This window comes from Gigantopelta aegis, chromosome 12 (assembly GCF_016097555.1).
Source record: "Gigantopelta aegis isolate Gae_Host chromosome 12, Gae_host_genome, whole genome shotgun sequence".
NCBI lineage: Eukaryota > Metazoa > Mollusca > Gastropoda > Neomphalida > Peltospiridae > Gigantopelta > Gigantopelta aegis.
Genome location: NC_054710.1, coordinates 7,411,684 through 7,527,899, shown reverse-complemented (window position 1 = coordinate 7,527,899; position 116,216 = coordinate 7,411,684). Strand labels below are relative to the sequence as shown.

General features: G+C 39.9%; 3 protein-coding genes across 3 annotated transcripts in view; all 3 read right to left on the bottom strand.

Annotated features, from left to right (window-relative positions):
* Positions 1 to 12,976: 12,976 nt before the first annotated feature.
* Positions 12,977 to 27,767, bottom strand: LOC121386715. The gene is made up of 5 exons (XM_041517708.1): positions 27,749 to 27,767; positions 25,769 to 25,835; positions 23,039 to 23,359; positions 17,496 to 17,616; positions 12,977 to 13,725 (listed from the first exon to the last, which is right to left on the bottom strand). The coding sequence occupies exons 2-5, from the start codon at positions 25,824 to 25,826 to the stop codon at positions 13,560 to 13,562; spliced, it is 666 nt and encodes a 221-aa protein (XP_041373642.1). The 5' UTR covers positions 25,827 to 25,835; positions 27,749 to 27,767; the 3' UTR covers positions 12,977 to 13,559.
* Positions 27,768 to 32,413: 4,646 nt separating this feature from the next.
* Positions 32,414 to 100,011, bottom strand: LOC121386532 (unhealthy ribosome biogenesis protein 2 homolog). Its single transcript, XM_041517469.1, has 29 exons — positions 99,981 to 100,011; positions 96,435 to 96,585; positions 95,751 to 95,871; positions 94,390 to 94,527; positions 93,188 to 93,325; positions 92,277 to 92,416; positions 91,036 to 91,159; positions 85,933 to 86,030; positions 84,453 to 84,692; positions 82,213 to 82,327; positions 80,081 to 80,241; positions 78,183 to 78,289; positions 75,965 to 76,146; positions 74,846 to 75,073; positions 69,974 to 70,126; positions 64,474 to 64,625; positions 61,846 to 61,995; positions 60,519 to 60,620; positions 58,309 to 58,420; positions 57,343 to 57,609; positions 51,382 to 51,480; positions 43,646 to 43,765; positions 42,815 to 43,081; positions 39,987 to 40,415; positions 38,426 to 38,668; positions 35,977 to 36,163; positions 35,150 to 35,249; positions 33,891 to 34,002; positions 32,414 to 33,062 (listed from the first exon to the last, which is right to left on the bottom strand). Exons 1-29 carry the CDS (start codon positions 99,997 to 99,999, stop codon positions 32,907 to 32,909), a joined length of 4,611 nt encoding a protein of 1,536 aa, XP_041373403.1. The 5' UTR covers positions 100,000 to 100,011; the 3' UTR covers positions 32,414 to 32,906.
* Positions 100,012 to 113,484: 13,473 nt separating this feature from the next.
* Positions 113,485 to 116,216, bottom strand: part of LOC121386491 (zinc finger protein 729-like) — a 2,977-nt gene continuing 245 nt past the window's right edge. The window contains exon 1 of the mRNA XM_041517404.1: positions 113,485 to 116,216. This exon is cut by the window's right edge and continues 245 nt beyond it. Coding sequence (XP_041373338.1) covers positions 113,819 to 116,143 — 2,325 coding nt within the window. The 5' untranslated portion in view covers positions 116,144 to 116,216 and the 3' untranslated portion in view covers positions 113,485 to 113,818.

Sequence of the window (116,216 nt, the reverse complement as noted above, 5' to 3'; positions counted from 1 at the left end):
AAGAAGTAACACCGAGTGGGAGCCGTGTTCTGATTGGCTGAATTTCGATTCCTCGGTGAAGCCTGTTTTTTTACCTAAGTCTACAAAGAGTACTGCATACCGATACATGTCTGGACTCTACAATTTTAGCCAAAAATGGTTAAGACTGCTCGGCCGAAAAGTTTTAAGGTGATTTTGAGCAATTGAACGGGCGCCAAAGTAAAATGCGTTAGACTACTTATAAAAAAATAAACATAAGAATTTAGAACTGCTTCCAAAACGTTTAAAGTCTAACTAGCCCAATAAAAAAGGTTGGTACTCACGGAGGTAAAGGTTAGTAGGAGGTTGGTATAACAGGACTCATGGTGAGGTGATGGACTGTCCAGGCCTGAAGTTGGGGAGTCCTTCAATCAAGACCTTGATATTCCTGTAGATGGCTGCCGGATATATATCTCTCAGCACTATCTTGAGGATACGATGGATCGTTGTGTTGGTCATATCCGGTATCAAGAGTCCTTGCCTGTACAGTCCGTCCTGTTTTGCAGTCACGTGGATCTGGTTGCCAGTTCCTGTTGAGTGCAGTTGGTATTTCCCAATTCCGTTGGGTAGGTTTCGCCAGTTGTTCTCATTCCAGAGTCCCTTTAGTTGGTTGGTGTCGGTGAAGTCGCCGTGGATACAACCCTGCCATTTGGATGGGATGTTTCACATACGATAGTCCATTTGGATTGGTCGAGTGTCCCCGGTTTCGGAAACCGTTGACATCTTCCTCCTCTTGGACTCCCCTCCGGCTGCAGGGTCGGCAACAACATCATCAGTGGAAGGCGCTTGTGGGCTCGCTGGGGGGTCCGTCACGATGACGTGTCCAGTTTCCATCTCAGCAGGTGGGTCGTCAGGAGGGATCGCCACTGTCAGTGGAGCTGACAGCTTTGGTCCCCCCTGTTCCGCTCCTGGCGAGTGCTTCCGGTCAGAAACTGGGAGCGGCTGCGCAGAGTGAACCGCCCCCGGTGGTTTAGCCACCGGGTTTGGATCACCCTGTCTCGCTCCCGTTGGTCTGATCTTCCTCTTCGGGGCAGGTGGGACCGCTCCTGGCGGTTGAGCCGCTAGGTTTGGTCCCCCCTGCGAAGTCTTAGGTCGCCGCCTCCGGTTCCTCCTCTTCGATCCTGATGAGTTGGTAGCTCCGTAACTCAAGGTTACAACAGCACTGTCTCCATTGTGTTCAATGCGGTACTTGACTAGTGGGCCAAGTACACGCAACACAGCCCCCAGGGTGGGGGGGGGGAGAGAAATCACCACGTTCTCGCTAGACAACTTCATTGTCTGAAGGTCGAGGTAAGAATCAAGAATCGAATGAATAATAATTTAAATATTGACCAATCACACTTCGCCTTTTATAACGTTATTTGGGAGCATACAAATTCTAAAAATGTCGGGCGAGTCTATTTTAGTGGCCGCAGTACAGCGAACCATGCCAATACGTACGGGGTGGGTTATCAGTCTTCAGTTTTACATTACAAATTATTTATTTTATAAAATAAAACATGTTTTAAGGCATTCGTAATTCACACGAAACATGTCGTATACCCTCAGGATAATTCGGAATGTTTTCAAATTATTTTTAAATCACTGGCAGGATTCTGCAAGTAAGGTTTTGATTGGTGGACATGAGCTCCAACTGGCTGTCTTTGGATCCACATGTAATAGTGGAGCTAATTTTAATTAGATTGATGTTCACTATGCTGTCAGCGAGACCATTACCATTACCAGTATTTATTTACATGCTCATATACCACTAGAGTTTCGAGCATGTCTGTACCGGGCCCGATCTCTGGATAGCCAGTAAGACGTCAATGTATGTATGTCTGATAAGACTATTGTCATGTTATCGATGGAACACGCACATGCGATACAGAACATTGAAAAACGCAAATACAAGAAATAACTTTTCATTATTGGTGATACTCACAAACTTCCATTTAAGGTTACAAAGAAAACAAACAAAACTGAGATTACCTAACAACAGACTTGCGCCCAAATGTGGGTCATTTGGATCAAATCCATGTGACCAGGCAGGTTAACAGAATCACGTGACCTTGCGGACCAATGACTGCTTGATTCTGATATCGGTTGGGCGTGTAGAGATAAGACTATATATTATACGGTAAATAATAATATACCAAATCGGAAATAAGTTCGCGTGTAATTAAATTCGCGGTGCTAACAATGTGTTCGCGATTTTCGTGGTATATTTTATTCGCGAACATATTTGCGTATACGGTATGTTAAAGACAAGTGATTTGGTTTGACAGTTTAGAGAGGAAACCCACTACATTTTTCTATTAGTAGCAAGGATCTTTTATATGCACCATCCCAGACACGATAGCACATACCACGGCCCTTGATATGCTAGTCGTGGTGCACTGGCTGAAACGATTTATTAATAGCCCATTGGGCCTATCAACAGGGATCGACCCTAGAACGACCACGCATCAACCAAGCGCTTTACCCCGGGCTACGTTCTGCCAGTCTGCCCACTAGCACTAATAAAATGTAATGGGTAAACATTGCTTTTCTGTGCTTTTACTTTCAGTTTCACAATTAGCATACTGTGCCACTATTGGACGCAGATGTGTTTTGCCTTACACATGTAAATATGAATATTTATATACTTACAATAAGTGTTTGTGTCATTTGTGTCATTGCAGCAGAAAGCATTTGTGATGTATTCTTTAATCACTTTTTTTTTTGTTGTTGCTTCAAATGAAAAAGGACAGAATAAAAAGGTATCGTGAAATTAAACCAGGTTTTGTTTCCCTTCTGTTATCCAACTTACGAGGCCATCTGATGTAATAATAAAAATATTGGCGACTACAACTATTACTAGAATAATTCAGTAAATACATAGGCTCGTTTGCTTTTCTGAACAACAAAAACATTATGGACAATGTAGTCCGCATTTCTGCACAATGCCGAGTCGAAAGGGCATTTGGCAAAATAGTGGCCGATTCCGTGTATAGGACAGCCATTTGCGTGATCCTTTACTACAAGACTAGTTTACTAAATAAAATTAGCTCGTTAAATACATATAGTGGTGATGACATGCACTCATTAATCACTATCAAAACAGTGCTCATATCTGGTGTTCGCGGAAGATGAACATATCCTGCCCTACCTGTAGCATCCGTCATGACTACTGCCGACAGCTGTCAAGTCTGTCACCAGTGTTGGAGATTAAATTTTTTGGCCAGTATCCCAGTTGGATACTAACATTTCAAAATCTGGTATCCCACCTGAGAATTTAGTAGTATATGGCACTACTGGGTTCTTGAATTCTGGTATCCTCGGGATACTGGGATACCGTTAATCTCGAACACTGGTCACTTCATCTAAAATGATGAAAAAAATATGCAAATTTCACAAAGGAAATGTTTCATTTAACGATGCACTCAACACATTTTATTTACAGTTATATGGTGTCGGACCAGGACCACACAGATATTGAAGGAGAAAACCAGCTGTCGCAACTTCTTGGGCTACTCTTTTCGATTAGCTGCAAGGGATCTTTTATATGCACCATCCCATAGAGAGAATAGCACATACCTTTGATGTACCAGTCGTAGTGCACTGGCTGGAACGAGAAATAGTCCAATGGGCCTGTCAACAGGAACCGATCCTAGAACGACTGCGCATCAAGCAAGCGCTTTACCACTGGGCAACGAATCGCAACGCTCCTTATAGATTCCCATTGTTATTGTAAACAAAGATGGCAGCGTCAGCGTCCGGCGGTTAATTTTTGAGTGCGATTACGAATAATTTTAACATGCTCATATACCACTAGAGTTTCGAGCATGTCCGTCCCGGGGCCTGTCTCTGGATAGCCAGTGACTTTCTCCGGGACAGAACAAAATTAAGGGGACAATTTTGAAATTTACATCCAAAAATTAAATAGTGGGCCTTTAAAATTTTGATGCGCATCTCTAATTAATATAATTAATAAAGAAAATTCTACTCATTAAATTTGATCGCTAGATTAGATTGGGCTGTCAAAATGAAATTAGATAGATATCACGCCTGATTTGGGATGGGGGGGGGGGGGGGGTGAAAATGGACAGAATTTTGAAAATAGCAATTAGTAAAAGAAATTAGTAGGATTAAAATTAGAAAGAAAAACGTTACAAGCCAAAAATAAAAAGAATTGACTGCTCGGTCGAATATTTATATAATTTGGAGCATTTTGGAAGGACAGTCCTAAAATAAATAAGAGAAAGAAGAAAGGATCGGACTATTTAATAATATTTTTTTTTTAAAAGAAGTAATTTCGACATGAATTTTTGAACGAAGGTCTAAAAGTTTTTAAAGTCCGATCTATACGTCCACGTGAGTGGCCTCGTTAAGGCCGTTCGGTTGTTACGTCGGCGAGGCTGGAGTGTCCCGGAGGTTCGGCAGCAGATGTTGGCGTCGTAACAGAGTACTGACTACCGTACCGTAGTCGGGGCCGCAGACCGCTCGGATCATCTTATGTAGATTCCGGTTGTTCAAAGTATGGCCTGTCTATAGGTCTGCTCCTATCCGATGCGTCACGACTACGGTGTGGTGAGTACCGAACATCTTGCTGTGAAGTTCGTACTCGCTGCCGTCCTCCAGGGGTCTCCAGTCCGCGTTGAGGTAACTGCCACGGAGCTTGGTCGGGTCTGTCGTGTCCCCCTGCATGTACTAATGAAGGCGTTTCTTCAGTCCGCTCACTGCGACGGTCCACTCGGACTCTTGGGGGTGGGGGGGGGGGGGGCGACTAACGGCGCTGGTCTCTCGGTCTTGGCTGGCTGGTTGGTCGGTGATGTTGCCTTCCTCTTGCCAACGGCGGCTGATCGGGCCTGTGGCGTGGCGACTGGCTGTACCGGCGGTACCGGCCAGTTCTGCCTGGGCCACGTGACGGTCGGCGATGGAGGGTCGTCGTGGGGCGTCTCACACACCACGGTGTTGAGTCGGTCCCTCTCGGTGGTCGACGGTTCCCGCAGGGCTGGTCTCGTCAACTCAGGCTGGGCTGGGGGCGGCGTCGCAGAAGGGACCGCCGCTGGCGGTTGAGCCGCCAGCTTTGGTCCCCCTTCTCCCCCCCCCCCCCCCCCCCGTGCCGTTCCTGGCGCGCTTTTCCTCTTCCTCCATCTCCTCTTCTTCGTCGGTACGATCGCGTCACCGTACACCAAAGTCATGGAAGCCCGTGACCCAGTGTACGAGACGCGATACTAAGTTTTCCATAACTGCATAAGAGTCCCCCCAGGTGGGGGGCAACTCGAGAGTACAAGGCGACATGTCTGTTCTCATCGTGAATCAGTTCGGAAGTCCTTAATTTTTGATATTGCTTTCAAGATTGTCACATGTTACCGATGCTGTGATTGGTCAGCGATGTCATCGTGTAAGGGACATAATCGGTGTTACACATTTTTTTCCAATAGAGGACGCTAGTAGTGAATATCAGTAATCTTGACTACATGTATCAAGGCTGAATACGAGGAACGAATATTAGCCTTGATTTATGAAGATGCAAGAGTCCCTGAACATAACTATTTATTGAACAACTTCAGTGTCAGATCGATATGGCGCTGTTTGAAATCTGCATACAATGAGCATGCCCTACAGAATCTTAGAAGTTGTGAAATGTAGACACCAAACACAGAGACATACGGTATTAGTCTTACTCAACTTACTGTGCTAGCACAACAACAATGCTAGACGACCACGAGTCATAACCTCCACTGCAGATTTGTCTCCCCTTGCCGGACGTATGTAGAATACCTGCGCATGGGCAGACCGTATATCATCGTTTCTATAGTCCGTCCCACGGAGAATGCCTTTTTTTCATGCTGTGAAATTAACTACAACTTAATTATTTATGAGCCAGTTGATTTGTAAATTGCACACAAAAATGGCATTTTTTATGTTATTTCCAAAACACTTTTACTTTTCGTCTTACGTCAAACCAAACTGAAATTATTAAGGCTTAAAAATCTAAACTCATCTAGTCCATGCTCAACGCATCGTACTCAAATACCAGTGTGTCAGGAATTGATGGCGAATGTGCTCTGTATTGTGATTGGTTAATTACATTCTTTTCCGGGATCAAATGAAATTAGACGGCAACTGAACGTTGTCCATCCATTTCAGCCAATCGCACTTTTATTTTGTCTGTCTTAATCAAGAACAACTACCGAAAATCCATCTTAATTCGTAGTGCTCCATGCTCCGCCCATTTGAAAGAATGAATCAATGAAATGCCGTCTAAATAGGTCAGAAGGCATTAAAACGTTCCTTCAGAACAGAACTGGGCCCCGTTCCACGAAGTGATTTTAGCACTAAGATTACCTTAGTGCATAAGGTAGCTATGCACTTAAGGTGATATTAGGGCTAAGATTGCTTTATGGAACGGGGCCCTGAACAAAAACGTCTTAATGCCTTCTAACCTATACATAACATCCGGGAAGATGACGTCATTAGAAAAGGACGTCATTAATAATTGGAACATGCCAAGTTGACGGTTCAAACTTAGGTCTCGCTACACAGATCACTTCCGGGTGATAGTTTATTGATCACGGTCCACTATAGTTCCTAATTGTGACATATGTTGTGGTTCACATATTTACTTCTAGGAAATTGTGAAGAATTAAAACAATATATATGTTTAATGGTAAGCCTTTTGGCTGTATTTTGTTCATGTTATTTTGTAATATTGTGCATTGACCTTTTGGGACATGGGTGTGCAGTGCAAGAGACAGCCGGAGTGAATTGGTTAATGAACCACATGTTCGGACCGGTACTACAGCCAGATGCAGTCATATAGCAAAAAACTGAGACGGAAATGTTCTCAATTTTGGAGTGAAAATAAATGCTTATATAATGTATGTTCGCAGTGGTGTATGTTGTTAGTGCCAACGAGAACCCGTTCTATTGGCAGTCTTCATTTGAAGTTGGGCAATTTATCATGGGTTTCAATGGCAGATGACATCTGTGTAGTGAGACCTTAGTCTATAGGCGGTTGTAAGAATAGTTTCCATGATGGAAGTAATGTATAGAGGATAATAAACGAGTTACCATTATTATCAAATGGGACATAAATTTGATAATAACTGGTACCGAGAGTGTTATTCTATTTATTACCCCAGCTATTTGGGTTTTTATTAAAGCCTTTATTTTGATATAGCCTACATCGGCTACACGTCTATGTATATAGAAACGACATAAACTATGGTACTTTACTGTTATGGGTATTGCTTTAACTTTATATTTTATTCACGGTTCACAGATAATTTTCAAAAACAAAGTTCTTTGTATTCTGTAAAAATAAATCTATAATGAATTGTATTACATTATTACCGCAGCGGTCACTCATAACAGGGAAAATATATTTCCATATTTTCTTCCGTATTGGTCTAACGAACAATACTATTGGATAATTTAACGCTGTCTGTTTTTGGTTAAATTTATAACAAAATGTCATTTTAATGCAATTCATTATAGATTCTGTAGCAGAATAAAAAGAACTTTTGTTTTTGAAAATTATCTATGAACGTGATTAAAACTACATTCCCTGGAATATTTTTATTATTTAAGCATATAGAACAGAAAATCCAATTACGTTTGGTGCATATATGATGCCGCACTCCATATTGGTTTCACTACTCTGGCTTATCCAGGTCAAAAACAAAGCCATGATTTTGAAAGTGGAACACTTTTGACGGCTCCTACCGATCTCGGTTTTCATTGGCTTAATACAAGTATAGAATTCCCCAACAAGAGATCACGTGAGATTTAGCAATTTTTGAAAAAATTTAAGTGTCTTGAGGGGTCGTCTCATATCTCCAAAACATATTTATATCCATAGAGATATGGTACAACGCCTTTCCAGGGGTCGGTGAGTGGAGGATTTGCCTTGAAATTTTGACAGTGGCCAGCTGTTGGCATACGCGTTACATGTAAGGGGGTGTTACTAATTACGTAACGCTCTAGGGGCAGAGGAAGAGGGTACTGTGTTCGATTTACGTAACATTTTTCAAGACTATGTTATTTTTATTCATTACTTAGACCTAAAAAGGTGTTTTTTGGAAATGCGCGGTCAGTCTAGGATCGATCCCCATCGGCGGGTATACAAAAAAACCATGGTATGTGATATCCTGTCTGTGGGATGGTACATATAAACAATCCCTTGCTAAAAAAAAATGTTGCGGGTTTCCAAGGCGCGTGTGCAGGGATTTCAGCGGGGTTTGGGTTTATAGACTGCAGGCCGTCAAGTGAGGCGGTGGGTCAAACAAAAATAGGAAAATAGGAATTTTTGTTGCCTGAAAATAGGGTTAAAATGGGAATTTTGCCCACAAAATAGGACGAAAATAGGAATTTTGTATAAAAGTTAATGTCCCAATATAGAGAATATTGCAGGGGTCAAGTGAGTGAGCCATCTCAAAAAACTAAATATGGAAATAGAAAACCATTAAAAAGATAATAATACAGGAAAATAAGACAATGTGTATATCATAGGAATAAAATAGGCACTTATTTTGTTTTAAGATGGCCTCCCAACACCCCTTACAGCCATCCCGATCCACCACTTTTTATTCAGACAATGCAGTGGTTGAATTTGGTTCTTTGGAGTAAAACTTTTAAAAAGCAACACAATGCAGTATTCCTTTTATGCTATTGAATAATACAAGTTACAAGGTCAAATTTTAACTTTGAAATGACAGGGGTGTTGACTGAAAACCCCCCACAAGGCATTGCTGACCCAGTGACACCATCAAAAACAGCAGCAATGGCAGTGTGTGTGTGTAGGTGATCAACTGGATAATATAGCTGGATTTAGTAGCTGTGTGCTAACTGAATTGGTAGAAATATGTCAAATAATTATGATACTGCAGGTGTCCACATTTAAAGGGACACACCCTAGTTACGGCTAGTTGTTAACCATTACGGCGTTGTTTTTCGCTATTAAACCCATTTTTTCACAAATAAAATTGCACTTTACTTACCGTTTATTATTTAGAATATACATGTCCATTCACCTGAAGTGTTTTTTGGTAATCCTGGTAATCCTGGTGTTTGTAATACCACAAAATACATTTTTCCTATTTCTGAAAAACGGACGCACGTTTGAGAAAAAACCGTTGAGCAGACAAGGTCTAATCTATTTTTAGACGGGATATTTCCATTTCAATGTCACAGACGTTGGTATACCACGTGACCGTTATCATTTTGGTTCGGTTTGTTTTCTCGTGCATGGTTCGCGCAATCAACATCCGATTTGTTGTTGTTCATTTGTGAGATTTTTCTTCACAGTTCGTGAACATTTTCAGTAACAATAAAGTTCAGACAAGTAAGTATCTCAATACAAAACGTTACAAACCCTTAAAACCAATAATTTTGCTAAGTCCTACGATATCTGGAGAGGGGATATAACCAGGACAGAACAGTTGGAACATGTCCAGGAGAGGTGAAAAGAACGCACCCCAAGTCTGTGAAATTTGTCGTGACGTAGGCATTGTTGTGCTTCGAGCGACATCTACCGGTGACATCAGAATACAAACTTTCAAAATTATTTCAAGCAATTGGGACATGGGGATTCCCTGCTTTTTCACTCCATTTGATTAAAACGTGATCTAAGTGTGTTACATTTTTGTAGATTAACCAAATTATAATTGATTTTCGCTGGATGGAACTAGGGTGTGCGGCTTTAATAGAATACTTGTTACGGTAAGCAAAGCACAACCTGCAAATGAGCACTGAAATCCTACTTCCTTAGACACCATGCACCAGTATATCAGAGGTAACCCTAACAGCTTCAGCCTGACTTCGTACAATTTAGACGTGATGAGAAATGTGGAAAATGTAAGATATTTGCACAAACACCCACCTACCCAATTTAGCAGTTGTTTTGACTGTTCCATGATCATTCTTCAATATTTTATATAATATAGGAACCAATATACAATGAGCAGATAACTGAAATGATAACTAATTGTTTTTCATTTTATTTAATCTGGTTTAAAGAAGCCCTTAACCTATCACAGCCATCCTCTCCAATGTTATGATTGATTGACTGGTTATGAGAAGTATTATACTGCATTGGTGATATATATTAGTATCATCCGAGATCGAAGCTGGAGGTTTCTAATGGCCTTCTCACTCCCCTAACAGCCACCCTGCCCACCCATAATGAAACATTGAATGATTTAGTATGCCTAATTTGAAAAAGGATCATGGTCAATCACAGATCAGTCCAATTACTGCAATGTGTTTACTAAAAACTTTAAATAATAGCATACATGTATATACACAATGCAATTACATCAATAGATTTTATACTATCTAGGAAGCAGCATCACATGCAGACCACCACCAGAACCTATACATGTTTAAAACAAGAAATCATTAGTATGTAGCTCAATGCATAGTTAACCATCACACACGGTAACACAACTATTCACCAGCTAGTAAGCTAAACTGAGCATTTATCAGGCTTCACTGGAGCAACAGCATGCAAGCTAACTTGAAAGCACCACTACCTGCAGATAATGAACTAAAGAAATAATTAGTATGTAGCTCAAAGTCACTAGGCCTAGACTGAAAGGGTTGCCATATCCTTTCAACCTTCTAGTTTTGAGCATCAACAAGATCAGATATTACCAAAAAACTGAAATATCCATAAATTCAGAAATTATAAATAAGAGGACTTTATATTGCATTGTGAAAATTAATAACTGGAAGCCTATAACCATGCATCCAATCTGCAATATTCAGATTTCAATTACTACGCCACAGATATCACAATATGCCTCATAGCAATTCATCTGGAGCAAATGGTGTGAAGAGAACAAATATGGTGTCGGTACAAAAAAAAAAAAAAAAAAAAATTAAACTGGTTAAAAGTGCAAAAAAAAGGGGGAATAGGAATTTTCATCAAAAAGAGGGCTAAATAGGGACTCATCAAAAAAATAGGAATAAATAGGAAAAAGTAGGATACTTGACGGCCTGAGACTGTGTTGAGCAAAATTTATATGGGGCCATGCTCCCCCCAAAAATACATACATTTTTTTTCAAGCTTGGGCAAGTAAGGGTTTCGACCTCCATTTTCACCCCCCCCCCCCCCCCCCATCCCAAATCAGGCGTGATATCTATCTAATTTCATTTTGACAGCCCAATCTAATCTAGCGATCAAATTTAATGAGTAGAATTTTCTTTATTAATTATATTAATTAGAGATGCGCATCAAAATTTTAAAGGCCCACTATTTAATTTTTGGATGTAAATTTCAAAATTGTCCCCTTAATTTTGTTCTGTCCCGGAGCAAGTCACTGGCTATCCAGAGACAGGCCCCGGGACGGACATGCTCGAAACTCTAGTGGTATATGAGCATGTTAAAATTATTCGCACTCGCACTCGACCTCCAATACCCACTCCCTGCACATGCACCCGATTCCTCTCTAAGATTATATGTCAAAATTACCAAATGTTAGACATCCAAAAGCAGATGGAAGAAAGGATAGGATATGTTTTATTTAACGACGCACTCAACACATTTTATTTACGGTTGTATGGGGTCGGATGATTATTAAATCAATATGCTTTATATTTGATGTCGTTAAACACCCCCCCCCCCCCCTCCCCAATTTTTTTTTTGAATTTGTCGATTTTAACACATAAAATTAAGAAGTGAAAACGTTCATGGTCTACTTTAGTATATTTTATTTTAAAAATATATACATGATTAATGTGTTACTAGTATACAAACTAAACTTTGAAAGTCCTACTAACACTATAAAATAACAATTCTGAAATAGGAAGGTACGACTGTCAATAATACGTTGTCAAGATCAAACCGGTTTTAACTACAGCGCAAGATTTCTCTTTTAATTTTTTGAGACAAACCCTACAATTTGAAATCGGCAAACGCACGTGTTAACTGAAACTGACAACAGGCTGTCGTTTGTGCTTTGCCGAGCTATGGCGGGACAGGCGACGAATCAAGCGTATACGTTTGACGATATCCGTTCATAGCGAACACACACGACTTTTTTAAAAGTGCATTTGAGCTTGTATTTCACATTTGTACATGATGTTATAATATGGTAACCAGATAATGTAACTTTAAATTACAAAGCTATAGCAATTCTCAGAACATTGCGTAAAGTGGTTTACATCGTTTCTATACGGGTTGGCCTTCGTGCATGTGCGTCAAAAATAAAGCCGTAAAGAGAAACAAACTTTGTACCAGTTATCAAATTTATGTCCAATCTAATTAAAATTAGCTCCACTATTACATGTGGATCTAAAGACAGCCAGTTGGAGCTCATGTCCACCAATCAAAACCTTACTTGCAGAATCCTGCCAGTGATTTAAAACTAACAACACTGCGTAGTCCCCAATGTCCAGGTAACATTTCGTCTGTAAATAATAATTTAAATATTGACCAATCACACATAGCCTTTTATAACGTTATTTGGGAGCATACAAATTCTAAAAATATCGGGCGAGTCTATTTTAGTGGCCGCAGTACAGCGAACCATACCAATACGTACGGGGTGGGTTATCAGTCTTCAATTTTACATTAAAAATTATTTATTTATTTATAAAATTTAAAAAAACCTAAATCAGTCTTCAGTTTTACATTACAAATTATTTATTTTATAAAATAAAACATGTTTTAAGGCATTCGTAATTCACACGAAACATGTCAGGATAATTCGGAATGTTTTCAAATTATTTTTAAATCACTGGCAGGATTCTGCAAGTAAGGTTTTGATTGGTGGACATGAACTCCAACTGGCTGTCTTTAGATCCACATGTAATAGTGGAGCTAATTTTAATTAGATTGATTTATGGCCCTCGTGAAATAATAATCGCTAAAGCTCGTGACAACTGAACATTATTTCACTCGAGGAAATAAATTTGATAATAACTGGTAACTCGTTTATTATCCTCTGTTTACAAGATCCTTTATATATGTCAACAACGAAGTAAATTTTATTATTATTATTTTTATGAATTTATATTGCAAATGCATTACAATTGACAGAAGGCACAATTGCTGTACATTAAAAGTGATCCTTTATGGAGGTGGATACTATGGCATGTTACATATGATTGTGTTTTATTGTACAAACTTGAAAATTAATGCAATGCCACCTGCACCAGGGTCAGCTGTTCAAAGAATGGCTAATTTCACTCTGGGTTTGAAAAATATAAAACAAAAAGCATAATAATTTTAAATCATTCACTTGTTCAACGAATGGCTAAGCTCGCCATGAGTTTTTATAAATATAAGAACACCCACCCTCCCACATCCCCGAAAAAACAACAAAATAAAACCCACCCCCCCCCCCCCCCCCCAACCCCCATAATTTATATGATTATGTATAATTGTTCAGTTGTTCAAAGTATGGCTAAGCTCTCACTGCGTTATAGTACAGATTCTCCGATTGGTCCAGGAATTTATTATTTGCTGCATTATAGTACAGCGTTCTCCGATTGGTCCAGGAATTAATTATTTGCTTCGTTATAGTACAGCATGCTCAGATTGGTTTAGAAATTTATTCTTTGCTGCGTTATACTACAGCGTTCTCCGATTGGTCTAGGCCATCATTATTTACTGCTAGGTCTAGGCCAGCATTATTTACTAACTGATCTATTCCATCATTATTTACTACTTCATCTTCAAGTTCAATATCTCCTGCATTCTGGTCAGCTTCTCTGTTGTTATTTTTTTTTTTCCTGTAAAGGAACAGAATTTACGTTTTATTCCCAACATTGCATGGCATAAAAAGTCTTATTATATACATAGCAATGAAATATATAGATCTACAGAAACCATAAAAGTGATATCTAGTGAAAAGTCATATTTTCTCTGTCTTTTAATTAGTTGCAGTGAAAATGTAGAAATCGTATTTACTTTTTTGTTAAAGTTCATGATTAAATTATCTCTCATTGCTTCGCAATTCATAAAACTATGGTTTTCGCACATCACTCAGTGACATAAAAATCGTATTCGGAAAACCCCATGAAATAGCCTCTATTTATTTCAGTATTAGTGATTAATATATCAAATATTTGTTATCAGCGAATTCGAAAATGATCAATGAAAAGGTATTTAACGTCAAAGATAGGGTTATGGTTGTATTAAAGCGGGAATCTTTTCCTACCCGGTGGTAGGAAGTAATTCCGTGTTTTCGCTATTATCTCTGGTTGATAGATCACTGATAATGGTCGACCTGACAACAGGGTTCAGCAAGAGAGAAGTGGGGAGGCTGATATTACTTTTATAACTCACTGTCGCAGCGATAACGGTCGACCTGACAACAGGGTTCAGCAAGAGAGAAGTTGAGAAGCTGATATTACTTTTATAACTCACTGTCGCGGTGATCACGGTCGACCTGACAACAGGGTTCAGCAAGAGAGAAGTTGGGAGGCTGATATTACTTTTATAACTCACTGTCGCGGTGATAACGGTCGACCTGACAACAGGGTTCAGCAAGAGAGAAGTTGAGAAGCTGATATTACTTTTATAACTCACTGTCGCGGTGATCACGGTCGACCTGACAACAGGGTTCAGCAAGAGAGAAGTTGAGAGGCTGATATTACTTTTATAACTCACTGTCGCGGTGATAAAGGTCGACCTGACAACAGGGTTCAGCAAGAGAAAAGTGGAGAAGCTGATATTACTTTTATAACTCACTGTCGCGGTGATAACGGTCGACCTGACAACAGGGTTCAGCAAGAGAGAAGTGGAGAGGCTGATATTACTTTTATACCTCACTGTCGCGGTGATAACGGTCGACCTGACAACAGGGTTCAGCAAGAGAGAAGTGGAGAGGCTGATATTACTTTTATACCTCACTGTCGCGGTGATCACGATCGACCTGACAACAGGGTTCAGCAAGAGAGAAGTTGAGAAGCTGATATTACTTTTATAACTCACTGTCGCGGTGATCACGGTCGACCTGACAACAGGGTTCAGCAAGAGAGAAGTTGGGAGGCTGATATTACTTTTATAACTCACTGTCGCGGTGATCACGGTCGACCTGACAACAGGGTTCAGCAAGAGAGAAGTGGGGAGGCTGATATTACTTTTATAACTTACTGTCACAGCGATAACGGTCGACCTGACAACAGGGTTCAGCAAGAGAGAAGTGTGGAGGCTGATATTACTTTTATAACTTACTGTCGCAGCGATAACGGTCGACCTGACAACAGGGTTCAGCAAGAGAGAAGTGGAGACGCTGATATTATTTTTATAACTCACTGTCGCGGTGATAACGGTCGACCTGACAACAGGGTTCAGCAAGAGAGAAGTGGAGAGGCTCATATTACTTTTATAACTCACTGTCGCGGTGATAACAGTCGACCTGACAACAGGGTTCAGCAAGAGAGAAGTTGAGACGCTGATATTACTTTTATAACTCACTGTCGCAGCGATAACGGTCGACCTGACAACAGGGTTCAGCAAGAGAGAAGTGGGGAGGCTGATATTACTTTTATAACTCACTGTCGCAGCGATAACGGTCGACCTGACAACAGGGTTCAGCAAGAGAGAAGTGGGGAGGCTCATATTACTTTTATAACTCACTGTCGCGGTGATCACGGTCGACCTGACAACAGGGTTCAGCAAGAGAGAAGTGGGGAGGCTGATATTACTTTTATAACTCACTGTCGCGGTGATCACGGTCGACCTGACAACAGGGTTCAGCAAGAGAGAAGTGGGGAGGCTGATATTACTTTTATAACTCACTGTCACAGCGATAATGGTCGACCTGACAACAGGGTTCAGCCTGAGAGAAGTGGGGAGGCTGATATTACTTTTATAACTTACTGTCGCAGCGATAACGGTCGACCTGACAACAGGGTTCAGGAAGAGAGAAGTTGAGAAGCTGATATTACTTTTATAACTCACTGTCGCTGTGATAACGGTTGACCTGACAACAGGGTTCAGCAAGAGAGAAGTGGGGAGGCTGATATTACTTTTATAACTCACTGTCACAGCGATAATGGTCGACCTGACAACAGGGTTCAGCAAGAGAGAAGTGGGGAGGCTGATATTACTTTTATAACTTACTGTCGCAGCGATAACGGTCGACCTGACAACAGGGTTCAGGAAGAGAGAAGTTGAGAAGCTGATATTACTTTTATAACTCACTGTCGCTGTGATAACGGTTGACCTGACAACAGGGTTCAGCAAGAGAGAAGTTGAGAGGCTGATATTACTTTTATAACTCACTGTCGCTGTGATAACGGTTGACCTGACAAAAGGGTTCAGCAAGAGAGAAGTGGGGAGGCTCATATTACTTTTATAACTTACTGTCGCAGCGATAACGGTCGACCTGACAACAGGGTTCAGGAAGAGAGAAGTTGAGAAGCTGATATTACTTTTATAACTCACTGTCGCTGTGATAACGGTCGACCTGACAACAGGGTTCAGCAAGAGAGAAGTTGAGAAGCTGATATTACTTTTATAACTCACTGTCGCTGTGATAACGGTCGACCTGACAACAGGGTTCAGGAAGAGAGAAGTTGAGAAGCTGATATTACTTTTATAACTCACTATCACAGTGATATGTCGCCCTGGCAGCACGTGGGCACACGTTTTGCTCTATGTGACCACACAAAAAAAGGTTCGGCGCAGGTTCGTTTCGCACAGAGGCGTCGGGTTTCTTCGTGTAGCGTTGGTACTGGTTAACAACATGTAAGTTTAACATCATGACTGGACTTGAGAATAATGAAACTGTCTGTGGCATCAAACTTAGGGGAAGTGTGTATTTTAGACACAGTAGCTGGCAACCATTTGGTCGCCGACGATCGCCGAAGTATTACACAGTCCTCTCTAGCCCTCCCCTACAACATATCAACAAGGGGAGGTCTAGAGGTGTCTCAAGCTAGGATTGAATTAGCTCTTGTAAACGACCATTTCATTTCATTTCAACTTATTTCCGTCCTTATATCCAATTAAGGTTCAAGCACGCTGTCCTTGGCACACACAACTCAGCTATCTGGACTGCGTCCAGGATAGTGAGTTAGTTGTCAGTGAGAAAGAAGAGGGTGTAGTGGTCTTACACCTACCCATTGAGTCGGTAAAACTTTCTATGGGTGGCAGCCCGTACCGGGCTGCGAACCCAGTACCTACCAGCCTTACGTCCGATGGCTTAACCACGACACCACCGAGGAAGGAAATGAAGGAAATGTTTTATTTAACAACGCACTCAACACATTTTATTTATGGTTACATGGCGTCGGACATATGGTTAAGGACCACACAGATATTGAGGGAGGAAACCCGCTGTCGCCACTTCATGGGCTACTCTTTTCAATAAGCAGCATCCCACAGACAGGGTAGCACATACCACGGCCTTTGATATACCAGCCGTGGTGCACTGGCTGGAACGAGAAATAGCCCAAATGGGCCCACTAACGGGGATTGATCCCAAAACGACCGCGCATCAAGCGAGCGTTTTACCACCCAACTACGTCCCGCCCTAGGATTAATTAACTACCTCTTGTAAACGACCACCGCCAACGGAAGGGCCAGTGCCAGTAACAGACCAATGCAGATTCCGGCTACAGCCACTCCACTCAAGCCAGCAGACATGCGCTCTGCACTAGGGTCATTATATCCTAGAGAAAAAGAAGAAAAAGGAAGAGAGAAGATAGACTTGTGGGGCCACACAAGAGAGTTAAATTTGTTTTGTTTAACGACACCACTAGAGCACATTGATTAATTAATCATCGGCTATTGGATGTAAAAACATTTGGTAATTATAACACGTAGTCATTAGAGGAAACTCGTTACATTTTTCCATTAGTAGCAAGGGATCGTTTATATGCACCATCCCACAGACAGGAAAGCATATACCACGGCCTTTGATATATCGCGGTGCACTGGCTGGAACGAGAAATAGCCCAATGGGCCCACCGGCGGGGATCGATACCGCACCGACCGCGCACCAAGCGAGCGCTTTACCACCGGGCTATCTCTCGCCCCTAGAGAAGATACAGTTTCATGGGGACCACAAGAGAGTAGACAAAACTAACCACTTAACACTAGAAGTCGCTGATTGTAGGTATTTACGGCATCCGAGTGAAGAAGAAGCAGTTTAAAAATTGTCATGTCATGTCATGTCATAGGGTTTTACGTGCACATTCAGAACAAGCTGTTGTAGCGCACGCCCGTCCATGTAGGAAAGGTAGGGGGAGGGGAGAGGAGGGACCGCCTGCACTGGCAGGTGCAAGGGAGCACCAGCAGCCCGATCGAATCGGTAGCAGGCGGGTTAAAAAAAAATTGTCCAATATTTTTGTATATATAGAGGATTCGCAGGCACGGCAGAGCTGGTGTGGGCTGGGTTGGGGGTGGGGCGGATAAAAAACAGTAGTAGTAAATCGTAAGGCAGAGATGAAAGTTACTTGTAGAATGCAGGAAGTTGCATTTCAGGAAATCTAGTTTTCAAAATTTTACCCGTGGAGCATACCCCCGAACCCCGTAGAGACTTTGCTTTGCGCCCTCGATCTCAGTCAGCCCCCGCAAAATGTTTTATGTCTACTTGCTTCCACAGTGCCTGATTCGTCAGGAGTGTTTTTTATTATGTTCAACATCAACCTCGTCTATGTTAATCGGTATTTGTCGAGACTGCCGAGACAAATACCGATTAATTAGACGAGGTTGATATTTTACATATTAATAAACACAAGTAGGCTAGCGAATTCTATTTATCCTATAACATTTATAAAATTACATTTAAATCAAAGTTCTGGGGCCCTATTTTCGAAGCCATCTTAGCGCTACGAAATCGTAAAACCGTCGTAGGTTGTGACGTCACTACAGCGCACGCCATAGTGACGTTATAGCTTACGATGATTTCACGATTTCGTAGGCTAAGATAGCTTCGAAAATATGGGCCCTGAAGTCGCCTCACAGGTAATATGGCGCCACGCGCTTCAACAAAATCTCACCAAGACGTTATGTTCAGGTATACAAGTCTTGCTGGTTTTAAACAAATGACCCACAGTGATGGGTGAGTGGGTGGGTGGCAACAACTTTTTAAAGGTAATTTTTCTCACCAGGCGTTTATTCCCATGCCATTGTATATTACTTATTGTGTATCATGTATTCTGTATTAAGTACTATGTATTATCCATTATCCATTGTGCATTATCTATTAGCTATTATGTATGTATGATAATCAGTATTGTTCAAATTCCCTACAAAAGGAATAAGAAACAATTTGCGAGGCCAGAAAGGATTTAATTATCCCGTGTCAGTGCGGATGTAACAGTCAACCTCAACATACATACAACAAAACAAAAATATAGATAGATCCCTTGTTGCTAATCGAAAAGAGTAGCCCATGAAGTGGCGACAGCGGGTTTCCTCTCTATATATCTGTGTGGTCATTAACCATATGTCTGATGCCATATAACCGTAAATAAAATGTGTTGAGTCACTTTGCATATCCTTTACAATATAAATAAACTGAATACATGATATGACGTTTTCGTTTTAAGAACGCTGGACAATTTCCGATGCAAAATTGCTATTGAATTTTTTGTTTGCACATTACTAATACACCTGAATGTATTTGAAGAAAATCTTGTGATTAAATTTTTTTTTTTACTTTTTACGAAATATGGATTTCAAGTGAAATTTTGGTAAGATATGTTATATTTATTGTGTACGAAGCCAAAACAAGCAAAGCCAGTTTAAGGATCCGCGTGGCCTGTAGCACAAATAACAGCGGCACCCTCTTCTCAGGATATATATTTTGCAAACCCCTCGGGGAGAGGGGAAAAATGAGCCTGGGAAAAATAAGTTTACACATCACCGCAGGGCCCCCTGAAGCGCGGGGACGATAGTACGTGCTACAGCAATCTAATTAAAATTAGCTCCACTATTACATGTGGATCTAATATCAGCCAGTTGGAGCTCATGTCCATTTGACCTTTCATTCAACCAATCAAAACCTTACTTGCAAAATCATGGCAATGATTTGAAAATAATTTGAAAACATTCGGGATTATGCCGAGGGTATACGAAATGATTCGGGTGAATTATGAAGTATGCCGGAAACTAATTTCAATATAAAATTTTATATAAAATTCGTTTCAAGACAACAACAACAAAAAATGTGATGGTATAGCCATAAAATCTGTTTATACTAGTATACAATCCAGAGTTTATTACTGCACTTTCCCCCCTGGGTTTTTTTTCAATGTTGAAATAGACCAACAAGTTCGCCTATTGCATAAATAGTCTCGCCCGATATATTTAGAATTTGTATGCTCCCTAATAACGCTATAAAAGGCGAAGTGTAATTGGTCGATATTTAAATTGTTATTTATAGATGTCATGTCACCTGGACATGGGAGTCCATGCAATGCTGTTAGATCTACTGGTAGACCAGTAGAGCTAATTGTAATCAGATTGGTGCTACATGTGCTACTAGGATACATCGGCTCTGAAAACAAGCGTGACTGTCGTCGATCTTAATTGGGCACATGATGAAAATATGTAATGCCAGAGGCGGATTCGGGGGTGGGGGGTGGCCCTTGCACCCCACACCAATTTTGCGATAGTTATAATTTTATTATATATTAATTTTCATTTTTTTTACGATCCTCTCCAAACCTCCCCCAAAGTTCCCTTGGTATTCCACCTCATGTCACTGCCCCACCCCTCCCCTAAATGGATTTTCTGGATCCGCCACTGAAAGTGTAAGCAACGAACCCTTTCATGGTTCTCTTCGTACAGCTCATCTTAATAAATCAAGGCTAATATTCGTTCCTCGTATTCAGCCTTGATACATGTCGTCAAGAAATCGTGCCACAAAATGCTTAAATTTCATTGGATGCGATGAGATCTGATTGCAACGAATCGCAACGCTCCTTATAGATTCCCTTGTTATTGTAAACAAAGATGGCAGCGTCAGCGTCCATGGAAACGTGTCGTGTTTGTCACGATATGTTAAAAAAAAAGGTTTCGGCGGTTAATTTTTGATATTGCTTTCAAAATTGTCACATGTTACCGATGCTGTGATTGGTCAGCGATGTCATCGTGTAAGGGACATAATCGGTGTTACAAATTTTCTTCCAATAGAGGGCGCTAGTAGTGGATATCAGTAATCTTGAATACATGTATCAAGGCTGAATACGAGGAACGAATATTAGCCTTGATTTATGAAGATGCGTACAGCTAGGCATTTTAAATGCAATAAATGTTTTTATCATATCACTACTAAGGAATAGCATTGGGCACGCCCATTACATAAATCACATATTTTGAGACATAAGTATGCAAATATTTAGAACATAAGTATGCAAATTACATTATGCAAATTATATACCGAAAACGTAGAACTATTTACACCTGTCAAAATTGTTGACAAACAAACATGGCGTCTTTTGAAGTAGGAGATAGCGTTACTATCGATAAAAAAGGAAGTGCGACAATCAAAGCAACTCTACCTTTCGGTAATTATATAGTTATGATTGACGGGTCCAGTTATCAAGCTGAATTGTCACCAGAACGTTTACAGTTAGTGCAAACAGGGGATAGGGTAGATCCACGGACATCGAAGCAGACGCCACAATCCGGCAGGCCCAAAAACAAAACTCGTAGATTTGTAGTAGATGATGCGATGATTGGTAATGTCATTACAGAAAATGAAAATAAGAATACTGCCAAAAAAACTCTATACGACATGCGCATTTTTGAAAACTATCTACAATCAATCGATGAGTCCAGACCAATACATGAAATGCCCCCCAAAGAACTCGATGTAATTCTGTGCAAGTTTTACATCAGTGTACGAAAAGAAACCGGGGGGACATTACGAACCGAACAGTGTTACCTCTTTCCAAAGCAACATCGTAATAAATGTGGCTCAGCCTAAAAGTCCTGTTGTCCCCCTAAAACGACGAAGAATCATTTTCGACAGTGATTCAGACTCAGACTGAACTTGATGAATCCCTTAAATAGGTCAGTGACGTAGATAGGCCTATGTCTGACAATGACGTAGTACTCAGCAAAATGCCGCGAAAAGTTATTTTGAAACATTTGGCTATTGTCAGTTATTTTATTATAATTACATTGTTTATATATAAAACTGTTAAATTAATATTAAATTGTTTAAATAGCTACAATCTTTGTTTCCGCTTTTAACCTAGTTTCAGAAAGCATAGATAACCTTCAAGGTGTATTGACAAAACGATTATCAGCTGAGTGATTGACATGTACATGTATTCATACGTCATAACAGATTGTTACGTCCGAGCGTTGGGGTTTTGTTTATTAATCATTTAAGTGAAAAATAAACAAAATTGACAGTGATATGATAAATAGAATTCGTCACTCGTATTTTTTAATATGGGAAATACATGGGCGGATCCAGGAAATATTTTTAGGGGGGGGACCAAAAAAGAAGGGCGCATTGACTCGTCAAAAGGGCACCTTACTACAAGTTTTGATATTTACAATTAATATGAATTCCTACAGTTCTACGTCATAATATACTAGCAATAATGAAGTAAATTGGCGTCACTCGCGTTAGAACCTCAATGGGGCCCCATTGAGACTCAATAACACAGACACATATCTGCAAGCTTGCGCATGTACACGAAAATCTTGATTTCATTTATCTACAATATAATTATTGTTTACTTAAAAAAAAAAAAATGCCCAAACAAAAAGGGCACTTGGACATTTTGAGGGCACTTGAACAATTTTTTGGGGGGACGCGTCCCCCTGGTTCCCCCCCCCCCCCCCCCCTTGGATCCGCCCATGAAATATCAACCTCGGCCTGTTAATCTGTATTTGTCTCGGCAGAGCCTCGACAAATACAGATTAACGAAGCCTCGGTTGATATTTCCCATATTAAAAAATACTCGTGACGAATCCTCTATATCTTATCTGATCTTATCAACGCGGGGGCCCCTGAAGTGCTAACTGAATAAACCGGCTCTGAAAACAAGGGTGCGAAGAGTGACTGTCGTCAACCTTAATTGGGCACATGGTGAAACTATGTAATTTGTAAGCAACGTAGGCTACCTCCCACTGTTTTCTTCATGCAGCTAGATGCTTTACCAGTGAATCCATCCCTGCACTGCCAAACTCCTTCGTAATATTTCTCGTAGTACAATATTAACAGAACGTAATCGCTGTTCGACCTCATCCAACTTACGTACCGTTTCCTCGGCTTACGGTCTATGCCCTTACACGCTTTGTCACGCTCACAAATAATCACATCACCGTGTGGCGACACCCATTGAAGTTCATCTCTGATCTTTCCAGATACTCCACACATTAATTTTGATGGAACCCCAATGCGTGTATTTTCTATGCAGTCGATTTTAGTGTTCGCATAATTCTCTGTAAATAAACGAAGAAATGAAGAAGAGAATACATTATATATTATGTATGTATGTATGTATGTATGTCTATATCTATATCTATCTGTATATCTATCTATCTATATATATATATATATATATATATATATATATATATATATATATATATATATACTGAACAAAAAAAGAAACTTCCGATTTGTACATATAGTATTTGTTGTGTTAAAGAATGCATTGTGTAATGAAATTATATAGGTAGTATTAGCCTTGAGCTGTATTATCAGGATTCATGAATTTTATCGATTATTTTTGCACTGTTAATCGTCGACAACGTGAAATTCAATGTGCACGTGCATGCATGGTTCGACATGTCCCGTGTAGTATTCGGTCAATTTGTTTTACTTGTCTTACTGACATTATTGTCAAGTGAACGAAAGCGCTTCAAAATTTGTCAAAAAAATAACGTTTTTTACATTGTAGCATTTTTAGTATGCCAAGAATACCCAATAATTTACGCGAACGGGCGATTGGCATGCTTGATGCTGGCATGTCGACAGAAGACGTTGCAAGGCATGTTGGGAGTTCTAGTCGAGCGATACGAAATCTTCGCGTAAGATTTCGAACGACAGGAAGCACCAACGACTTGCCACGTCGTGGACGTCCGCGTGTTACAACGCGTGGTCAAGACCGCTATATCATGAACACGCATTTGCGCAATCGATTCCAAACTGCCACTGCTACTGCTGCTAACACACCTGGGCTTCATAATAACCGAATCAGTGGGCAAACTGTTCGTAATCGTCTGCGGGAGAACGGTTTACATGCACGACGTCCTTACGTCGGATGCGTTTTAACGCAACGTCATCGTCTTAATTGGGCACGTGTACACACTCGTTGGATACGGCGACGCTGGAATACCGTTCTTTTTTCGGATGAATCCAGATTTTCTTTACAACGTCGTGATGGCAGGTTGCGCGTCTACCGTAGGAGAAATGAACGCTATGCTGACTGTTGTGTTCTTGAACGAGATCGTTTCGGGGGTGGGGGTTCTGTCATGGCCTGGGCAGCCATTGCCCATAGTTATCGTTCACCACTAGTCGTCATTGATGGCAATTTAAATGCTCAACGTTACCGCGATGACATTCTCGCTCATCACGTCATTCCTCTGTTCCATAACAACGCCAACATCTCAATTTTTCAGCGTGATAATGCCATCTCTCATACAGCTAGAGACACTGTAAATTTTCTTAGGACAAATAAGATTGATTTCATTGATGACTGGCCCGCTAAAAGTCCTAATCTCAACCCCATCGAGCATGTCTGGGATAGTCTGGACAGACGATTGAGGCGTCGTCCCAACCCACCCGCTAACGTCAACGAACTTGTCAAGCGCTCATTCAGGAATGGAACAATATTCCACAGGCAGAAATCAACACTTTAGTCAATTCTATGCGCCTGCGATGCACTGCAGTGGTCAATTCAAGAGGTGGTTATACCCGTTATTAAGTGGGTGGTTTAGTTTTTTTAACCCCTACCACACTTGGTCAAAATTTCTCCCAGTTTCTGTTAACCTATGGCCATGATTTTTGCACCAAACGATGCATCATGGAACACTCTTTAAACGCATATATAACAATTATTCCCCCGGTTTGTTTTCATCAAGTTATGTTCAAGCAAAGTTAGCGGAAGTTTCTTATTTTGTTCAGTATATATATACATACAGTGTATCGCAGGAAATCGCATCCATATGAGCTTTTATTTTCAAAAATTTCCGGGTGAGATTAGCCCACTGGCCGCACACATTTAGGCCTATGATCATCTAGGCCCTACTACTTCAGCGTGACCGGTGCCGGTGCGGCAGATCATGAGATAGATTATGGTTAACTTTATTTAAATCAACTATTACATGCCAGAAATAGCACCTTTTGTGACTTAAGATTTAAAAAAAATTCCGGTGCGAGAGGGGGCGAACCCCTCACGAGCTCCCCCCCCCCCCCCCCCCCTCGTGGACTTCTGCCACTCGTTTGTGAGGCCCAAGGCCTCACATGTCCGCCAACCTGGTCGCATAAAAGTTGGAGAACACTGATACACATACACATGTATATAATATATATGTACATACATGTATTAGCACATGCAACACACACACACACACACACACACACACACACACACGAACACAGACACACACACATAGAAACAGAGACATACACACACACATACACACACACAAACACACACAGGCATAGAGAGACAGACAGATGAGAGAGAGAGGGGGAGAGTGAGACAGAGAGACAGAGGGAGACAGAGAGAGAGAGAGAGAGAGAGAGAGAGAGAGAGAGAGAGACATGCAGAAAGAGACAGAGAGAGAGAGAGAGGGGGAGAGTCTAGCATGATAACAATGTCATATTCATTATATTGTCATTACCACAAAGACCGATAGACACGGTTGAAAACAGGACCAGTGCTGCTAGCGCCAAACCCATCTTCAACGGCTGTAAATAACAGAAATACATTTAATAATTTGATTAAAAAACCCGAATGAATAATGTGTATAGTCAACGTCCCAAACTGCGTAAGTCAACTACATTCAATTTGCTATCGTTTTCCTTGATTTCTAAGGTTTTCCTTTATAATTCGGAACCATTTACATTGTCATTTACAATAAAGTTCAAGCAAGTAAGCATCTTAATACAAAAGCTTACAAACCTCTAAAACCATTAATTTTATTAGGCCCTTTTATCCTTAAATTACCGATAACGTGTCCAATATGTTTATTTCAACACTTGGGAGAGAGAGAGAGAGAGAGAGAGAGAGAGAGAGAGAGAGAGAGAGAGAGAGAGAGAGAGAGAGAGAGAGAGAGAGAGAGAGAGAGTGTGTGGGAGGAGGAAGAGAGATAGGGGGGAGAGAGAGGAGACAGAGAGAGATAAAGAGAGAGAGAGACAGACAGAGAGAAAGAGACAGAAAGAGAGAGAGAAAGAGACAGAGACAGACATACAGAGTTAAAGTGTTTGTTTTGTATAACAACACCACTAGAGCATGTTGATTTATTAATGACAAGATATAAAGATATACACTGGGCTAGAGGACACTCAAGCTAAGAAACTGCCATATAGTATTTCTTTTTACAATTGTTCTTTGTGGTTTGTGCATCTTTAGAAGGTGCTGATGGAGAACTCGAGGGGTGCAAACTTGGTACCTTTGAGCATAATTAAACACACAACTATGACACCTATGACAAAACAGTCGATGTCTACCACGGTGTTTCAGGGGTGAAGGAAGGAATTCATTTTGAAGTCGCCCCAACTGATTAAGGCATCACAACGCCATTTAAATCCATGATGCCTCAAACCAACCAGCCAGAAGGAAATTGCAATGATCACATTTTACATCCACTGAAAATATTCTGATGTTAACAATTGAATTGTGTGGCCCACGGAATTCATTGATAACAATATCTTGCTAACGGGGTAATTGCCTCATCGTTTAAAGACAAGATGACCACGATGACGGCCACTAAGAGAAGCGGTAGTCATATCTTACATTCTATTTTACCCCAAACAAACAAAAAGTTATACTTCAAATACAGGGTTTTGGTGCGCAAGGAAGGAAGGAAATGTTTTATTTGACGACGCAGTCAACACATTTTTAATTACGGTTACATGGCGTCGGACATATGGACCACACAGATATAGAGAGAGGAAACCCGCTGTCGCCACTTCGTGGGTTACTCTTTTCGATTAGCAGCAAGGGAACTTTTATATGCACCACCCCACAGACAGGATAACACACACCACGGCCTTTGATATACCAGTCGTGCACTGGCTGGAGCGAGAAATAGCCCAATGGGCCCACTGACGGGGATCGATCCCAAACGGACCGCGCATCAAGCGAACGCTTTACCACTGGGCTAGGTCCCGTCCCCTGGTGTGCAAGGAATTCATTTCTCGCATTCAGTTTCTACCACAGAGCGTTTTATCATTGTTTAAATCCAAGATGGCAACAGCAAATAAACATAAATCGGTTGCATGCTATTTGCTGCCACGTGTGCCCATTCAGACTGTGGTACTGCTGCTATGATATCAACACAGTGTATGGGTTTTTTTCTTTGAATGTTAAATGAAGCAACAGAAGTCACAAGTTGGTGATGTAGGTTCTTGTATTTTACTTCCCAACATAAAACATGATTAACAAGTTACCAACATGGTGATACAGATAATAAATAAATATGTATACGAGAAACCAAGTTAAAGGAGCTTATGCTTAATTAAGTCATCATTGTTTATTAGCCATATGGGCGGAGAGAAGTGAAGAAAGAAAAGTGATCTTTCTCTAAAGTCCGAACCAAAATGTTAACAACTACGATAAACTGCTCTCCTACCTTTATTTTTTGTTTGATTTTACCTACATTTTGTCCAGACAGAAATCTTGAAAAACAAAAAAACAGCATTACAATGACACAGATTCCACATACTAGATGATAACTAGGTCACCTATATTGTACTGGCTGCCATTTTGCCTTTTTATGGAATACTCTCCAAGAGGGTTGGGAGGATAGGACTTAATCTAACGTCATAACGTGCTATGATATAAAATCATCATGGTGGGCCCATTGGGCTATTTTTTCACTCCATCCAGTGCACCACGACTGGTATATCAAAGACCGTGGTATATACTATCCTGTCTTTGGGATGGTGCATATAAAAGATCCCTTGCTGCTAATCGAAAAAAGAGTAGCCCATGAAGTGGCGACAGCGGGTTTCCTCTCAATATGTGTGTGGTCCTAACCATATGTCCGACGCCATATAACCGTAAATAAAATGTGCACTAATAAACTAATAAATAAACTAATGGAGAATGTACGAGGGTGTGTGGATTCATGAAAAATGTTTTTTTTTATGGCTGTACACTTCCGACAATCTGAATATGTTAGTAGTAGTATCAGGTTTATAAGGCTTAAATTGCATATGTATTTGTTGATGCAGATGTTTGTTCATGTAATTAATGTATATTTATGTTGTTGTTACTGCAGATAAAGTTATATAATATTGTTTTTGCTCTGCCCATAGGCCTATGCGGGTGTTATGCTAATAAATTATTCTTATTCTTGGGTAAGTTCATTTTTATTTGGGTAACTCGTCAAACCGTTCCAAGTGTGAAACGAATACATTGCAAACGAATACAAATCGCATAAGTTCTAAAGGTAATTTTTATAATTTATATATTATTTTAATCCGAATTATAGTGTAAAACGCCAGAAATACAGCTTAAATTCAAAGTTGTTCGAATCAAGATAAGCAGTCAAAATAATTCCGTTTTGAAGGTTAAATCTTGGTATAAGTTTTAAAATGACTTATGTTGCCCTCTCTCTTCATTAAATTCCCACTGAATTCCAACTAGCCCTATTATAAATGATTAATTAAACTTACCCCACATAAAAAGATGTAAAGCTTCACATTTCAAACCGCGCCGAATGACGTCATAAACAAAATAGTACGGTCTCACTACACAGATCACTTCCGGGTGAGAGTTCATTGATGACGGTCCATTTGTGACAGTTATGGTTCACATATTCACTTCTATTCTGGCTGTATTTTGCCCATGCTATTTTGTAATATTGTACATTTACCTTTTGGGACATTAGTGTATAGCGTACGAGACAGCCGGAGTGAATCAGTTAATGAACCACCTGTTCGAACCGATATTACAGCCAGATCCGGTCATATAGCAAAACACCGAGATGGAAATGTCCTGAATTTTGGAGTGAAAGTAAATGCTTACATAATGTATGTTCGCAATGGTATATGTTGTTAGTGTGGACGAGTACCCGTTCTATTGCCAATCTTCATTTGAAGTTGAGCAATTTAACATGGGTTTCAATGCAGTGCCGTAGCTAGCGGGGGGTGGGTGGTGGGTGGTGGGTGGTGGGGGTACACCTCAAATCCTAAAAGCATTATAGAAACTTAAAGAAAATTATTTTCTTAACCGTTTAACGAGTTTTAGACTATAAACTACTCATTTGCGCCCCCCCCCCCCCACCCCAATTTTTTTTTTTTTAAATAAAAATAAATTAATAATCCTAGGTACGGCCCTGTAATGGCAGATGACATCTGTGTAGTGAGACCTACGCGACACCAAGGGCGTTCGGGTCCAGGGCCTCGTTCCACGAAGCGACCTTAGCCCTAAGATTACCGTAAGCGCATAGCTACCCTATGCACTTAAGTTGATCTTAGGGCTAAGATCGCTTTGTGGAACGAGGCCCTGGTCTGAGGTTATCGGTGTATGATTAGTACCAGTCGATGGAACACCGATGCGCGCTACGCTATACGGCCCGTGTTCATATATACTCTTCAAAAAACGTAGAGTAACTCTTAATAAGCATTTACAATTGCCAAAATTGTGATGTATATTAGCTGTGGGGAATGGTTATATGATAATAGTGAATTAATTGGGCAAACATTACAACCGGTAGTTCAGTATTACAGTAGGTTTTATGACCACCAAAGATCTTGAAGGACGATTGGGGTCAGAAGAGAAATTTGAACTTTTTCGGGGTTTTTTTTTTAATCAGTAAATCGCAAATTCAAACAGTAAAAATTACTAAAACAAAACAATAACAACTGTATGATCAACAGAATGAAAAAGATTGACAGAAATAATGTTCCAGTGATTAATGGAAATTGTCAAAATCGAGAATGACACCCCACGCACGTATACGGGGCAACTGCGTGATGTACGTGCAAACTATGGAATGTGTTTCAGTGTGTTGATAAACAGACTTGAACGTTCTTTACTAGGATGTCTGTGATCAAAACGTATGTTCGGTCTAATAGTTGATATTTCCACTGAATTGTTCAGACATTGTACATGTAATTATTTATATTGTTATGAATCTTATGATATGTGAATGCTAGTATGTGGATGATGCATGTTAAAAATAAATACAATGTTTAATTGTTCAGTGTTGTTGCTTACACGTATGTTAAAATATATTTGAATTATTCAAAATGTGAAAAAAGTGTGAACATTTGCATACTGGTACATTCTTTAATTCTCTTTCATATAAAAGCAGGACACGTGATCTGTTCACAATTCCTGCCACCATCGTGATTTTCAAAATGGTCGCCATCGAAAAACAAATTTACCAATATTCTGGCTCCCAGTACACGAAAATACTTGATTTAAGTTGCTAATCTCATGTTTTCAGCCTTTTTCCAGCTCAAGAGAAAATGGACCTTAAAGCACTAACCAAACTAACAAACCTAGCAGACAAGCTTTTGGGGCACCAAAGACGACTTGATCCCTTTAAAAGTATACACAAAGAAAAAAGTTAAGCACCCCCAGAGATAGGATTACTTATATAATATTGGCATGCATTGCAACTGAAATTGCAATGACGATTCTGACAGGCATGGCGTTCCATAGAAAGGATGAGATCGTGCAAGCATGACAATGGTGTCACATCTCATCGTCGCGTGCATGTGCAACATGCCACCCATGACTTTTCCAAAGTGCAGTATGGGTGCGTGTCCAAATTTGGTATTTAACGTGGCCGTCTTGCACTGTTCGATCATTATCAGTGAAGATGAATCGAAGGAGAATATCAGTGGATCAAAGATCACAAATAATCGGCATGCGTAACGCAGGAATGACGTTCAAAGCCATCGGCCGTCAGCTGGGGTACCACTACACAGTAATTAGCAGACTCGTCAGGAAACATGCCGTAACCAACTCTGTGAAGGATTTGCCACGGTCTGGTAGACCTCGTGTGGCATCAAACCGTGAAGACGTAGCACTGGGGCGGCTGGTACGGCGTCTACCGTTTGCAACAAGCACGGCGCTGAAACGCGAGTGGCTGCCCAATCGCCAACTCTCTACAAGAACGGTGAGCAACCGCCTCATACTGTTGGGATTGGCTTCCAGACGAGTCATCAAGCATCCCTTACTGTCAGAACGACACAAACGCTTACATTTGGCATGGTGTCTAGCACGGCGAGCGTGGAATCGGAGAACATGGAGAAGGATTCATTGGTCCGACGAAAGCCGGTTCCTGCTCCACGTCACGGATGGGCGAATGAGGGTTTGGAGGCGGAAAAATATGGCTTATGCACCCAAGAACATCCAACCAACGGTCCCATACGGAGGAGGCTAAGTAATGATTTGGGGGTGCATCTCCCATGACTGCAAGCTGGACCTGGTCACCGTTCAGGGCAATTTGACAGGTGACCAGTACATCCGTCAGGTCCTGAGAACTAGATGTCGTGCCACACAAGGCCTCAGTACATGGATGACAACGCCAGGCCTCATCGTTCCCGGCATGATCCCCGATCTGAATCCACTGGAGCACATTTGGGATATTCTTGGCCATCGAATACAGAAACTGGACCCCCCCTGTACAGAATCTGAGAGAATTGGAAGCTGCTTTGTATCGGGAGTGGCCGTTGCTGCCTCGTCAGAAGATCAGACACTTGACTGGGAGGGTGAGGAGCAGGCTTGAGGTGGTCATCCGAGCACGTGGCGGGTACACAAAGTACTGAACGTTTGGACTGCCGGTGTCGTCTAAGTAACCGAACGTAACTTTTTACCCAGAATTGACAATCTGCAAATGTCGTATGAAAAAAAAGAAGTTTGTTTTATTTAACGACGCCGCTAGAGCAATATTGATTTTTTATCTTATCATCGGCTATTGGACGTCAAACATATGGTCATTCTGACACTGTTTTTAGAGGAAACCCGCTGTCGCCACATAGACTACTCTTTTTACGACAGGCAGCAAGGGATCTTTTGCAAATGTCGTATGGACTCTGTAGATCCATACTTATAACAGCTATATTTTGGGGTGAAAACACGACTGGGGAGGTTGCGACCATATTATTAAAAATTCACCACAGCTGACAATTGTTTGTGTTTTCCTATTGTCAGAATGTTGTTCTTGCCTTTCACATACATTGCCATAACTTCATTATGTCAGTAATTGCATGCCAAAAATATTTTCATTCGTCAACCAGAAATTTCGTGGGGGTGCTTAACTTTTTCCTTTGTGTATAAAAAACAACTAAATCAAATGTAGCCATGAATGAAAATGTATTTATTTCATATATACAATGATCATCTTCCTCCAGAAATCGCTTATTTTGTTCGCATTCTTGCAGAAATCACTTTATTTTCTTTGCACATTGATCATATTCCACCCAAGAACCTGAAGTATTTTCTGTTGTCTGTATACAACAGTCCGGGTGGCAGTGATCACATTCTTTCTCGGAACCTGCAGTATTTTCTGTTGTCTGTATACAAGTCCGGGTGGCAGTGATCACATTCTTTCTCAGAACCTGAAGTATTTTCTGTTGTCTGTATACAAAGAGTCCGGGTGGCAGTGATCACATTCTTTCTCAGAACCTGCAGAATTTTCTGTTGTCTGTATACAACAGTCTGGGTGGCAGTGATCACATTCTTTCTCAGAACCTGCAGTATTTTCTGTTGTCTGTATACAACAGTCTGGGTGGCAGTGATCACATTCTTCCTCAGAACCTGAAGTATATTCTGTATACAACTGTAGGTGGCAGTGATCATATTCTTCCAGAGAACCTAAAGTACTTTTTGTAGTCTGTATACAAGACGTGGAAGACGTCTCGTACCCCGAGAGGCAGGGACGTGCGTAGGTGAGCGATTCCATGATCGTCACATATGTTGAGGATGGAATAAATACCGGGTAAAAATGCTCGCTGAAAGAACAGAAACAACACCTCAGAACATTTTAAATGATCATGCTTTGGCTAAATATATATATATATATATATATATATAGATATAGATATAGATAGAGAGAAAGAAACAGAGAAGAAACAGAGAAGATCGAGAGAGAAACAGAGAAGATCGAGAGAGAGAGAGAGGTAAGAGACAGACACACAGAGGGGAGGGAGGAAGAGTTTATTTTGTTTAACGACACCACTAGAGCACATTGATTTATAAATCATTGGCTATTGGGTGTCAAACATTTGGTAATTCTGAAACACAGTCTTAGAGGAAACATGTTTCCATTAGTAGCAGATCTTTTATATGCACCATGCCACAGACAGGAGAACACATACCAGTCTTTCATATACCAGTGGTGGTGCACTGGCTGGAACAAGAAATAGCCCAATGGGTCCACTGACGGGGATTGACCTTAAACCGACCACGCATCGAGCAAGCACTTTACCACTGTGCTTTGATGAAGGAAGAAAGGAAATGTCTTATTTAACAACGCACTCAACACATTTTATTTACAGCTATATGGCGTTGGACATATGGTTAAGGACCACACAGATTTTGTGGGAGGTTACCCACTGTCGCCACTTCATGGGCTACTCTTTTCGATTAGCAGCAAGGGATCTTTTATATGCACCATCCCACAGACAGGGTAGTACATACCACGGCCTTCGATATACCAGTCGTGATGCACTGGCTGGAATGAGAAATAGTTCAATGGGCCCACCAACGGGGATTGATCCCAGACCAATCGTGCATCAGGTGAGCACTTTACCACTGTGCTACGATGAAAGAATGAATACCTTGACAACGGGCAGTAGAGTGGTTTTCTGTATTTCACTTGTGTAGTCCGCGAGCAGGTAGACGGACACTTTGCCGAACTCAACACTGTGACCACTGATCAGCTCTAGTAATCTGCAACACAAAAAGAAAGAAAAGAGTTAAACTCTCTGTTTTGTTTAATGACACCACTAGAAAGAAAGAAAGAAATATTTTATTTAACGATGCACTCAACACATTTTATTTACGGTTATATCTTTTCCCAGAGTTTCACGTGCATCCGCCAAAATCTGACCATTTCACGCCGATTTCCTGCAATTGTACCTACCAGCCTGTAGACCGATGGCCTACCACGACACCACCGAGAAAGAAAGAAATGTTTTATTTAACGATGCATTATCACTGTTTAGAACTACTAAATACACCAAGTTAATAGTATAGTATTCTGCGGACTTTGTTATAGCTCATCATTTCAGTGCATGCAGCAGTTAATTAAATGTAAGAATAGTTTCCATAGTGACAGTCATGTCAACAACTGACCTACGTCATTAACAATACATACAGTCACAGCTATGACTTGCAAACATGTTTTCAATAGCAGTATTGTTTGAAAATCTTTTATAAAATGATTGATAATGGGTGATGAATAGAATACCCAACTCGCTACCCTATAGAGAATAACTAGTTAATGGCGTCGGATATCGGCTTTATCCTCTGAAGGTAAGAATGGGCAATTCGGCCTGAACAGGATAAAGCAGATATCCGACGTCATTAATTAGTTATTATCTTTATCCTGCAGACTATAAAAAATTAAGGGTAAAAGCTATTATTTCTGTTACTTCAGCCACATTGTACGATGACCCAGTGGCATAGCGTGGTCGAGGCCACCGGAGTGGTAGCTGTGGGTGCAAAATTCTAGACTGGTGGGGACTCGGGTAGTGCTAACTGTCCACTGGTTATGGGGCGCAATACTTGCCTTGCCTCGGGTGCAAGCAACCCACGCTATGCCACTGCGATCACCTAGAGGTCAAATAAGCGATGTTGTATTGTAGGCTATGCGTGCCACATCAAATGCCAATAGCAGGATATCACTTTGTATTATCTGTCATCATATTCTGTCAATAGACACCGTGGTTACAGAATACTGTTTAGCTTGCACTTTTGAACTGATGTTGTCCTTCCCTCACCAAAGGCTCGTGAAAGACAAAACATCAATTTACTGGTGCAAGATTAAACAGTATTGCGCGTAGCTTGTCGAGCATTCTCTACTGTGCGTACTCACTTTGTCAGCATGTTGGTGCACTGTACAATCGCGTCTGTGTGCTCCATATTGGTGTTCAGTCTACTCTGGGCCCCGAACGCCACCAGCCCTTTCATCAGACGTAACACAACAGTCAAGGAAAAGAAAGAAAGAAATGTTTTATTTAACGACGCACTCTACACATTTTATTTACAGTTATATGGCGCCAGATATATGGTTACGGACCACACAGATTTTGAGAGGAAACCCGCTGTCGCCACTATATGAGCTACTCTTCCGATTAGCAGCAAGGGATCCACTGACGGGGATCGATAAGGGCAACCGCGTATTTTACAAGTTTTATGGGCTATGTCCCGTCAGACCATCATGGTTACGGAACACACAGATTTTGAGAGGAAACCCGCTGTCGCCTTTACTATATGAGCTACTCTTCCGATTAGCAGCAAGGGATCCACTGACGGGGATCGATCCGTAGGGCAACCTGCGGGGATCGATCCTAGGCGAAGCAATCTCTTTACCACTGACCTATGTCGCGCTCCACCCACCCCCACCCCCCCCCCCCCCCCAATTTTGGTATACCAGTCATGGTGCACTGGCTGGAACAAGAAATAGCACAATGGATTCACTGACGAGGATCGATCCTAGGGCGACCGCGTATCAAGACAAGCTCTTTACCACTGGCCTATGCCGCGCTCCACCCACCCCCCACCCGCGTATCAGTTGGTATACCAGTCATGGTGCACTAGCTGGAACGAGAAATAGTCCAATGAGTTCACTGACGAGGATCGATCCTAGGGCTGTGTCCCGTTCCACCTCCCCCCCACTAAATTTTGTTTTAAAAAGGATATGAGTGACGGCCACCACAAGTGATGGAATGGACTGCAACATGTGCTCTGTGTGGTTCAACATCAGCGAGTTCAACACCCCGTACACCGCTCGGAATGCTGGGACGAACGTCTCGTAGCTAACGCCCTCTAGTGGCATGATCAGACAACTGTGCAGACAGTTCACAGCCAAGTGGCTGGACATCAGGATCTGTGAGGAGAAAAATCATAATTCAAAATCAGCATTAAAGGTAGTACTAAACCAAATAACTTCCGGCTGGGTCAAAGTTTGAGGTGCAGCCAACTTTTGACAGAGAAGTGAACACCACAAGTCCTGTGATTGGTGATAAATGTGAGTGTGTTGGTTGTAAAAAAAAATTGTTTCATCTGGGAAAAAAATGTATGCAATTTTATTTCATCTAGTACCACTGTGTCAAGTAGCACTGTGCTTGAAACATGTATAGGATACCTGTATAAAAAAAAGTACTCAAATTTTGTGTGGAACTAGTGTTGTCATAGACGCTACTTGTTATCTCAGAAATGAGCTGATTGACCCTCAATTTTTTCTTATTTACTTTAAAGGTGAGGGATGGTAGTATTTATATTTGTGGTGTTTATGTCAATTGATACGCTGCAGATAGAAGTTTTAGCCACATATGTTACTATTGTCATCTATGGGATTTGATTTGGTAGTATACACTCCATAGGCACTTAATCCTGCTTTTTTCCTGAGAATACTGAACAGTTTTGCAAATTGAAGGTGGTTTTAAAAATTATAATTTAAAATCAGTATTAAAGGCACTTCTCCCTGGGGGTTTTGGTTTTTAGAAAACTCAAGTGTCTTGAAAAAGTAGAGGTGGTTTAAAAATATAGGCCCACCGATGGGGATCGATCCTAGACCGACCCTGCATCATGCGAGTATTTCCCCACTGTCCTACATCCCACCCTCTTGTGCCATAGTGTCCAACATACAAGTATTTACAATGAAAAAATTTAAATTAAAATTTAACATCAGTCATGCTGGAAGGAAGAAGGAAATGATTTCTTTAACGACGCACTCAACACATTTTATTTTCGATTATATGGCGTCGGACACATGGTCAAGGACCACACAGACATTGAGAGACGAAACCTGCTGTTGCCACTTCATGGGCTACTCTTTTCGATTAGCAGCAAGGGATCTTTTACATGCACCATACCATAAACAGGATAGCACATACCATGGCCTTTGATGTACCAGCCATGCTGGAACTTCATTAAATGTTTGACAGAATAACAGTGATTTCCCTAGAAATTTGACAAGGCATGGTAGACCAAACACTTCTGGGGCATTTTCACCATTTTCGGGACACTTGTATTTCATTAAAAATACACAAAAATTTATTGAAATAAACATTAATGTAATTTATGTGCTTGCTTTAATAAATGAATGGCAAAAGATATAAAAGGCATATTTTATTAAAGGGACACGCCCTAGTTGTTAACCATTACGCCATTGTTTTTCGCTATTAAACCCATATTTTCACAAATAAAATTTCACTTTACTTACCATTTATTATTTAGAATATACATTTCCATTCACCTGAAGTGTTTTTTGGTAATCCTGGTAATCCTGGTGTTTGTAATACCACAAAATGCATTATTCGTATTTCATAAAATGCCACGGGCCTCTGAGAAAAAAACGTTGAGCAGACAAGGTCTAATCTATTCTTAGAGGGGATATTCCCATTTCAATGTCACAGACGTTGGTATACCACGTGACCATTATCATTTTGGTTCGGTTTGTTTTCTCGTGCACGGTTCGCGCAATCAACATCCGATTTGTTGTCGTTTGCTTGTTGTTTATGAATTTGTGAGATATTTCTTCACAGTTCGTGAACATTTTCAGTAACAAAGTTCAGACAAGTACGTATCTCAATACAAAACGTTACAAACCCTTAAGACCAATAATTTTGCTAAGACTTACGATATCTGGAGTGGGGATACAACCAGGACAGAACAGTTGGAACATGTCCAGGAGAGGTGAAAGGAACGCATCCCAAGTCTGTGCGCACTCTGTGAAATTTGTCGTGACGTAGGCATTGTTGTGCTTCGAGCGACATCTACCGGTGACATCAGAATACTAACTTTCAAAATTACTTCAAGCAATTGGGACATGGGGATTCCCATGGTATTTATCGATATAAAACCTGCTTTTTCACTCCATTTGATAAAAACGTGATCTAAGTGTGTTACAGGTTTGTAGATTAACCAAATTATAATTTATTTTCGCTGGATGGAACTAGGGCGTGCGGCTTTAATTAATAATACCTTTTTGGGTGTTTTATAAAGGCAATTTTAGAATTTATTTCTGAAAAAGGCTCGTTTAATCTCAGGGCAGCATGGTGCTGATTAAGGCAAGATGGAGCCAGACTATTGAGGCATGGTGCTGCACCATGCTAAAACAAGCTGGGGAAAACACTATAACAAATACCAATCCATAGTTGATCATCTGTAACTGCGACGTAACGACCGGGACGGCTACCCTGAGCACGACATCTTCGTGCACGTTGCCGTCGACGACACGCAGTATCTCCTGGTAGTTCATGATCACGTGCTGCGAGACGCGGGCGACCTCGTGACCTTGACCTTCAGACAGGTTCCCCGACAGCAGGTTACTCCAGACGTTGACGGCCGTCACAATGGTTTCAGGATTTCCACTCACATTTCCTGGACTCTGTCAAACGGAAATAATTTTTAAACCCACAGCTAAAACCTGATGGGAGAATGGCAGGTGTGTGGCACAGATAGCCACAAGAGACAAGCACCTGTCGCCGTTGGAGAGACAAGGACTGGGATGTGGATGTGGACAGCGAAAGAAGTTGAAAGATAGGAGGAGTTGCCAGATCGGGAAGAAATGAGATGGAAATTCAAAGCAGACAAAGGAAAGGGTGCAGTGTCATAAAACTAAAAGTTTTAGTTTTTTTTAAACCGGATATTACGCATTTAATATAATTTGGGTGGGGGATGGGGGGAGGGATGAGCTGGACATAAGTCATATTAATTCAAAATAGAACAAGCATTCTGAGAGTAATGCTAAAGCAATACATGTCCCCTACCGAATCCCCAACAAGGCTAGCTCTGGCACTCGCCAAATTCGCCAACTGCGAATTTTGAAAAGCAGTTGGCAAATTTTATTTTATTTGGCGAAATTATTTTATGTAATAATTGACATTTTTCAGAAAATAACTGTTGATTTCTGCAATTTAAAAAATTTAATAGACAATTTGGCGCAATATTTTGCTCACCCAGAGCTAGTCCAGCCCCCAAAATTCCATAACTCCCCTACCGAATCCCCAACAAGGCTAGCTCTGGCACTCGCCAAATTCGCCAACTGCGAATTTTGAAAAGCAGTTGGCAAATTTTATTTTATTTGGCGAAATTATTTTATGTAATAATTGACATTTTTCAGAAAATAACTGTTGATTTCTGCAATTTAAAAAATTTAACAGACAATTTGGCGCAATATTTTGCTCACCCAGAGCTAGTCCAGCCCCCAAAATTCCATAACTCCACATTTCATAACGGAGTAAATCGCCCTGAAAGTCATGATACATGATAAAGTCATAACGGAGTAAATCGCCCTGAAAGTCATGATACATGATAAAGTCATAACGGAGTAAATCGCCCTGAAAGTCCAATTTGATCTGTAACAGTACATGATAAAGTTATAATGGAGTAAATCGCCCTGAAAGCCCAATTTGATCTGTAACCGTACATGATAAAGTTATAACGGAGTAAATCGCCCTGAAAGTCCAATTTGATCTGTAACAGTACATGATAAAGTTATAACGGAGTAAATCGCCCTGAAAGTCCAATTTGATCTGTAACAGTACATGATAAAGTTATACATAAAATTTCAGCTTAGTATCTTTTAGGTATAGTGGGAAAAAACACATCCTGAAAACTGTATGTGGGACAGACAGACAGACAGAAGGATGGAGATGAAACTTATAGTCCCTTTCGGTTGGACACGCAGAGGAGTAATAACCCACCATATCATTCACAAGTCCCATCAAGAGAGATTTGAACTCATCCAGGTCACATGACAACATCGCTATGGTGACCGTGTTGTGCAGCACATTCAATCTAGTCTTCCATTGGTGGGTTTTAAAATCTGCTACATCAGCATCATTCCCATCACACTTAGTCTCATCAACAGTTGTCTCCCCTTTTAAACTCATCATGGCTGCTATGGTCATATTCCCACTGTGGCACTTGTCCAAATTAGTCACATCTTTTGATTTTGATGACATGGTAATTTTTTGTGTATTTGTTCTTGACAACATTGTTATCATCTTTATCAGAGCAGCCCAGACTCTGGAAAATGTTTTTTCTCCACAAACGTCTGGATTGCTGGTACGGCAAAGGCAGATGGTTTTGATGAACTTCAGACAGACGACATCCATTTCATAATCTTCAAACTGCAAAAAGAAAAGAATGTTTGTTTATTGATAACTTAGAACATTCTATACTATGAAGAGACGGAGATAGGGACAGAGACATGGGAGTGAGAGAGAAACAGTGAGACAGATGGACAGACATAGAGACAGAGTGGGAGAGACAGAAAGAGACAGGATAGGGTGAAAGAAGAGAGACAGAGAGGAGAGAGGAAGGAAATGTTTTATTTAACGATGCACTCAACACATTTTATTTACGGTTATATGGCATCGAACATAATATGGTTAAGGACCACACAGATATCGAGAGGAAACCCGCTGTCACCACTTCATGAGCTACTCTTTTTGGTTAACAGCAAGGGATCTTTTATATGCACCATCCCATAGACAGGATAGCACATACCACAGCTTTTGATGTACCACTCGTGGTGCACCACTGGCTGGAGCAAGAAATAGCGAGAGAAGAGACAGACAGACAAAGAGATACAGAGGAGAGAGATAAGAGACAGACACACACAGAGAGACAGACACAGACAGACACAGACAGAGGAGAGAGAGATAAGAAAGAAATGTTTTATTTAACGACGCACTCAACACATTTTATTTACGGTTATATGGCGTCAGACATATGGTTAAGGACCACACAGATTTTGAGAGGAAACCCGCTGTCACCATTACATGGGCTACTCTTTTATTTGGGCTTCCCACAGGCAGGATAGCACAAACCATGGCCTTTGATGAACCAGTTATGGATCACTTGTCGGTGCAAGTGGATTACACCTACCCATTGAGCCTTGCGGAGCACTCACTCAGGGTTTAGAGTCGGTATCTGGATTAAAAATTCCATGCCTCGACTGGGATCCGAACCCAGTACCTACCAGCCTGTAGACCGATGGCCTAACCACGAATCCACCGAGGCCGGTAGAGAGATAAGAGACAGACAGACAGACAGACAGACAGACAGACACCGACAGAGACATAGAAAGATCGGTCTTTGATCACCAGTTATTAGGTGTAACAGTTGAATTTCAGATGAATTAATTTTCAGTTTTAATCCATTATTAGGAAAAATACAAACAAATAAACCCTGAACCGGCCTCAGTGGTGTAGTGGTTACATCATCAGACTTCAGACTGGTAGGTACTGGGTTCGTATCCCACCTGAGGCAATGGGGGGTTTGTTATGCCGGTACCGGCTCCAACCCGGAGTGAGTGCACTGCTAGGCTCAATGGGTAGGTGTAAGGCCACATACACCGAGTTTCACCCACTTCATGGGTGCAATAATGGGTGCCTCTCCCAAGTGTATGACCCCACATGGGGAATGATTACCCGGCATGCACTGCAGGTTCTGTGTACCCCGGGCTCGGGTGATACTGAGATAGCTCAACTGACAGCAGGCGTGGAAATGGAAATATAGCGGCTTCCTTATGCATCTTATCAGCTTTGTTTGTAAAGTTTAAAAAAAGGTCTTTGTCTCTATGTTAAATGTTTATGGAGTTTTCTTTTTTAAAACATTTCATTTTAATTTATTCCTACTTATTTTTGTGCTTATATCCAATTAAGGTTCAAGCACGCTGTCCTGGGCACACACCTCAGCTATCTGGGCTGTTTTTCCAGGACAGTGGGTTAATTGTTAGTTGGTTAGTGAGAGAAAAAGAGGATGTAGTGGTCGTTAAAACTCACTCTGGGTGGGAGCCGGTACCGGGCTGCGAACCATGTACCTACCAGCCCAGGTTTTATACACTTAAAGGAAGTCAAAATTCCAGGGTTTTTCCAGGTCAAACTTAACCAAAATTCCAGGACCTTACAGAGTTAATGGCGGACAACTTATGACTAAACTTTTGAATTTGCGCTCCCCACAACCAAATTTTGAGGCAATGTCGCTGTCAGGAAACATCATATCCACAGGTTGTTAAACACGCAAGTGCCAACCATCTTTGTGGGTTTACAATAGATTCATTAACTTGACACGCTCCCTGAACTTGCTAAATACCCAGCGGCAAAAAGTGACAAACTTTCTTTTCCAATATGGCGACGCTGTCGCTTGGATCTCGTGGCCGCGTGATTCTCGCATCGTGAGATAAAAACAACATCAAACATTCACACATCAACTGAGCCGGTAAACATCGATTGGCCGTGCGATTGGCATTTGATTGTGCCGCGGAAATGAAACAAATAATTTAATTACATGTTAAATGAAGTAAATAAAGCCTCCGTTTTAGGCGTTTATATTTTATTTGACATCAAATTATCATTTTCAAGGGTTTTCCAGACCGCAAGATGATTTTCAAGGGTATTCAAGCACTGGAATACATTAGTTTATTTTCAAGGGTTTTCCAGGGTTTTCCAGGCACGTACCAACCCTGCCAGCCTTATGTCCGATGTCTATAAAACAAAAGAAAAAAACCTAAACAAAGACCAACCTTAGCCGACTCGACAAGATTCACTGCAAAGTCCAAAACAAATTGCACAGCTCCAATCATTTCCTCGTCCACAGTATTTACATCCCTACTGTGTGACAAAACACTGGAGAAGCCATAAATGATGGGATGCGAGGGTGTCAGCAGAGTTGTCTTCTCCTGCCGAACTCTCATCTTTGAGAGCACAGTTGTGAAGACTAATGAAAGCTGAGTGAAATATTTCTGACAAGCAGATCTAACACTTGATGTCTGGTTAGATTTCTTCAGTTGCTAAAAATGGAAGGAAGGAAGGAAATGTTTATTTAATAATGCACTCAACACATTTTATTTACGGTTATATGGCGTCAGACATATGGTTATGGACCACACAGATATTGAAAAAGGAAACCCGCTGTTGCCACTTCATGGGCTACTCTTTTCGATTGGCAACAAGGTAACTTTTATATGCACCATACCACAGACAGGGTAGTACATACCACAGCCTTTGATATACCAGTTGTGGAGCACTGACTGGAACGAGAAATAGCCCAATGGTTCCACCGACAGGGATCGATCCTAGACCTATCACGCATCAAGCGAACGCTTTACCACTGGGCTATGTCCCACCCTCTAAAAATTGACAATTAAATGTAAGACAGGAAATTAGTGTTATGAAAAATAATAACATTGTTTTGTTTAACGACACCACTAGAGCACATTGATTTATTAATCATCGACTATAGGATGTCAAAAACATTTGGTAATTTTTTACATATAGTCTTAGAGAGGAAACCAGCTACATTTTTCCATTAGTAGTAAGGGATCTTTTATATGTACAGACAGTAATGAGTTCACCTTAACGATGCTGTGCAGTAAACAGGCGGCCACGGTGAAGCGAGATCGGTCCATCGACGTGGCAGGGGTGATGGTCGCTGCATCCAGGTGTCGAGAGGCAGCCATCAGCTCTTCAGATAACTAAACAAAGAAAGACATGTTTTATTTAATGACGCACTCAACACATTTTATTTACGGTTATATGGCGTCAGACATATGGTTAAGGACCACACAGATATTGAGAGAGGAAACACGCTGTCACCACTTCATGGGCTACTGTTTCCGATTAGCAGCAAGGGATCTTTTATATGCACCATCCCACGGCCTTTGATATACCAGTTGTGGTGCACTGGCTGGAACGAGAAATAGCCCAATGGGTCCACCGACGGGTATCGATCCAACACCGACTGCGCATCGAGCGAACGCTGTACCACTAGGCTACGTCCCGCCCCCCCGATAACTAAACAATGAAACACAAGCACTGTTCCACACTCAGTTGTAAACAGTGATGCTACCGACTAATTTATTTTATTCTTAACGACGCACTCAATACTGCAACATTTGACAAAAACATTTTACTAGCCGTTGGGCATGGCAATAACAGTAATTAAAAAACGAATACTGTATCTTTAAAATAACTATCGTTAGATGACAGCAACTCTTCTGTTTTGTGTTGGTTAAGCAGAATATTACAGTATTTTTTATTATTTGAAGTGGTAAATCAAAAAACGATAGAGAAAATTCTAAATATGATTTATATCTGCCTTCGTTATTGGGACGCAGTAATAACTCAAAAAGATGATATTGTATTTTTAAAATAATGGATAAGAAGAAGATTCTGCCACCCTGGTTGTTGTTGTTTTTTCCCCATCAGACTCATTAGATCAAGCCTCCAGTAATGTAAGTGTCAGGCAGCAAGTGTTCATCATTTGGGAACTTGGTGGCCACGCAACTGTACACAGGGCTTCTAGAATTTTTATAAAATCTACTGGCCATGGGATCATCATCGTGACTTTAAAAAAATTTTTACTAGCCACGATTAAAAATTCACTAGCCCTACATTAAGTTAATACAATTTTACTAAATAATAGTAATAATCAGAATTGTTACCTAACAAGAAATAGTACTTAAAAACACTAACATTGGGGATTTGGGATGGGGGCAGGATATTCATATATACTACTCAAAAGAATTTAAGGGTCAAAAATTTATAACCAAATAAGTTTCAGAGTGTATTAGATTTATGATGTAAACTACACCAATTTTTTTATTTATTGTTCCATATTTACAAAAAACCACAAATAAACGTCACTGTATACAAGAAAGTCACATGACATGCTGTCAAACTTGAGGTTGTCAAACATGGATTTTACACATTAGAACATTCGTTTAATAGTGTGTGAATCCACCCCTGGCGCGAATACACTCGACACATCGTTGCCTCATGCTGTTGATCAGACGTCTCAAGAACTCTTGGGGAATGGCCTGCCACTCTGCCATAAGAAGTTGACCCAGATCATGAAGGTTGGCCGGAGGGGCATGGTTATCCCAAACTCTCCTGCCTAATTCGTCCCAGGCATTCTCTATTGGGGCCAAGTCAGGCGAATATGCTGGCCAATCCATCCTGGCGATACCTTGTTGTCTGAGAAAGTCCGTTACCACCCTGGCGCAGTGGGGTCTGGCATTGTCATCCTGCAGAACTGCCCCGCCGCCAATCTGCTGAAGGCCTGGGAGAACCAACGGCCGGATAATCTCATTCAGATAGCGGATTCCATTCAGATTGCCATCCACCACATAGAGGGGGGCCCTGTGGTGGATAGAGATGCCGCCCCACACCATGACGCTGCCACCACCAAACCGGTGACGTTGTCTAACGTTAACGTCAGCGAAGCGCTCCCCAGGACGTCTGTAGACACGAACCCGACCGTCGTTGAACTGGAGACTAAACCTGGACTCACCAGTGAACATCACTCGACCCCACTGAACATGTTGCCACCGCAGATGAAGCGTGCACCAGTGACATCTGGCCGTTCTGTGACGTGGTAGGAGTGGTGGTCGAACAGCCTGGCGACGGCAGCGTAGATTATTGGCTCTCAGACGATTGCATATGGTTTGATCAGACACTCGAGTTCCAGTCGCAGTCCGCAGATTGTCACGTAATCGGTGTGCAGTGGTTGTGCATTGACGTAGAGCCATATTGGTGATGTAGCGGTCCTCTCTATTTGTAGTGCTTCGGGGTCTTCCCGAACGTGGACGATTTCGAACAGAATTTGTTGCTTGGTACTGTTGCCACAGTCGGCCAACGACACTCTGACTGACACCAAGTCTCAGAGCAACATTTCTTTGCGTATTGCCATCCTGAAGCCAAGCAATAGCCCTTCCTCGATCTTCGATAGTCAGTTGACGTCGTACCATTGTCGAATTTGGAGTGTGCACCGTACACGAACGCAAGCTCCAATTATAAGGAAATTCAGCATTGGGAACATGGAATACACATGCAAATCGTGCAAATGAAGCGCTTTGTGAAAAAGCAAGTTATGGGCACTTAGCAGACCTTTCGCTTTCGCCCTAATTTATGTGCAAATGTAAGCATGTTTTCGCCATTAGAACTAGTCGACAGTGTCAATGACAGTGGGTTTTAATTCATTTATGGGTTGCTTAGACCCACTTTCGTCAAAATGGAACAATACCATGCGTGACATTATGGTCTAGCTAATATAATTGACATTCAGAAAATAATGTCGAAAATATCGTCTGACCCTTAAATTCTTTTGAGTAGTATATTTACAAAATAGACTTAACTACAACATTTGAAAAAATATTTTCACTAGCCGTTGGACATGGCAATAGTAGTTATTTACTAGCCCAAAATTGAATTATCACTAGCCATTTTTCCATTAGTAGCAACAGATCTTTTACATGCACCATCCCACATACAGGATAGCACATACCACAGCCTTTGATATACTAGTCGTGGTGAAATGACTGGAACGAGAAATAGCCCAATGGGACCACAGGCTGGGATCGATCCCAGACCAACCGTTACGAATCAGTGGACCCAATGGGTATCTAAACAATTAAAACAATTATTCTGAAGCATTGTCCCAGACTGAACGCAGGTTTTACTTGTAAATAGCGATAGTGATGAAACAATTTATTACCCATATGGGCAGAGAGAAGTGCAAAGATAAATGGTATTACCTACTAGCTCGTTGAGTATTCTTTTATTCTTGTACATGTATAACAAACTAACGAGCATTCTGCCAATATAGTTGTAATTGGTAATACTATTGCCATGCCAGACAGGGCCTCTAGATTATGGTAGCCCCACTCCCGTGGCTAGTGATATTCAATGTTGGGCTAGTAAATAACTACTATTGCCATACCAGACAGGGCTTCTAGATTATGGTAGCCCCACTCCCATGGCTAGTGATATTCAATGTTGGGCTAGTAAATAACTACTATTGCCATACCAGACAGGGCTTCTAGATTATGGTAGCCCCACTCCCATGGCTAGTGATATTCAGTGTTGAGCTAGTAAATAACTACTATTGCCATACCAGAAAGGGCTTCTAGATTATGGTAGCCCCTCTCCCATGGCTAGTGATATTCAATGTTGGGCTAGTAAATAACTACTATTGCCATACCAGACAGGGCTTCTAGATTATGGTAGCCCCTCTCCCGTGGCTAGTGATATTCAATGTTGGGCTAGTAAATAATTACTATTGCCATGCCAGACAGGGTTTCTAGATTATAATAGCCCCACTCCCATGGCTAGTGATATTCGATGTTAGGCTAGTAAGTAACTACTATTGCCATGCCCGACAGCTAGTGAATTTGTGTGTGTCAAAAGCTGCATGTAAGTCTACATGTCTTTTGTAAATATGAATATCCTGCCCCCCATCCTCATCCAATCTAGGGTTTTTAAGCTGTATCGCCATTAGGTGACATATTCGACTATTCCTATTAGTAAAATTGTATTTACTTAAAGTAGGGCTAGTGAATTTTTAATCATGGCTAGTACATTTTTAAAATCACTGATCCCATGGCTAGTGGATTTTTTTAACAATTCTAGCAGCCCTGTGATAATATAACTGGTTTTTCCCTAAAACCCATGATATCCATATTGTAAACCCATGTGATAATTTAGTGTATTAACCCGGATAATAATGGTATGCAAATTTCAATGCATATGCAAATTTTCAAGGTCTCTAGGTAATAATGTGTTGCTGTGAATAAGTAATTTGTATACAAGCCATCAAAACCTGTATACCTGAGTGTAACGTTTCCATAGGATTTAGTAAAGCGTGTGACATCAAAGTAATTTGTGCTAATCGTGATGGCACCATATTACCGATGGAGGCGAATTTAGTCCTGTAATTTACTAAATATTGAATTAAAATGTTATTTTAGAAGTGTCACAGGAAAAATATAATTTGCTACTCGTGTTTTTTTAACTTTGTCGGTATTTGTCTCAGCAGAGCCTCAACAAATATGGATTAACATAGACTTGTTATTTTCCATATTAAAAAACACTCGTGATGAATTATCTTGAATAATGAAATCACAAACATTGTTGTTTCCCCATCAGACTCATCAGATAATCCTCCAGTAATGTGTCAGGCAGCAAATGTTCATCATGTGGGAACTTGTGTCCACTCCACTGTGAACCAGAATTTGTGTTCATAGATAACAAGCATTCTAAGAGTACTGGTAAAGCAATACATGTCCACTACTGGGCCCAACAAATGTTCTTATCTCCTAAGTTCAAGGGACATAACTCTGTGAAAAATGGGTAAATCTCCATGAAAATTAAACTTGATCTGTCACAGTTCATGATAAAGCTATACACACCAAATTTCAGCTCAGTAGGCATTGTGAAAAAAAAAAGGTCCAGAAAACAAAGGGCCATAACTCTGTGAAAAAGGGTAAATCTCCATGAAAATTAAACTTGATCTGTCAGTTCATGATAAAGCTATACACACCAAATTTCAGCTCAGTAGGCATTGAGAAAACATGTTTAAATCTCCCAACTTCAAAGGCCATAACTCTGTCAAAAATGCTGCTAATCGAAAAGAGTAGCCCATGAAGTGGCAACAGCGGGTTTCCTCTCAATATCTGTGTGGTCCTTAACCATAAGTCTGACACAATATAACTGTAATAAACTGTGTTAAGTGTGTCATTAAATAAAACATTTTCCTTTCCTGTCAAAAATGGGTAAATCACCATGAAAGTCAAACTTGATCTGTATCAAGCATTGTGAAACAAATGTCCAGAAACCTACATGTGGGACAGATGGACAGTCAGATAGACAGACATCAGGATGGACAGTCAGATAGACAGACATCAGGATGGACACGAAACCTACATGTGGGACAGATGGACAGATGGACAGTCAGATAGACAGACATCAGGATGGACACGAAACCTACATGTGGGACAGATGGACAGATGGACAGTCAGATAGACAGACACAGTCAGGATCACGATGGACACGAAACGGACATCACATGTGGGACAGATGGACAGTCATAGACGGACATCAGGACAGACATCAGGATGGACAGTCGAAACCTACACGTACATGGGGACAGATGGACAGTCAGATAGACAGACAGATAGACAGGATGGACACGAAACCTACATGTGGGACAGATGGACAGTCAGTCAGATAGACAGACATCAGGATGGACAGTCAGATAGACAGACATCAGGGACAGTCAGATAGACAGTCAGATGGACAGTCAGATAGACAGTCAGATACATCAGATGGACAGAAACCTACATGTGGGACAGACAGGACAGTCAGATCAGACATCAGGATAGACAGACATCAGGACAGATGGACAGATGGACAGTCAGATAGACAGACATCAGGACAGTCAGATAGACAGATGGACAGTCAGATAGACAGTCAGATAGACAGACACATCAGGATGGACAGTCAGATAGACAGACAGTCAGATAGACAGACATCAAGACAGTGGACAGATAGACAGACATCAGATGGACAGACAGAAATAGACATCAGATGGACAGTCAGATGACAGACAGGATGGACAGATAGACAGACATCAGGATGGACAGATGGACAGACATCAGGATGGACAGATGGACAGATGGACAGTCAGATAGACAGATAGACAGACAGATGGACAGTCAGATAGACAGACATCAGGATGGACAGTCAGATAGACAGACATCAGGATGGACAGTCAGATAGACAGACATCAGGATGGACAGTCAGATAGACAGACATCAGGATGGACCGTCAGATAGACAGACATCAGGTTGGACACGAAACCTAAAGTCCACTCCGGTTGGACCCGTAAAAATGAAAACATTTAATATGTAAAAAAAAATTACACGTGCATTGGTTCGCGTGAAATATTGTACTCTGATATGGACCCAATTTCACAAAACATTGTAAGCCTAGTTTTGCACGTAAGTGTAAATCTACGACTCAACCACAAATTTTATTACTACTATAGTACAACAGATATAGTTTGAAGTACACATATTTCACTTACTTTTGTCCTTAAAATGCTCCATCTTCCATAATGATGTAAATTCTCTGCGTGAAATGAATGATCAGTACAGGGCTTCTAGAATTTTTATAAAATCCACTAACTACGGGATCAGTGATTTAAAATATTTACTAGCCACGATTACTTTACTTTAAGTTAATAAAATTTTACTAAATAATAGCAATAATCAGATATGTCACCTAAACAGGGAGATGGAGCTGAAAAACACTAACATAGTAACATTGGGGGGTTGGGGTGGAGGGGGGGTGGGGGCAGGATATTCATATTTACAAAATAGACTTAACTGCAACATTTAACAAAATATTCACTTGCCAATGGGCATAGTAATAGTAGCTATTTACTAGCCCAACATTGAATATCACTAGCCATGGGACTGGGGCTACCATAATCTACAAGCCCTGTCTGGCATGGCAATAGTAGTTATTTACTAGCCCAACACTGAATATCACTAGCCATGGGAGTGGGGCTACCATAATCTAGAAGCCCTGTCTGGCATGGCAATAGTAGCTATTTACTAGCCCAACACTGAATATCACTAGCCATGGGAGTGGGGCTACCATAATCTAGAAGCTCTGTCTGGCATGGCAATAGTAGCTATTTACTAGCTCAACATTGAATATCACTAGCCATGGGAGTGGGGCTACCATAATCTAGAAGCCCTGTCTGGCATGGCAATAGTAGTTATTTACTAGCCCAACATTGAATATCACTAGCCATGGGAGTGGGACTACCATAATCTAGAAGCCCTGTCTGGCATGGCAATAGTAGTTATTTACTAGCCCAACACTGAATATCACTAGCCATGGGAGTGGGACTACCATAATCTAGAAGCCCTGTCTGGCATGGCAGTAGTAGTTATTTACTAGCCCAACACTGAATATCACTAGCCATGGGAGTGGGGTTACCATAATCTAGAAGTCCTGTCTGGCATGACAATAGTAGTTATTTACTAGCCCAACATTGAATATCACTAGCCATGGGAGTGGGACTACCATAATCTAGAAGCCCTGTCTGGCATGGTAATAGTAGTTATTTACTAGCCCAACACTGAATATCACTAGCCATAGGAGTGGGGCTACCATAATCTAGATGCCCTGCGGTATAACTGCTAGTTGCAGATTGAAACTTATGTTTTGTGAAACAGACCCCTGTTGTCTACTAACGAGCTCTGTGGATATTAACAATACTATAATTAATGAGCTTAATTACGGTAGAAATAAATCCTCCGATTCCCAGCAACACATCAACATCCCCGGTGACCGACCGAGCGGTGACCCCCATCAGTCTTCTCATTGTAGCAGCCAATCTCTGAAAGAAGGAAGAAGGAAATGCTTTATTTAACAACGCACTCAACACATTTTAATTACGGTTATATGGCATCGGACATATGGTTAAGGACCACACAGATATTGAGAGAGGAAGCAAACCAGCTGTCGCCACTTCACGGGCTACTCTTTTCGATTAACAGCAAGAGATCTTTTATAGGCACCATCCCATAGACAGGATAGTGCATACCACGGCCTTTGATATACCAGTCGTGGTGCACTGGATGGAACGAGAAATAGCCCAATGTGCCCACCGGCTATTGGATGTCAAACATTTGTTAATTCTGACATAGTCAGAGAGAGGAAACCCGCTACATTTTTTCATTAGTAGAAAGGGATCTTTTATATACACAATCCCACAGCCTTTGATATACCGTTTCATTTCAAGATGCAATATTAGAGTATTATGTTTATTTTTTCCATCACACTCATTAGGTTAAACCTTCAGTAATGGAATTGTCAGAAATCAAGTGTTTCATGATGTGGGAAAAAAAAAATATTCGGATCATTATGTTATTTGTATAAAATTTGTTCAACAGAAAAAAAAGGCAGTTTGTTTAACAACACCACTAGAGCACATTGATTAATTAATCATTTGCTATTGGATGTCAAACATTTGGTCATTTTTACATATAGTGTTAGAGAAGAAACCCACCACATTTTGTCATTAGTAGCAAGGAATCTTTCATATGCACCATCCCAGACAGGATAGCACATACCACAGCCTTTGATATACCAGTTGTGGTGCACAGGCTAGAGCGAGAAATAACCCAATGGGTCCACTGATAGAAACTGATCCTAGACCGACCGCTCAACAATCGAGCGCTTTACCAGTGGACTACGTCCTGTTCATTTCATTGCAGCATGCAGTATATAAAGAATATTTTGTTGATTTTTTCCCATCAGACTCATTAGATCAAACCTCCAGTAGTGAAATTGTCAGAAATCGAGTGTTTCATCATGTGGGGCGAAAAATATGTTTTTTTCACAATGGCATTTGTAAGACATTCACTATTTCTCGTTCCAGCCAGTGCACCACGACTGGTATATCAAAGGCAGTGGCATGTACTACCCTGTCTGTGCATATAAAAGATCCCTTGCTGCTAACTGAAATGATTAGCCCATGAAGTGGCGAAAGAGGGTTTCCTCTCTCAATATCTGTATGGTCTAACGCCATATAACCGTAAATAAAATGTGTTGAGTGCATTGTTAAATAAAACATTTATTTTTTTGTAAGACATTTTCTCAACAGAAAGAAAAAAAACTTTCATGCTGATATAGGGGTGGGACATAGCCCAGTGGTAACGTGCTCGCTTGTTGTGCGGTTGTTCTGGGATCATCCACGTCGGTGGGCTCATTGGGCTATTTCTTGTTCCAGCTAGTGCACCACGACTGGTATATCAAAGGCCATAGTATGTAAGTGATGTCACTATTCAAGACAGATATAGCAGATTAAGGAAATCATGTAAGTGATGTCACTATTCAAGACAGATATAGCAGATTAAGGAAATCATGTAAGTGATGTCACTATTCAAGACAGGTATAGCAGATTAAGGAAATCATGTAAGTGATGTCACTATTCAAGACCGGTATAGCAGATTAAGGAAATCATGTAAGTGATGTCACTATTCAAGACGGGTATAGCAGATTAAGGAAATCATGTAAGTGATGTCACTATTCAAGACGGGTATAGCAGATTAAGGAAATCATGTAAGTGATGTCACTATTCAAGACAGATATAGCAGATTAAGGAAATCATGTAAGTGACGTCACTATTCAAGACAGGTATAGCAGATTAAGGAAATCATGTAAGTGACGTCACTATTCAAGACAGATATAGCAGATTAAGGAAATCATGTAAGTGACGTCACTATTCAAGACAGGTATAGCAGATTACGGAAATCATGCAAGTGATGTCACTATTCAAGACAGGTATAGCAGGTTAAGGAAATCATGTAAGTGATGTCACTATTCAAGACAGATATAGCAGATTAAGGGGGGTCGATGTAAGTGATGGGTATTCAAGACATATTCAGATTAAGGAAATCATGTAAGTGACGTCACTATTAAGACAGATATAGCAGTTAAGGAAATCATGTAAGTATGTCACTATTCAAATATGGTATTTGACAGATTAAGGAAATCATGTAAGTGATGTCACTATTCAAGACAGGTATAGCAGATTAAGGAAATCATGGCGTAAGTGATGTCACTATTCAAGACAGATATAGCAGTCCAAGGAAATCATGTAACATGTCACTATTCAAGACAGATATAGCAGATTAAGGAAATCATGTACCTGATGTCTGACTATTCAAGACAGATGTCACTATTCACTGACATTAATAGCAGATTACGGAAATCATTTGTAAGTGATGTTACTATTCATGAAGATGTCACTATTCAAGACAGATAAAGCTGATTAAGGAAATCATGTAAGTGACGTCACTATTCAAGGACAGATATAGCAGATTAAGGAAATCATGTAAGTGACGTCACTATTCAAGACATGTATAGCCGATTAAGGAAAACGTAAGTACTTTCACTTTTTCAAGACATCTGTTGTCAGATTAAGGAAATCATGTAAGTGATGTCACTATTCAAGACAGGTATAGCCGATTAAGTAAATCATGTAAACAGATGTCACTATTCAAGACAGGTATAGCCGATTAAGGAAATCATGTAAGTGATGTCACTATTCAAGACAGGTATAGCAGATTAAGGAAATCATGTAAGTGATGTCACTATTCAAGACAGGTATAGCCGATTAAGGAAATCATGTAAGTGATGTCACTATTCAAGACAGGTATAGCCGATTAAGGAAATCATGTAAGTGATGTCACTATTCAAGACAGGTATAGCTTTTAAGGAAATCATGTAAGTGATGTCACTATTCAAGACAGGTATAGCAGATTAAGGAAATCATGTAAGTGATGTCACTATTTCAGACAGGTATAGCCGATTAAGGAAATCATGTAAGTGATGTCACTATTCAAGACAGGTATAGCCGATTAAGGAAATCATGTAAGTGATGTCACTATTCAAGACAGGTATAGCCGATTAAGGAAATCATGTAAGTGATGTCACTATTCAAGACAGATATAGCAGATTAAGGAAATCATGTAAGTGATGTCACTATTCAAGACGGGTATAGCCGATTAAGGAAATCATGTAAGTGATGTCACTATTCAAGACAAATATAGCCGATTAAGGAAATCATGTAAGTGATGTCACTATTCAAGACAGATATAGCAGATTAAGGAAATCATGTAAGTGATGTCACTATTCAAGACAGGTATAGCAGATTAAGGAAATCATGTAAGTGACGTCACTATTCAAGACAGATATAGCAGATTAAGGAAATCATGTAAGTGACGTCACTATTCAAGACAGATATAGCAGATTAAGGAAATCATGTAAGTGATGTCACTATTCAAGACAGGTATAGCAGATTAAGGAAATCATGTAAGTGATGTCACTATTCAAGACAGATGTCACTATTCAAGACATATAGCAGATTAAGGAAATCATGTAAGTGATGTCACTATTCAAGACAGATATAGCAGATTAAGGAAATCATGTAAGTGATGTCACTATTCAAGACAGGTATAGCAGATTAAGGAAATCATGTAAGTGATGTCACTATTCAAGACAGGTATAGCAGATTAAGGAAATCATGTAAGTGATGTCACTATTCAAGACAGGTATAGCAGATTAAGGAAATCATGTAAGTGACGTCACTATTCAAGACAGATATAGCAGATTAAGGAAATCATGTAAGTGACGTCACTATTCAAGACAGATATAGCAGATTAAGGAAATCATGTAAGTGATGTCACTATTCAAGACGGGTATAGCAGATTAAGGAAATCATGTAAGTGACGTCACTATTCAAGACAGATGTCACTATTCAAGACATATAGCAGATTAAGGAAATCATGTAAGTGATGTCACTATTCAAGACAGATATAGCAGATTAAGGAAATCATGTAAGTGATGTCACTATTCAAGACAGGTATAGCAGATTAAGGAAATCATGTAAGTGATGTCACTATTCAAGACAGACGTAGCAGATTAAGGAAATCATGCAAGTGATGTCACTATTCAAGACAGACGTAGCAGATTAAGGAAATCATGCAAGTGATGTCACTATTCAAGACAGACGTAGCAGATTAAGGAAATCATGCAAGTGATGTCACTATTCAAGACAGACGTAGCAGATTAAGGAAATATTAAGGAAATCATGTAAGTGACGTCACTATTCAAGACGGGTATAGCAGATTAAGGAAATCATGTAAGTGATGTCACTATTCAAGACAGATATAGCAGATTAAGGAAATCATGTAAGTGATGTCACTATTCAAGACAGATATAGCAGATTAAGGAAATCATGTAAGTGATGTCACTATTCAAGACAGATATAGCAGATTAAGGAAATCATGTAAGTGATGTCACTATTCAAGACAGATATAGCAGATTAAGGAAATCATGTAAGTGATGTCACTATTCAAGACAGATATAGCAGATTAAGGAAATCATGTAAGTGATGTCACTATTCAAGACAGATATAGCAGATTAAGGAAATCATGTAAGTGACGTCACTATTCAAGACAGATATAGCAGATTAAGGAAATCATGTAAGTGACGTCACTATTCAAGACAGACGTAGCAGATTAAGGAAATCATGTAAGTGATGTCACTATTCAAGACAGACGTAGCAGATTAAGGAAATCATGTAAGTGATGTCACTATTCAGACAGGTATAGCAGATTAAGGAAATCATGTAAGTGATGTCACTATTCAAGACAGATATAGCAGATTAAGGAAATCATGTAAGTGATGTCACTATTCAAGACAGACGTAGCAGATTAAGGAAATCATGTAAGTGATGTCACTATTCAAGACAGACGTAGCAGATTAAGGAAATCATGTAAGTGATGTCACTATTCAAGACAGACGTAGCAGATTAAGGAAATCATGTAAGTGATGTCACTATTCAAGACAGATATAGCAGATTAAGGAAATCATGTAAGTGATGTCACTATTCAAGACAGATATAGCAGATTAAGGAAATCATGTAAGTGATGTCACTATTCAAGACAGGTATAGCAGATTAAGGAAATCATGTAAGTGATGTCACTATTCAAGACAGATGTCACTATTCAAGACGGATAACTCTTGCTCAATTTTCCTTTTAGCCTAAAAGCTATTTTAAGGCAGGATTTTCAATAATTTGAGGCGATATTGAAGTTTATTGAAAGAGTAGTTTTGTTTCCAATTTGATGTGGCGAGATTGCAAGTTTAATGGCAAAAGTCAGAGTTTATGCCCATGAAATGTGTGCTTGAACTTGAGTGTATATATAAATTGCAAGTAACATATATTTCACAATTTTCATATTTATAAACAAGCATTTTGAGAGAACTGCTAAAGCAATACATGTCCCCTACCAGGCCCAATAATTTTTTGTATTTCCTAAATTCAAGGGCCATAACTCTGAAAAGTGGGTAATTCACCACTAAACTTCAACTTGATCTGTAAAGATATATACAAATGATAAAGCTATATACAAAATTTCATCTTGATATCTCCAGGCTTTGCAAAAATCTGGAAAAAAAATTCTTCACATTTCCTAAGTTCAAGGACCATAAGTCCGTTAAAAATGGGTAAATCGCAATGAAAGTCAAGCTTGACCTGTAACAGTGCATGATAAAATCTCAGCTCAATATCTAAACGTCTTCTGCAAAAAACATCCGGAAAACATGTGAGGCAGACAGACGGACGGACGGAGATGAGATGGACCGGTAGGGGACTAACAAGAACAAATATGCACATTTTTTAACAAACCTCTGAATCGGAAAAAGATAACAACTTCTGCAGCCACTGAAAGAATTTCCCAGGATGCAACAGCTGGAACACTGGACAGGAACCAACAGAAGACTCCAGCAGAACAGACAGTAACTCAACCGACGTTAGTTGTATCAAATGTTGTGATTGGTCGTTATTTATCAATTCTGATTGGCTGAAAAGCAGGGTGGTTAAGAAAACTAGGCCAAACACACATTGTAACTGGTTACCTGGCGTTAAGTAATACAGAGGTAGTTGATGTAAAATCTGAAACAAAAACAAAATGAAAAAGGTTAACACAACCACTAGAGAACATCAATTTATTAATCATTGGCTATTGGATGTCAAACTTTTGGTAATTCTGACATATTAAAGTTTATTTTTTTTAACTACATCAGTAGAGCACATTGATTTATTAATCATTGGCTATTGGATGTCAACTATTTGGCCTTCATTTAAAATTATTTTGTTTAACACCACCACTAGAGCACATTTATTTATTAATCATTGGCTATTGGATGTCAAACATTTGGTCTTCAGTTAAAATTTATTTTGTTTAACGACACCACTAAAGCACATTTATTTATTAATCATTGGCTACTGGATGTCAAACATTTGGTAATTTTGACATATAGTCTTAGAGAGAAAACCCGCTACATTTTTCCCTTATTAATCATTGGCTACTGGATGTCAAACATTTGGTAATTTTCACATATAGTCTTAGAGAGAAAACCCGCTACATTTTTCCCTTAGTAGCAAGGGATCTGTTATATGCACTATTCCACAGACCTGATGGCACATACCATGTACAGCCTTCGATATACCAGTCTTGGTGCATTGACTGGAGAGAGAAATAGCCCAATGGGCTCACTGATGGGGATCGATCCCACACCGACCGCGCATCAAGCGGACGTTTTACCACTGGGCTTTACTACGTCCCGTCCCAAAGAGTGATTTGAAACACACCTGAATGATATCAGTGTTGAGGCCAGTCTTAGACGTCTCCTGTCCCATGTCATCCACCTGCAGCACTTGATTCACCCTCTCTGCTACTAACTGCAAGTGGTCAACTAAAACACTGGAAAAAAACAAACAAAAAACTCAACATCTGGGCTGCAGAAATGGAAAATATTTAACTAGCCTGCAGCACTTGATTCACCCTCTCTGCTACTAACTGCAATTGGTCAACTAAAACACTGAAAAAAAAAAAAAAAAAAAACTCAACATCTGGGGCTGCAGAAATGGAAAATATTTAACTAGCCTGCAGCACTTGATTCACCCTCTCTGCTACTAACTGCAATTGGTCAACTAAAACACTGGAAAAAACCAAACAAAAAACTCAACATCTGGGGCTGCAGAAATGGAAAATATTTAACTAGCCTGCAGCACTTGATTCACCCTCTCTGCTACTAACTGCAATTGGTCAACTAAAACACTGAAAAAACCCAAACAAAAAACTCAACATCTGGGGCTGCAGAAATGGAAAATATTTAACTAGCCTGCAGCACTTGATTCACCCTCTCTGCTACTAACTGCAATTGGTCAACTAAAACACTGGAAAAAACCAAACAAAACAGAAATGGAAAATATTTAACTAGCCTGCCGGACCAGAACCAACTAAAATTTACTAGCCCGCCAGAATTTCTACTAATCTGCCAGTCTATAGAACTAGACATTATTAACTATAATATAATATACAGTGTCTTCACTTCAAATGAAATATAGATAGATATATTGGCAAAACATTATTAATAACACTTGTAAGTGATCAATATCACGTGGTAAACGGAATCGAAGAGACAGAAAGACCGTCAGACTGGTGGTTGCATTTTTTAACTCGTCTCATTTTTACTCACATTTGGCGAGTGGGCTACTAATTTCTGCAGCCCTGCAACATTTACTAGAGTTGTTAAGGAGAAGAAACCCACTTCCGCCACTTCACGGGCTACCTTTTTGTATTAGCAGCAAAGGATATTTTTTCGCACTGTATCACAGACAGGATAGTACATACCACAACCTCTGTTACACCAGCTGTGGTGCACTGGCTGTAACGAGTAGTAGTCTAAAAGGACCCACTGATGGGAACCAGTCAGACTGACTAAAGTGCATGTGAGTGCTTTTGTTTGGGGGTTTTTAACGACACCACTGGAGCACATTGATTAATTAATCTTCGGCTATTGGGTGTCAAATATGTGAGTGCTTTGCGCGAGTGCTTTGCGTGAGTGCTTTGCGTGAGTGCTTTGCCACTTAAAATAACAGACCCTACTTTTTAAACACTACGACATATTTTTCACTATTACTTTATTTTATTATTTAGTATATTAATTTTCACACACCTGATGTGGTCCCGACATCCGGGTTTTTGCAATACCCCAAAATAAATTTTTCATAATTCTAAAAACGCACCACAATAGGTCAAAGGTCGTGGTATACTGCATTAGCGGGTTTCCTCCAATGACTATGTGTCAGAATTACCAAACGTTTGACATCCAATGGTGATCTAGTGGTGTTGTTAAACAAAATACTCACAAGGGGATAATAAAGACTAAAATCCCATACTCCCCCCTCCCCAAATATAAGCATAGAACAAATGTGGGTGGGTGGGGCTGACAAACAATCTGATTAAAATTAGCTCTACTGGGTCCACCAGTAGATATAACAGCATTGCGTGGACTCCCATGTCCAGATGACATTTCATCTATAAATAACAATTTAAACATCGACCAATTACACTTCGCCTTTTATAGCATTATTCGAGAGCATACAAATTCTAAAAATACCGGGCTATCTTGTTGGTCCATTTCAACATTGAAAAAGCAGGGAGAAAAGTGCAGTAATAAACTGTGAATTGTATACTAGTATAAACAAATTTTATGGCTATACCATCACGGTTTTTTTTCATCTTGAAACAAATTTTATATAAAATTTTATATTGCAATTAGTTTTCGGCATACTTTGTAATTCACCTGAATTATTTCGTATACCCTCGGCATAATTCCAAATGTTTTCAAATTCTTTTCAAATTACTGGCATGATTTTGCAAGTAACGTTTTGATTGGTCGAATGAAAGGTCAACTGGACATGAGCTCCAACGGGCTGCTGTTAGATCCACATGTAACAGTGGAGCTAATTTTAATTAGATTGGGCTGACAAAGGTAGACATTTTTTTAAAGTACCTGTCAACTGGTAAATGCCAAAGAACTTCTGAATTTTCCAGTTTTTCCAATCCATCCAAAATGGCTGTCCATGTAGCAGTGTGTTTTCGCTTCTTTCTGGGACTGGAAACATGTACAAAACATGCCTTAACAATTAATTTTAAAAAATTCAATCAAAGCAATGTCAGTCTTGAGACAAACATGGATGAAAAAATTATATTTATAAATATTAGGAATGAATACCACCAAATCAAATTCCTTAGACAACAAATAATAAAGTTTGTGGCTAAAATTGCTAAATGCAATATTTCAATCAACATCTACATTATGGGTATAAGGAAGGAAATATTTATTTAACGACGCACTCGACACGTTTTATTTTACGGTTATATGGCATCAGACAGATGGTTAGGGACCACACAGATATAGAGAGAAAACCGATGTCGCCACTTCATGGGCTACTCTTTTCGAGTAGCAGCAAGGAAACTTATATATGCACCATCCCATAGACAGGATAGCATATACCACGGCCTTTGATGTACCAGTCGTGGTGCACCGGATGGAATGAGAAATAGCTCAATGGGCTACGTCTCTCCCCATTATGGGTATAAATACTGCTGCCCATCAAGAAATTATGCAACATTTTCTATTTGGCTTTAATCCTACGGGATGCTTGCAAATTTAATAGCACCAAACCCAACCCTCACCCGCTACCGACTGGTCGGGCTGCTTGCTTGTGCTCCCCTGTGACCTCCTCTCCCACCCACCCACCCACCCACCCCAAACCTTTTCCTCTCCTGGACAGAAGAGCTGGTGAAAGTGGACACCTGTGCCCATGACAGGCATGCGCTACAACTGCTTGTTCTGAATATGCACATTAAAACCTATGACCTTACCCGACCATTAAAGTAAATCGGAAAACATTTGGGGTTAAGCTGCTCAGACAGAATGGGAAGCTTCGTTAACTACCCTACAGGTAGTTTCAAACAGACACTGTCATCCAACGTTTTGTAGGGCGAGACGTAGCCCAGTGGTAATACCACTCGCTTGATGTGCGGTCGGTTTGGGATCGATCCCAGTCAGTGGGCCTATTGGGCTATTTCTCGCTCCAGCCAGTGCACCACGACTGGTATATCAAAGGTCATGGTATGTGCTCTCCTGTCTATCCTGTAATCATCAAAAAAGATTTCAAAATGTATATCAGAATTTTGTAGTATTTTGTTTATATGAGGAATTATTTCCTAAACCGGATTATATTAAGCTGCTACAGCAAGTAACGACAAGCTAAATGGTGGTATGGTGCCCAAAGATGGTAAATATGGGCAAACATTAGTTACATCACTTCTACCTGTTGTTAGGAGACAACGACTTCCTTAGGGTTGTCCACAGCGACGTAATCATGGAAGAAACCAGCAGTCTCGTCTCCATGACAACGGGATCTTCGAGGAGTTTTCTTGTTACAGAGCTCATAGTGATCAATTCTTGTCTCTCTGTTGAACTGTAAAGTAAAATATATAATAATTGTTTATTATATACTGCGAAACAAAAAAAATGTGACCAAACTTAAAGGGACATTCCTGAGTTTGCTGCAATTTTAAGATGTCATCGACTGTGTAACAGAGACTTTTTAACGAATATAATTACACATCAAATATATTTTTCTGCATAAAATATTACTGGCTGTATATTAAACGTGTTTCTGATCGTTCTAATATTTGTAGTAGGTTAAATTTCATTTTACTTCCTAAAATATAATTTTTTCGTACGTACGAAATTATTTGAAGACAAAATCTAGTTTGAGCTTCTTACAAATATTAAGACGACCAGAAACACATTGAATATACAGACACTGATATTCTAAACAAGAAAATAAATTTAATATGTCAGTTTAATCGTAGAAATATTTTATTAGTCTGAAACATCTTACAATGCGGCAAAGTCAGGAATGTCCCTTTAAGATGCACTCACACTTATACTAAGCTGGTTTAACTACACTGGTATAACTAATCCAGTTTAAAATGTGTTAACACGATCTTTTCCCTATACCAGTTTATCTAAAACAATTTAAATTTAAGTGTGAACGCAAACTGTTTTAATTAAACCAGTATACGCTGGAAGTGTCAGTGATATCATATGCTGAAAAAACAGTAAATGCGTTAGCAACGGCCTAACAGACTAGTAGTCCATTGTTCTTTTGATGTCTTGTGTCTTAAAGTGTTTTAACTAAACTAGTTTAACTTGTGTAAAGTTATATCCTAACTGGACATGAGTGATGCGTGCAATTATTTTAGAAATTGTTGATTTTAATTACCATATCCTAACCACATGCGTATGGTGCGACATATAAATCTGTCACGTCACACGCGTCCGGTTAGGATACGGCAATTGAAATCAATGATTTCTAAAATAATCGCTTGCATCCGGTTAGGATACAGCTTTAGTGTGAACACAATGCACAGGAAGGAAGGAATGTTTTATTTAATGACGCTCAACACATTTTATTTACAGTTATATGGCGTCGAACATATGGTTAAGGACCACACAGATGTTGAGGGAAAAAACCCGCTGTCGCCACTTCATGGGCTACTCTTTTCGATTAGCAGCAAGGGATCTCTTATATGCACCATCCCATGTACGGAAATGGATAATCTAAACAATAAAATCTAAGTAAACTATGATTTCAAAAACGGCTCTAATAGTAAAAACAAATTTGTCTTATTGTTTAAAAAGTAGGGCATGTCCCTTTAAGTCTGATGACCTAACCACTATACCACAGAGGCCAGTCTCACTTAGTCATTCCCAGTCTGGAGCTCGACGCGGTTAAGACATGTTTGTTTCGCTTGTGCACACTGCACGTGCTTTCGTGCACTCGACTTGGGGTCCTTCATTTCATTGTTTTTGTCAGCGAAGTGAAGTTTTCTACTGGGATGTATGCGGCCATTGGAACTGATTGAACGCTGGAACGCTTCTCGTTTCGACTGTCTGCCTCCACGTCATTTCTCCGGCTGACTATGTTGACCTGGGTTTTTTTGTGACTCGTATGACGGCCATTCTGCAGAACGCCACGGTTGTTCGCGTTTAGTCTCTACATGTCCGAGCCTGTCCTAGCAGCACTGGAAGATTGACCGCCCTACTCTAAAGAAGAAATAGGAAGCGGGGTCGGCCCCTACTACTCTTTTTCTAGACTTTACCTTGCTTTATAGTGATACCATCTCGTATCCTCCGGAGTCGGGCCCATCCGCACCATTATACCAACCCATGACGACTGTACTATATCCTAGTCAGATACTCTCTCTCGTTCAGATGAATTCAGCTTCTCAAGATCTGTATTTCAGCACAGCACTACACCTTCAAGGTCTATCGACTGTCAATCTAGGGGTTTTCTTGATGGGATGCAACCCATCTCGTCCCTCTAAGCTGTGCACCCAAACGGCCTTAAACGAGGCCACTCACATGGACATATTGGACTTTAAACTTTTAGATCTGCGTTCAAAATTTTATGTCGAAATTACTTTCTTTTTTTTTAAATATTATTAAATAGTCCGATCCTCTCTTCTTTTTCTTATTTATTTTTGGACTGTCCTTCTAAAATGCTCCAAATTATATAAATATTCGGCCGAGCAGTCAATTCTTTTTATTTTTGGCTTGTAACTTTTTTTTTCTTTTGTTAACTTTTTTAATAATTGCTATTTTCAAAATTCTGTCCATTTTCAACTCTATCCTCCCCCTCCCCCCATCCCGAGTCAGGCCACCGATCTTATCAGAGGACGGACTTGGGATGGGCATGTTCAAAACCCTATATGAGCATGTTAAAGCAGTTATCTATCTATCTATCTATCTATCTATCTATCACTTACTAAGGAGGATACATTGGGTATTGTGGAGAATTGTACATAGCCAATCGGCTGTCGGAATGTTCGGACTAGTTCACTATGAGTTAGAGGGTAAGGTTAAAGTACGAAAAGAAAACACAAACCATGACTGTTGGTGATGTTGAAATGTCGACAAGAGAAACTGGCCCAGATGAGTGACATGTTTAGAGGACATCACAGGCAGGAAGACACTCGCATTGTCCGCTATCAGCTTCCACTTGGCCACGTGGTAGTTACCATCCGTGACGTTTTCAATCTACAAAAAAACGACAAGCATTCTTAGACTACTGCTAAAGCAAGTCAAACAAATATTCATGGTCCTAACGGAACATTTTGTTCATCAGTATCAAAAAAAGAAAGAAATATTTTATTTAATGACGCATTCAACACATTTTATTTCCGGTTATATGGCATCAGACATATGGTTAAGGACCACACAGATATTGAGAGTGGAAACTCGCTGTCGCCACTTCATGGGCTACTCTTTTCAATTAGCAACAACGGATCTTTTAGATGCACCATCCCATAGACAGGGTAGTACATACCACGGCCTTTGATATACCAGTCGTGGTGCACTGGCTGGAGTGACATATGGTTATGGACCACAGAGATATTGAGAGAGGAAACCCACTATCGCCACTTTATGAATCACTCTTTTCGATTAGCAGCAATGGATCTGTTATATGCACTATCCCACAGACAGGATAGTACATACCACGGCCTTTGTTACACCAGTTGTGGAGCACTGTCTAGAACGAGAAATAGCCCAATGGGTCCACCGACGGGGATCGATCCTAGACCGTATCGTGTCGTGATTTACTATGCAAGTTTCAGAGAGATCGCTACACAATTTTAAACATTAAACAGTAGTTGCTAATCAATCTCCATGAAAATTAAACTTGATCTGTCACAGTTCATGATAAAGCTATACACACCAAATTTCAGCTCAGTAGGCATTGTGAAAAAAAATGTCCAGAAAACAAAGGGCCATAACTCTGTGAAAAAGGGTAAATCTCCATGAAAATTAAACTTGATCTGTCACAGTTCATGATAAAGCTATACACACCAAATTTTAGCTCAGTAGCCATTGTGAAAAAAAATGTCCAGAAAACAAAGGGCCATAACTCTGTGAAAAAGGGTAAATCTCCATGAAAATTAAACTTGATCTGTCACAGTTCATGATAAAGCTATACACACCAAATTTCAGCTCAGTAGGCATTGTGAAAAAAAAGGTCCAGAAAACAAAGGGCCATAACTCTGTGAAAAAGGGTAAATCTCCATGAAAATTAAACTTGATCTGTCACAGTTCATGATAAAGCTATACACACCAAATTTCAGCTCAGTAGGCATTTTAGAAAACTAAGGGCCATAAGGGCCAAAAATATAATTTGCTACTCGTGTTTTTTTAACTTTGTCGGTATTTGTCTCAGCAGAGCCTCAACTAATATGGATTAACATAGACTCGTTATTTTCCATATTAAAAAACACTCGTGATGAATTATCTTGAATAATGAAATCACAAACATTGTTGTTTCCCCATCAGACTCATCAGATAATCCTCCAGTAATGTGTCAGGCAGCAAATGTTCATCATGTGGGAACTTGTGTCCACTCTACTGTGAACCAGAATTTGTGTTCATAGATAACAAGCATTCTAAGAGTACTGCTAAAGCAATACATGTCCACTACTGGGCCCAACAAATGTTCTTATCTCCTAAGTTCAAGGGACATAACTCTGTGAAAAATGGGTAAACCTGATCTGTCACAGTTCATGATAAAGCTATACACACCAAATTTCAGCTCAGTAGGCATTGTGGAAAAAAAAGGTCCAGAAAACAAAGGGCCATAACTCTGTGAAAAAGGGTAAATCTCCATGAAAATTAAACTTCATCTGCCAGTTCATGATAAAGCTATACACACCAAATTTCAGCTCAGTAGGCATTGTGGAAAAAAAAGGTCCAGAAAACAAAGGGCCATAACTCTGTGAAAAAGGGTAAATCTCCATGAAAATTAAACTTGATCTGCCAGTTCATGATAAAGCTATACACACCAAATTTCAGCTCAGTAGGCATTGTGGAAAAAAAAGGTCCAGAAAACAAAGGGCCATAACTCTGTGAAAAAGGGTAAATCTCCATGAAAATTAAACTTGATCTGCCAAAGTTCATGATAAAGCTATACACACCAAATTTCAGCTCAGTGAAAAAACAAGTCCAGAAAACATGTTTAAATCTCCCAACTTCAAAGGCCATAACTCTGTCAAAAATGCTGCTAATCGAAAAGAGTAGCCTATGAAGTGGCAACAGCGGGTTTCCTCTCAATATCTGTGTGGTCCTTAACCATAAGTCTGACGCAATATAACTAATAAAATGTGTTACGTGTGTCATTAAATAAAACATTTTCCTTTCCTGTTAAAAATGGGTAAATCACCATGAAAGTCAAACTTGATCTGTATCAAGCATTGTGAAACAAATGTCCAGAAACCTACATGTGGGACAGATGGACAGATGGACAGTCAGATAGACAAACATCAGGATGGACAGTCAGATAGACAGACATCAGGATGGACAGTCAGATAGACAGACATCAGGATGGACAGATGGACAGTCAGATAGACAGACATCAGGATGGACAGATGGACAGATGGACAGTCAGATAGACAGACATCAGGATGGACAGATGGACAGTCAGATAGACAGACATCAGGATGGACAGATGGACAGACATCAGGATGGACAGATGGACAGTCAGATAGACATCAGGATGGACAGATGGACAGTCAGATAGACAGACATCAGGATGGACAGATGGACAGTCAGATAGACAGACATCAGGATGGACAGATGGACAGTCAGATAGACAGACATCAGGATGGACAGATGGACAGACATCAGGATGGACAGATGGACAGTCAGATAGACATCAGGATGGACAGATGGACAGTCAGATAGACAGACATCAGGATGGACAGATGGACAGTCAGATAGACAGACATCAGGATGGACAGTCAGATAGACAGACATCAGGATGGACAGTCAGATAGACAGACATCAGGATGGACACGAAACCTACATGTGGGACAGATGGACAGATGGACAGTCAGATAGACAGACATCAGGATGGACATGAAACCTACATGTGGGACAGATGGACAGATGTTCATGATAACAAGCATTCTGAGAGTACTGCTAATAATGTGTTGCTGTGAATGAGTCATTTGTATACAAGCCAACAAAACCTGTATACCTGAGTGTAACGTTTCCATAGGATTTAGTAAAGCGTGTGACATCAAAGTAATTTGTGCTAATCGTGATGGCATCATATTACCGATGGAGGCGAATTTAGTCCTGTAATTTACTAAATATTGAATTAAAATGTTATTTTAGAAGTGTTATAGGAAAAATAGAATTCGCTACTCGTGTTTTTTAATGTCTTTGTCTAGTTAATTTATACTTGTTTCAGCAGAGCCTCGACAAATACCGATTAACATAGACTCGTTGATATTTTCCATATTAAAAAACACTTGTGATGAATTATCTTGAATAATGAAATCACAAACATTGTTGTTTCCCCATCAGACTCATCAGATAATCCTCCAGTAATGTGTCAGGCAGCAAATGTTCATCATGTGGGAACTTGTGTCCACTCCACTGTGAACCAGAATTTGTGTTCATAGATAACAAGCATTCTAAGAGTACTGCTAAAGCAATACATGTCCACTACTGGGCCCAACAAATGTTCATATCTCCTAAGTTCAAGGGACATAACTCTCTGAAAAATGGGTAAATCTCCATGAAAATTAAACTTGATCTGTCACAGTTCATGATAAAGCTATACACACCAAATTTCAGCTCAGTAGGCATTGTGAAAAAAAAGGTCCAGAAAACAAAGGGCCATAACTCTGTGAAAAAGGGTAAATCTCCATGAAAATTAAACTTGATCTGTCACAGTTCATGATAAAGCTATACACACCAAATTTCAGCTCAGTAGGCATTTCAGAAAACTAAGGGCCATAAGGGCCAAAAATATAATTTGCTACTCGTGTTTTTTAACTTTGTCGGTATTTGTCTCAGCAGAGCCTCAACAAATATGGATTAACATACTCGTTATTTTCCATATTAAAAAACACTCGTGATGAATCCTCTATCTTGAATAATGAAATCACAAACATTGTTGTTTCCCCATCAGACTCATCAGATATTCCTCCAGTAATGTGTCAGGGAGCAAATGTTCATCATGTGGGAACTTGTGTCCACTCCACTGTGAACCAGAATTTGTGTTCATAGATAACAAGCCTTCTAAGAGTACTGCTAAAGCAATACATGTCCACTACTGGGCCCAACAAATGTTCATATCTCCTAAGTTCAAGGGACATAACTGTAAAAAAATGGGTAAAAGTTATCTTGATCTGTAACAGTACCGATATATGATAAAGCGATACACAAAATTTCTGCTCATTCCGGAAAAAAAGGTGGGTTTTTTTTTTTTTTTATCTTCTAAGTTCAAGGGTCATACAGGTAACTCTATCAAAAATGGGTAAATCACCATGAATGTCAAACTTGAACTGCAACAGTACATGATATTTCAGTTCAATACCTTGATGCACTGTGAAGAAAACAAATCCGGAAAAACTATATGTGCTACAGACAGACAGACAAAGAGACAGACAAACAGAAGGACAGACATGAAACCTATAGTCACTAATAGCTGTATCGACAGATACTCATCTCCATGTGTTTGAAATAGAGATTATTACACGAGCATGTGTGTCGTACTGATTTTATGAAACGAGTGTCAGGATTTTTGTATTGCCTGAGCGAGAGCGAGGTTAATACATGAATCCTGACACGAGTTTCGTAAAATCAGTACGACTCACACGCAAAGGTAATAATTTCTTTATTATCCATATTATTATTGTTGTTTTCTTTGTGAATAACAAGACCAAACTCAAAATGTTTCAGCCACAACTAGAAGGAGACGACGAAATGACGTCATATTTCAAATGCACAGTCTGAGGTATGACTGGAGAAGCAACGTCATGTTATAACATCGCTTCCCAAAATTACGTCAATACACTTGTTATTACACGTGTGCTATGTATGATTATTATTAACCCGGTTATGTTGAACCATGTGGATAATAAAACTTGTTATTACACGTGTGCTTCGTATGATTATTATTAACCTGGTTATGTTGAACCATATGGATAATAAAATTATATACATCATATTTGTACTTTGTCTTATTGAGCATTATTTCTCAAGAACCTGAAAATAATTTAAAATAAACTATTAACTTGTAGTATTATTAGCAAATATTATTCAAAATTAATTATAAGCATTGTCTGATATTTCTTTTACGTTCATCTGGGTATGAACTAAAAACATCATCTGCAAACTTGTGAGAACAGCTTAACCAATTCAGTTTGTAGATTTTTTGTCTTTTTCATACCCCGAACGAAAGAAATAACAAATAATCCTTAGTGTTTTAAAAATATATATTCATCAGACATTAAATTAATGGATCTTCTTTTAGGATTAACGCAAGACAAAAAATAGAAATCCAGTTTGAAACGGGGAAAAAGCACAAAATCATGTCCAATACCCACCCGTAAATTCCACGATTCAGAGCACTGAGCAGAGGATGTTTCCGGTATCCATGACAACAGCATTTCAAGGACATTATCAACAGATGTCTTGCATACATCCTGGTCCTCACAAAACACCAGACACGCCCTGACTTTCTGTAGCAGCAACTGGTCCTACAAACACAAAAAGATAAGGTTTGTTTTGTTTAACGACAACACTAGAGCACATTGATTTATTAATCATCGGCTATTTCACGTCAAATATTTGCTAATTTTGATGTAGTCTTAGAAAGGAAACCCACTGCATTTTTCCATTAGAAGTTTGTTTTGTTTAACGACACCACTAGAGCACATTCATTCATTAATCATGGGCTATTGGATATAAAACATTTGGTAATTGTGACAGATAAATCTTGGAGAAAAGACCTGCTATATTTTTCCATTAGTAGTCGGGGACTTTTTTTTATATATGCACCACCCCATAGACAGGATAGCACATACCATACCATATACCAGTCGTGGTGAAATGGCTGGAACGAGTAATTGCCTATTAAGTCCACCGACTGGGATCGATCCCAGACCGATGGCGCATCAGGCAAGTGCTTTAACACTGGGCTAAGTACCACTCTTAGACATACAAACACAGCATTTCAGATTGTGCAATTGAAAGAAAACATTTGATACCATCAACAATTGTGGAAAATTAAACATCTCGTCCACCATAAAATGCTTTAGGTCCACTGTAATGAACATCCAAAGAAAGGAAGGAAATGTTTTATTTAACAATGCACTCAACACATTTTATTTATGGTTATATGGCGTCGGACATATGGTTAAGGACCACACAGATATTGAGAGAGGAAACCCGATGTCACCACTTCAAGGGCTACTCTTTTCAATTAGCAGCAAGGGATCTTTTATATGCACCATCCCACAGACAGGATAGCACATACCACAGCCTTTGAAATACCAGTCGTGGTGCACTGGCTGAAACAAGAAATAGCCCAATGGGCCCACCGACAGAGATCGATACAAATAATTTATTTTATTCTTGTATAATAAAATTACGAAGATTCTGCCACCCTGGTTGTTGTTTTTCCCATCAGACTCATTAGATCAAGCCTCCAGTAATGTAAGTGTCAGGCAGCAAGTGTTCATCATTTGGGAACTTGTGGCCATGCAACTGTGAACCAGAATTTCTTGTTCACAGAGAGAATAACTACATGTAGTTAATGACGTAGGATACATCGGTTTTATCCTGCAAAGGTAAGAATTGGGGGTTTCCATGAGGCTTGCAGAGCATAATTCCCTATTCGGCCCAAGTCATTAGCTGGTTATTACCTTTATTCTGTAATAGGCACCCCAACCTTGACATTGCCAATGATCTGGGGTAGTAAACGTTAATAATAATAAGAAGAAGAAAAATAAGAGGAAGCAAAAGAAGAGTAATAGTAATAATAATTAAAACTAATAATAATAATAACAACAATAATAACAAGCATTATGAAAGTACTGCTAAAACAAATACATGTCACCTACGGAAGGAAGGAAATGTTTTATTTAACGATGCACTCAACGCATTTTATTTACGGTTATATGGCGTCAGACATATGTTAAGGACCACACATATTGAGAGGAAACCCGCTGTCGCCACTTCATGGGCTACTCTTTTCGATTAGCAGCAAGGGATCATTTGTATGCACCATACCACAGACAGGATAGCACACACCATGGCCTTTGACAGAGTATGACAAATATTTTGAAAAGTCACTAGCCACAGGGCTAGTGGGTTTGTGAAAACCACTAGCCCACCAAGATAAAGCACTAGCCCAAATTCCTGATCAATTATAACTGGATTTTTATATAATTTTTCTAACATTACACATTTACGAGTATAACAGTAAAATAAAACAAACACTTAAAGTTTCAGGTTTTTGTCGTGTTGCATGTTTGGTTTTTTGTCAAGTGTGATCCATCGTTATTGTTCCGTTTTCGCTTTTGCCCTGCCCCCGGGGAAAAATTAATTGAGCAAACTCATGGTTGATATCTAAACCCACTATCAAAATAATTAAATTTAAATGAGGGTACGACAGTGTGACACACGGTAATAGATGGTTCAGTGTATTCGGTAGTGGGTGATACATTTAGGATCCCTACGGTGATGCCAATTGCTCAAATACAGGGCATTATCCCGTGTCAGACCGATATCAAAAGAATATAACGGCGACATCTAATCCGTTGTTAATTGATGAAGAAAAAAGGTATCATCTTGTATCGGCAGCTGTGACTATTATCCAGACCGCTACACGTAATAAGCCAAGCAGAGTCATTGCATGTGCAGTTACCATTAAAGTAAATTGTTCTCCTGATTGCCGATAAACACATGTCAGCGAAGTGTTAAATTATAAAACAATAGGTAAATAAAACAAACACTAAAATTCAAAGCATGACTGGGGTTTACTTGATTGAGATTAACCTGTCGTCGCGATTGGTGATTTCCAAGTTAGCCTAAAACATAATAATATTATGTGCGAGATTAACTACCACGTGACGTGTCCAACCAATCAAAACACGCATGTTATTAGACCTATTTCCTGTGCCAGAAACTTGAAAGGGAAAAGTAAACAATGCATGCTGTAACCGTAACAATGTAGAGATAGCATGTTACTGCAGTTTGCAGACCTAGTTCAAGTGGATTATTATTATATACTCATTGCGTTGTTGATATTATTCGATGATAAACGTCACAATCAAATTTATTAAAAAACGAAATTTCAGCCGAGAGTAAAAAGAAAAAACCCAAACAAAAACACGGTCGAGCGATAAGGAGAGGGGGTGAGAAACCACTAGCCCTGGTGGGCTAGTGCTTTTGCGTTTCTCACTAGCCCGAACTTAAAACCCACTAGCCACGGGCGTCGGGCTAGCGGATTTGTCGAACTCTGCCTTTGTTATACCAGTCGTGGTGCACTGGCTGGAACGAGAAATAGCCTAATGGGCCCCACCCATGGGGATCGATCCCAGACCGACCGTGCCATCCCACAGACAGGGTAGTACATACCACAGCCTTTGATATACCAGTCGTGGTGCATTGGCTGGAACGAGAAATAGCCCAATGGGTCCACTGACGGGGATTGATCCCAGACCGACCACGCATCAAGCGAATGCTCTACCACTGGGCTACGTTCCGCCCCCCGACCAGGGTTTTGACGTCTTCCCATCAGACTCATTAGATCAAACCTCCACCAATCAGATTGTCAGGCAGTAAATGTCTCATCATTTGGGAAAACAAATGGCGTCAAATTAACACACATAAATCGTTAGACTACCGGATTAATTTTTGACAAAAATCACGTTGAGTGGGTACACGTTTATAATTTTCACTCACGTATGTTCACTTAAAATATATTTTATAAATACATAAAATCAAGTTTATATATAAATCGGTATTATTTTCGTGGGTTTTGGTAATTCTTATATTTGAGATCAGTTAATGGTGATTAAAATTAGACAAAAAATTGAAAAAGTCGCGTTTACCTATGGGTATTTGTAGCCAGCTGTCCAGTATTTATGTCCATTATTCCCAATAACCTTGGTTTTCTGACCGGAATTTTGTTTAAAACCGAAATACGATTCATATTGCACTATTTGGTGATTTTCGTTGTTGGTAAAACAATCAAATGTATTATTGAAATTAGCTGTCACAATCAGCTATCGATCCATGAAAATAACCGCGACATGCTGCCACTGTTGTCAAGCGAAAATACTTGCCGAAAAACAACAAACAAAAGCTAGCATGTTGTAAAATAAACTGCTTTCTGGGCTACTCTTTTCGATTAGCAGCAAGGATCTTTTTTATGCATCATCTCACATCCAGGATAGTATATACCACAGCCTTTGTTACACCAGTTGTGAAGCACTGGCTAGAACGAGAAATAGCCCAATGGGTCCACTGACGGGGATCGATCCCAGACCGTCCACACATCGAGCAGGGTTTTGACGTCTTCCCATCAGACTCATTAGATCAAGCCTCCACCAATCAGATTGTCAGGCAGTAAATGTCTCATCATTTGGGAAAACAAATGGCGTCAAATTTACACACATAAACCATTAGACTACCGGATTAATTTTTGACAAAAATCACATTGAGTGGGTACCAGTTTATAATTTTTACTCACGTATGTTCACTTAAAATATTTTATAAATACATAAAATAAAGTTTATATATGAATCGGTAAGTATTATTTTCGTGGTTTTTTGTAATTTTTATGATATCCGAGATCAGTTAATGGTGATTAAAATTAGACCCAACTCGAAAAAGTTGCGTTTACTTGCGGGCATTTGTAGCCAGCTGTCCAGTATTTATGTCCATTATTCCTGATAACCATGGTTTTCTGCCCAGAATTTTTTTAAAAACTGAACTACAATTCATATTGCACTATTTGGTGATTTTCGTTGTTGGTAAAACAATCAAATGTATTATCAAATTAGCTGTCATAATCGGCTATCGATCCCTGAAAATGACCGCGACGTGCCGCCACTGGTGTCAAGCGAAAATACTTGCCGAAAACCACTTTTTTAACTCAAAATTCGAAGCTATTTTCCACTGAAAAACTACAAACAAAAGCTAGCATGTTGTAAAATAAACTGTTTCCTGGGCTAATCTTGTCGATTAGCAGCAAGGGACCGTTTATATGCATCATCCTACAGACAGGATATTACATACCACAGCCTTTGTTACACCAGTTGTGGAGCACTGGCTAGAACTAGAAATAGCCCAATGGGTCCACTGACGGGGATCAATCCCAGACCGACTGCGTATCGAGCGGGCGCTTTAACACTGGGTTACGTCCAGCCCTTGTGTATGCTTACCAAGTAAATACAAGGTATACTAACCAGTAAATATAAAACTATTTTCTTGTTGCTATGCTGCACCTTCCGGAAGACATTTCCCCACTCTTTGACCGTTAAATATGAATGCACTAGAGTCAGATCAGAAAGATGAGAAACACTGGCCACCGTTTCGATCCTAGCTCTGTGTTTCCGGCAATACAGAGCTAGCAGCAGTTTGAGCTCCCCGTGTGCTGTGCAGAGCATAAGAGTTGCAATCAGAACAGCGGCATTCTGGGAAAATAAAATAAATAAATAAATGGATAAATAAATAAATGGATAAATAACGGAAATGGATAAATAAACGGATGGATGGATGAATAAATGAATGAATGGATGAATGAACATGATGAATGAACAGATGGATGGATGGATGGATGGATGGATGAATAAATGAATGGATGGATGAATGTATGAATAAATGATTGAATGGATGGATGGATGGATGAATAAATCTAAACTGGAGGAAAAATTAGATTTAACATTTTCCCACCTAAATGATTACAGATTTTTATAATCGATCATCACATCGGTAGAGTTAACCTATCAACTGATTATAATCGATCGTCACATCGGCAGAGTTAACCTATCAGCTGATTATAATCGATCGTCACATCGGCAGAGTTAACCTATCAACTGATTATAATCGATCGTCACATCGGCAGAGTTAACCTATCAGCTGATTATAATCGATCGTCACATCGGCAGAGTTAAACTATCAACTGATTATAATCGATCGTCACATCGACAGTTAACCTATCAGCTGATTATAATCGATCGTCACATCGGTAGAGTTAACCTATCAGCTGATTATAATCGATCGTCACATCGGTAGAGTTAACCTATCAACTGATTATAATCGATCGTCACATCGGTAGAGTTAACCTATCAACTGATTATAATCGATCGTCACATCGGTAGTTAACCTATCAACTGATTATAATCGATCGTCACATCGGTAGTTAACCTATCGGTAGTTAACCTATCAACTGATTATAATCGATCGTCACATCGGCAGAGTTAACCTATCAACTGATTATAATCTATCATCACATCGGTAGTTAACCTATCAACTGATTACAACTGATCATTGGAACATCACTCCTGGCCACAGTAGTAACTCACCTCTCCATCGCCAGTGCACATTCCAAAGAGAGGCACCAAAACGTCAGTTTCCATGGAAACCATAAGATCAAAAATCTTTGCAGCATTCAGCTCCGTGATGGAATAATCTGCGACCTTGACATGAGACACGAAATGGTCGTAGATCTGACAGACGTGTAGCATGTTCCAGCACTTGTCAATCTCTTTAAACAAAAGAAAAAAGAAAGAAAGAGTTACACCCACTTCTTTTTCCCCAGGCTGGACGTACCCCAGTGGTAAAGCGCTCGCTCGATGCACAGTCGGTCTGGGATCGATCCCCGTCGGTGGGCCCATTTCTCGTTCCAGCCAGTGCACCACAACTGGTATATCAAAGGCCGTGGTATGTGTTATCCTGTCTGTGGGATGGTGCATAAAAAAGATCCCTTACTGCTAATCGATAAGAGTAGCCTATGAAGTGGCGACAGCGGGTTTCCTCTCTCAATATCTGTGTGGTCCTTAACCATATGTCTGACACCATATAACCGTAAATAAAATGTGCTGAGTGTGTCATTAAATAAAACATTTCTTTCTTTCTTTTTTTTCCCCAAGTAGAAGCAAGGAATCGTCAGGATGCACTTTCCCAATGAAATGACAACACATACCACAACCGTTGATTTACCAATTATGAGGCACCAGTTAGAACGGGAAAAAGATCCTGTCAGAGAAAGGTTCCACCATGGGGATTCGATCCTCCAATCCAATTAGCAAGCACTCCATTGACTAAGCTAGATTCTGCCTCTCGAGGTGATAAACACTGGCATAAAATAAATAGAAGTTTAACGACACCACTAGAGTACATTGATTCCGTAATCATCAGCTATTGGATGTCAAACATTTGGTAATTTTGACAAATAGTCATCAGAGGAAACCCGCTGCATTTTTTCTAATGCAGCAAAGGATCTTTTATATGCACTTTCCCACAGACAAGATAGCACATACCACAGCCTTTGATATACTGGGCGGAGGGGGGAGGGAGGGGGGGGCAATTGCATGAAATCACCAAACGAAAAAAATGGTCCCGATTTGGTCCTAATGAAGAAGGAAGGAAATGTTTTATTTAAACGACGCACTCAACACATTTTATTTACGGTTATATGGCGTCAGACATATGGTTAAGGACCACACCGATATTGAGAGAGGAAACCCGATATCGCCACTACATGGGCTACTCTTTCCGATTAGCAGCAAGGGATCTTTTATTTGTGCTTCCCACAGGCAGGATAGCACAAACCATGGCCTTTGTTGAACCAGTTATGGATCACTGGTCGGTGCAAGTGGTTTACACCTACCCATTGAGCCTTGCAGAGCACTCACTCAGGGTTTGGAGTCGGTATCTGGATTAAAAATCCCATGCCTCGACTGGGATTCGAACCCAGTACCTACCAGCCTGTAGACCGATGGCCTAACCACGACGCCGGTAGGAAAGACTGTGTAGTGCTCAGAACGGACTAAAAACCTGTTGTGCCCATATTAGTGAGAGCTAAATCCCCGACAAAAAATAAATACAATTTTTGTTTTGTTTAACGACACCACTAGAGCACATTGATTAATTAATCATCGGCTACTGGATGTCAAACATCTGATAATTCTGACATGCAGTCATCAGAGGAAACTCACATTTTCCCGTATGCATCAAGGGATCTTTTATATGCACTTTTTCACATAAAAGACAGGAAAGTACATACCACAGCCTTTGACCAGTTCTGACGTCATTCTAACAGATGTACATATACTTTCCCACATAACAGACAGGAAAGTACATACCACAGCCTTTGACCAGTTCTGACGTCATTCTAACAGATGTACATATACTTTCCCACATAACAGACAGGAAAGTACATACCACAGCCTTTGACCAGTTCTGACATCATTCTAACAGATGTACATATACTTTCACACATAACAGACAGGAAAGTACATACCACAGCCTTTGACCAGTTGTGACGTCATTCTAACAGATGTACATATACTTTCCCACATAACAGACAGGAAAGTACATACCACAGCCTTTGACCAGTTCTGACGTCATTATAACAGATGTACATATACTTTCACACATAACAGACAGGACAGTACATACCACAGCCTTTGACCAGTTGTGGCGCACTGGTTGGAATGAAAATTCCCGACAAATGACAGTAATTGTTAAAATTCTCCACAAAAAGTCAACGCTGTTTCTAACTGATATAGCTGTACTTACCTTTATGTTCACAAACTAATTTCACGCAGCTTTTTATTTCGTCGGCTAGCTTCTGCCAAACATCCAACACAGAGGTTTGTGGAAGAGCTTCAATCACATCACCAAGTCTGGAAATACGCACAGAGAATACTACATGAGTGGCCGTTAGATACCATTTATCTTACGAGTTGTTTATATAGAGAATACTACACGAGTGGCCGTTAAGATACCATTTATCTCACAACGAGTTGTTTATATAGAGAATACTACATAAGTGACCGTTAGATACCATTTATTTCACAACGAGTTGTTTATATAGAGAATACTACATGAGCGGTCGTTCGATACCATTTATCTCACGAGTTGTTTATATAGAGAATACTACATGAGCGGCCGTTCGATACCATTTATCTCACAACGAGTTGTTTATATAGAGAATACTACATGAGTGGTCGTTAGATACCATTCATCTCACAACGAGTTGTTTATATAGAGAATACTACATGAGTGGCCGTTCGATACCATTTATCTCACGAGTTGTTTATATAGAGAATACTACATGAGTGGCCGTGAGATACCATTTATCTTACGAGTTGTTTATAAAGAGAATACTATATGAGTGGCTGTCAGATACCAATTATCTTACAAGCTGTTTATACAGAGAATACTAAACGAGTGGCCGTTAGATATCACTTATCTTCGAGTTGTTTATATAGAGAATACTACACGAGTGGCCATTAGATACCATTTATCTTACGAGTTGTTTATACAGAGAATACTAAACGAGTGGCCATTTGATACCATTTATTTTAAGAGTTGTTTTTATAGAGAATACTACACAAGTGGCCGTTAGATACCATTAATTTTACGAGTTGTTTAACTCTTTCCCTCCCATTCTCGACAGCTGTCAACATTCACAGAAGTTATCTATCTTGATTCTGTGATAGCTAGAACATAGTCGAATGACAATCGAAACACGTTGAATGTATTTTGTTGACTGGTATTCATATTTAAGTTGTTATCGCAAAATCGAAAAAAAAAAAAAAAACGGTCTAAATTTGTGTAAACATTATTGATGACGTAATGCGCACATGGGTTCGATTTCTCACTTTTTGTATAATTATTTCTTTAAAAACATGTTGGGACATTATTATTTAATGAAAACTGAAGACTTGTAAAGGATGTATTCGCCGAAAATAACTGATAATACAGACTTTGAAGTAGATGATGGATGGATTATTCGTTGTCGATTGAAAGTGAAAATAAACTGTCATAATCACTGGATCGTGACCGTAGGGTTTTAAATATTTGTTTTTAAATATTAATAAGTTCTTCTGTAAAGTTTATTTTAGTAATCAGACTCACTAATATGTCCTCTAAACTATGATACACATCAAAATAGTGTTAAATTAGTTGAGGTTTTTTTGGCAATTTGAGGTTGAATAATGTAGGTTCACAATTACACATTTCACGGTAGAAAGCTGGGTGGATAAGAGTTAAATAGAAAATACTACATGAGTGGCCGTTAGATAACATTTATTTCACAAGTTAAAATGCATCTAATGCAACATTCTTAAACAAGTTATAAGATAAATGGCATCCAATATTCACAAACGTAGTATTCTGTATTTCACATATCTTCAAAACATTTGACTTTACAAACATTTAAACATTTTTTCCAACAAAAACTTATTTACAGAGCTGAGTGAGCGAACGAACAAACAAACAAACAAACGAACGAACGAACGAACGAACGAACGAACGAACGAACGAACGAACGAACGAACGAACGAACGAACGAACGAACGAACGAACGAACAACGAACGAACGAACGAACGAACGAACAAAACAAATGTATGTACATATGTACAAACGAACAAACACCCCAGTACAAAATTATTTACAAGTTGTCGGCTACCTTTTATAAAACGCTGCTGGCATACACAGCAACTGATGGGTGGAGGTGTTGTCTTTGATGGCGCTCAGAACGAAGTCGAACCAGCGCGGAATCTGATGTAGGCGGGAATACGTGGACACGAGATCACTGAGAAAATCATCCATGGAAGCTGTCCAAGTGGACTGGAAGAATTGAAAAAAACAATTAATACATATCGTAAATTCGTCAATAAAAGCCTAGGCTACTTTTTTTTTTTGCGACACTCCGAAACTCGGGCTCTATTCAAGGCAGGCTTCAATTAGTTTCTAACAGGAAGGAAATGTTTTATTTAATGACGCACTCGACACATTTTATTTATGGTTATATGGCATCAGACATATGGTTAAGGACCACACAGATATTGAGGGAGGAAACCCGCTGTCCCCATTTCATGGGCTACTCTTTTTTGATAAGCAGCAAGGTATCTTTTATATGCACCAATCCACAGACAGGATAGTACCTACCACGGCCTTTGTTACACCAGCTGTGGAGCACTGGCTGGAAAGAGAAACAGCCCAATGGGTCCACCGACGGGGATCGATCCTAGACTGATCGTGCATCAAGTGAGCACTTTACCACTGGGCTACGTCCCGCCCGTTAGTTTCTAACAAACCGGTGTTTTAAAGGACAACAAAGTCGTTCACCAATCTCACATTCTTTTGTTTAGAGATTGTGTAGTATTGTAGATTAAGATTATTTTATGTTCGAACTTTTAGTAACAAAACTAGAACAGCAGAAATAGGCAGTCTTCTATTCAAGGCAGGCCTCTATTTACTTCACGACTCTGGGACCCAGCCTCTAATCCAGGCAGGCTTCTATTCAAGGCAGGCCTCTATTTACTTCACGACTCTCTGGGACCCAGCCTCTAATCCAGGCAGGCTTCTATTCAAGGCAGGCCTCTATTTACTTCACGACTCTCTGGGACCCAGCCTCTAATCCAGGCAGTCTTCTATTCAAGGCAGGCCTCTATTTACTTCACGACTCTCTGGGACCCAGCCTCTAATCCAGGCAGGCTTCTATTCAAGGCAGGCCTCTATTTACTTCACGACTCTCTGGGACCCAGCCTCTAATCCAGGCAGGCTTCTATTCAAGGCAGGCCTCTATTTACTTCACGACTCTCTGGGACCCAGCCTCTAATCCAGGCAGGCTTCTATTCAAGGCAGGCCTCTATTTACTTCACGACTCTCTGGGACCCAGCCTCTAATCCAGGCAGGCTTCTATTCAAGGCAGGCCTCTATTTACTTCACGACTCTCTGGGACCCAGCCTCTAATCCAGGCAGGCTTCTATTCAAGGCAGGCCTCTATTTACTTCACGACTCTCTGGGACCCAGCCTCTAATCCAGGCAGGCTTCTATTCAAGGCAGGCTTCTATTCAAGGCAGGCCTCTATTTACTTCACAACTCTCTGGGACCCAGCCTCTAATCCAGGCAGGCTTCTATTCAAGGCAGGCCTCTATTTACTTCACGACTCTCTTGGACCCAGCCTCTAATCCAGGCAGGCCTTTATTTACTTCACGACTCTCTGGGACCCAGCCTCTAATCCAGGCAGGCCTCTATAAGGATTTAGAGTTATTAAAATATTCTGAAATATTATCCACATACAGCAAGTAGAATGTATAAAACAAAGAAATGGTGAATCAAAGAAGGAAAAAAAAGAATAAAGAAAGCAAAAGTTGACGAAACAAGGCAAGATAAGTTGAAGTTTGTTTTATTTAACGACACCACTAGGGCACATTGATTTTTTATCTTATCATCGGCTATTGGACATCAAACATATGGTCATTCTGACAGTTTTTTAAAGGAAACCCAGTCGCCACATAGGCTACTCTTTGAGACAGGCAGCAAGGGATCTTTTATTTGCGCTTCCCACAGGCAGGATAGCACAAACCATGGCCTTTGTTGAACCAGTTATGGATCATTGGTCGGTGCAAGTGGTTTACACCTACCCATTGAGCCTTGCGGAGTACTCGTTCAGGGTTTGGAGTCGGTATCTGGATTAAAAATCCCATGCCTCGACTGGGATCCGAACCCAGTACCTACCAGCCTGTAGACCGATGGCCTAACCACGACGCCACCAAGGCCGGTAATACTAACGAGACAAGATCAGTCACTTACGTCATGTTTCACAGTCTCTATCCAGGCACTGGTCAACACTCTGGTCATCTGAGTCTCCAGTATCCCATGATTCAATTCTAACATGGTGCTCAGACACTCATACCAACACCCATCTCTGAATAAAAATAAATAAATAATAATGATAATGATAATAATAATAAAAATTATAATATGAATGAATGAGAATGGTTTTACCAACACACCAGCACAAAAATACACCAGCTATTGGGTGTCACAAATGGTAAATAATAATAATGATGATCATAAAACAATTCTACAAAACGTTTCAGCTAAGCTATTTTTTTTTTCCCCCATAAACAGAAAGGGATCTTTTATATGCACCATTCCACAGACAGGGTAATATATACCACGGCCTTTTATATACCAGTCGTGGTGCACTGGCTGGAACGAGAAATAGTCCCAATGGGCCCACCGACGGGGATCGATCCCAGACCGACTGCACATCGAGCGAGCGCTTCACCACTGGGCTATGTCCCGCCCGTAATGATAAAGAGTCATTAATACCCGTAACTGAATGAAACACGATTGTCCAAATATCTCTCCTAACTGTATATATATTAGATCGCTCTGTAACAGGCGGTATATACCCGCTGTGGCTCGTCTAGGTATGATCAGAGATACGATCTATATAAAGTATATATGATTATAGCACGTTTAGTTCACTAGAAAACACAACAAAAACACAATCCACTTTGGAATCTGTATTAACCTACGCTGACAAATGTACTGCCGCAGTAGTTACTTAATAACAACCCAGATCTGATCACTTAATTAGTTAATCTCTAGGTGTCTAGTTTACACAATATGCTAATCACTTCACCGTGACACAACACCCACACTGGTGATAATTGAGAACCGCTTCTAGGGGAACTTAATTAATAAAGGAATTACAACACTATTCCTAACTGGTTAATTTTTTATTAACCCTTAACTACTCATTCAGTAACTTTGTAATACAGAATTAATACTGGTACCTATCACAATAAAGACAATAACCTACAGTTTACCTAGGTCTTCTAGGATCACTGGCTAAGCTTTATATTACCAAATACTCGTATAAAGTATAGAACAGTAAGACTACGATTTACTTCGTCAGATGACCGAAGACACTGTCTAAATAATATTGGTATAATACAGTATTAAAATATTTAAAGTCACATCAATCACATCAAGGTTATACAACAGAGCAGAAATAATATATATATTTACCAAAGTCCAAACGGACAACGTTCCCTGGGAGCCGTCCTTTTTGCTTCCCTCATAACTCTAAAATTCTAGCTATTTATTATAAATCGGAATATCGCCTGGGGGTACAAGGCGGTCCTCCCCCTATCAAGTGATATATCCCCAACTCCCAGAGACGCATTTTTCTCTTTGATCGCCAGACTTACTGACGCCAGTTCGCTAGAGATTCCATGGTCGCGCGGAGGTATTACGTAACTACTGGCCACATGGCCTCTGCACCTGGCTGGGTGTGTATTAGACGACCGTCGCGCAAAAGTATTACGTAACAAGTTGCCCACCTGGATAAGTGCAACTTGGAACTGCACACGGCCTTCTAAAACAATTAATATCGCCACAGGCGAAAACAAATTAAGAGCATGTTCCGTCACAGGTTAACTTAAAAATATAAATTCTGCAAACAAAAAAAACTGTGTATGGCGCCACACACGTTGTACCCTCTGGCAGAAACCCTGACTGGAATACACAGATCAAACAAGTAAACAGGCTGGTAGGTACTGGGTTCAGATCCCAGTCGAGGCATGGGATTTTAAATCCAGATACCGATTCCAAAACCTGAGTGAGTGCTCCGCAAGACTCAATGGGTAGGTGTAAACCACTTGCACCGACCAGTGATCCACAACTGGTTCAACAAAGGCCATGGTTTGTGCTATCCTGCCTGTGGGAAGCACAAATAAAAGATCCCTTGCTGCTAATCGGAAAGAGTAGCCCTTGAAGTGGTGACAGTGGATTTCCTCTCAAGATCTGTGTGGTCCTTAACCATATGTCTGACGCCATATAACCGTAAATAAAATGTGTTGAGTGCATCGTTAAATAAAATTTCTTTCTTTCATAAGTTTATTAATGTTTTGTGGATATTTCAGGCCCGTTTTGATACTCTATCACCCGAATTAACATATGAAAAAAATACACTAACATATTCACGATTCTTTCCTTATGCAGTATACAAAATAAAATTAATAACAATGTGCACAAACCTTGGAAATTTCAGCATCTGTCCAACTAAATGCTTAAAGAATGCAAACAGGTTTCGGCCGGATGCATTGTCAAGGGCTACATTATAAAGATCAGCTTTAAGAACTTCCTGCAGACAAGAGTTAGCTACCCTTACAACCTGTGACACAGGAAGTACTTCGCTGGGGACATCATCAACAGATTTCAGACCAATCAGATCACAGATGAGCTTGAACATTTTGAAGCACAATGAAGAATTCTTTCTGAAAATAAAACAAGTAAACAAAACCTCTATTATTCACTTTCCCACAAAAGCAAATTATTTGTTTGAAGAATTTATTTATTTCGTTTTAACTTATTTTCATGTTTACCAATTAAGGTTCAAACATGCTGTCCTGGGCACACACCTCAGCTATCTGGGCTGCCTGTCCAGGGCAGTGGGTTAGTTGTTAGTTGTTAGTGAGAGAGAATAGTGTGTAGTGGTCTTACACATACCCAACGAGTCGTTAAAACATGCTCTGGGTGGGAGCCGGTACCGGGCTGTGAACCATGTACCTACCAGCCTTATGTCGATGGCTTAACCACCACACCACCGAGGCCAGTGTTTGAAGAAAGCTTAGATTAACAGTAAAATCACTTATTAGAAAGATCAGATCAATGGTAAAATCATTCTCAATGTCTTAGTTTTATATAAAGTTATTTAATGGTATCATTTATCAAAAACTAGAAACTATTATTGGTTTAACGACACCTCGAACTCTTTGCTGTTCGACATATGGTCATTTCAACACTTGGTTAAGAGTTTAAAATACATTTAAACCATCAGTTTAGTACGGAACCACAGAAAAACTAAGTTTTAAGATAAGGTAACCTATTGCTTACACAAACATAGTTCACATAACTGAACAATTAGTTAGTTAGGTAAAATGAAAAATAAACTGAAATGACTTCGAATTTTGATTTTGTCCCAACAAATATTTATTTATTATGTTGTACAAAGGCTTTGAAAAAGTGTTAAGATTAGGTAACTTATTGGTTACACAAACATAGTTCAAATAACCCAACACAATCGAACAATCGGCTAGTTAAGTAACATGAAAAATATACTGAACTGACTACCGCTTATCTAAGATTTAGAATTTTGTCCCCTGATAAATACTTACTTGTTATGTTGTACAAAGGCTTTGAAAGACTCTTAAGATTATGTAATTTACTAGTTACACAAACATAGTTCACTCAATCGAACAATCAGTTAGTTTGGTAAAATTAAATATCTAAATCCGACTTCCGCTTACCTAAAATTTTGAATTTTGTCCCCTGATAAATACTTACTTGTTATGTTGTACAAAGGCTTTGAAAGACTGTTATGATTATGTAATTTATTGCTTACACAAACACAGTACACATAACCCAACAATCAGTTAGTTAGGTAAAACAAAAAATTGACTGAACTGACTTCTGCTTACCTAAGATATAGAATTTTGTACCCTGATAAATACTTACTTGTTATGTTGTACAAAGGCTTTGAAAAATGAAGGGAGATAACTGCAAACAACATTCTGACACATTTCGGAAGACATAGTTGGACATCTAAGAGGAACCTGAAATTGTAATATATTGTAGAGAAAAAAAAAGTTGTTTAAATGGTTGCACAATAATTTATAAAACTTGGTATATATAAAACTGAAATTACAATATGCTGTAGATGAAAAAATCCACATTTGTTTAACGGTTTCAGAATTATTTATAAAAGTTGGGTGTCATTGTTAAAAGCAGATCAGGGCTTGTACAATTTTTATAAAATTCACTAGCCATGAGATCAGTAATTTAAGAAATTTACTAGTCTTACTTTACTTTAAGTAAATAAAATTTTACTAATTAATAGTAATAATCGGATATGTCACCTAAAGAGGGAGATAGAGCTTAAACATTAAAGATTGTGTGTGTGTGTGTGTGTGTGGTGGGGGGGGGGGGGGGTGAGTTTGTTACAGGATATTCATATTTAAAAAATAAGACTAAAATGCAGCATTTGACAACTTTTGTTTTCACTAGCTGTTTAGCATGATAATAGTAGTTATTTACTAGCCCAACATTGAGTGGGGCTACCATAATCTAGAAGCCCTGCCTGGCATGATAATAGTAGTTATTTACTAGCCCAACACTGAATATCACTAGCCATGGGAGTGGGGCTACCATAATCTAGAACCCCTGCCTGGCATGATAATAGTAGTTATTTACTAGCCCAACACTGAATATCACTAGCCATGGGAGTGGGGCTACCATAATCTAGAAGTCCTGTCTGGCATGGTGATAGTAGTTATTTACTAGCCCAACATTGAATATCACTAGCCATGGGAGTGGGGCTACCATAATCTAGAAGCCATGTCTGGCATGGTGATATTAGTTATTTACTAGCCCAACATTGAATATCACTAGCCATGGGAGTGGCGCTAACATAACCTAGAAGCCCTGTCTGGCATGATAATAGTAGTTATTTACTAGCCCAACACTGAATATCACTAGCCATGGGAGTGGGGCTACCATAATCTAGAAGCCCTGTCTGGCATGGCAATAGTAGTTATTTACTAGTCCAACATTGAATATCACTAGCCATGGGAGTGGGCTACCATAATCTAGAAGCCCTGTCTGGCATGCCAATAGTAGTTATTTACTAGCACAACATTGAATATCACTAGCCATGGAAGTGGGGCTACCATAATCTAAAAGCCCTGTCATGCATGGCAATATTCGTTATTTACTAGCCCAACATTGAATATCACTAGCCATGGGAGTGGGGCTACCATAATCTAGAAGCCCTGTCTGGCATGCCAATAGTAGTTATTTACTAGCCCAACATTGAATATCACTAGCCATGGGAGTGGGGCTACCATAATCTAGAAGCCCTGTCTGGCATGCCAATAGTAGTTATTTACTAGCCCAACATTGAATATCACTAGCCATGGGAGTGGGGCTACCATAATCTAGAAGCCCTGTCTGGCATGGCAATAGTAGTTATTTACTAGCCCAACATTGAATATCACTAGCCATGGGAGTGGGCTACCATAATCTAGAAGCCCTGTCTGGCATGCCAATAGTAGTTATTTACTAGCACAACATTGAATATCACTAGCCATGGAAGTGGGGCTACCATAATCTAAAAGCCCTGTCATGCATGGCAATATTCGTTATTTACTAGCCCAACATTGAATATCACTAGCCATGGGAGTGGGGCTACCATAATCTAGAAGCCCTGTCTGGCATGCCAATAGTAGTTATTTACTAGCCCAACATTGAATATCACTAGCCATGGGAGTGGGGCTACCATAATCTAGAAGCCCTGTCTGGCATGCCAATAGTAGTTATTTACTAGCCCAACATTGAATATCACTAGCCATGGGAGTGGGGCTACCATAATCTAGAAGCCCTGTCTGGCATGGCAATAGTAGTTATTTACTAGCCCAACACTGAATATCACTAGCCATGGGAGTGGGGCTACCATAATCTAGAAGCCCTGTCTGGCATGGCAATAGTAGTTATTTACTAGCCCAACATTGAATATCACTAGCCATGGGAGTGGGGCTACCATAATCTAGAAGCCCTGTCTGGCATGGCAATAGTAGTTATTTACTAGCCCAACACTGAATATCACTAGCCATGGGAGTGGGGCTACCATAATCTAGAAGCCCTGTCTGGCATGCCAATAGTAGTTATTTACTAGCCCAACATTGAATATCACTAGTCATGGAAGTGGGGCTACCATAATCTAGAAGCCGTCTGGCATGGCAATAGTAGTTATTTACTAGCCCAACATTGAATATCACTAGCCATGGGAGTGGGGCTACCATAATCTAGAAGCCCTGTCTGGCATGCCAATAGTAGTTATTTACTAGCCCAACATTGAATATCACTAGCCATGGGAGTGGGCTACCATAATCTAGAAGCCCTGTCTGGCATGCCAATAGTAGTTATTTACTAGCCCAACATTGAATATCACTAGCCATGGGAGTGGGCTACCATAATCTAGAAGCCCTGTCTGGCATGCCAATAGTAGTTATTTACTAGCCCAACATTGAATATCACTAGCCATGGGAGTGGGCTACCATAATCTAGAAGCCCTGTCTGGCATGCCAATAATAGTTATTTACTAGCCCAACATTGAATATCACTATCCATGAGAGTGGGTCTACCATAATCTAGAAGCCCTGTCTGGCATGGCAATAGTAGTTATTTACTAGCCCAACACTGAATATCACTAGCCATGGGAGTGGGGCTACCATAATCTAGAAGCCCTGTCTGGCATGCCAATAATAGTTATTTACTAGCCCAACATTGAATATCGCTAGCCATGGGAGTGGGGCTACCATAATCTAGAAGCCCTGTCTGGCATGCCAATAGTAGTTATTTACTAGCCCAACATTGAATATCACTAGCCATGGAAGTGGGGCTACCATAATCTAAAAACCCTGTCATGCATGGCAATATTAGTTATTTACTAGCCCAACATTGAATATCACTAGCCATGGGAGTGGGGCTACCATAATCTAGAAGCCCTGTCTGGCATGCCAATAGTAGTTATTTACTAGCCCAACATTGAATATCACTAGCCATGGGAGTGGGGCTACCATAATCTAGAAGCCCTGTCTGGCATGCCAATAGTAGTTATTTACTAGCCCAACATTGAATATCACTAGCCATGGGAGTGGGGCTACCATAATCTAGAAGCCCTGTCTGGCATGGCAATAGTAGTTATTTACTAGCCCAACACTGAATATCACTAGCCATGGGAGTGGGGCTACCATAATCTAGAAGCCCTGTCTGGCATGGCAATAGTAGTTATTTACTAGCCCAACACTGAATATCACTAGCCATGGGAGTGGGGCTACCATAATCTAGAAGCCCTGTCTGGCATGGCAATAGTAGTTATTTACTAGCCCAACACTGAATATCACTAGCCATGGGAGTGGGGCTACCATAATCTAGAAGCCCTGTCTGGCATGCCAATAGTAGTTATTTACTAGCCCAACATTGAATATCACTAGCCATGGGAGTGGGGCTACCATAATCTAGAAGCCCTGTCTGGCATGCCAATAGTAGTTATTTACTAGCCCAACATTGAATATCACTAGCCATGGGAGTGGGGCTACCATAATCTAGAAGCCCTGTCTGGCATGCCAATAGTAGTTATTTACTAGCCCAACATTGAATATCACTAGCCATGGGAGTGGGGCTACCATAATCTAGAAGCCCTGTCTGGCATGGCAATAGTAATTATTTACTAGCCCAACATTGAATATCACTAGCCATGGGAGTGGGGCTACCATAATCTAGAAGCCCTGTCTGGCATGCCAATAGTAGTTATTTACTAGCCCAACACTGAATATCACTAGCCATGGGAGTGGGGCTACCATAATCTAGAAGCCCTGTCTGGCATGGCAATAGTAGTTATTTACTAGCCCAACACTGAATATCACTAGCCATGGGAGTGGGGCTACCATAATCTAGAAGCCCTGTCTGGCATGCCAATAGTAGTTATTTACTAGCCCAACACTGAATATCACTAGCCATGGGAGTGGGGCTACCATAATCTAGAAGCCCTGTCTGGCATGCCAATAGTAGTTATTTACTAGCCCAACATTGAATATCACTAGCCATGGGAGTGGGGCTACCATAATCTAGAAGCCCTATCTGGCATGGCAATAGTAGTTATTTACTAGCCCAACACTGAATATCACTAGCCATGGGAGTGGGGTTACCATAATCTAGAAGTCCTGTCTGGCATGACAATAGTAGTTATTTACTAGCCCAACACTGAATATCACTACCATGGGAGTGGGCTACCATAATCTAGAAGCCTTGCAGATGCTGTAGTACCATCCGTTGCCACATAAACATCACACAACATGGAAAATAATCTTTGTTTATCAACAAGCCAGTGCGAAATAGGAAATAAAGTTTGTTTTGTTTAACAATACCACTAGAGCACCTTGATTAATCAATCATCGGCTATTGGATGTCAACCATTTGGTAATTCTGACAGGTAGTCATCAGAGGAAACCAGCTAGACTGTTCCTAATGCAGCAAGGGATTTTTTATAAGCATTTTCCCACAGACAGGAAAGCACATACCACAGCCTTTGACCAGTTGTCGTGTACAACACGAGCACTCAACCGACTGAGCTAACTCACGCCCCTGAGATAAGAAACCTGCTATATATATATGCCACTCCTACCAAGCAGTAGTGTTGGGAAGGAAGGAAGGAAGGAAGGAAGGAAGGAAGGAAGGAAGGAAATGTTTTATTTAACGACACACTCAACACATTTTATTTACGGTTATATGGCGTCGGACATGGTTAAGGACCACACAGATATTGAGGGAGGAAACCAGCTGTCGCCACTTCATGAGCTACTCTTTTCGATTAGCAGCAAGGGATCTTTTATATGCACCATCCCATAGACAGGGTAGCACATACCACTGCCTTTGATATACTGTTTCATCAATGCAAGTATTTACGTATTTATGACATGGACTTAAAATAAATCGACATGATCACCTTTCATAAATCAGCCTCATAATAAACTTCCAACATGACAGCCAAATTAAATGTACCTTTCCCGCAATCAGCTGTGAAAATACTTGGAATATATTTTCGATCATCTTCGGTGGCTGAAACTTGCTGTCGTCAGCTCCGAACAGAACGATCAGGTAGATGTCAAACGAGCTCTCGTGATCTCTGTAATAAAACGTCACTGTCAAAGAGACAAGGGCTGGGATGTGCAGGAGGACAGCAAAAAATAGTCGAAAGAGAAAAAAGCTACAAGGTCAGAAAGGAACAAGATGGAATTCAAAAGGAGAAATAGAAAAAACAGCATGCGATATATACATTTATCATATAATATCTTACATTTTCAATGCAATCAAAGTATGTGATATTTTTCAGATCACATACTTTAAGAATTTGATAACTTTGCAAATTAGATGTAAATTAATCGAGGTTACGGCACTAGGTTTATTGACATTTAAGCAAACGTACTTTGGCGACACTCCATAACTGACGTATGCATTCATATTCCTTAAATAAAAACATTTCAATGGCAATTTGACACTGAAATCTGTCCAGCATTCAGAAAACAAAAAACGTTAGGCGCTAATTTATTTTGATGTAACGACATCCAAAATGATGTCATTCGAGTTTGACGTCATTTCCATTCAAAAATACAATGCACCACATACTCTTACGTCATTTGAATATCTAGTAATGGCTGACTGGAATTAAAGTTGCGTGGACAGTTTACAAAAACATGTTGTACTAAGCTTGAGATTATATGATAAAGAGATTATTACCTTCGTGTATTTCGGTATCGGCAATATTATATATTAGGAATAAAAATAATGTATTATGCTTGCCAGAGGCTCACATAATACAATTTTTATTCCTAATGTATGATATTGACGATACCGAAAAACACTGGTAATAACCTCTATATATTTTTTAAATATATTTTTAAATAAATTAATAAAAATTGCTCTCTATACTCTGTTCCAGCATTCGCTAAGAGAGGAAATATTTAGGGTTTTTTAATATTGAACAGCAACAGTTGTTAATCAATTTGAAATTTAAAAGTACTATTTACAGTTGTACAATTGTGTAGATATCTCTGAAATTTGCAGAGTGCATTGTTATGTAATACTGGACAAAAGGTTGCATTCTTTACGTAAGTAAACACAAAGTTTAAGTAACCCATTCAATTTTGTTTAACACACTGAGACAATGTAAATCACGTCCTAAATATAGATCCTCCAAAACTAAGATCGTTGTTGCCATTTTCAGTCGTCTGCCCTTGACTCACTTGTGAAATAACGCCAGTTCCAAAACAGTCGTCAGTCGAAGAGATACGGCACACAAATCGTTATCTTCTGGAGTCTCCATGGCAACATGTAGCAGCATCATCACAGGAACAAGTAACTTTTCAACAACTAGCTGCAAAACCTGAACAGAAAAAGAAAGCAATGTTTGCTTTGAAGTTAAACAGTCTTGTTTTGCTAAAACGACACCACTAAAGCACATCGATCAATTAATCATCAGCTATAGGATGTCAAACATCTAGTAATTCTAACTCGTCATCAGTTTGTTTTGTTTAATGACACCACTAGAGCACATTGATTTAGTAATCATCGGCTATTGGATGTCAAACATATGGTCATTTTGACAGTCATAAAGAGGAAACCAGCTAATTTTTTTCTAGTAAAGCAAGGGATTTTTTATATGTACTTTCTCATAGACCAGAAAAGCACATACCACAGCTTTTGACCAGTCGTGGCGCACTGGTTGGAACAAGAAAAAAAAAATCCAATTAGCTGAATGAATCCACTGTAATGGTTTGATCTTGCGATGCAAGCACCTCAAGAGAGCACTCAACCGACTGAGCCAAATCCCACCCCAAATCACTGCTACACGTAAAAGAAGAAAGGAAATGTTTTATTCAAAGACGGACTCAACACATTTTATTTACAGTTATATGGCATCAGACATATGGTCAAGGAGCACACATGTATTAAGGGAGGAAACCTGCTGTCGCCACTTCATAGGCTCTTTTCGATTAGCAGCAAGAGATCTTTTATATGCACCATCCCATAGACAGGGTAGCACATACCACAGCCTTTGATATACCAGTCGTGGTGCACTGGCTGGAACGAGAAACAGCCCAATGGGCCCACCGACACATGTAAAAGAAGAAACAAGTTAAAACTGTCTACTTACTTGTTTCTGGTTGGCTTGAAGATTTAAGCACTTAATACAGGCTGTGGTCACATGGTCAAGTAGAACGAACAGAGCCGGTCTCTCACTGCCTAGGTTTAGTTTCGTACAAAGTTGACATAAAACTGACAACAGGGAAATCTGTGGACGAGAAAGTTCAACATTACAATATTACACAACCACAGGAAAATTTGTTTTGTTTAACAACACCTCTAGAGTACATGGATTTGGCAAAATAATATCCTTTAATAATTGACATTTTGTGAGAAAATAGCTGGGTTTCTATAAGATAATAAATAATTTGGCAAAAATATATTCCTGTAATAATTGACATTTTATGAGAAAATAGCTGGATTTCTATAAGGTAATAGATAATTTGGCAAAATAATTTCCTGTAATAATTGACATTTTGTGAGAAAATAGCTGGATTTCTATAATTTACTATCATCAGGTAATTTGGCGAAATGTTCCGCTCATCAAGAACTAGCCCTGCCAGGGCTTCTAGATTATGATAGCCCCACTCCCATGGCTAGTGATATTCAGTGTTGGGCTAGTAAATAATTACTATTGCCATGCCAGACAGGGCTTCTAGATTATGGTAGCCCCACTCCCATGGCTAGTGATATTCAGTGTTGGGCTAGTAAATAACTACTATTGGCATGCCAGACAGGGCTTCTAGATTATGGTAGCCCCACTCCCATGGCTAGTGATATTCAGTGTTGGGCTAGTAAATAATTACTATTGACATGCCAGACAGGGCTTCTAGATTATGGTAGCCCCACTCCCATGGCTAGTGAAATTCAGTGTTGGGCTAGTAAATAAATACTACTGCCATGCACAAAGGCTAGTGAATTTGTTTTGTGTCAAATGTTGCAGTTTAGAGTATTTAGTAAATATAAATGTCTTGACCCCACCCCAACCCCCAATGTTAGTGTTTTTTTAAGCTCTGTCTCCCTCTTTACGTGACACATCTGATTACTATTATTATTTAGTAAAATTGTATTAACTTAAAGTAGGGCTAGTGACTGTTTTATTGTGGTTTGTAAATTTTAAAAATCACTGATCCCATGGCTAGTGGATTTTATAAAAATTCTAGAAGCCCCCCCCACCCCCCATAGCTAACTACACGCACCAGGGTTGTTTGGGGGTTTTTTTTTTGGGGGGGGGGGGTTTGGGTTTTTTGCTTGTTTTTTTTTTACACGCACCAGGTTGTCAAACTTTGTCATGAACACATACGACAACGCAGAGGAGGAAATCACCACACGACAACAGCTGATCACGTGACTGAGGTAGGCAGAGTTGTGTCCCTTGCTGATGCAGCTCTGTAGGCTGTCAATAAGAATCTGAAGTAGAAAATAATTGGAATGTATTAATATTAATGGCAATAGACAAACTTTACATAACCTAGCTCATGAGTTAAACTTTACGATTTAAGAAAACATTTAGAGCAAAAAAAATTCTGTTTTGTTTAACGACACCACTAAAGCACATTGATTTATTAATCATCAATCAGGTACTGGATGTCAAACATTTGGTAAATTTGACATACAGCCTTTAAAAGGAAACACACTACATTTTTTCCATTAGTAGCAAGGGATCTTTTATATGCACCATCCCACTGACAGGATAGCACATACCATGGCCTTTGATATACCAGTCATGGTGCACTGGCTAGAACGAGAAATAGTCCAATGGGCCCACTGACAGGGATCGATCCTAGACTGTCTGTGCATCAAGCGAGCTCTATCAGTAGGCTACGTCCAGCAAACATATTAAATTGAGATAGTTGAAAAGTGTATGGTTTAGCAACACCACTAGAGCACATTAATTTATCACTGGCTACTGAACGTCAAATATTTAATAATTGTGACAGGTTGTCTTAAGAAAAACAAATCTCTATTTTCCCATCTTTCTCCCTGACCAACTGTGCATCAAGCGAGTGCTTTACCACTGGACTACGTCCCGCCCGTCATGAGTTATTAATGCTTAGCAACACTCCAGTATGTAATATTAAGTGTTCAAAAGTCGTCTACCTCTCTTACAACCCATCAAAGTGCTTATACATTATGCATCATTTTATACACATTTGATTTTAGTTATTTGCCAGTTTTATTAGTTTTTCTATATTTAATAGTGAACAGAATAAATCAAGACTTTGACCTCAAGCTGAATACCCATCAAAACCATACTTTTACACTGGGCTCAATGTGGCCCATGGGTGTACTGTTTTGATGGGTTTCACTGTATCATGTAAAGTAGTTCTAATAGTACATGATTAATAAAGGACAACAGTAACATTATTCCAACATTTAGTGACAGGCAGTGTTTCATTTATGACAGCTTCAAATTGATTACAATAGGTTATTTTGACAGGCACCACCAACAAAGATATTCCCAGGTTTGCATTCTACCACTGATTGGCTCTAATAACAGCCAGATGTTTTTACCCGACAATAGGCTGGTGGTTTTACCTGAAAATAAGCTGGTGGTTTTACCTAAAATAAGCTGGTGGTTTTACCTGACAATAGGCTGGTGGTTTTACCTGACAATAGGCTTGTGGTTTTACCTGACATAATGACGGCTTCACCAACAGATTCTGGTCACATTTAGCCTGGGAAGCCGCACTGGTAAGAAGTTGTAGGAGACATCCCCAAACAAGCAACACATCTTCATCAGAGAGGTTTTTTCTACAAAAAATAAAATAAAATGTATTTACAATACATGATGGTGAGAAATCTGCAGGTATCCCCATGCCATGAATACTGAACTTGACTGTCATCATACGTCTTTCTCAGAAGTTTTTTTATTTTAAAAAATAAACAATATACAGTCAGACCTTGTAACAACTGTCGTTACTACGACATTTGCACCATCCGACCACAAACTGTCAGGAAAAGAAAGAAAGAAATGTTTTATTTAACGATGCACTCAACACATTTTATTTACGGTTATATGGCGTCAGACATATGGTTAAGGACCACACAGAGTTTGAGAGGAAACATGCTGTCGCCACTACATGGGCTACTCTTTCCGATTAGCAGCAAGGGATCTTTTATTTGCGCTTCCCACAGGCAGGATAGCACAAACCATGGCCTTTGTTGAACCAGTTATGGATCACTGGTCGGTGCACTGGTCTGACGCCATATAACCGTAAATAAAATGTGTTGAGTGCGTCGTTAAATAAAACATTTCTTTCTTTCTTTCTGGTGAACTCCCTGACCGACAGCAATTCATATCTCAAATCACGTACCTGTTCTTGTTGAGCAGCAGTCCACACACTGTATCAATTAGAACCTGCTGTTTGTTGGGTAGATAAACACGCTGGCAGCACCACGCGTAACGAACCAGTTTCAATCGGTCTCCAACCGGTGTTCTTCCGTCCTTCACTCTTCGGTACAAACCTGAAACACATTATTTATAAATGGATTGTCAGTTACATACCTGTACTTCCTCCGATTTACTGGTTACCAGGGCTCGAAATTTGTCAAAAAATATGGTGGCCCAAAAAATAATAATGGATGTTGGCAAATTATGGTAAGCAAACCACGAGCAAGATTTTAATGTGGAATAAATAGATGCAATACAAATATTAATAGTGGCTCATATGTTATAGATCTAAAGTAGATCGCTCAAATAATAGTATTATTTGGATGACTAATGCCATTTTTTTTTAATATTCAGGTTGTTTGGCCGTATTTGGTGACCTGGCTACAGGCTGTTTCGAGCCCTGCATTATAGTTATACACAGAAATTGACAAAAACATGCAATAGTAATGTTTAATGTATTAAAGTTTGTTTTATTTAACGACACCACTAGAGCACATTAATTTATTAATCATCGGCTACTGGATGTAATGTATTAATACTGGAACCTAAGACAGCAGTGGTGTTGCATACAGGGGCAGATCAAGAATTTTGTAAAGTGGGGTTCACAAGATTCTAAAAATGGCAAGTCTAAAGTATGTACAAGTCGAGCTCCCAAAGAGCAAGATCTGTAGGGGGTTCGGGGGCATGATTCACAGAAACATTTTAAAGAAAGAAAGAAAGACAGACATGTTTTATTTAACGACGCACTCAACACATTTTATTTACGGTTATATGGCGTCGGACGTATGGTTAAGGACCACACAGATATAGAGAGAAGAAACCTGCTGTCGCCACTTCATGGGCTACTCTTTTCGATTAGCAGCAATGGATCTGTTATATGCACCATCTCACAGGCAGGATAACACAAGCCACAGCCTTTGATATACCAGTCGTGGCGCACTGGCTGGAGCGAGAAATAGCCCAATGGGCCCACCGACTGGGATCGATCCAAAACTGACTGTGCACCAAGCGAACGCTGTACCACTAGGCTACATCCCGCCCCAATTTGTAAAGTGGGGTTCACAAAATTTTTAAAATGGCAAGTCTAAATATGTACAAGGGAGTCGAGCTCCCAAAGAGCGCTATCTGTAGGGGTTCGGGGGCACGATTCCCAGAAATATTTAAAATAAAGATGCCCAGAGATGTGTGTCTCAAAGCCCGTGGTATGTGCTATCCTGTCTGTGGGATAGTGCATATAAAAGATCCCTTGCTACTAATGGAAAACATGTAGCGGATTTCCTCTCTAAGACTATGACAAAATTATAAAATGTTTGACATCCAATAGCCGAAGATTAATAAATCAATGTGCTCTAGTGGTGTCGTTAAACAAAACAAACTTTTTTTTGTGATCGTTGAGTACTTGTATTGCTGTATAAGACGGAATCACGAAGTGGGCGATCACGTGACACTACATCACGATATAGATCAGCGACCTTAGAATTCTACTGTCGGAGTTTAACTGAATGTGGGTGCTGTCGGGTTTCTTTCTATAGTGTGTGTATTAGTGTTTAATATGTGGATTTTTTTTTAATCAAGGAACTCGAAAATGATCGATGTAAATGTATTTGGCATCAAACATAGGATTGTTATGGTATTAGAGCAGAAATCTTTTACTACTCTTTGGTGGGTAGTGATTGCGAAAAAAATTATATACAATGAAATACTTTATTACTTTGATGAAAATGAGTCGGTTCACGAGAATATATTTTTGCGAATTTCCATCTCTCCCCCAATAAAAAAAGGTACTAGTTCTGATGTTAATAATTTTGATGTTTAGTGTTTACAAAATACCGTAAACTTACACAAGGTGCTCAGGCTACCCTGTACTCTTTTTCGTAATCCTCAAACTTGTTATAAAACTGAACCAGAAAAATAAACTGAATTTGAAGGCACAATGCTAGCGCAAGTTTTATTTAAACATTATTTATTCTGTCAAAATACTCGTTCAGTACAGCTTATGACTGACCAAGAGGCAAATAAAACTTTTAGTGTGAAAACTCAATATGAACAACATGTATTGTATCATTACAGCACACAAGCCCAACATGGATTTTGTTCACTTTTTTAAAATGTGTGTATTGCTTTCATCACCAGCACTTATGAATGAAAACCATACAAATCTTCATATTGTGTATTAATTATCATGTAACATATTGTCTTTACTTTGCAGTGTTTCTACCAGAAAGAAATTTTTGGGTATTCTGTATGGCGCTATGGAATTGATTACAGCCACAATCAACAGGGGGTATGGGGGATCTTCCCTAGAAAGAAAACGGATTAGGGATAAGAAAATCATACAGTAATGATAAGAGTAATTAATTTTGTCAAAAAGGTTAACGTACAATAATAAAATCTGCAAAGAAATTTGGGTATGGTGCCATACCCGTTTTACCCTCTGGCAGAAACTCTGCTTTGATATCGTTTCTTGATATAAAGTTGCAAGTGTCGCATTGTAGCAGAAACTAATGAAGGAAGGAAGTGTTTTATTTAACAACGCACTCAACACATTTTATTTACGGTTATATGGTGTCAGATATATGGTTAAGGACCACACAGATACTGAGAGGAAACCCGCTGTCACCACTGCATGGGCTACTCTTTTCAATTAGCAGTAAGGGATCTTTTATATGCACCATCCCATAGACATGTACATACCACGTCCTTTGATATGCCAGTCGTGGTGCACTGGCTGGAACGAGAAATAGCCCAATGGGCTCACCGCTTTACCACTGGGCTACGTCCCACCACCCTGAAACTAAGGACGTCCTGGATCTCACTGAACGAGACTACATTCATTTATTTTAAATGTCCAATTTTCATCAGCCTTTAATTTTGCGAGGAATTTAATTTCACAAATTTTATTCAAACACAAAAATAAAGTATTTTACAGTAACAGTAGCTTGGTCCAACTGTGACTGTAATGAGAGTGTTATAACCTTCCAAATGTCGGTCTTGCTCTTTCACAGTCGAGAATATCCTTCATTTACTTCTTTTTTTGGAGGGGGGGGGGGTATTGTTGTTGGGTTTTGTTGGGGGGATGGGGTGGAATAACTTCATTAAGTTAGTAATACCCTTTTTTATTTACAGGAAGTATTAGTATTTATTGTTAGGGATACTAGGTACACACGGTTACACAGATGCATGCTCACACACAAACAAGCTACCACATTTAGTGTATTATTCTGTTTTATAAACGGCTTAAAATAAAACGCAACCAGTGGCACTCAGTGGCAGTGGTTGAACCACGTGTTTTCTAAATCCACGTGTCGTAATATACAAATAATGAACATAATTAAATACGTTAATATCCAGTAAAGTTAGTTTAAAACAGTTAATATCTTCTTGACTACATCAGTAAATATAGAAATAAATATAATCATATTATGTCAATAAATTTATCCATCAGGTAAAACACTTTCCGAAAACGCACCAGCATAGGAGGTCGTCATCTTTAAAATGGTAACCAGTCAATTCGTACCATAGTCATTTCGTACCATATTCATTTCGTACCCAATTTTACCATTTCGTACCATAATCATTTCGTACATGGTTATTTCGTACCATGTCTGTTTGGTCATTTCGTACCGTAGTCATTTCGTACCTTGGTCATTTCGTACCTCAATCATTTATTGTGCAGCTTAGTTGACTGATAATAAAATGTCGAATTACTGATTTAAAAAATAAACATTAGGCTAATGCAGCTATATTAAATCCCCACCCTTAAGAAAGAAAGAAACAAACAAACAAATAACAAGAAAAAGATGATATATTACTTTTATTACTTTTATCTTCAAACGTTTTCGTCCATCATTATATTAATTACCAATTAGCACTTTGTGTTCGAATAACATATCAAGATCTTCTAAGACAAGCTGATCTCAGAAAAACCTTAATTACCCACAAAAGGTGCTCTGCGAAAATTGGGCACTTTATAGTGACGGGAAAATCAGCGTCGGCCGCCTGTTGAAAATCTGTTCCAGATTGGTGCATGTCGCTGATGACTGACACCGCAACGCTAGTGATTTTAAAAGTATTTTAACTGTAGCTTGAGTATAGTGCTGTTTTGTTATGAAATGTGAAATAAAGTTATAATGATTTCAAGATCGTGTATATTTTGTTATACTTAATCATAGACTAGACCACACAGTGATATTCTACATCGATACTGACGTGACTGTTGATTATAACGATTGTTTATCCAACAGCAATACGGCAAGCATAGCGTAGCTAGGGTTTTATTCTGGGTGGGTGGGTTCGGGATATATATATATGTATGTATGATTTTATAAAATGTAATACAGCTAGGCAGTACACCAATACAAAGTATGGCACCTTGCATTTAATCAACAGGGGCCTAATTCACTAAACTCTCGCAACTTTGCGATCTCGCAGTGCAATACTAAAAGACTTGCATCGAAAGAAAGAAAGAAATGTTTTATTTAACGACGCACTCAACACATTTTATTTACGGTTATATGGCGTTAGACATGACTTGCATCGAGGATGCTTTGTTGTCTAGCAGCGCTTGATGCGCGGTCGGTCTGGGATCGATCCCCGTCGGTGGGCCCATTGGGCTATTTCTCGTTCCAGCCAGTGCACCACGACTGGTATATCAAAGGCCGTGGTATGTACTACCCTGTCTGTGGGATAGTGCATATAACAGATCCCTTGCTGCTTATCGAAAAGAGTAGCCCATGCAGTGGCGACAGCGGGTTTCCTCTCTGTGTGGTCCTTAACCATATGTCTGACGCCATATAGCTATAAATAAAATGTGTTGAGTGAATTAGGTCCCTGATCTGCAAGAATATAGGGGTGGGCGGTTGATGTCACGGGATGTAAGTGTCATACGTCCAAGGTTCCATTAACGCGATATTTAATTAATGTTTTTATCTGTAACACTAATTTTTGCTATTAAAATAATAATAATAATATTTTTTTTTAATTTTAAAAATTGTGGGAGCACAAATCATATTTTTATCGTTATTTAAATATAATTGGACCAACCCACCCAGTTCATATGGGCTTGATGCAGCCCGAGTACTCTGACGGTAAGAGAGTTGATAATTGTCTAAATGTCCGTCTAGTTTTCTTACCGTCAAGCTAGGCTTGATGTCACCTAAAACTCGGATATAAAACAAATAGTCACAAGCACATTTTAAAAATCATTTTGCCATCATTAAAATGTGGGCGTGACGTAGCCCAGTGGTACAGCGCTCGTTCGATGCGCGGTCGGTGTGGGATCGATCTCCGTCAGTGGGCCTATTCTCCAGTTGACACTGCTGAGTGCGTCGTTAAATAAAACATTCTTTCTTTCATTAAAATGTGGAAATATTTATATAAAATTGTCCTACTTTAATTCCAGTCAGAGGGGCGGGTTCTAGCTCGTCGTTTGATCGCTTTCATGAGGTTAGATGTAGGATCAAATCCCCTCGGTGGACCTATTCTCTAGTTGACACTGGCGTAGGAAGTGGGGGGCATGGGGCGGACAGGGGGGCATGAGCCCTCCCCTCACTTTTCAGATAGTTTGCTTTACATTTGCTTTATAATAGTGTAAGTGTGTAAATATAAACGAGTGCTCCGTCCCCCCCCCCCAACACTTTTTGGCACCTTCCTACGCCACTGGTTGGCTTTTCCCCATCTCAACCAGTGCCCACTGGTATACCAAAGGCTGTGGTATGTGCTGTCCTGTGTGGGAAAAGTCCGTGTAAATGAGTGAGTGCTCCGCAAGGCTCAATGGGTAGGTGTAAACCACTTGCACCGGCCAGTGATCCATAACTGGTTCAACAAAAGATGGTTTGTGCTATCCTGCCTGTGGGAAGCGCAAATAAAAGATCCCTTGCTGCTAATCGGAAAGAGTGACCCATGTAGTGGCGACAGCAGGTTTTCTCTCAAAATCTGTGTGGTCCTTAACCATATGTCTGACGCCATATAACCGTAAATAAAATGTGTTGAGTGCGTCGTTAAATAAAAAAATTCTTTCTTTTTTTTCTCTTTCATTTCTCAATCTAGTCAGAAAGAAAGAAATGTTTTATTTAACGACGCACTCAACACATTTTATATGGGATCCGAACCCAGTAGCTACCAGCCTGTAGACCGATGGCCTGCCACGACGCCACCGAGGCCGGTCCAATCTAGTCAGAGTTCAACAATCGGTGTAAAAGAGGCTCTGGTATGTATTATCCTGTCTGTGGGTTGGTGCATATAAATGATCACTTGCTGCTGATTAAAAAGCGTAGCCCATGGGGTGGCTGTAGCAGGTTTTCTCTCTCATCATCTGTGTGGTACTCCACTATGCTGTGTCCAAAAGAAACTTTATATTAATATAATTTGAATAAAATATTGTTGATAATCAGTTCACAAACACTTTGCATGCATCAACACACTGGCGTAGGAAGCGGGGGGGGGGGGGGGGGGGGGGGGGCATGCATGTGCCCCACACTTTTCAGATATTTTGCTTTATATTTGCTTTATAATAGTGTAAAAGTGTGAAATATAAAAGTGTGCCTCTCCCCACCCACACGTTTTGGCACCTTCCTACGCCACTGCAGTGAACATACATCTCAACAGCGACCCATGCAGATGATATGGTAATATGAACATATCAACACAGCAAAGTGAATGGTCGCCATCAACAAAGGGGCGGGACATACATGTAGCCAAATGGTAAAGCGTTCACTTGATGCACGGTCGTTCTAGGATCGATCCCCCCGTCGGTGGACCCATTGGGCTATTTCTCGTTCCAGCCAGTGCTCCACAACTGGTGTAACAAAGACCGTGATATGTACTATCCTGTTTCTGGGATGGTGCATATAAAAGATCCCTTGCTGCTAATCGAAAAGAGTAGGTCATGAAGTGGCGACAGCGGGGTTCTTCTCTCAATATCTGTGTGGTCCTTGACCATAAGACTGACGCCATATAACCGTAAATACAATGTGCTGAGTGCGTCGTTAAATAAAACATTTCCTTCCTTCCACCAACAAAAACAAAACAGGCAAACTGTTTTTACCTCTCACCAAAGAAAGAACACTATAATCCAAGGTGGAAATATCCATCAACAGGATATACATGGTGTGACACTGGACAGAAGGTTTTCGTGGATACTACAAGTCAAAGCTATCGAAAACAAGACAACAAAACAAATGTCCATCATGAAGAAGCTAGCCGGCATAAGATGGGGGGCACATCGCATAATTCTCGCTCAAGTCTACACAGCAGGTGCAATTTGACCACATCTAGAATATGCTTCAACATCAAAGGATCGCATCAACAAAAATCAACAAGGCAAGACTGGCAAAAATCAAAAATGTCAGGCTCCGGCTATAACAGGTAAATTAATGACAACTCCAATCACCGCAATGGAAAAAAAAACCCCACAAGATTACACTCACTCGAAGAAGTAAAGTTTGTTTTATTTACCGACGCCACTAGAGCACATTGATTTTTTATCTTATCATCGGCTATTGGACGTCAAACTTATGGTTATTCTGAGACACTGGGGTTTTTTTTGAGGAAACCCGCTGTCGCCACATAGGTTACTCTTTTACGACAGGCAGCAAGGGATCTTTTATTTGCGCTTCCCACAGGCAGGATAGCACAAACCATGGCCTTTGTTGAACCAGTTATGGATCACTGGTCGGTGCAAGTGGTTTACACCTACCCATTGAGCCTTGCGGAGCACTCACTCAGGGTTTGGAGTCGGTATTTGGATTAAAAATCCCATGCCTCGACTGGGATCCGAACCCAGTACCTACCAGCCTATAGACTGATAGCCTAACAACGACGCCACCGAGGCCGGTCACTCGAAGAAAGGCGGAAAGAAAAACTATTACGACAAAGTGAAAAGCTCAACAGAATGAAATCTCACCCACTGCATGCAATCTTAGAGGATCCTACCAAGAATAGACTCAAGACATGTTTTATTTAATACATTTCATTTACGATTATATGGCGTCAGACATATGGTTAAGGACCACACAGATATCGAGAGGAAACCCGCTGGCGCCACTTCATGGCCTACTCTTTCCAATTAGCAGCAAGGAATATTTAATATGCACCATCCCACAGACAGGGTAGTACATACCACGCCCTTTGATATACCAGTCATGGTGCACTGGCTGGAACGAGAAATAGCCCAATGGGTCAACCGACGGGGATCGATCCCACACCAACTGCGCATCGAGCGAATGCTGTACCACTGGGCTATGTCCCGCCCCAGAATAGACTCAAGAGACAGAGCATATAAACCACATTTGCAAAATACTTCAGAGACCGTATGCAGACTCCTTGCTACTACCAGACCAACAGGGAGAACCACTCTAGGACTACGAAGACTGGAAAATTGAAGAGTTTACCCCCATTATGGACCCGTCTGGAACCGTTAACAAGAAGGAGTACACAGAGGCAGAACTCAAAGCCCTTACTCTAGAGGTATTGAACAAGGACAGCCACACAAATCCTGGACCCACACACAGAGGCAGAACTCAGTCGTTACTCGTGAGGCATTGGACAGGGACTACCACACAGAATCCTGGACCCACGTCTATACAGATCGCTCTGCTGAAAATGCTGTCAAAAATGGAGGTGATGGTGTCTTTATCAGATATGCCGATGGCAGTTTTTCATCTAAATCCATCGCAACCAGGCATGGTGCTTATAACTGTTTTAGACTCTAGACTCAAGACTCTTAATAGGGCCTAAGAGAGTAATGTCATGACAACGCTATACATGTATGAGTGTGACGTCATTAGAGATTGAGTCTGGAGTTTTATAAGCATGGGCCCAGACATCTCTCCACCAACTTCAGAGCTGAGGCATGCGCACTGCTTGAAGTGGCCAAAATACTAAATGCAAAAGATAATCTCAAGCCAAACACTGGGGCTTTTTACAGACTGCAGATATCTGCTTCAGAGCCTTCAGGGTTGTGGAGATGAACAGATTCTGTTGGCTACCAGGAGGGAACTTCAAGAACTTAGCACAAGAACAAACGTGATCCTTTAATGGATACCATCCCACTATGGCGTGCCAGGTAATGAAGAAGCAGATAGGCTCTCAAAAGCGGGAAGCAGACTCCAGCAGATATCAAATCCCACATCATAATCAGATATGAAAACCATGATAAAGAACAACTTTAACACCATCTGGAACTCAGCACTTGCATAGGAAGAGGGGGGTGGGGGCAAGATATTTTGCTTTATATTTGCTTTATAAGTGTAAAAGTGTAAATAAGTGTGCCCTCCCCCCCCCCCCCCCACCCCTCCATTTTTTTGGCACCACTGGGAAGGCAAGAATGGACGTGGTTAAAGAGAACGAAAACCTTAAAACCCTGGACAGGTCACAGCAAGTATTCATCTTTAGAGTGAGAACGGGGCATTGCCGCCTACTCTCCCACCTCTAGACTCAAACGAGCCCACTCTGATGAATGTCCATGTAGCACAGGTGAACAAACACCAGAATACATCCTTCAGTCCTGCATATCATACAACACTCTGTCCATGTAGCACAGGTGCCCAAACCCCAGAACACATCCTTCAGTCCTGCCCATACCTCTATAGACTCAAACGTGCCCACTCTGGTGAATGTCCATGTAGCACAGGTGCCCAAACATCGGAACACATCCATCAGTCCTGCCCATACCTCTATAGACTCAAACGTGCCCACTCTGGTGAATGTCCATGTAGCACAGGTGAACAAACACCAGAACACATCCTTCAGTCCTGCCCATACCTCTATAGACTCAAACTGGCCCACTCTGGTGAATGTCCCTGTAGCACAGGTGCCCAAACACCAGAACACATCATTCAGTCCTGCCCATACCTCTATAGACTCAAACGTGCCCACTCTGATGAATGGCCATGTAGCACAGGTGAACAAACACCAGAACACATCCTTCAGTCCTGCATATCATACAACACTCTGAGACAAGAAACCTGGCGGTATCCTATGGACGTCAAAGGGAAACTTTGAGGACCAGCGACGTCCCTTCGATGGACAGCAGACTTCCTGGTGAGAACAGGACTGGAAGTCTTTTAGCATGTCTTTGGGATCGTAGAAGAAGAACATCATATTTTATATCCCACCGTACTGGGTTTTTTTAATAATACAATTTCAAGCCTTGTAACGTTTCTTTTGGACGTCACTATGGATGTCCTGCCAGACACCATATAACCGTCAATAGAATAAATCGAGTGAGTCGTTAAACATTTCTTTGGGTTTTTTTTTTTTCTTTCTCTAGACCAAAGAGTGGGATATAGCATTTGTATTGTAGAGCTCTTATCGGAGTTGTCATGGGTTTTAGGATCAAAACCATCATTGCACTTGTGACAACACACACACACACACACACACACTCACACACAGACACTCACGTGACACACACACACACACGCCATATCCTAACCAGTGCCCCACAACTGGTACATCAAAGATTACAGTGTGTACCGTTTTGCACATACGTGGAAGTGCCTATAAACAGAATAATAAAAAAAAATATTGGTAGTAAATCTTGAGGCAGAGATGAATTGTACTTGTAGAAAACAGGAAATTGGATTTTAGGATAACTAGTTTTGAAAATGTTATGGAGAATACCCTTGAACCCCATAGAAAGTTTGCTTTGCATCCTCAATTTCAGTCAGCCCCCCTCCCCCCACCCCAAATGTCTACTTGCTTCCACCATGCTTGGGTACCTGCGGTAGAACCAAAACAGCAAACATAGCACATGTAGAGTATTTGCTGTTCCTGTGCACCAAATAGAATCGTCCCATACTGCAAAATTTGTAAATGGTTTAAATTTAACAGGATGATGATCACATAATTGTGCATCGTCTTATATTTACAAATCATCAATTAACAATAAAAAAAATTTAAAGGATTTTCAAACATATATACATAATTATGCACAGGAACCTTTTTCCATGCTTTAATGCTAGTATATATTTCATTACCATGTTTTTCTAAAACCACTTTTTTCCTCATGTTAATTAACACACAAAAGTGATAACAAAACAACCAGCCTCGGTGGTGCAGTGGTTAAGCCATCAGACTACAGGCTGGTTGGTACAGGGTTCGCAGCCCGGTACCCGATCCAACCCAGAGCGAGTTCTTAAGGGCTCAATGGGTAGGTGTAAGGCCACTACACCTTCTTCTCTCTCACTAACCAACTAACTAACCACTGCCCTGGACAGACAGCCTCGGTGGCGCAGTGGTTAAGTCATCGGACTACAGGCTGGTTGGTACAGGGTTCGCAGCCCGGTACCCGATCCAATCCAAAGCGAGTTCTTAAGGGCTCAATGCCATTATGGGTAGGTGTAAGGCCACTACACCTTCTTCTCTCTCTCACTAACCAACTAACCCACTGTCATGGACAGACAGCCCAGAAAGCTGAGGTGTGTGTGCCCAGGACAGCATGCTTGAACCTTAATTGGATATAAGCACGAAAATAAGTTGAAATGAAAAAACCCAAAACAACACAGTGTCTATATTGAGCTAGTAGCAATGTAAAAGATAAACAAAGTAAATATTTGTTGCCATGTTTATTAAAATACTAGTTTGATGAAGACACTTGGGATAACACAGGCCCACAGGAACATACCTGTATTGATATAAGAAGGGGGTGGGCGGGATTTCTGACAGAAAGCAATTTTTGGATATGGCATTATGCAATTGAATAGCTTTAGGGTAAAGAAAACATACAATAATGATAAGTCATTAATTTTGTCAAAAGGTTAACGTAAAAAATTAAATTTGCAACAAAAAAAACCTGGGTATGGTGCCATACCCGTTTTACCCTTTGGCAGAAACCCTGGTTGGGGGACACACACTATAATGGTGAGAAGGTCCACAAGTACTTGGTGTTAAACATGTATGTAAACGTTACTGTAGTATCTACAGGACAAATTTTTTTTTTATGTTTTGGGTCCCATGTAGGGCTAACTCTGGGTCAGCAGACAATTTCACCAAATTATCTTCTAAACTTACAGAAACCCAGTTATTTTGTAACAAAATATCAATTAATACTTGAAATTATTTCGCCAAATTAAAATAAAATTTGCCAATTGTTGTCAAAATTTGCAATTGGCGAATTTAGCGAGTGCCAAAGTTAGCCCTGGGCCCTGTTCCACGAAGCGATCTTAGCCCTAAGATCACATTAAGTGCATAGCTACCTTATGTACTTAAGGTGACCGTAGCACTAAGATCACTTCGTGGAACGAGGCCCTGGTCCCAAGTGCATGGGGAAGCATACATTGCATTCAATGTATACAAGCTCAATGTCCCCACCAACACCCCATTTCCTACAGGCCCGTGTCATCCAAAACAACATGCATCAATTAAAAAAAAATAATAATACATTCATACATGTACGTACTTGTACACATTTACAAAATGACATGTACATGTATATTATTTTCATAAAATTATTCAGGAAAAAAACACCCATTAAAATTTTTATTTTATCAAAAACTTAATGTTCTGATATAATAATTATATATAATATATATGATCCAAAACGAATTTACATGTATGTAGAAAACAATTTACATACAGACATTAAATACAGGTCTGTTTTACAATATTAAATATGTAACAACCCTAAATATGAAAGTGCATCAACCCAGCATTTCACTCAGAAATCACTCATGGGTCTTGGAAATCAATCTACTGGGAGTGTTTAACACTAAATAGTTTCCTGATCTCATACAGTTAAATACATACATGTAGTGTATTCCCTAGCTTGTTTTAGCATGGCGCTGCAAACATACCTCAGGCCTCCCAGCCACTTGTACATATTAAAATAAAGGAAATATAGGAGGCCTGATACCTCAATATAGTCTAGCACCCTTAATCAGTGCCATGCTCGGCCCTAAAATTAAACAAGCCTTTTTCAATAATTAATTGTAAAATTGCCTAAAGTTATAAAACACTCAATTAATTAGTTATACCCGTTATATATTTTGTCAGCAAATTACTGTAAATCATAAAAATTTAAATATTAGCGATCTTAAAATTTAGCGAAATCAAAATAAGTGACATATTAGCAACATAGATCTTCAGTGAGGTCGTCATATCACAAACTAAAACGAATAAGCTTAAATTGTAGGATCGGCTGAAATAATGCTTTTAACGAATCTTGACAGTATGCAACTTACAGACATCTTGAATTTAGTACAAAATGCAGTAAGGTGTAAAAAAAAAAAAACGTGTGTTTCCGGTTTCCCGACCGACCCTAATTTTACGCTGCGACCCTAAAAAAAATTTGACTAGCAAAAAAAAACCCCAACTTCTACCGCGATTGTTGCAGACAGGTTATATGCAGTATGTCAAGAACACGGTTTAAAAAAAAAAGAAGAAAACAAAAGTTCCTACCTACCTACCCTATTTTTTCCAGAGATGAAACCTGAAACATACATTTTTTTTTTATTTTGGCCTAATGTGCCTGCTAACTAACTATTGTTCTTTGCTATTCTTTTGGTTTAATCAAATATAGTATGTAACCATTGTTGCTTGTTCAGTTAATCACAGACAAGGCAAGCACACAAATGTCTTTTGTAGGTCTCTTTAAATTTAGCGTCATAAAATATTAGCGTCTTGTATGATCTCGCTAACATTTTATGCTCGCTAACATTTCCTGATTTACAGTAATTACATTTATCTTTATTTCTAGTAATTGTTTTGTCTTTAATTTTTTTTTTTTAAATGTGCCCTAAAAATGGCTAAAATGCCCCAAATGTTCAGTCTACCATACCTTGCCAAATACCTAGTGACAACATTACAGAATATAAATCAACTACACACTCAGTCTAACTTCAACAAGAAAAGAAACACACACATTGCTACTATAGCTTTCTTTTAAACGGGGCTTGAACTTACGATGGCACCGACGGCAAATTGCCATCGTTGAGATAGAAGTTGCTGTGGATTGGAAGCATCACCAGTGACAATTTTGTGCTGTTGGATAAAAATTACTGCCGTCGGTAAAACTCCCCAACGACAGCAAAATGATAATATATCTTGTGTACATTATCTGCTAGTATTTAACATTTGTACATCTGAAATATGTTTACATGCAACACAATAACCTTTCAATCATATTTATTTGCTGAAAAAGTTACCCGTTAAAGAATTACCGGAGGCAGGCTAAAAATAGCTTTCAGTAGAATTGCTGTGGGTGGTAAATTCTTAAGGTTGAGCCCTGTAACGTATTTAAAATTATTCAGTTTATGTCCCAATAGATATTGTGTCTATTAAAGGCATATTGTCACAGACCACTGACCTATTTAATGGTCTAACAGAGTATTACTTGAACAAAAATAATTTGATTTGTCCTTAAATGTACTTTATTCAACCACCATATTCCATTAATTAATGACATTTTGTAAAAATAATTGAATTATGGCAATGGTCCACAATTCAAAAACTAAAATTGCCGAGAGGGATGACATGGATTTCACTCCATTGTGGTTCAGTTAAGGTGATGCGATAGCTAGATTTGGTTTCCAACAATTAATTTAATTTTTATTTATTATCCATTTTTAGAGAAATAAGGTCCTTAAATCAGCGACAGTATGCCTTTAAAATTATCAATTTTTTGTGAACATTTTAGCGAGTGCCAGAGCTAGCCCTGGTTTCAGACACTGGTGTCGGGTTTCTCCTCATAGCTTGTGTACCAGCCATAATATGTTAGTTTAATGTTACAAGTAAAAGGATTATTTAACTAAAGGTTGACAATCTGTGATATAGAATAACCTCTAGCCCTGACCCAACACATAAAGCGGGTATGGCTAGAGGACATTTTAAAACAGGGTTCTTACACTTGTAACAAAAACATAAAATTCAAGGACATTTCCAGTAAAAAAAAATATATTTCCAGGTAATGAAATATTCAATCAATGAATGTTTGAATTTAGACAGGTTAAGGGGAGTTCTCATTATGTGATTAGTTATACCGACTTGTGATGAAAACTTACTTTAGAGAACACCTAAATCGGAACATAAATCATACATGACAAGTCGGAATCGTACCGATTAGAACATGTTCTAATTCTCATGACAAATTGAAAGCTCTCAGCCAATCAAATCACATTAAAGGTAGACTAAACTCCAACAAGAGCCGTATGTGTTGGAAAGATGCATACACTGACCACCAACACATACGGACACTTTAACAAATGAAAAACGCATAATTTTAGAATTAATAAAAAAACATGATTATTCCTGCTAACTGGGGGCAGCCATTTTGTTTCATTTTTGTGACGTCTGGTGGTATAGCTTGGGGCGAAGTGACATCAGCTCCATCCAACTTATCTATTATGCACAGTGTAAACAAACGCTTCGCTTTCATCAACTTGACTTGTAAAACAACATAAATGACTTGATAGTATAATAAACTATTTAACTAAATTATTTCAATTTGCATCAATATAACGAAATGGACAAATAGTTGTTTTTTTCTTTTAAAAAATCCAAAGAAAAAATGCATATTATTAGGCCTATTGGTAGGATACGTTCGAGCAAAAACAACCACTCACGATACCCAAGTGATAATTTTCATTTCTTTGGGACTACGTAATTGGTCAGTTTTGTGATTTTAGATGGGAAAGTCTACTTAATCAAGGCTTTTACAGAATTACTTACAGTAATAAAGCAGGACGGCTGGTAAAGTCCATTACAATTTGAGGTTATCACACAATACCCTGTGATCTTAATAAAAGAGGCACATCTTTTTAGTGTGTCTAGACACAGTGTCTGGGGACCGTCTAAATATACACCTGCCGATCAGGAAACACAGGTACAAGCCACGGAAAAAAAGATGGTCAATTAAGCAAGAAAACACTCAGACTATTATTTCTGTACGTGGGTTAATTTATGTACAAAACATAATACAGCTATTTCAACACTGACAATGGTGGTTTATTTTGTATTGAAAAATAAACCACATATACAGGTTGCTGTGTTACTGGGATGGATATTATAACAGAACATTGCAATGCATCCGCAAAAATCAGGTATGTTTTGTTTCTTCAGTTCGAAGACTAATTCCTGATGTGACACGTTAGGTATTATGTAACCACCAGCTCATCAGAGGGCGTATTCACTTGGATGGTACAAAATGGCTGTGCCCGTTATATATAATAGCCGTCACATTTAATTGTTTTATTAATTAACTATACAACTAGACTTGTTGATATTAAGCAATAATGTGCATTATATATCGCTGAATATGCATACCAGTCCAAAAGCCTTGCTTTAGCATTCCTTTAAAGTTCAACCATTCAGTTTTGTCACATCTGGGGTTTTTGGTTTACTTAAATAAACAAGTCAAAATGTCCGGATTTCATGGGTCCATAAAACCTATTATTGTCCAGATGTCGTCAATAATTGTTCAGTTACACAATACCACCATTAAATTGTCTACATTCATATTTTCTTTATTTCGGAGAAAATGTTTATCCACTTACAGGGCTAACTCTGGTTCAGCAGAAAATTTCGCCAAATTATCTAATAAACTTTAAAATTTGCAGAAACCCAGTTATTTTGTATCAAAATATCAATTATTAACTAAAATTATTTCGCCAAATTAAAATAAAATTCGCCAATTGTTTTTGAAATTCGCAACTGGCAAATTTGGCGAGTGCCAGAGCTAGCCCCGACTTAACATTCCCCGCAAAATATTTTTGAACTGACGAGCTTTGTTTGATGTCATGGAATCTTATGACGTAACGTCTTCCCACACACACACACACGATTCGAGTCGCTACGACAAAACACATGCGACTAGTCAGTGTGATAAATCGCACGAGAGCGCCGTTTTATGAGAATAACAAAAGTAAAGATGCAAAAAATATATAAATAAACCACAGAATTTTGGGCCTAAACAGGGCTAGCTTTGGGTCAGTAGAAAATTTCGCTAAATTATTAATCATACATCAAAAACCCATTTATTTTCCAACAAAACCATTTATTTCATGAAATTATTTCGCCAAATTAAAATAAAATTTGCCAATTATTTTTGAAATTCACAATAGACGAATTTGGCGAAAGCCAGAGTTAGCCCTGACTAAATTTCCAGGACATAATAAAGTTTAATGCTTTTTCCAGGACATATCAGGCCTAGATTTTAAAATCAAAAAATTCAAGAACATGATTCCATGATTTCCAGGACACGTAAGAACCCTGTTATTAGCTGACTATTGTCGAGTTACGTACTGTAGAATTAGTTACAATTATTATTAGGAAAAAGTTATTTTTAATTTCTGTTCACACCTGTAGTGCTCATCAATTACAATGAAGGAAGATGTGTCTCTTTAGATTTCCCTTCAGTGTGAAGGATTTTGAGCAAGTCTCACACTGATAGGGTCGGTGTCCTGTGTGAACCATCATATGAGTCTTGAGCGTCGCGTTGAAGGCGAACGACTTTGAACACACGCCGCAAATGTACGGTTTCTTGTCGCTGTGCACTACGAGCTTGTGAGCGCGGAGATACTCGCCAAGAGTGAACGTTTTCGAACACATGTCGCACTCAAACTGACGGACACCAGTATGCACAGGCATGTGTTTTCTCAGACTGTAACTCGAAGGGAACACCTTGGAGCACTGGCTACATCGGAAGAGTCCATCTGCGGACGGAATTACCTCGTTCTGCCTGGAAACCAAATCACCCTCAACATGGTCAGGATCCTCCAATGATTCCTCTTCCATATGGATCATCATGTGACATTTCAAGACGGCCTCCTCAGAAAAGCTTTGGGAACAAATGCCACATTTATAGAGATCGCCTTCGTCATCAGTCACACTATTTGAAGGTTTCACACGATCAAAATCTTCTTCCTTGACATGTGTCATCATGTGTTCTTTCAGGTCACTTTCTTCGGAATAACTCTGAGAGCAAATGCCACACTTAAACAGGTCATCTTCAGTACGAGCTGGTAGATATGGTATCGTTACGCCACGTTCTTTGCAGTAGTCGATATCAGTCTTCATATGATCCAAATCTGTTTTATAGCCATGGACCTTCACATGTTGTTTGAGGTGGCTCTCTTCAGAAAAGTGTTTGGAGCATTTGTCACACGTGAAAGGTTTGTTTTCAGTGCTTTTCAGCATGCCATTCTCTTCATAACAGTCCGATCCACCATCCATGTTTGATTCTTCCACATAATCCAAATACTCTTCCACATCAATCGCCAGGTGTCGTTTCGGTATCAAACTTTTACGGCTACGGCCAGAGCGTTTTGGAGCATCACCTTTCTTTGAAAGGTCCTCATGGTATGAATCTTTCTTGCTGGCATGCGACAACATGTGTTCCTTCAAAACACTATTTTTGGAAAAGCTTTTGGAGCATTCGTCACATATGAAAGGTTTGTCGTCAGTACAGTTTGAGAAAGAGGGTTCTGAATTGCCGACATCTTCCGCATTCTCCGATTCAGCATCATCATCACTTTTTGGAGAGTTTTCATGATCCAGATTGTTTGTATCAGAACGAATCACAGTTGAGGCTTCAACATAATCCAACCGTTCTTCTTCAGGATGCATCACCATGTGTTTTTTTGTTAACGGCTTACGACCATCTTTAATTGATTTTTTATTATCAGAATGCTTTTGTACCATGAGTTTTTTTGGTATTGCATGATTGTCAAAGCATTCACCTTGATCTGATCGTTTTCTTGTAGTATTAATTACACGTTTTTTTGATGTTACACAACTATCTTTAGAAGATTTCAAATGTTTTTCATTGTCGTGAACCCACATGTGTTGTCTTAACATACAGTCTTCAGAAAAACATTCCGAGCAGCTGCTACATTTGAAAAGTCTTTTACCAGTCCAGGACGGTAGACAGAGTTTATGATTGCCATTCTGTTTTAACTTATCTGAATCAGCGTCGCCCATATCTACAATGGTATCATCAAAACCATCCTCAACATGAACCAACAAATGTTTCTGCAGAACAGCATCTGTAGAAAAACATTTGAAGCATTCACTACACATAAAAATCTCCAGCTCTCCAGAAACTGATGACTGTTCTGTAGGCGAAGCGTCATCTTTCAAACCTTGCGTAGGAGCATCAACAGATTCTGATGACGCTTCTGCTGTGTGAACTTTCATGTGTTGCTTCAATGAGTCTTGTGAGGCGAACGTTCTCGAACATTCCCCGCAGCAGTAGATCTGTTCCCCGCAGTGAACGACCAACATGTGAGTTCTCAGATCCGCACTCCGGGAAAACGTCTTGCAGCACTCGTAACACCGGAACGGTTTCTGTCCCGTGTGAACCAGAATGTGTCTTCTGAGACTGCGACTGTCCTTGAAACACTTCCAGCAGATGTTACAGCTGGCCGGTTTCTCCGTAGAGTGGACCAACAGATGTTCTTTGAGGTGACATCCCTGCGAGAACGTCTTGGCGCACACATCACACTGGTATCGCCGTTCGCCCGTGTGCTTCACCATGTGTTTTTTAAGATCGCCATTTCGCAGACACGTCTTCGAACAGAACTCGCATCGGAATCTTTTATCTCCAGTGTGAATTATCTTGTGTTTTTTAAGATAAACCGCTTTCGAAAACGATTTTGAGCATATGTCACACTGAAAGGATGAAGGTGGAGTCGCCATTTCGTTCTTCTTCTTTTTTCTTTCCCAGAATATCGCGATTTACTGTCTAGTAATCAAAACTATTTACAGCAAA

Excerpts from the sequence above, each read along its gene's own strand:
- LOC121386715 (XM_041517708.1), bottom strand. The coding sequence starts at position 25,826 with ATGGGTTTGGCGCTAGCAGCACTGGTCCTGTTTTCAACCGTGTCTATC. Across the intron at positions 23,360-25,768 it reads CGTGTCTATCGGTCTTTGTG|AGAATTATGCGAACACTAAA; the intron begins GTAATGACAATA and ends GTTTATTTACAG. Across the intron at positions 13,726-17,495 it reads GCGGTGGTCGTTTACAAGAG|GAAAAAAAAAAATAACAACA; the intron begins GTAGTTAATTAA and ends GTTCCTTTACAG.
- LOC121386532 (XM_041517469.1), bottom strand. Across the intron at positions 78,290-80,080 it reads CCAGCAGCGTTTTATAAAAG|ACTTGGTGATGTGATTGAAG; the intron begins GTAGCCGACAAC and ends GCGTATTTCCAG. Across the intron at positions 51,481-57,342 it reads TATCTTTTTCCGATTCAGAG|AGATTGGCTGCTACAATGAG; the intron begins GTTTGTTAAAAA and ends TCCTTCTTTCAG.